This window comes from Haemorhous mexicanus, chromosome 23 (assembly GCF_027477595.1).
Source record: "Haemorhous mexicanus isolate bHaeMex1 chromosome 23, bHaeMex1.pri, whole genome shotgun sequence".
Classification (NCBI taxonomy): Eukaryota; Metazoa; Chordata; class Aves; order Passeriformes; family Fringillidae; genus Haemorhous; species Haemorhous mexicanus.
Window position 1 is genome coordinate 3984739 of NC_082363.1, and position 117758 is coordinate 4102496.

General features: G+C 48.3%; 1 protein-coding gene and 1 long non-coding RNA gene across 5 annotated transcripts; one reads left to right on the forward strand and one right to left on the reverse strand.

Moving 5' to 3' along the window:
* Nucleotides 1–13677: 13677 nt before the first annotated feature.
* On the reverse strand, nucleotides 13678–20746 carry LOC132337694 (uncharacterized). Of its 2 annotated transcripts, XR_009489236.1 has the most exons (3): nucleotides 20654–20746; nucleotides 17347–17479; nucleotides 13678–16682 (listed from the first exon to the last, which is right to left on the reverse strand). It is a non-coding gene; the product is annotated as an uncharacterized LOC132337694 (long non-coding RNA). The 2 variants fall into 2 exon arrangements; XR_009489235.1 differs by lacking the exon at nucleotides 20654–20746 and having other exon boundaries at nucleotides 17347–20202.
* LOC132337693 (kazrin) lies at nucleotides 20705–113122 on the forward strand. Of its 3 annotated transcripts, none has more exons than XM_059866479.1 (8): nucleotides 20705–20867; nucleotides 99319–99510; nucleotides 107851–107987; nucleotides 108361–108531; nucleotides 108807–108996; nucleotides 109991–110121; nucleotides 110461–110511; nucleotides 111137–113122. In XM_059866479.1, exons 1-8 carry the CDS (start codon nucleotides 20705–20707, stop codon nucleotides 111302–111304), a joined length of 1203 nt encoding a protein of 400 aa, XP_059722462.1. In that variant the 3' UTR covers nucleotides 111305–113122. The 3 variants fall into 3 exon arrangements, with proteins under 3 accessions (XP_059722462.1, XP_059722463.1, XP_059722461.1); XM_059866480.1 differs by lacking the exon at nucleotides 20705–20867 and adding an exon at nucleotides 90081–90349; XM_059866478.1 differs by lacking the exon at nucleotides 20705–20867 and adding an exon at nucleotides 92063–92209.
* The last annotated feature ends 4636 nt before the right edge of the window (nucleotides 113123–117758 follow it).

Genomic DNA, 117758 nt, shown 5'->3' on the forward strand with positions numbered 1-117758 from the left:
GCTGGGCTCAGCAGAATAAATTATCCTGGTTTGTTCAGCTCCTTTCCCCTTCTTCTTGCAGGGGTTCAGCATTGCTGGGGAGAGGAACCTGCTGTGCTGGTGTAACCACGGTGGGCTTGGCCTGGGGGATCACCATGACCCCCCCAGGAAACATTTTGGATAAATAAGAAATGTCCCCCAAAGTTAGCAGCAGCAGAAAGCAGGAGTGGCTCCGACCCTGGCACCCAGGGGTGTGAGGGGAGGTTTGGGCCGTTCAGCCCTCCCAAGGAGCCATTCACAGAGTCAGAATGGCTTTGCTTGGAAGGCACCTCAGAGATCATCTGGTTCCAGCCCAGGGCCAGCCTGGGGAGATGCCTCCTGCATAGCTAAACGTGTTCTCTGTGCCTTTGGGATGCACGAGCTGCAGGGACCCCGTGTCCATCTCCCCTCCAGCCAGCAGCATAGGGATGGGCTGGGAATTCTGCTCCCTTGGCTTTGCCTTCTCTCTCCATTTACTGGCCCTTGGTACCCCCAAAGAGCCTCCTTTACAAAATCAAAAAACAAAACAAAAAAAAAACCCCCAAAAATACAACAACAACAAAAAAACCAAACAAAAACAAAACAAAAAATCAAAAAACCCAAACCAGAACAAAAAAAAAAAAAAAACACCAAAAAATTAAGCTGTCACTGTAATGATAATTAGAATACTATCAAAAATAAGGGTAATTATTAAAAAAAAAAAGGGTCTTATTCATTTATCTCCCTTTATTTTGGAGCTGTATTAAATCCTCAAGCGCTGCAGTGCCTATTTCAGTGCATCCCTAAGGGCATGAGCCTGCAGTGAGCTTCCAGGTAGGATCACAGGTAATGAGGCAGAGGTGAGAAACATCCCCTGGTACCTCAGGATAGAAGAAAACCCCACAGGAGGAGGGAATTGCTTCCAAGAAAATGGTTTGATGGTCATGGCTGGTGACCAGCCCAGTGGTTGAACTGTCTGGGGGCTCCTGGGTGTTTAATCCCAGGGTTTGTGATGGTGAATTCAGGGTGGACAGGAGGCAGCTTCCCCAAATCCAGCATAATTGGGTCTTTAATCTGCTCACGAGATTCCTGAGCTGGATCCAAACATTATCTTCTCCTTTGGATGAGGGATGGTACAAAAAGGAAAAGGAGGAAAAAAGAGGCACATGATGTGAATTTATTTGCATCTTCCAACAATAATCCAGTCATTCTACCTGGGAAATGCCTGTCCTGCTTAATGCCCCTTTATGCATTTTTTTTTTCATGGTGCCAAATAATTTGTTTACTTATTTATTTACAATTTTCTTCCACTGGAGTGGAAAATGAGGGGCAGAAAATGCCATTCCATTTTTTTTATTGGATTTTATTGTGATTTATTTCATGAGCAGTTGAGTTGTCTGAGCCCCCAGGAGGTGGGAATATTCCAGGTCCTGAAGTCCCAGCTCTGCTGCTGCAGAGATCCTTTGGAGCAATTCCCAACAGCTCCAAAGCAATTTCATTTCCTGCAGCAAGAAATGGCAGTTGTTGGGGTGGTCACTTCCATCCCACCTTTACACCAGCCAAGGCTCCACCCTCAAATGCCCCCAAATCCCAGGCAGAAAACTGCATGTAACACTTTCCATTTTTTGCATATAAATTTCATCTGGAAAAGGCAGAATTGTGAGGATTTTGGGATGGGAGCCTTATTTCAGCTTGGCTTGCTAGAAACCATCCTGTTGGTCTGAGTAATCACACAATAAATTTGTGAGAGGTGGACACTAAATAAATAAATAAAAAAAATAATTAAAAATAAATTAATAAATAAAAATAATTTAAACTAATAATAAACAATAATTAATAAATAAATTAATTACTAATAAATTTGTTGGGGTGGTCACTTCCATCCCACATTTATACCAGCCAAAGCTCCATCCTCAAATGCCCCCAAATCCCAGACTGAAAACTGCATGTAACACTTTGCCTCTTTTGCATAAATTTCATCTGGAAAAGGCAGAATTGTGAGGATTTTGGGATGGGAGCCTTATTTCAGCTTGGCTTGCTAGAAACCATCCTGTTGGTCTGAGTAATCACACAATAAATTTGTGAGAGGTGGTCACCAAATAAATAAATAAATAATTTAAAATAAATTAAGAAATAAAAATAATTTAAACTAATAATAAACAATAATTAATAAATAAATTAATAACTAATAAATTTGTTGGGGTGGTCACTTCCATCCCACCTTTACACCAGCCAAGGCTCCACCCTCAAATGCCCCCAAATCCCAGACTGAAAACTGCATGTAACACTTTGCCTCCTTTGCATAATTTCATCTGGAAAAGGCAGAATTGTGAGGATTTTGGAATGGGAGCCTTATTTCAGCTTGGCTTGCTAGAAACCATCCTGTTGGTCTGAGTAATCACACAATAAATTTGTGAGAGGTGGTCATTGAATAAATAAATAAATAAATAATAAATAAATAAATAAATAAATAAATAAAATAATTAAAAATAAATTAAGAAATAAAAATAATTTAAACTAATAATAAACAATAATTAATAAATAAATTAATAACTAATAAATTTGTTGGGGTGGTCACTTCCATCCCACCTTTGTACCAGCCAAGGCTCCACCCTCAAATGCCCCAAATCCCAGACTGAAAACTGCATGTAACACTTTGCTTCTTTTGCATAATTTCATCTGGAAAAGGCAGAATTGTGAGGATTTTGGAATGGGAGCCTTATTTCAGCTTGGCTTGCTAGAAACCATCCTGTTGGTCTGAGTAATTACACAATAAATTTGTAAGAGGTGGTCACCAAATAAATAAATAAATAAATAAATAAATAAATAAAATAATTTAAAATAAATTAAGAAATAAAAATAAATTAAACTAATTAGAAACAATAATTAATAAATAATAACTAATAAATTTGTTGGGGTGGTCACTTCCATCCCACCTTTGTACCAGCCAAGGCTCCACCCTCAAATGCCCCAAAATCCCAGACAGAAAACTGCATGTAACACTTTGCCTCTTTTGCATAATTTCATCTGGAAAAGGCAGAATTGTGAGGATTTTGGGATGGGAGCCTTATTTCAGCTTGGCTTGCTAGAAACCATCCTGTTGGTCTGAGTAATCACACAATAAATTTGTGAGAGGTGGTCATTGAATAAATAAATAAATAATAAATAAATAAATAAATAAATAAATAAATAAATAAATAAATAAATAAAATCATTTAAAATAAATTAAGAAATAAAAATAATTTAAACTAATAATAAACAATAATTAATAAATAAATTAATAACTCATAAATTTGTTGGGGTGGTCACTTCCATCCCACCTTTGTACCAGCCAAGGCTCCATCCTCAAATGCCCCCAAATCCCAGACTGAAAACTGCATGTAACACTTTGCCTCTTTTGCATAAATTTCATCTGGAAAAGGCAGAATTGTGAGGATTTTGGGATGGGAGCCTTATTTCAGCTTGGCTTGCTAGAAACCATCCTGTTGGTCTGAGTAATCACACAATAAATTTGTGAGAGGTGGTCACCAAATAAATAAATAAATAATTTAAAATAAATTAAGAAATAAAAATAATTTAAACTAATAATAAACAATAATTAATAAATAAATTAATAACTAATAAATTTGTTGGGGTGGTCACTTCCATCCCACCTTTACACCAGCCAAGGCTCCACCCTCAAATGCCCCCAAATCCCAGACTGAAAACTGCATGTAACACTTTGCCTCCTTTGCATAATTTCATCTGGAAAAGGCAGAATTGTGAGGATTTTGGAATGGGAGCCTTATTTCAGCTTGGCTTGCTAGAAACCATCCTGTTGGTCTGAGTAATCACACAATAAATTTGTGAGAGGTGGTCATTGAATAAATAAATAAATAAATAATAAATAAATAAATAAATAAATAAATAAAATAATTAAAAATAAATTAAGAAATAAAAATAATTTAAACTAATAATAAACAATAATTAATAAATAAATTAATAACTAATAAATTTGTTGGGGTGGTCACTTCCATCCCACCTTTGTACCAGCCAAGGCTCCATCCTCAAATGCCCCCAAATTCCAGACTGAAAACTGCATGTAACACTTTGCTTCTTTTGCATAATTTCATCTGGAAAAGGCAGAATTGTGAGGATTTTGGGATGGGAGCCTTATTTCAGCTTGGCTTGCTAGAAACCATCCTGTTGGTCTGAGTAATTACACAATAAATTTGTAAGAGGTGGTCACCAAATAAATAAATAAATAAATAAATAAATAAATAAAATAATTTAAAATAAATTAAGAAATAAAAATAAATTAAACTAATTAGAAACAATAATTAATAAATAATAACTAATAAATTTGTTGGGGTGGTCACTTCCATCCCACCTTTGTACCAGCCAAGGCTCCACCCTCAAATGCCCCAAAATCCCAGACAGAAAACTGCATGTAACACTTTGCCTCTTTTGCATAATTTCATCTGGAAAAGGCAGAATTGTGAGGATTTTGGGATGGGAGCCTTATTTCAGCTTGGCTTGCTAGAAACCATCCTGTTGGTCTGAGTAATCACACAATAAATTTGTGAGAGGTGGTCATTGAATAAATAAATAAAAAATAAATAAATAAATAAATAAATAAATAAATAAATAAATAAATAAAATCATTTAAAATAAATTAAGAAATAAAAATAATTTAAACTAATAATAAACAATAATTAATAAATAAATTAATAACTCATAAATTTGTTGGGGTGGTCACTTCCATCCCACCTTTGTACCAGCCAAGGCTCCACCCTCAAATGCCCCCAAATCCCAGACTGAAAACTGCATGTAACACTTTGCCTCTTTTGCATAAATTTCATCTGGAAAAGGCAGAATTGTGAGGATATTGGGATGGGAGCCTTATTTCAGCTTGGCTTGCTAGAAACCATCCTGTTGGTCTGAGTAATCACACAATAAATTTGTGAGAGGTGGTCACTAAATAAATAAATAAATAAAATAATTTAAAATAAATTAAGAAATAAAAATAAATTAAACTAATAATAAACAATAATTAATAAATAAATTAATAACTAATAAATTTGTTGGGGTGGTCACTTCCATCCCACTTTTATACCAGCCAAAGCTCCATCCTCAAATGCCCCCAAATTCCAGACTGAAAACTGCATGTAACACTTTGCCTCTTTTGCATAATTTCATCTGGAAAAGGCAGAATTGTGAGGATTTTGGGATGGGAGCCTTATTTCAGCTTGGCTTGCTAGAAACCATCCTGTTGCTCTGAGTAATCACACAATAAATTTGTGAGAGGTGGTCATTGAATAAATAAATAAATAATAAATAAATAAATAAATAAATAAATAAATAAATAAAATAATTTAAAATAAATTAATAAATAAAAATAATTTAAACTAATAATAAACAATAATTAATAAATAAATTAATAACTAATAAATTTGTTGGGGTGGTCACTTCCATCCCACATTTATACCAGCCAAAGCTCCATCCTCAAATGCCCCCAAATTCCAGACTGAAAACTGCATGTAACACTTTGCCTCTTTTGCATAATTTCATCTGGAAAAGGCAGAATTGTGAGGATTTTGGGATGGGAGCCTTATTTCAGCTTGGCTTGCTCCGAGTAATTACACGATAAATTTGTGAGAGGGATATAAAGCCATAAAAGCAGGGGTAATGGTTTGCAATTTAATAGCTGAATTGTAAATGAATTCTCCTATAGCAGCTTTAATGCAGCGGGCTGCTACAATTAAGAGAACATTCTTTGGGGTGCCTTTAATTTTTTGTTGTTGTTGTGAAGTTCAGTGCCATTAATTCCCTGGTTTTAAGAAACCAAAGCATTAACCACTTCAAACTGTAAAAGCCAACTTTGACTTCCTCTGCAGGCAAGAGAATTTTGTCTTGGAAAAGGTGTTTTTACCCCATTTGGCTTTGGTTTTTACCCCATTTTACCCCATTTGGCTCTTGCATTTTCTTACAGCAGTGAGTGTGGGGTTGCACCATTTATTGTGTTTATGCCCTTCATCCTCTTTTCATCATCACCCATCTTGCTCCTGTGACCTTTGGCATCTCCTGCCATTAGGGTGGAAAGATTTGGCCATGCAGGGAGACCCTGCTCACAGCATTAGCATCTCTTCTTAATTTATTATTTGATTAAGGATTATTTAAATGGGGTGTGTGTATTTTGCACTGCTCTGCGTGCCCCCCTCTCCAGCCTTGGGGCTCTCTGGGCACAGGGGTCTCTATTTATATCTCAATTTATATCTCAATTTATATCTCTGTGTATATCTCTGTCCCCACTGTGAGGATGGTCTGTGCAGAAACAGAGCCCTCCTACCCCCCATGCAAGAGCTCATCCCCATCCAGAATTCCCATTCTTTCCTCTTTCCCTTTCCAACCCTCTGGATTTCAAATGCCATTCCCAAGCAGCTCAAGCTTTTGGAAATAATCTCCCTGGGGCAGCACTGCCCCTTCCCCCAGCAGTGCCAGTGCCAGCTCTTGCTTTGCCCCATCAGGCTCCTCTTCTCCTTCTCACATTCCCCTAATGACATCTTTCCACTTCCATACCAGCGTCCCCTTGGCGGCCTGAGTTTGAGGGAAATGCCACAAAATTCAGCATCTGATCTTGGAAGCATCTTTGGGGCACCTGAAATTGTTGCTAATTACTGATGGTGTGTAATTGCCTTGCCAATGCCACCTGCTGTCCCCACGGAGGAGCAGGGACTGGTGCACCAGGGTGTGTTACCAGTGCAAGCTGGCACAGGCAGCCCCCATCTGGCTGGGGGGTGATAATTAAAGGGCACAGTCGTGGGTGAGAAGCTGATGGAGACCTGAACCTGCTCTGAGGGGTGACTCCAAATCCCCTCCTGCCATCACTGAATCTAGATTTAGGAGAATGTGTAAAAACAGTGCATGTCCTAATGCAAATTTCTCTCCTGTGTGTCCTTATTGTCATAACTCAAGCCTCAGTTTCAGAATTTCAGGGTCATTTTCATTCCCCAGCCCTTGGCTATTTGTGTACAGCCCATGGTGCAAGGTGGAAACTCCTGCCCCACTCCCAGCAGGGGTTTGGCCTTGAATTATTCTCCATATCCATAAAAAAATCTGCTCCCTCATTGTGTTCCAGGTGAGGCAGGTAACAGAGAAAAATGAAAAATTAAAAACAAATCCTGGAAGTGTGACCAGTCAGTGCTGGATCAAGCAGGGGTGGCCTGGCCTTGCTGTGGGACACAGATTTGAGGGGTGCTAAGTGACCAAGCAGAACAGGGTGTCCCTATTGCAGAAACTGCTGCCCAGCTCTTCCCAAAAAGCCCAGAGGTGCCCTGGGATGAGCTGGGAGCTGCCATGCCCTGCCCAGCTGCCAGGGAGGGTGGGAAGGTGTTAACTGCTCTGGGATTGCTGCTCAGGAATGGAATCTGCTGGGGGAGGCAAGGCCGTGGGTGCAGCTCCTGGAGCATTCAGAGATGCAGAGGGAAGGAGGGAATGAAGGATCCATTGTGAAGCCCAAGGGCACTGCTGGAATCCAAGCTTGGAGCTAGGGATGTGCCAGAGGACTGCAGGCAGTGAAAAGGCTTAAAATGATGTTCCTGGTGAACTTTAATTTCTGAACTTTCATTTCTGAACTTTAATTTCTAAACTTCAATTTCTGAACTTTAATTTCTGCACTTTAATTTCTGACTCCATTCCATTTCTGACTCTCCTGTGTGAGTGCACCCATGGGAGGTGCTGCCATTCAGTGGGTGCACTCAACTTGCTAAGGAAAATTAGGAGAAACTTTTTCTTTCTGTGCCAGAGGACTGCAAGAGTGAAAAAGCTCAAAATGATGTTCCTCAAAATGATGAACTTTACTTTCTGACTCCATTCCAAGCACCATGTGTGAACACACCCATGGGAGGTGCTGCCGTTCAGTGGATCCACTCAGCATGCAAGAAAAATTAAGAGAAATGTTTTGATTTTTCACCCAATGCTTGTTGACCTTGAAATTTGCCACCTGCCACAGCCTGGAGAAACCTGCCCCACCTGAGTGTTTGTTGGGGATGGAGGTGATTCCTGCAGCCTGGGACAGTGTTTGAACATCACCCAGCACAGGAGCATCACAGCCTTTTCATCTAGCAAGTGCTTCACCAATATAAATATTTAAGTACAATAAACAATTATGATCAAGTTTCTTGGGTGACTGCACACAGCAAGTGAATTTTAAATTCATTTCCCATGGGTATTGAGTCTTCACATTCACTTTCTGTGGATGTTCCTGCTAATAAAACTTCATTGCACAGAAAGAGAACACAAGAGGGATGCAAATATGACAAGGGCAAATTTGCTTAAGAGTTCAAATGAATATTCACCAACTTTTTATTATTTTTAAGTATTCATTCCTATTTGCTATAAAAAGATCATTTTATCTTTACTCTCCAAGCTCAGTGAAGCATGTTTGAGGTGTAATATGTATTTTCTTGTACTAATGGAAAGTTTTGTTACCAGCAAGTACAGAGTGCATTTAAAATGTGCTTTATCTCCAGGAAATGTCACTGCTGAGCCCACAGGAGTTACCACTGCCCTGATTTACATCTCTATTTCAACTCATCTTGCACCCTAAGGCTGGGATCTCCCTGGGTTTTCCCTCCTGTAAAGCTGCAGATCTCAGATCCAGATCCTGACACCATTCTTTTCCTCTGGTTTTCCCTGCTAAACTTTCATCTCGTGCTGCCCTCAGTTATGAGGATGCTGGAGATGTTTTTCCTTCTCACAAACTGAGATCCCCTTTGGAAGGACTTGGGGGTCACCGTGGCTCCATTTTGCCTGAGGCAGAGGGAGCACAGTTTTGACATCTTCATTTGATTTCTGTCCTGGAATTGAAAGAGATGCAAATTAGCAATAATGAATATTTTCATTAAAAGTGTCTAGACAGTACATCTGAGAACAGGATAATGATACTTCTGCTTTATGTAAAAAATTCTGAAGTAGACCCAGGATTTTTTTTCCTTTTTTTTTTTTGTCAGAAAAGATAACATTTATTTTTTAAAAAATGTAATTTAGTGTAAGTGAAATTAGGGTAATTGCTAATTATGTAACTGCAAATGAGGCAGATCTTTATCTTGAGTCAGGCTGCTCTGGTGCAGATTATGAACCGTTATTTCATGAGGTGGCATCAGAAGGCAAAAAATATCAGCAAAGCAGTCCTAAGTAATTTCTCATGTTTACCAAGAGCTTTTGGATAGTGAGGGGTGTGAGGCATGAGGGATGGAGCATCACCCCCTCTCACTGCAGAGGTTTTATCCCAGAATGGTTTGGGCTGGAAGGGACCTTAAAGCCCATCCAGTGCCACCCCTGCCATGGCAGGGACACCTCCCACTGTCCCAGGTGCTCCAGCCCTGTCCAGCCTGGCCTTGGGCACTGCCAGGGATCCAGGGGCAGCCCCAGCTGCTCTGGGCACCTGTGCCAGGGCCTGCCCACCCTCACAGCCAGAATTTCTTCCCAATACCTTCCAGATAGATTGGTATCCTTCCCCCTTTTCCATTTGTCTTCTGCTGTGTCAGAGCAAGCTCCCCCCTCCAGCCCTGCACTCCCCACACCTCAGCTCCATCAGGTGTGAGGCCCCAGGTTTTTCCAGGCTCATTGTCCCACCTGGGCCTCCAGCAGTGTGACAAACTGCACTTGACACCCAACAAAACTCCATCCCAGGGTGTTCAATGGCAACAGGTTTTATTTTCCATGTGTACTGGAAGGAAGTTAATAATACAAAACCCACCCTGGAGTCAAGTGCTGCAGAATGAAGTCAGGACCCTTATAGGATAAACACATTATCCTCATACAAGCTGCAGTCAGTGGGTATTGGAAAAATTAAATGCACTTGAATAGCTTTGCAGATATATCTCTGTCCCCATAAAAGCAACTGACAGGGAGCAAACACAAGAGCTTGGCTGTTGTCCTGCTTGGTTTAATTGCCTTTGGTGGGTTTTGTATCCATCACCTTCTTAAAATCCCCATGTCAACAACCCTGGCAGCTTCTTGTCCTGAAGACTTTGAGGTGATGGAGATGCTGGTCCCCACAGAGCCTCCTGCATCCACTGGAGCCTCCCAGCACGCTTAGATTCTCCTTAGGAATCCACCCAGCTGTGCTTTTAAAAAATATTATTAATTTAGCCTTTGGGGGAGGGTTAGGGGGGCATTACTTATCTGCCCTGGCTTTCTTAGAGTGATCCCTCTCTCCACCCTTCCCTGGGAGGGTGGGCAGCCCTGGCACAGGGTGCCCAGAGCAGCTGGGGCTGCCCCTGGATCCCTGGAGGTGTCCAAGGCCAGGTTGGACAGGTCTTGGAGCAGCTGGGACAGTGGAAGGTGTCCCTGCCATGGCAAATAAGCTTTAAGTTCCTTTTAAAGAACTTCAAGGTCCCTCCAGTCCAAACCACTCTGATTCTATGATAAGAAAACCATCTTTCCCCTGCTGTCTCACCAAGCCATCATTTGAGGCCATCTCCCTGTCCCCTGGAGAAAACTCCCCCATTTTCATACAAAGCTATTAATGTAGATAACATTAATTAGCCTCACCTGCATTAGCAGAGGATCATGCCCCAGGCCTCCTCTCTGAGAGGACTGAGCTCCTCCTGCCATGGCAGCTGGTGACCAGTGCAGCCCACCTGGGGGCACAGATTGCTCCCAGCAGCAGCTGGAGAGCAGCTGGAGGGGCTTGGCTCTGCCTGTGGCAGCTCCCAGCTGATCAGCCTTTCCTAGCATTTCTCCCCAAAGTGGAGGAAGTGGTCAGGGAGCTGTGGCAGCCTGGATTCCCCCCAGGCACAGCTGGGGAGTGATGCTGCAGGCTGGGAGGTGGCTGGCATGGAGCCTGGCTGCATGGCCCTTCCCTGGGGCAAAAAAAGCAGAAAATGCAGGAGTAATGGGAGCTATCTGGGATGATTTTAACTGTCAGATACCAGAAGCAAAGTAAAATGCCCAGATGAGTTGACAGCAGCTCAGTTTGATCCCTGCCATGACCTGACTTAGAGCCCAAATTTTTCAGAGGCTGATAATCACCTCGGAATTGATTTTGTACCAAGATACTTTATCACATGTATTTGGTGTGGTTTGATGGGCTTTTTAGAAGTAATCTAGGTCAAAGTTAAACAGACTTTATTAGAAGACACATGTTCCCTGCCCTTCCCTGGCTGGGTGTTCCTTTGGGGTAAATCATGGTGAGATGAAGGAATTGGGAATTTCTGGGTGTTCCTTTAGGGTAAGTCATGGTGAGATGAAGGAATTGCTGGGTGTTCCTTCAGGGTAAGTCATGGTGGGATGAAGGAATTGCTGGGTGTTCCTTTAGGGTAAGTCATGGTGGGATCAAGGAATTGGGAATTGCTGGGTGTTCCTTCAGGGTAAGTCATGGTGGGATGAAGGAATTGGGAATTGCTGGGTGTTCCTTCAGGGTAAGTCATGGTGAGATGAAGGAATTTCTGGGTGTTCCTTTAGGGCAAGTCATGGTGAGATGAAGGAATTGCTGGGTGTTCCTTCAGGGTAAATCATGGTGGGATGAAGGAATTGGGAATTGCTGGGTGTTCCTTTAGGGTAAGTCATGGTGAGATGAAGGAATTGCTGGGTGTTCCTTTAGGGTAAGTCATGGTGGGATCAAGGAATTGCTGGGTGTTCCTTTAGGGTAAGTCATGGTGAGATGAAGGAATTGCTGGGTGTTCCTTCAGGGTAAATCATGGTGGGATGAAGGAATTGCTGGGTGTTCCTTTGGGGTAAGTCATGGTGAGATGAAGGAATTGGGAATTGCTGGGTGTTCCTTTGGGGTAAATCATGGTGAGATGAAGGAATTGGGAATTGCTGGGTGTTCCTTTAGGGTAAGTCATGGTGAGATGAAGGAATTGGGAATTGCTGGGTGTTCCTTTAGGGTAAGTCATGGTGGGATGAAGGAATTGCTGGGTGTTCCTTTAGGGTAAATCATGGTAAGATGAAGGAATTGCTGGGTGTTCCTTTAGGGTAAGTCATGGTGGGATGAAGGAATTGGGAATTGCTGGGTGTTCCTTTAGGGTAAATCATGGTGAGATGAAGGAATTGCTGGGTGTTCCTTTAGGGTAAGTCATGGTGGGATGAAGGAATTGCTGGGTGTTCCTTTAGGGTAAATCATGGTAAGATGAAGGAATTGCTGGGTGTTCCTTTAGGGTAAGTCATGGTGGGATGAAGGAATTGGGAATTGCTGGGTGTTCCTTTAGGGTAAGTCATGGTGGGATGAAGGAATTGCTGGGTGTTCCTTTAGGGTAAGTCATGGTGGGATGAAGGAATTGCTGGGTGTTCCTTTAGGGTAAATCATGGTAAGATGAAGGAATTGCTGGGTGTTCCTTTAGGGTAAGTCATGGTGGGATGAAGGAATTGGGAATTGCTGGGTGTTCCTTTAGGGTAAGTCATGGTGAGATGAAGGAATTGCTGGGTGTTCCTTTAGGGTAAATCATGGTGGGATGAAGGAATTGGGAATTGCTGGGTGTTCCTTTAGGGTAAGTCATGGTGGGATGAAGGAATTGCTGGGTGTTCCTTTAGGGTAAATCATGGTGGGATGAAGGAATTGCTGGGTGTTCCTTTAGGGTAAGTCATGGTGGGATCAAGGAATTGCTGGGTGTTCCTTCAGGGTAAGTCATGGTCAGATGAAGGAATTGCTCCTGATTTAAGTGGAAAGCCTTGCTCTGTTTCAGGGTTCAGGTGCCCTGTCCCACTGGACCTTGGTCACACCCTGCTCCAGCCCAGCTGTTCCTCAGTTTCCCCATCTCTGAGGTGACACCTGCAGTTTCCTCCTACCTACCCCAAGAAAAAGAACACTTGTGGATTATCTGGTGTAGGGGGATTTCTCTCACTCCTGGAAAAGTGCTGTTTTTCTCAGGGTAGCCAACCTGTGGTACAAACCCTTAAAGAGATGCACATCAGGAGACTCCAAGCCCCAAATTCACAGAATCAAGGGATCCATACTGACACCTTAAAACATGACTGTAATTAAAGTAACATGTGGATGTAGAAATAGAATGCCAAATTTTCAGCTGCCTTCTCAATGCTGAAACTTTATCTAGGTGTATTTTTAGGTCTTTCACAGGTTAGTGGGGAGTGTAATTACAGGTTTGTATGCAATACAGGATTAGTCCACCCTGCTGGTAGCATTTTGGATAAAACCAGGGAAAATGGAGGAGGGCAGGGGGAGGGGAAGGCTGTTTTTATTGTTCCACACTCCCAGCACATTCTTGTGAAAATATTGTGAAAGAGTCTGCTTTGGCAGCAGGGTGATCCCCAAGCCAGGCGTGACCCAGGGCTGGTGGCACTGACAGAGCAAGGGAGGGTGATGGCACTTGGAGCAGAACCTGGGTTCTTTCACCTGAAAGAAAAGGGAAGGACTAAACTGAGTTTCACTCTTGTCTGGATTGGGCTGTTTTGTCCCTGAAACGCCCGTGGGAATTTTGTGGATGCTCAGGTGCTCCCTGCCTGCTGGGGGCCAGTGGGGGACAGTGTGCTGTGCCTGTCAAAACCCCTCTCTGCTACAGTCTGGAGTTCTCCATTTCTGAATTCAGTTTAGGATTATTTTAGAGGGCTGGACCACCCTTGAGGTCTTGTCTTTCAGTTGCTTGATAAATATTGCAATTTTAAAAATCACATTTTCTCTGATGCTGTTGATTTGTGGGGTGCCCCAACAATGGAAGGAATGATGGATCTGACTCCATGTTCTCAGAAGGACAATTTATTACTTTATAATACTATATTGTATATACTAAACTATACTGAAGAATGCAGAAAGGATACAGACAGAAGGCTAAAAAGATAATAATGAAAACTTGTGACTCTTTCCAGAGCTCTGACACAGCCTGGCCCTGATTGCCCAAAGAGTGAAAACAACTCCCAGCAGAATGCAATGGAACAATCACCTGTGGGTGAACAATCTCCAAACACATTCCACATGTGAGCACAACACAGGAGAAGCAAATGAAATCAGAATTGTTTTCCTTTTTCTCCGAGGCTTCTCAGTTTCCCAGGAGAAAAATCCTGGGCAAAGGGATTTTTCAGAAAACGTGACTGTGACATGATGCTCCAGCTGACCCTTCCCACGTGCCCTGCCCTGTGGCCCCTGTTCCCAGTTCTGTTTTCTGGGAAGAGAGCAGAGGGAGCTGCTCTTCCACTGGTTCTGCCCGTGGTGTTTATTGCCACAGCTGAAACAGATGAGTACAAATATTTATTTCTGCCTCCTGCCCTAATTAGGACAGTGATTTTACCTGTGATCCATCAGGCTGAAGCATTTGGAGGGTCATGAGAATGCAAAAACTCGGAGTTTCACCTTGCCTCTGCTAATGCCAAATCTTCATAGGAATCGGCTTGCCGGGACAAAGGAGCTGTCAGATGAGTGCTGATGCTCCGCTAATGGCAGGGTAGGGTGACCCACCCTGGCGTGTCAGCACTGCTGCTGAGGGAAACACGGAGACAAACCCATAATCACCTTTCCTGCATCTCTCCCACTAACACCTCATTTAAGTATATATTTGTCTGCTGATTGATCACAGGATTTTTTTCACGGCACACATTATCCTGCTGAGTGCTTCACATTCTCACCATTCATTGGAGCTCCCACATGGTGCTCATCACAGAACAGGAGGGAAATGCAAAGATAACGTCTCCACAGAGTCCCCACTCCCACCTTCCCAGGGAAGTCTTGGGGGATCAGCAGGACCTGATCTCCCAGATCACCCTGGCAGCTCTGAAAAAGCCCAACCAAATCTCCCTGATTTGTGATGGGGAAAAGAGGGGAAAGTGGCATTTCATTCAGACTTCACCTGAAATGACAGCACAGGGGGGAATGGCTTCCCACTGACAGAGGGCAGGGTTACACTGGGTGTGAGGAAGAAATTCTTAACTGGGAGGGTGGTGAGGCCCCGGAACTGAGAAGCTGTGGCTGCCCCTGGATCCCTGGAAGTGTCCAAGGCAGGGATGGACAGGGCTTGGAGCAGCCTGGGACAGTGGAAGGTGTCTCTGCCCATGGCAGGGGCTGGAATGAGATGGTCCTTAAGGTCTCTTCCAGCCCAAAGGACTCTAAAACTGCTCCTGGGTGGGGATCTCTGGAGTGGAGACCACCATGGATCAGAGGCATTTTGCAGGAAAGCAAAATGATCACAGCACATCATCACCACTGTCTCTATCTCCCGTGAAAGGGAGCACTTCACACATAGCTGGCAGTGGAGAACGTGTTAAAATAGGAGGGCGAACCAGAGCTAATTTTTTGTCAAGGTTTCTAGATTGAGTGGTGAGGTGAGACTGGAGTCATCTTGGAGATGGCTGCAGCACATCAACCTTGCTCGAATGTGGAGTTTTAATGGCTTAATCCACCCTTCAGAACCCCAGGCAGGTGGGAGAGGCACGGCAGTTCATCACCAAGGAGAAAACACCCCAAACTGGCACTGAACCCCAAAGGTTTTATGTTTAGCAGAGACCCTGAACCTCCTGGGTAATCTGTCTTGGGTAAGAAAGCAGAACCCAAAAACATGTTCAACGTTTTGGGTCCATTGCAGTGAGAGCTCATCACTGAGGCTGATACCTGCTCATGCAGAGCTGGCTGCTGACAATAAACATTTAAACACAGGCTGAGCACACCCAGATTCATGGACTGCTGTAATTCATTAAATAAATGTTGGGTTTAACAGCCCCGTGTCCAAAGCTGGTGCCATGGATGTGCTCAGCTGTGAAATATGCTGTGGAAGTCATTGGTTTGCAAAGGGGTCTAGAAATCTGCTTTCTATTAACATAAAATGGGTTTACTGCAGAAAAATCTCTGGCATCACATTTTTCTCTCAATTATCCCTTCTCAGTGGGATTCCTTGAGGTTTGTGCCGGGTAACTGAGATGTGTCTAAGCTGGGGGGTTTGGAGCTGGGGTTTGTTTTGATCCATTAAGCTTGTATCTCGCCACAGTGATGTAATTCCCCCAGTCTGAGACACTTTATAAACATTAATGGGTTTGTTTTCATGGTCCCCAGGGATGTGCAGCACAGGAAGGTCGCCAAGACCATTTTACCCTCACAGAAAAAGAGATGGGGAAATGTGGCAAGGGGGGAAACAGAATATTCACTCAAATTTTAAACCTGTCCATCCTTAGCTCTGTTTAATTCAGTTTTAATAACTTATAAGTGAGTAACTCTAACTTAATTATAAGTTTTAATAACTTGTAAGTTATTAGTTTTAATAACTAATAAGTTACTACAGCAGCATCACATCAGCAAGGTTTGCATAAAGATGCTGCTGAGGAAGCTGAGGAAGGAAAGAGTTGGTGCTCTGTATTTTATGAGTGAGAGGGGTGTAAAATGCAGTTATAACTACACCTTTGCAGAGGGGAAAAAGAAAAAAGCAGATATTAACAACTGCTGTAGCTTTGATGGGAATTATTTAGTGGAGATGTGCTGGAGGAGACTGTGGAATGTGGGCCAGGCTGAGCTTTTCCTGGGGACTGCTGCTGAAGCTGCTGGTCTCTTGGACTGGATTTTCTTGGTGATAAACAGCCACAGAGATGCCTCTGGTGATATTTGGAAGGGGCCAGTTGGAAGCTGGCCCTACAGCGTGCCAGGGCACAACAAACCTGGGGCACAGATCAAAAATCCCTCTTTGGAGATCTTTTTCCCATCACACATTTTTGAGGATGTACTGAAAGAAGCTGGTGGTGCTCACAGCTCTTTCAGCTGGGAATTGTTCCTGCAAACAGAGATACATGGAGCAGATGAGAAATTAATGTAAATACACAGGCAGAAGGCAATTCTTTTGGAGGAAGCGAGGCAGAGGCAGATAAAAAGCAATCAGCAGAATTTACATAAGCCTTCCCCATCACAGAGGTCATCATTCTGCAGGATGACACATGGAAATTCATTTTTATTAAATTCTGGATGATTATTTAATTGGAAAAAGAAGGATTTAATTGAATCAAGTCAAAGGGCCCTATTAGATTACGTTCAACCTTAACACAGAAGGCTTTTCCCATTGAGTTAAACTGGTTCCTTTGCATATTGTACATATTAAACTATAAAAAGTGCTAATCTGAATAGCAAATTAAAGGGTTTGGAAGGCCTGAATGGTACTCATGTGCTTCTCAACCCTTTTTCATCTTCTAAGTCTTCTCATATTCCCTTCCCTGTACTCCTTAGGTTGTAACAGGAGCAAAGATGAAGGGTGGAACTCTCAAATGTTTCTCTTCCCATGTTTATTCCATGTACACACGCTTGAGGAACAGCCTGCCTGGATGTGATGGCACTGCCAGAACACATTGCCCAAAACTGAGGGTGCTCTCCAGCTTTTCAAGGCTCCCCTTGCAGCACCTGAACAGATGCTGGGTAGTAAGGTTGAATGAAGATTTGTGACTTACTGGCATGGACTCAGGCTTCCCTTGTGTCCTTAGGAAATATTCCCAATCTCTTCATGCCTCATCTGCACAGCCAGGGACTCCCATCCCTTTGGGACACAGACTCCTTGCAGAGCTGTCAACTTCCTGGTAAAAGCTGGAATAAAAAAAAAATTAAATTTAAAAAATATCATCAAAGCAATTTTGGGAAATAATATGTTTCTAATTTTGTGTCTTTAATTAGCTGTTAATTTCAAATTTTTCTTAATTTAAAACTAAAAGGAGTAAGGGATGGAGGCACAATTCATTTCCTAAAGTTTCATTTCATCCCAATTTTGAGGTTTCCAGCAAAGGCTTGGCTTTCTGGCTGGGAGCTGGCACAACCCAGCTGGGTTGGGAGTGCCCCATCCTTGTGCCTTTCCTCTGGCTGATATTGCTGGATTGCTGGGACACTCTCTGCTCCTTCCAGGAGGAAGCTCAGAGAAATCAAATTCTGCTCTGAGAAACCAAAATCAATTTTAATGGATCCAGCTGTTCCCCAGTAAGGATAGGAGGAAGCATGGGAAAGGGAGAAAATCTTCCAAGATCTCTTCAGGGAGATTTGAAAGTAGTAAGGAAAGTTTTCAGAGTGAGGTTTTTAACTTACCCATGAGGCCACAGCCAACTTTAGGACACATTTTAAATAACCATGTGCTAATGTAGAAATTCTCTTTGTCAGTAAATTTTAAAAATTCCAGTTCTGACAGTGCAGCAACTCAACCAGTCTATTATTAAAGTTAGATTGAGTAAGAAACATCATTTGGAATTTGCCTTAGCAGCTAAATGGGTTCTTGGAAGGTTCAAATCAGCTTTAACCTGATTTTTTTATGATAAAAATAATGTGCTGGTACTTTAAAGCCAAGTTCCCTTTTGCTGAAGCTTTACTTTTATTCAAGTGCAATGAGTAAGTTTTGCATGTACAGTACTGGGATTGCACACTCAGGTTATCTGGTTACATCCATAATTCTCCCATTTGCAAACACAGTTTGCAGCACATGCTCATGCAAATTAGGTATGAAACTGGGCATTTATCTTGATTAGAATTAATTTGCTTTATATACATACAGAGCTTTATCTCATTCAGGGATGGCTGTAGAGATGATGGAGAGAGAATTTCAAAAATTGCACTTACTCTCCTTGTGGGTTGTTTGTTGGCCCTCTGGGAATTCATTAAGGAAAACAGACCTGTCCACTGATATTCTGAGTGCCCTGGTCCAGCACCCAGCTTGGGCTGCAGACACTGCTGGAGACTCCCTGCCAGGAATAATTGTCCCTTGCAAAAGCCACTCTACCATTTCATGGAATAAATGCTAAATTTTCTCTGTTTTACAATATCCAGATGGATTGATCCAGATGGATGTAAGGACTAGATGCCACTTGCCAAGGACTCATTCCTTTTGACTCTTGGAGAGCTGGTTGTGCCCAGCATCCAGATCAGACCTGAGGTTTTGGGGGATCCAGGCTGCTCTTGTTGATGTTTTTCAGCAGACTGACACAGCAGATTTTCCCCATTTCTGTCCCCAAAAGCTGCCTGGGGACTCTGCACACCAGAGAGCTCCTGCAGAGCCCCATCCCCTCAGTCCCTGGGTGTGGGGGATGGTGAAGTGCTCCTGCTTTTCCTCATGCCCAGCCTCTCCTGGAGCCACCCCTGCAGCTCTCAAGAGCAGGAGCCCTTTTCTATCTTTTTACTGCATTTTGAATCAGGGCTCTGCAGTGCCAGTGCTGCACAAGGACACCCTGAAGTTCAAAGAACTGCCCCAAATTCTCAGCTTGTTGTGCCAAAAGCCTGAATTTAGGCAAATACCAGAGGTTTTAGCAAATTGTGCTGGGCTGTTTCTCCCCCTTTACTCACAGGTCATGATTTTCTCTGACTTCCCCCTTTAACAAGAGTCCTTGCTCAGCATCCTGGCTCCTTGCTGTGCTTCCCACACCACTCCTGCTCCTGTGAGGCTCCCACCCCACTGCCATGGGGGCTCCTGCCCAGTTCCCAAACCCATCTGTGAACTTGTCCAGGTACAGGTGGCTCAGGTGACAACTCTCAGCACGGCTGCCTGCAGATTTGGGATGCAGGGATGGAGTGGGGAGGTACAGCTGGGTGGGCCATGGTCTCCAAAGCATCCCTGTCTGTGGGGCTTGGATCAGCCTGGTGTGGTGGAAGGTGTTGGAATGAGACGATCTTTAAGGTCCTTTCCAACACAAATCACTCTGTGATTCTACAGTTTCACTTGAGTGAGGATGAAGCCATCTGCACGGCTGCCAGGGGCAGGGTGGCAGCTCTGCAGGCTTGCTGCAGCCCTGGCAAACACACAAGTGGATCCCTCTGAGGGATGGATAAGGCACAGGGAAACATCCGCGCTCCCTCTAGCAGTCGCCAGCGAATGGATGATACCAATAATTCTCGATTTTTCACCCTGGGTTCGTGCCACGTGAACCGCCACTGTAAGAGCTCCTGCACTAGTACTGCTGCAGTGGTGACAGCGCTCAGGTGGCTCTTTCCCCCCCCTCGCCCCAAAATCCTTCCAGGGCGATTTTTGGAGCCCCTTTTCCTCCACCTGCTGCGGGCAGCTGCCGGGCACTGCCACGCTCAGGGTGAAGCCGAGCGCGGTTAGCAGAGCGGTTCTTCACCGGTGCCATTGTGAGCTCACCGCGGGCACTGCAGCATCCCCGCAGCACCCCTGAACTTCCCGGGGGGCTGCGGGGGGGTCTCGCTCCCGGCGCGGCGCGGGCACCGCAGGCTCCCCCCGCCCCGCACGGCCGGGACCCGCCCGCCGCAGCCGCGCTCCCACCGCGGATGCCCTCGGCCGAGCTGCCATCGCCTCCGTCGCGGCCCTGCCCGGGCTGCCGGGGGGGGCAACAGGTAGGGGGTACCCCCACCCCCCGCACAACCTGTTTCTCTTGTACCCCCTCTGCAAGCCTCCCCCCCCCCCCCGCTTTCCTCCGCACACCCCCTCGCAGAGCCCCTCTCCCCTTCGCGCTCCCCTTGCACAGCCCCCTCCCCTCCGCACACTCCCCCTCCCTTTGTCCCCCTTTGCAAAGCCCCCCTCCCTTTGCACCTCCTTGCACAGATCCCCTTCCCCTTTCCACCTTCCCCTCTGGGAGTCCCCCTCCCCTGGCACAGAGCCCCCTCCCCTTTGTCCCCCCGGCAGAGCCCCCCTCGCACCCTCCCAGCCCCCTCCCCTCGCGCCGCCCCCTCGCACCGCCCACTCCCCTCTCGCTGCTCCCCTCCGGCAGCCCCTGCCCCCCCTGCCCAGCACAGCCCCCTGCCCGCCCCCCCCGCCGCTCCCTCTCTCACCTCTCTCTCTCTCCTCCTCTTCCTCCCTCCCCCCAGGCCAAAATCCTGCACATGATGGACGACAACAAGCAGCTGGCGCTGCGCATCGACGGGGCGCTGCAGGCGGCGGGCCAGGAGGTGACGGCGCTGCGCGCCGAGCTGGCGGCCACCGGCCGGCGCCTGGCCGAGCTGGGCAGCGACCCGGCCATGGAGCACGGCCCGCACGGCGCGCAAGGTGGGTCCCGCCGCGGGCAGGGGGCGAGGGGGCTCCGGGCAGCCGCTGGGGGACACTCCCGGCCGCCGCCTCCGCTCGGTGTTATTGTCCATTGTTTATTTTGGGGGTGCCCGGCGCGTCCCGTCGGGCCGTGGTTGCGGGTTCCCGCCGGGTTCGGAGCACGGTCCTTCCCTGCTGCGGCTGCTGCCGGCGCCGCGCTCGGCTCCAGCAGCCCCGGCATGAGGAGGGACCCCCCCGCCCCAAATACTCACTGCCCCCCGCGTCCTCCCGCCGCCGCCGCCACCACCATCACCGCCCCCTCTGTTCCCATCCCCTCGCCGCACCCCGCCCCGAGGTTCCCCCTGGCCGGCTCTCCCCGGTAATCCCGCGCCCTCAGCCGGTTTCGTAATTCGGTAGGAAAGCAGCCATGTTACCGCCGCGATCCGCGCTCCGCGCTCCGGCCCCGCACCGAGCCCCGGCCCCGGCGCTCCCCGGCTGCCCCGGCCCGGGGCTCGGACCGGCCCGGGGCTCGGGCTGCGGGGCTCGGACCGCGCCCGGAGCCCACCCCGAGCCCCGGCACCCCCGGGTAGGTTCGGACAGCCCCTGTGCCCGGCACACACCCCCTCTGCCCCCCGCATCCCTGAAAAGTTGTCTCCGTGCCTCGGGGCCGAGCGTGGAAAGCGGGGTGCAGGGGGAGCGGGAAGAGACTTTGCGTGGTGGGTGAGGAACTGAGCCCGAATCGCTCCCGTAGTACTCGTGGTGCTCTCGCCAGGCTGGAATTCAGTTTCCTGCTAATCGAAGTGTGTTGCCATCGCTGATACGTTTTTATTTGAATGCTTTTGTATTTTAAGGTTTAAATTTCCCCAATAATTACAGGTTTGCATGACAGTTTACCCCGAGCAGCCTTGATGTCAGAACAGAAATAGTGCGAGCCCTCCTCTTTCCCGATAACTGAATTTACACCTGTGTGATAAAAACGTCAGTAGCTGTTATTTACTCGTTACTTATTTACTGTATCTCTTGGTAGGGTGGTTCGGCGCTATTTTAAATAACAGTAGCATTTTGGTGAAGCTCTTCAAGGGTAGCATAGCGTTTGGCGGGGCATAGTTGCTGCCGGCAGGATGTAATCATGGAATTACAGAATCACAGAACACTTTGAGTTGTAAAGGATCATAAAGATCATCTTGTTTCAACCCCCCTGCCACGGCTGGAACTGATTGGATTGCATTGCCGGTGTGTTGTTGTTCGTGGCAAACTGATTTAGAGGGATTAATTAGTGGTTTTATTCCATCCAGCTTGTGTTTCACTGTTTTGGTGGTGGGGGTGTGGGGTGTGAATTCCACTCACCCGGCTGAGCTTCCTGGTGGCTGTGGGGATGTAGGAAGAGAAGTTACCTGTGTGGCCAGGGATTTTCTGAAATGCTGTGCAGAGGTTGGGGTAATCTCAGCCTCCCTCTGCCGTACACCACAGCCAGGCTACTGAGGCTCTTTGCTTTTATAAAAATCTGCTGAAAGGGCAGAGGGAGGATGCCAGCCTCCATCCTCCCCTGTGGAGCAGGGGCATCGGGAATGCAGATGGTGACACGATGTACAGGGCATGCATGTGGAAATGCAGGCTTCCAGCCAGGAAAGCAGGTAAAACCCTTCAGCTGCTCGTGCTCACACTGATTTCTGTGTGTGTGTGTGTTCAGTGTTTGCTTTCGTTTCCTCTCCAGGACACTCCTGGGGAGATGCACGTTTCGGCAGTGGGTCCTGGCAAGGGACAGGGGGGTGTGTTCTCTGAGGTTAGGGAGTTTTTTGTTCTCCTCAGAGGTTTAGTAATCTGTTGAGTGATGAAAAAAAACTCCTCTTTGTGTTCCTTTACTATCAGCATGCTGGAAAACAGTTGGTGCCCTGTAAAGGTGCCAGAGAAATGTGCTCCATTCCCCAAAGCCTGCGTGTTTCTGCTTATAACTCCGACTACACGTGCTTTGGAGTTGTGGGGTCCCTGTGATGGGGGAAGGGGAAGAGTGGCCCCACCCTCAGCTGGGTGGGAGAGTGGTACCTGCAGCTGAAGTTGCTGGAGGGTTTGCTCCATCTTCCCACTCTCTCAGCTGAGAAATTTGGCTCAGCACGCTGCTGACTCGGAGTGAGGAGAAAGGACGCTTCCGCAGCAAGGTGTGACTCCATGGCCTCGTGGCTGTGAATGAGTCTTTGTCTTTCCCCATGAATTTAATAAGCTGTTATTAAATCTGTGATGTATCCAGCCCTGTGCCACTGGTGTTGTAACAGAAGTCAATCAGTTCAGCGTAAAATTGTATCTAAAGAGTGTTTTGTCTGTCATGCTTAGGAAGGAAAAGGGGGAGAGTACTTGATCTCTGCAAAACCCACTGAGTGGATTCACTCTGCTTTGTGTTTCCTCCCTGAGTTTGGTACTATTGTTTATATGCTGCCATAAATGCTCTCCTACATCACTCTGTGTTTGTGTAGACAGGCCCAAGATATCTATAGTGAGCCATATGCTTTTCCTCAAGGATTCTGAGACGACGTTCAGAAGGATGGGGTGAAAACAAGAATCTCTGAATAGCTCTGCTGTTGTGTGTCTCCTAAGTAGGAGGCTGCCAAGCTGTTTGATTTATGCAAATGTATTAAAGGCAGGCAGGAGGATGGGGAATAGGGTGGCAGCCTGCAAGTGCAGATTTGGGGTGTGCTGGTGGTGCTCAGTGGCAGGTGGGTGTGTGGTGGAGTTTGCTTTGGTCCAGGAGGAAAAGCCTGTGGTGAAATCATCCGGTCCCTTTGCTTATAGAATCCCAGACTGGTTTGGCTTGGAAGGAACTTTAAAGATCATCCAGTTCCAGCTCTCTGCCACAGGCAGGGACACCTTCCACTATCCCAGGGTGCTCCAGTCCCCATCCAGCCTGGCCTTGGACACTTCCAGGGGTCATGGGGCAGCCACAGCTTCTCTGGGCAGCCTGTGCCAGGGCCTGCCCACCCTGACAGGGGAGAATTCCTTCCGTGTGGTGGGAAGGAGCTCACGATCACAGTGCTGCAGGCAGCTGCTCCAGGTCAGTCCCAAGCTGTATGGAAGGAGGTGAATGTGTGTCTCTGTGCCATGCTCAGTCGGTAATTAATACTGAGCATGTCAGATGTGTTATTTGTGTAATTATGGTGCAGCTTGAGACAGCTGGAGGTAATAACTCTGCCCCTTTTGTGCACTCTGAGACTTTTTTTTCTGCTACAGTGTGCTATTTGTGCCATGACAAGGTATGTTTTGAGGGCCTCTTTTCCGTAATTTTAATCAAAACTGAAAGAATTCTGCAAAGAGGGGGAGCAGGATGGTGGGTGTGCGTAGGTAGGCAGGAATGGAACTTGTACATTGTTACAGTCCTTAGCCTGAGTGTTAATCATTCAAACCTCTCAGCCCTGACAATCTCTTTTAACCAGTGAGTTAGCTGGGAGAAGTATTTTGGCTGCAGCCTCTGTCTAAACTTGGATGCAGATCAGGGTGGAAATCAATACTTCATGTCCCCAGCTTTTAGCCCAGCAGTTACAGGCAGCACTCAGTAACATCTCTGCAGCTGTGTGTCAGCACCCTCGTGTTGGAATCCTTGCTTGAATTTGTATTGGTGGAATTGATGGTGAGCACAGATGTGCCCAGTGCTCTGGGGTGGGATGCTGGTAATGGGAGGGGGATGCAGCAGAGCATTGCTGTGGAGGGTCCATGCTTAGCTGTGACCCCTGTCCATGCTGGCTGCACCTCTGGGCTTTTGGCTTCATGGCTTTGCCCAACCTACAGAATCACAAGGTTGGAAGAGACCTTCGAGTCCAACCCAGCCCCAACCCCTCAAGTAAACCCTGGCACCCAGTGCCACACCCAGGGATGGTGACTCCACCATCTCCCTGGTTCCTGGAATTCCCCAAATTTTCTAAATTCACAGAATTACCCCAAATTCTCAGAATCCCCAGGTTGGAAGAGACCTTCAAGACCATCGAGTCCAACCCAGCCCCAACACCCCAACTCAACCCTGGCACCCAGTGCCACATCCAGGCTTTGTTAAACACCCCCAGGGATGGGGGCTGCACCACCTCCCTGGGCAGCCATTCCAGAACTTTATCACTCTTTCTGTGAAAAACTTTTTCCTAATATCCAACCTGTATAATACACCTGTATTTTCAGCAGTTTGGTTTAAAACACTGTCTGTGTGGAAAACTGAAGTCTGGTGGTGCCTTGCCACGCTGCATCAGGTGTTTGGTCCGTTCAGCCTCGTGTTTTTGCTTTAGTCTCCTTCCCACATTAAATGGAAAACACCTTAATTAATTAATGTTGGTAAAGTGCTTGAAGATGTAACACGCAATCAATGGCTAAGTGTTGTTAATAACACCTCGCTCGGAGTTTGGCTTATCTCATTGCTGATTTCAGAGTGGTGCTGGCACACTGTGATCACTGTCTCCTGGCCCGTGGTGGTGTTTGCCACGGGTGCTGCCACAATTCAGCTGGGGCTGGGGCAGGAGCTGCACCCTGCTCGTGCAGTAACTGAAGGGCTGCTCCTTGCTGCACTGTTATCTCAGCACGTGCAGCCTAAGAGAGATTTCAGTTGTATCTTGGTATGTGCTGATGCCAAGGGGCCAGGAGGACCTTTCTGCTCACGACAGCCTAAAATAGAGTTTTTTCTTTTTCTCTTTGATCTCAGTATCCTTTCATAGCTACAATGCAAAGACTTTGACTTTTGCCCGGGAGGCAATCAGTTACCTCTGTGCTGTTGCTATTTTGTGAGTAATCATCTCTGGCTGTTGAAAATGTACCATTTTCATCTCTTCAGAAATCTTCCCTGCTATTTGTTCTTCCAGAGCTGGAGAGCTGATACTGTAAAGAAGCCTGAGGAATTTGGATGCTGCTGCCCAGTTGGGTATTGGGAGCATTTTTGTACCATGCTTATCACCAGATCAAGGTCTTGCTGTACTGTTACTCTTTCTAATAATTTCCTACTTTGTTTCCCTTTGTCCTGCGTAGTTCAGGGAGCAACTTGTTTCATGCTCTAAAACAATTGCCTGTGCTGGGAAATAAATCTGTGCTTAGCAATGTTCCCATGGCTGCTTTAGACACAGGGAACTGCCTGCTGATAACACTCCAGGTCCCTGCTATATCCTAGTCTTTGAAGATGTTAATTTAAGTATCTTTTCTGGAGCTTTCCTATTCAAAAGCCTCATCTGGCATGGTTAGCATAATATTTAGATTATCATTGCTTTAGGCTTTGTCCAGGGGAGTTAAAATGAAGCTTCTAAGGATGAGTAAGCTCAAATAAACTGAAGTTGAAGGAGGACTTAATCCAGGGCTTTTGACTCACCAGTTTGAAATATAACCATGAAAATGGTGTTAGATTTGCAGGTGGGCAGAGGGACGTAGAAATAAGTCTCAGTCTTAATTTGGGGAAGATGAGATATGATTTTGTGGGTTGTATTCAGGCACTCTCAGATATTCACTGCTGGGGCTGGGTGTCATCCAAGAGGACAGTCTGTCCTCTCATTACTTCTTCTTTTTCCTCCAGATACATCAGTGGACTTGGTGTTCTCAGTCCCTGGGGCTGAATATGGAGTTCTCTGAGATGCCAAAAGAGGCTTTACAGCCATGAGCAGGAGCTCCTGGCCCAGCCTTGGGGTGCCAACACCTTTCCTTGAGTGCTCCCTGCTCCTCTCTGTGCTTCAAGTACCTCACTGTACACCAGGCACTAGCAGGATGTAGAGCAAAACTTCAGCCTCCAGCTTGTTAAAATTCAATCCTCAGGACTTCTCATGCCAGCAAAGCATGAGATCAGTGCTCTGCTCCTGGCACAGCATCTGCAGAACCTGGTGCTCATAACACAGCAGGCAGGGCAGGGCAGGGCAGCAGCTACACAGAAACCCCCAGGGAATCAGTCACCCAGAGGGCTCATTTTTCAGGAGACATCCTCACCCTTGGGATGCTGAAGGCTCAGGGGGTTGCTTCTCGTTGCTTTGCAACCCCTTCCTGTTTTTCATTTCTGTGTTGTTTTACTTGAGCATTTATGGGGGATGTTCTTGGATATTGAGATGGATTTTGGGGAACCTCCAGCTAGATGATTTTGGTGTTTGGAAATGTGTCCTGTGGTAGCAGGAGGTGGGATTGCTTTAGCTTTTTTTTTTAAGGAAAAAGAAGCAATCCCACCAGAATATGGAAGTGGAATAAATGCTTTTTAAAAGCTTTGAAGCCTTTTCTGTAGTAAGATTGTCAGCAGGAGTTGCAAAGGTGAGGAAAATCTCTTCCTGAGGTTCTCCTTCTGCACCCATGGCCAAGGGGGATAACTGGAGGCTTGGGGATGTGATGGGGAGGCTTTGGAGGTGCCTCCCCAGAACAAGAGGCTGAGTGATGGGGGTGGGTGGAGATCTGAGGTTAGCTGAGGTGGCAGAGGCTCTCCAGGAGGATAATGCATCCCTGCAGAACAGCTTTGCAGTGGTATTGGCCATGACTGAGCATGACTCTGGCTCCCAGGGGTATGCTGTACCCCTCAGCCCAGCTCTAGCTTCCATCATCTGAGAAATCACTGATTCCCTAATCTTGTTAGTGCTCTCCTTCCCCAGATCCCTGCAAGGAGCTCTGGGATGGGGACAGAGCTGACCACAGGTAGTGCAGGCTGCTGTTTCCCACCCAGACTCGTGTGGGTGGCTTTTGGGTCAGGTTTCTGGTTTTCAGCTGGGCTTGGTAAAGTGATGTGTCTGTGTCTGAAAATTGCTGAACTGCAAAGACCTCTGCCTTGGAGTGCAGGAGATGAGCTGCAGCAGAGAAATGTTTTTGCACAGAGCAATTAGTGAGAAATGGGTTTTTGTCAGGAGGATTTCTGACACTTGCTTGGTGGGAGAGCTGCAGTGGGCAGGGCTGTGTTTGCACAGAGAAATGGAAAAAGCTCTTTTGCTGTTGCTTCTCAGATGTGTGGTCAGCCACAGATTTTAAGTCTATGAGGCTGGAATTTGCTTTCAGATCCCTTGGACCATGGGAAAGGAGCAGAGGTGCCTGCAGAGAGGTGAAGGGGAGTGTGGTGGCACCCTGGATCTCCTGTGGGCTCCAAGACTCAAGAGTTTGGGAGAGGATCACCCTTACCACTGAAGAAGGAAGAGGGACTGAGTGATGCTCTGCTATCATATGGTCCAGGTCTGGGCTCATCACAGTCTTGGAGAATCATCCTTGTCCCCTTGCTGCTTCTGTAAATATTTCTTCTGGAAGGAGCATCTCTTCTGAGGGCATCCATAAATCCATTTCTCATACTTTTTGGTCCTTACAGAGTCATTCTGACTCACGTCTTTGCATGGCACTTCTTCCTCTAAATTAAGATTTCACAGATTTTAGAGGCTGTGTCTGGGAACTGAGCCCTTGGGTTTATCTGACAGGGAGCTGATGTGTCACAGCCTTTCCTGCTGCTGTCCTGTGCCATCTCTTCTTTGTTGTCTCACTTTGCAGGGTGGCACCTGGGGGAGAATCCCAAACCTTTCCATCACCACCTTTCTCAGAGAAAGTGTGCTCTCCCTCAGTGGGGAGTTAAATCACCTTGCTGCAGAAAGCAGCATCTATTGGAGGTGGGGAAATTGTTGTTTGGTGTGAATATGTGGGATGTAAAGAGAATAAGGGAGTACAATAATGTCCTGATGCCTATCTGCAGGTTTTTCTCTGACTCTTTTTTGCAGCAGCAATGAAACCATGAGAGCTGACATGGCAGGGAAATAGTTTGTGCAGGAAAGGGAAGCAGAGTTTGTAGCTCTGCTCCAGCAGACTGAGGCCATTGCCCATGTTTGAAACTGAGAACCTGAAACTTGAACCTTTTGAGTTTCCTTTGCCTTTTAATTCTTATCAAATCATGGTGTTTGCAGCAGTGGACTCTCATTACTCTGTAATTTCAGCCAGAACATGGACTTGCTAGCTATTCCCTCAGTCACTGTACAGCTGGGGAGTTTTCCAGTGGTGAGAGAGCGCAGCACAGAGATGATGGAGGATGAAGGCTGGCAGAGCACCCACACTGCTCCAGCCTGCTGCTTCTAACTAAACTGTGCACCATCCTCCCTGGAAATTCACTGGGAAAAGCAGCACAGGATCACTGCTGGTCCTCATCAGCTGAGTGGGGACCCAGTGCTGGGACTGGGCAGCAGCCATGCCATGGCCAATTCCCCAAAATCTGCTTCCTTGCTTTCTTTCAGCAGTAGAATATCCCCAAATGCTTAGCTTTGGCCTTGTCTGCTTTTCCAGGTGTGCACAGGAGTATCTCATAAACTTAAGGGCTGGGTTAAAAGGTGTTTGTAAGATTCTGCTTTTGGTCCTTGACTGGTTTGAGTGGTCTCTGCCCTCCCATCACAAAATGGCATTTTTTCCAGGATATTTCCAAGTGTTGTAAGATGTGGTTGTGGGTTGAAATTTGCTGCAGGCACACAAGCATGGGAAGTGTTTTCCTGTTTTCCAGGGAGATTTGCTCTATGAGGGGTGGAAAGCAAAGCAAATTGATTTGAGGAATAGATTTGAGGAACTTACTTTTGATGCTAAAGATTTAGATGGTCTAGACACTCTCTTAAGCTGCAGAAGGGGAAAAACAGCATGTTAGGAGAAAGCTGGAAGACTGCTGTGAAGGTTTTGGTGGACCATAGTGAGATTTTCAGTAGGAAAATCTCCAAATGCAGCTGCATGGTGAAGAGCAGCTGCCCTCTGAGGCAGGAGGGCACAGGCAGTGATGCTGGAGGGGACCCTGGGGGATCTGTTCCCACCTTGGAGCCCTGTCCCTCTGCAGTGTTTCACTGGAGTCACAGCAAGGGGGTGAGGATGAGCAGAGCCCAGTTTGGAGTTGCTTGCTGGGCTTTTGAGTCTCCCTTGGAGCTGAACAATGTCTTTGTGTGATTTGGTATAACAGCAGCACACTCAGAAAACAGATTCCTCATCCTGTGATGGTGAAATATTCTCTCTCTGTGTGTTCATCATTGTTTGTTCTAGCCTTAAATGCACCCAATTATTTGCTTTTATGTTCATCAATTATTGCATTATCTGCTCCAGCAGAACCTGTTGTTTTATCCACCACAGATTCTTAACATTAATTCCTTGACCTTTTATATCTCCTATAGTATATCCAGAGCTGCTAAATGGCTTTGCCCAAATCTGCTTTATTTTTTTTCTGCTGAAGTGATGGCTCAGGCAGGAGCAGAGGAACCATTTCAGGTGTGCTCCCCACCACATTTGCATTGTGTAATTGAATCTGCAAAGATCGTTTTTGTCATCCTTGGGAAGGGAGCTTGTTCTAAAGCCACACAGGGTTTGCTCAAATGAGCTTTAGTTTCCTGCATGATCTTGTTTCGTGGTCAAGAGAGGTCCAGAACTGACAGCTCAGGGTGAAAGGGCTGATTAATAGGGTTCTTAAATTTCCATGAAAAGCAGAGGGAGGTGGTGAGGCCAAAGCTGTGCAGCTCCTGTCGGGGGGGGAGCTTTGAAAACAGAAAGCTCATAGTGAAACCACAGAAAGGCCACATATTTAGTGAAAAAGCTGTATTTAATATCAAAAACCCCTGGCTTGAGGTAGCACATTGCAATATAAGCAGAAACTTTGCAAGATTTATTAACTAGAAGGTGCCCAGGCAGTTGTGTTGGCTTCGGGACGGATTCCTGCAAGGTGTCCTGATGCTGCTGTGCGTGGGTGCTTTGGGTGGGTGAGGCAGAACTGGGATTGGGAACAGAGGAACTGAGTGGATTGTCACCAGCTGGTCCCAAGGGTCCCCTGGGATGTCCCCAGCTCACTGCCCAGCACTGTCTGCCCCAGTTTAGGAGCTGCTGAGTGCACAGGCATCAGAGGGAGGGACCGGGGTGAGCAGGGCGTGCTGGAACAGGGCTGACGAGCTGCCACCTTGCCCTGCTTGCCCATGTTCTCATGCCCTTGTCATTGCCTGCCTTGGCTCCAGCTCTGCGACTCGCTCACACTCCCAGAAGTTGCTCACAAGTTGTTTGAGCCTTGCTGGAGTTGTAGGAAGGTCTGCAGTGGCCCCAGGCAGCTGCCACAGGTGCTCTGAGAGTGGCACCGACAGCAATCTGCTGGTCCTTTTCAAAGAAAGCACTTTGCATTTTGCCACCTTTGCAGAGGCCCTTTTCATGTGCTTCTCCTCCTTGGACATGCATCATTTCCAGCGGATTTGGGTAAATGATGTAATTTAACACATCTCCTGTGCCCTGCTTATCGCTGTCGTTTCTGAGTGCACTCATTAGGGAGCAGGTTGATTTGGGGTGTAATTCCTCTGACAGGCACATTCACTGAGCATCTTTGATTCAGCATTTCACGTGTGGCAGGATTAATGGAAAGCACTTTACTAAAGAGGTTTGAATACCTTGTAGGTTCCTTGAAGATTTTTTTTTTCCATTTAAATGGAGCTGTATTATCTTGGGCTGAGTTTTTTTTTGATGCTGTTGTGGTTTGTGGACTGAAGTGTTTCCTCTGCTGCCGTGGACTGGGGGTGACTGTATGTCCTGGAAACAGGATGCAAAATCTGAATGTATGATTGCAATTATATTTGTTTTATGTTGGTTGGGAAAACGTGCATAAAAAAGCCTTGAGAGCTCTACCTGTTAATTAGTGTGACAATACCGTGGTAACGACCACTTTGCAGGATTAAAACCCCATATTCAGATAAGCACTAACTGTGCTTGTTGGCAGATGAGCAGTGCAGATAATACCAGAGGAGCAGTGACAGCCTGTCCATACTGTGATGTCAGCACAGGTGCCTTTGACCTCATCACAATGTTCAGTCAAACCTGGCTTTGCACAGACACGTTTCCCAGTGGATTGGAATATTGTGCAGGGAGAAATCAAGTAAATCCTTCATGGTGAGACCCTTCAAGGGTAGCAGAAAAAGCAGTATTTACACCCTTGAGATGCAAATTTGCAGGGCTGTGCCTATTTTAGGGCCCTTATCAACCTGCTGATACACCTGGTTCTTAAACGTGTGGGATTTGGTGCTGGTGCCAAGGTTTCTGTAATTTTGAAGGGTTGTTTCTACCCTTTGGTACCATCTTTACACCAGGAGATGTCTCAGGGTTAGGATTAAGAGAATTTGGTGTGAGGAACCTGTGGGAACATGCATGACCTCATGCAGTTCTTTGCTGCAGTGGGTGCAGCCTGTGAGGCTGGAGAGGCCCCTTTGTGGCTGCAGGGACCTGTCCCTTGTCAAGTAAGGGGCTCTGGCTGTTGGTTTGGGATTCCTGCTGCAAAACCTGCCCAGAGTCACCTCAGCTGGGTGCTGGAAGTCACCCAGATACTTTCAAAACTGCTGGTGTTGGATCCTCCAGTGTGCTCCGAGCTGGGAGCAGCTGAACTTTTGGATTCTCTCAAAGGAAGAAAATTATCCAGGCCTTGAAGACTTGCTGTGATTTATTCCGGTTCCTTTTAGTTGCAGCTGTGCATAAGGACTCCAAATTGGGGATATTTTGCTGAACTGCAGTTTTTTGTGAGGTAGCTCTCGTTTGCTAATTCCTTTTTGCTTGTTTCTGCCGATGTAAGTACGAGCTCATCCTGCAGAGATGTTTTTCATCTTTCCTGGACTTGAATCAGCAAATGAGTGTTGGTATCCTTGTGGCAATCTGGTGAGGAGAGGGGAAGCAGAAAAATGAAGTTGATTTTGCTCATGCTTTTTTATATCAATGGCCAAAGCCACTTACCAAACCAAGCATCCTGAGTAAGAGGAGGGGTGGATATTGTTGGCTTCAAGGAGATGGATGTAGTGCTGGAGGTAACTGGTAGGAAGTTATTAAATATACTCTGGTTCCTTGGCAGCACTTTTTCAGCTTATCTTAACTTTCTTTAAGTGTGTGTGCACAGTTTAGAGGGTAATACCATTAATTAGAACAACAGGAAAGACTAATGTAAGAGTATAACCCTCTTTAGTACACTGGGTTTATCCCTGATTAGCAGAGCTGCTCTGATCTTATGGAAATCTGTGTACATGTCATTAGGAAAGCAGGATTAAGTGGGTAATTAATAACACCAAAAAGTTTTCATCATTGAAAATTAGTAGAAAATTGTAAGGAAAATAAACTTTGATTAGAGATAAAAACATGAAGTTTTTTCTTTATTCCAGTTTGAGAGTTGGGAACAAGGGTGGGAAGAGGAGGCATAAGTTACCACATGTGAAAAATGCCAATCACTTGGTTTAAAAATTTTAGAAGTTTAATAGTAATAAAATGGTTATAAAAATAACAATATAATTAGAGTAATAAAAATTTTGGGCATTTTGGATTAGGACAATATGAGACAATAGAAACAGACAGTCCGGGTACCTCTTTCTGGGCAAAATAAGCCCGAAAAAGGACCCACGTTAACAGAGGATTAACCCTTAAAAGCAACAGCCTGTTGCATATTCATACACCTCATCCATGGTGCAGAAATTCCATTCACACACAGGATTCTGTCTGGGCAGGGTCAGCTTCTGCCTCTGAATCCTGACGGCGTCTGCAGGGCTGAGTGAGGCAGGAAGAAGTTCGTTTCTTCTGATAAGGGAGCAATAAATTCTCTTTCTCTGAAAGATTTCTGTGTCCTGTGGCTGCTGTCTTGCTGTGAGTCCTTTCTATAGAAAAAAGTATCCTACATAGCATAGTTTCTATTTTAACATTTTGTTATAACCTGAAACTATATTTAACACACTACTTAAGAAAATGAATACAGCATAACTTTCTAATGTAATATAATATTCATTTTAATATTTGCAAAAAGAAAATAATAAAATACACATTTTTCACACACCAATGGCTGAGGCTCAAGGAGGATGCCAAAGTATTGTCCTGGGCAGTATAAAGCCAATTCTTTCTGAATTTTGCCCAGAATTGTCCTGGGTAAAGCTGTGTGTGCAGGTGTGCTGCTGCAGCAGCTCTGGGCTCCCTGGGAGAGTGGTGCTACCACAGGAGAGTTGTTCTGGGTTTTATTAAAAGTATTCTCACCAAGAGGTGCTGGTCAGGCACTGAACTCTGCAGGCACGAGCACTCTGTCTGTCTGTCTGTCTGTCTGTGTGTGTGTCTGTGTGACAAGTGCTGCTGCCAGCAGAGAATCCTGATGAGGATCCTGCCGGGCTGGGAGCTGCACACAGCAATTTCCTTCCTGCCTGTTTATTCAGGCAAGCCCGGGCTTGTTTTGGGGCTTATTGCACCTCTTGTAACTGATGGCTGGCAGGGAGGGTCTTCTGATGAAATCTTTAATGTGCACACGTATTTTATAATTTTAGGTTTTTTAAATTTTTTTGGTTTTTATGATGGAGAACAGCACAACCAGGGCTTGTCTTGGTAGTTATTGCACCTCTTGTAACTGATGGCTGGCAGGATCAGCTACTTTGTGATGAAATCTTTAATGTACACACATATTTTACAAGTTTAGGTTTTTAAATTTATTTTTATGATGGAGAACAGCACGGCCAGTTTTTTGCAGAGGATGGTACCTGTGCAGGAATTTTAATATTTGCTCTTCAGCATTTCTTTCAAGCTTATTTGCACAAAGGTGGCACTTTTAACCTGTTGCACAGCTGCCCTGTGCCTTTCCCTGCTCTCCTGCTGTGGAAATGAAGGTGGGTAACTGGGAGCTCCTGTGGAAATGAAGGTGTGTGAAAAATGCCAGTCACTTGTTTTTAAAATTTTATAAGTCTAATAGTAATAAAATGGTTATTAAAATAGTAATATAATTAGAGTAATAAAAATTTGGACAGTTTGGATTAGGACAATATGAGACAATAGAAACAAAGAGTTACAGACAGTCCGGGTACCTCTTTCTGGGCAAAATAAGCCCAAAAAAGGCCCCACGTGCACAGAGCATTAACCCTTAAAAACAACAGCCTGTTGCATATTCATACACCTCATCCATGATGCATCAATTCCATTCAAACACAGGATTCTGTCTGGGCAGTGCCAGCTTTTTCTTCTGAATCTTAACGGTGTCTGCAGGGCTGAGCAAGGTGGGAAGAACTCGATAATCATAAATAAATAGCAATAGATTGCTATGGATTGAAGAGAGAGCAATAATTTTTTTTTCTGAAAGGTTTAGAAAAATCTGCTATCTCAGTGCGAGTCCTCTCTTAAAAAAAGTATCTCACATAAATAGTTTCTCTTTTAACATTATGTTATAATCTAACTCTATATTTAACACACTACTTAAGAAAATTAATACAGCATAACTTTCTAACATAACACATATACCATTCATTTTAACATTTGCGAAAAGCCAATCATAAAATACGCATTTTTCACAGACACAAAGCAGCAAGGTCCTTATCAGCGCCTCGCCGATAAACCCGGGCACAAAAGCCTTGGCGGGCACCCACATCTCCTACTTATTTGGAGATTAAAAGCTCTTGAGGCTTTTGGTTTGTTGTGAAAGTTAATTGCGAAGCCCTCGAAGCTTGGCAGGGCTCCCACGGCGAGACTCGTCACGCCGGAGCCCCGGGCAGGTGCGGGGCTGGTCCGGGCGGGTCCGTGCGGGCTGGGCAGGGACCGGCTCCTCCCGAGGGCTCTTCCCCGAGCGTCAGACCCGGCAGAGGAGCTGCACGGGGCTGGGGTGCTGGAATCTGCTCTGGGCAGCAGGAGATGCACGGGGCTGGGGTGCTGGAATCTGCTCTGGGCAGAGGAGATGCACAGGGCTGGGGTGCTGGAATCTGCTCAATGGCAGAGGAGATGGATGGGGCTGGGGGTGCTGGAATCTCTTCATGAACAGCAGAGGAGATGCACGGGGCTGGGGTGCTGGAATCTCCTCATGAACAGCAGGAGATGCACGGGGCTGGGGTGCTGGAATCTGCTCTGGGCAGAGGAGATGCACGGGGCTGGGGTGCTGGAATCTGCTCAGGGCAGAGGAGATGCACGGGGCTGGGGTGCTGGAATCTCCTCATGGGCAGAGGAGATGCACAGGGCTGGGGTGCTGGAATCTGCTCTGGGCAGCAGGAGATGCACAAAACTGGGGTGCTGGAATCTGCTCTGGGCAGCAGGAGATGCACGGGGCTGGGGGTGCTGGAATCTCCTCATGGGCAGAGGAGATGCACGGGGCTGGGGTGCTGCTCTCTCCCCACGGGTAGCAGGAGATGCTCGGTACTCAGGGCACTCCCGTACTCAGGGGTGCTGCTCTCTCCCCACGGGCAGCAGGAGATGCTCGGTACCCGGGTGCTGCTCTCTCCCCACGGGCAGCAGGAGATGCTCGGTACTCAGGGCACTGCCGTACCCAGGTGCTGCTCTCTCCCCACGGGCAGCAGGAGATGCTCGGTACCCGGGTGCTGCTCTCTCCCCACGGGCAGCAGGAGATGCTCGGTACCCGGGTGCTGCTCTCTCCCCACGGGTAGCAGGAGATGCTCGGTACCCAGGTGCTGCCGTACCCGGGTGCTGCTCTCTCCCCAGCGGCGGTAGGTGAGCCGGGGCCGCGGGCGGCCATCCCGCCCCATCCCCGCCCTCGCCGCTTCAGGGCCATTCCGGCTGTGTTTGGGAAGGGCTGCCCTGCTGTGCTGGCGTCAAATCCCATCTGGTGCCTGCAGGCAGGCTTGGTTCCTCTGGGGTGTTCCCAGCGCTCCTCGCCCAGTGCCCCTCCCTGGCAGGCTCAGGGAGCCTCTGCTGCCAGCCTTGGTGTCCCACTGTGACCTCCTTGGGGTTTTGGGGTTGTGACCTACACCCCGAGCCTGATCTTTGAGGTCCTCCAGGTGAAGGAGGTGAGTGCTGGGGGTGTCTGAGCCCGCTGTTCATTAGCATTTCAATCAGCTCACCATGGGAACCTTCCACAGGGCTGCTGTTCTCAGAGCAGCACCTTCTCCTCAGCCAGAGCCTGCTCAGCACAACCCTGAGAGAAAGGCAGAAATAAAAGTCAAGCCATGTGATTGCAGAGGGACAATCTGCAAGGTTTGTCATTTTTATTTATTTTTTAACTTGCAAGATGCTTTCTCATAGCTGCTACCTGTGCAAAACCTTGCACCAGGCAGCTGAGGGACCTGGTGGACCACAGATGGGTGTCAGGTCACAGGTGTCCATGCTGGACATCTCTGCAGGACACCAAGGCTCACTGTGGTGGGGCTGGTTTGGACAGGCCTGTCCAAAGTGGACAGAAGCTATCTGTTGCTTTGGGTTTTAGTTTTCATCACAACTTTATGACACTTTTCTTTTGTTGATGGTTTTGTCTATGCCAGGGCTGTGTGTGATGTGTATTGGGGAACCACGTGGGGACCAGCTCAGCCACAGAGTCAGAGATTGGGTGGGGTTTTAAGGGACCTTCAAAATCATCCAATTCCAATCCCCTGCTGTGGGCAGGGATACAGCTTCCACAGACCAGGCTGCTCCAAGTCCCTCCCAGCCAATTCTCATAAGAGGGGGCAAAAGATCCCACACAGTCTCAAGGACAACAAACAGAGCATTCCTTATTTTAATCTCCATTCTTCATTTAAAATCTATAACAATACTGTCCTGGTGGTATTTTTCTACCCAAGCTCTGGTGAAACCAAAGTAAGTATTACTGACCTGCCAGCACCAATGAAAGAAGAATGAGAAGAAATGTATGAAATGGGTTGTCAGCCAGTTTTTGTTTTTCTGTATTGGTCTTGTGGCATTTCTGTGGAAGAGGCCAGATACAAAGTTCTCTTGCATAATGCTCACATCACTGGAGTCTGATTGTATCCGACTGTCACAGACGAGGATGCTATATTTATGTCTCAGTGAATTTCATCCCTCAGTTTGTGTGTCCTCTGACCTCTGGGGAATATCACAAATCCACTGTTATGGAGCACAATGGTACATTTGATTTATCAACTCCATTAATGATCTGGTTGAAGGGAGAAACAACACATTAATTAAATTCACAACTGGTGATAAACTGGGGTTGCAAACATCAGGCAGGACAGTGATTCAGGTAGAAAGGTAGGCAGGGGATGGAAAACTGGGAAGAAAATGCTACCATGCTTGTGGCAGCTGGCAAAAATGTGCAGTATTGTATTTGTGGGGTGCTTTGATGAAGGAAGGAATGATGAATCTGATTCTGTGTTCTCAGAAGGTTAATTTATTATTTATGATACTATATTAAAGAATATTAAACTATATTATACTAAAGAATACAGAAAGGATACTTGCAGAAGGCTGAAAAGATAATAATGAAAACTCGTGACTCTCCAGAGCCCAGACACAGCCTGGCCCTGATTGGCCAATAAGTCAAAATAATTCACATGAAACCAATGAAACAATCACCTGTGGGTGAACAATCTCCAACCACATGCTAAAGGAGCAAAACACAAGAAAAGTAAATGAGATAATATTGTTTTCCTTTTTCTCTGAGGCTTCTCAGCTTCCCAGGAGAAAAGTCCTGGGCAAAGGGATTTTTCAGAGAATGTGAATGCCACAGCAAAAATGTGGAGATTGGGGATTTGGTGAGAAAATAATTGTTAGAATAAATGAGGGTGTTGAGTTGTCTGCAGTCTCCGTGGGTTGTGGCCAAATTCAGTGTTACTGTAGGTGCTGCAGTGTGAAAAGGGCAGTGCTGGTTCAGGACAAATTAATAGCTGTAAAAAACCCCTAACCTACAGGTTGTCAGGCACTGAGTATTTTGGCGCTGCTCTGTTGATGGTATTAACATAAATTCAAGCTGACCTAAGTGCACTGGGATAAAAACAAACATTTACCCTTAGAAAATCCTCCGCCTGAATGTGAATTTCACCGTTGGCTTTGGGCTCTTTCGTGTTTTGCATTTCTTTTCTGTGGCTTTGAGTAATGAAAACAAACCACTTGGCTTCACCTTGGCTTGGAGCTAACTTCTTCTGCAGTCATTTTCTCTTTCCCATGCATTGACACACTCAGTGGTAGAGCTGCAAGAAGGCAAGGAGCTGTTCATTTTCAGCTTGGATTGAAAAAGCTTATTTTCTACTATAGTGCAAAATGAATTAAAGGCTGACTCATTTCTCTGGAAGGATCCACACCTCCAAGCATTCCTACGTGAGATTCTGAGTGCCCCACCAGCTCCAGGCTTTGGTGTGAGCAGCCACATGCTCCAAATTAAATTAATGTACAGAGGGGTCTCAGCCCCTGCCCATGCATCATTCCCTCCCCTCGGCTCTTTGGGCTGTATTCCTGACCTGCTGAATTGTCTCCAGCTGAAACTCTCCCTTCAAAGTGAGCTCAGATGAAAAATATTTTTGTGTGAAGTGTTAACACATTCTTTTGAGGCAAAACCTCTTTTGAAAGGTGGAGCAAGCTAGGACATTAAATAAAAAATGCTTTATTTTAATAAAGGTACCTGTTGATTACCTGTGAGGAGAAAAATACTGTGAACCCAGCTGGGAGTTACAGTGTATTGACCACTACAAGGGACAGTTTAACCAAAAGTTTCTTTTTCTTCCCTTAAGTTGGTGCAGGTTATTGGAGGGAGACATTTGGGGGTGTGTTTACAAGGAATGGCATTAGTTATTGTGGGCTGAGCTAAATTAAACTAATTTTGAACAGGAAGTGAGTTACTCTGTCCTTGTCATAACCTCTAGTCCACATGAACAGCACTCAAGTTATTAAAAGGCTGCTTTAAACTGAAGAAGAATTTCATCATCTTTCTCCTGGATTGGAAGGAGGATGTTATTTTAAAGATCAATGACCTTTGTTCAGGTGCTGTTACACATCTCAAAGACATGTAGAGTTTGGGATTTCTTTTATATTTAAAAAAATATTTTGCAATCAACAATTTAGGGTTTCTTTTTCCCTCTAAAGCTTTTTTGGTTTCTTTTTGTGCTACATCTTTTCTCCTGTGCTATACCTTGGGGTGCAATTAGGAGTGTGTTCTGCAGCTGAGTGGTGTCAGGACTGCAGCAGGCATTAAAGCCTTAGAAAGGTAAATATTGCAGAGGATGGAACAGCAGTAGTCCTGGTGAAAAGAAGAAAGCCAACAGCATTTTTGGGATTTATTCACCCCTTGGTGTTTGAGGACTGCAGAGGGAGGTTGAGGACTTGGAGAATCTTGCAGACTGTGGGTGTCTGTTGTAGAATCTCTGCAAAGATCACAGGATCTCAGAATGGTTTGGGTTGGAAGGGACCTTAAAGCTCACCCCATTCCACCTCCCACTGTCCCAGGGTGCTCCAAGCCCTGTCCAGCCTGGCCTTGGACACTGACAGAGATCCAGGGGCAGCCACAGCTGCTCTGGGCACCTGTGCCAGGGCCTGCCCACCCTGCCAGCCAAGAATTCCTTCCCTATTTCCCATCTAAGCCTGCCCTCTGTCAGGTTGGAGCCCAAGATCCACGGGCTGTGTTGGCAATGATGGCAGGGTCAGTGAGCAAAGGGCTGAACAAGGTACCAGGTGTGTTTCACCAAAATCACAGGCTGGAGTAGCCCTGGGGTGGGGAAATGCCTCGTTGTCCATGGGATGGAGAGCTGGACACCACGAGCACTGAGGGACAGGTTTCAGGAGTGTCCCCCACCTCCCTCCCCACCTGGTGCTGTTTCACAGGGCAGGGGCTGAGCTGGGTGATGTGCAGCACCAAGGGGCCTGGTGACATTAGAGGAAAGCTGATAATGCTTCCTGTGAGTGCTTGGAGGCATCCCTCGTTCCCCTGGCTGTTATCTGTGCAGCATCCCTGTCCCCCACCCCTCCTCCTCTCCACAAAGCAATCACATGCACCGAGGTCTGCTCTCTCCCAGTAAGGTCCAGGATGTGTCCTGACAAAGCAACTCTCAGCAGCAAACACAATGTCTTAATATGAATTTCCAGCAGTTTTAAGGTGAATTGCATTCACTGGCTTGTGATAGGCTTCAAAAGTTCCTGTTGTTTGATGAGTTGAAGGAGATCAGTGGCTATTTTGGAACATTAATTTATACAATTCAGATCACACTTGTAGGGTTTTTTGTTTCCCAGCGTTTCTTGTTTTACTAATTGCAATTGTTTCACGTCCTCTAATCTATTATACTTTTTAATAAGGCATATAATTCATTATTTAGGTGGTAGTGTTCTGATAATTAGATGGGTTATTTTTGTCAGTGCTGATTAGTTGGTAAGTACAGATTAATATTTGAAGACTTGATGTGGTCTCTTGCTATTTGAGTTTCAAAGAGGTGATGTGCCACTTGTTTCATGATATTCCCAACAACTTCATCCCTTCCAGCCTGAGGAAAGTGCTGACAAATTGTAAAGAGGCTTTGAAAGCCTTTGGATCTTGTTTCTCCTGTAAAACTCATATTAGAAAAACGCCAGTGAGTGTCAGCTGGGGGTGAGACACTGGCAGTGCAGCTCCCCGAGCAGACAGCAGCACCAGGTGCTGTACCCTAAATGATTTTTGGGGTGCACATTGCAGGGCAGGGACCTGCTGTTTGCTGGGTATGTCCTAGAAAAGCCTTGCCCCTTCACAAATAGAAAGCCTTGGCCTTTTTTTTTTTTGCCTGGAGTTAATTGCAGTGTGGGACAATGTGGCCTTTGTGTGACTGTCCCTGTGCTGGGGACGGTTTCTCCTCTCCCCCACCCCTGCAGAGCTGGCAGTGATTCCAGTCTCTCCCTCATACAGAAGCTGTTTGCAGGATTAAGGATTTTTTTAGCTCATTTGCAGACTGGTTAGTGAAGGGCTGTGGTGGCTGGGGGGGCAGAGGGGGCACCTGCAGGCTGTGAGGGGTTGGGTGGGGATGTCTGGGGGGTGAAACACCCCGGGATTCCTGCACCCCTGTGAACCAGACCGAGGGAGGCACTGGGTGTGCTGCAGTGCAATTGTGTGTGTGTTCTGGAGCTGCAGCCTTCTGCCTTGGCCAAGATTATGTGAACCATGCTGCTGGAAGAGATGATGTTGGAGCTGTTAGGAGCTGGGTGTGGGTGTTTGGGGGGTGAAACACCCCAGGATTCCTGCACCCTTGTGAACCAGACCGAGGGAGGAGGCACTGGGTGTGCTGCAGTGCAATTGTGTGTTCTGGAGCTGCAGCCTTCTGCCTTGGCCAAGATTATGTGAACCATGCTGCTGGAAGAGGTGATGTTGTTGGAGCTGTTAGGAGCTGGGTGTGGGTGTTTGGGGGGTGAAACACCCCGGGATTCCTGCACCCTTGTGGATCAGACCGAGGGAGGCACTGGGTGTGCTGCAGCTTAATTGTGTGTGTGTTCTGGAGCTGCAGCCTTCTGCCTTGGCCAAGATTATGTGAACCATGCTGCTGGAAGAGATGATGTTGTTGGAGCTGAGCCATTATCTGATAGCAGATCTCTGGGAAGAGGGAATAAACTAAATGCTTTTTAGTCACTTGGTCACCCCTAGCAAGGGAACCACAGCTCTCTTTGGTGGCTCCTTCAGCCCTCCCTGTTCAGCAGATGGCTGCAAACACAAAAAAGCCTCAGGGATGCCTGTCTCTGCCTGTGACCCTGGGGAAAGCAGAAACCACATCGGAAATGAGCAGGGATAAGGAGATGCCAAACATTTTTCTTGAGCAAATAAATGTGGCAGAGGGAATGTCAGGATAAGCTCTGTGCATTTATCAGTGCTGTGAGCACACCTCAGGCAATCCCTCTGCACCACCCCACCATGCCAGGGGGGTTCCTGCTCCTCGGTGGTTCAAGGACACTTTGTTGATGGATGATCCCTGTATCCACAGAGATGTTGTGGGGTTTGCAGCATTTCCAGAGCCCCTCTGCCTGAGGGTGGGAGCTGAAGTGATGGAGATGCTCCCCTTTGGGCTGCTGGGGTGAACTTGGCTCTCCCTGTGCCTTTCACATGGACATCCAGCTGTGAGCAGTGGTTGTGTGGATTTGGTGATGAGTTCACAGCCCAGTGAAAGAGCAGGGCAAGGAAAGGATTTACTGAAGTAGAAGCAGAGGAGGGATGCTGAGAGCTTCCACTCTTCCCCTGGTTTCAAGTCTGTCAGGCTGTGGAAATAAATGAGGGGCTCAGCAACTGAGAGTGGGGGACAGCAGGGTCTGCCAGGAGGGCAGAGCTGGAGCAAAGAACACTAATGATGTCTCCATTGCCCCACTGCAGCTCTGTCAGCCTGGGAATTGCAGCCCCAATTCCCTTGGGCAGCAGTGCTGGAATTGGCACATCCCAGAGAAATGCCTTGTGTTTATGCAAGACCTCGCTGCTGCTGGGGAGGGGGGTCAGAGTGTAAGTTGGTTAAGCAGCTGGATTGCCCTGGTGTGTTTGCCACAGGATAATGGAAAATTCCTGTGAGGAGCTTGTGCTTGATCTGGGGCCAGAGGGAAGAGGATGAAGTCGATTCCACCAGAGGAATTATAGAAGGCTACACTGTGCATCTTCCGGCGCCTGCTGCCAATGTTTTTATAGGCTTGAGATTTTATTTTGGAGAAGAAGAGCATCTGCATGCAAGGCCAACCTGCAGCCATGCCAGCTTCTTGCTGTGTGTCCTCTCACACTGCCTGGGAGCCATTCCCTGGACAGTTTTGGAGATCCACGTGCAAAGAGCCTGTGGCAGTTTCATTTTCTGCTCCCCAGGAGGACGGGAGGAATTCAGAGCTGTGGGGTCCCTGTGGTCCTGGCACAGCACACCGAGCACAGGAGCTCTGCCAGCACACACAAGAGCCTCTCAAGGGCTGCAACAGCCTTCACACCCTCCTGCCTTCCCTCTGTGGGTTTGGGTCCATCCTGCTGCATGAGTGTTATTAATTACCATCAGAATTTGTGGAGTTAAAGGGAATCTTAGAAAATTTCTATCTGGTAAAAGCCTATGCAAGGGAGTTTTAACATCTCTGAGGACTTAGTGGCATCTTTGTGTTACAAACCCATTTGTGCTGCAAGGCTTTAGACTGAAGGATTCAACTTGCTGTTCTTAGACTGTTATCACTAATAAAATGACTTTGCACTTTGATATCCTTTCACTCCAGGATCTAAAAGTACTTTAAAATTGCTAATGAATTAAGCTTCTTGATAGCTCTTGAGTGCAGCTCTTTGTCCAGGCATTTGGTGCAAAGCCTAGTGAAGTCAGTGGAAAGTTGCCTGTGTCATTAGCTCTGGCAAATCCCTAAGTTTTTCCATCCCTGCTTGTCCCATCCTCATGCAGAGCTGATGGCACAGAATCTTCTCATGCCAGTAGCCCTCATCCTTTCCTCAGTGGGATTTTTTAATTGTTTTTCTGCCTGGTTCCACTGCTGGGGAAGCATGTGGGGTAGCAGTACTTTGAAGGTAAGGGGGGGTGGCCTACAGATTTAGGGTTACCTGCTGGGCCTGATGTTGTGCTCTGACAACATCAGAGATTTAGGAGGAATCTGGGTTGGAAACAACATGAAATAATTCTGTAAGAAAAAGCCTGTTGTCCCAGCAGCAGTGCAGTGCAAAGCCACAGCTCTGTGCTCTCCATTTCCATTGTGGGCCTGCCCAAGGAGTGGTGCTTTCATACAGTGGGAAGATTTCCAGTCCAAGACCCTCCAGTGGGCTTCATCCATTCACCCATTTTCAGTTTGTTGGAGGTTTGCCACTGGTTTAAACTTTGGGGGTCCTGCTTTGGAGAAGATGCTCCTTCTGCTGTGGGACTCAGCTGGTGACAGCAGCAGGGGAGGGCTGGGCTGTGAGGAGGAGTGCAGTGGTGCTGGTGGAAGCTCTTTTGATCCCATTCATGGCTGTCAACTGCTCTAGCAGGGGAATTCTTCTTATTGCTGCATTAAAGAAGATAAAAGCAGTTCTGCCCCTGGCAAAGCCACAGACAAGAGGCACTGTGAACATCTTGGCTCCCTTTCCTCTTCCAGACGTGTGATGGGTCGTGTAATGTCCTTATGTCTGATCAGCCATGACAATCTGTATCTTGTGGATTTTCACTCCTTGTCACCCTGTTGCAATCTCCCCTCTCCCCTACCTTTCATTAATTGTCTCTCAAAACTATCTTGTCACTGCTCTGATGATTCTTTCCAGTGGATAAGCCTGTTAGAGATAATCTGGTTTGCTGAATTTCCTTTTTGCTGGGCAATCTCCTTAATAGCTGCCTCAGAGGATTTCATCCTGTTTGGTTTAAGGATGTGGCTTCAGATAAATATTCTGTTTCTCCATGGTTCTTCTGCTGATTAAGGTCTGTTCTTCCTCCTAAAATACTTCTGAGCAGGAAGAGTTTCATGGAGACTTAGTGTGTGTTTGGTACTTCTGAGCAAACTGTGTTGGCCAGGATGGTCAAAATTCACTGTTGATTTTGGATGTGTCAGTTTGGACAGCTCAGGGGCCAAACCACAGGGAAGAAGAAAGATGAGGGAGAGAAAAGAGTCTTAATCCTTAAATGTGACATTGCTTGTGCAACAAAGTATGTGATTGTTGGGGTTTCTCCCTGGGGCAGCCCAGAGGGGATAAGAAAGTGGCCAAAAGGCACATGCATCCTCTGTTTATCCATTCCCCACCTACACAACAATTAACAGCATCATTTAATCTCTTTCAGAATTCTGTCATGCTTCAGACATTTGCTGTGACTGCTCCTTTTGGAAAAGCTCATTTTCCAAAAGCAAACCCTTTTCATGCATGCTTCAGAAATGCTTTTTCTTTTCCCTGTCCAAATCAGCTCTGGATGGAGGGTCAGGAGATTACAGTTCTTTTCCCAGAGTTGCTGAATGATCTTCAGCAATTCGTTTGATCTCTCTGTGCCTCATTCTCACAAATAAGGATGCTGGTAATAACTTTCTATTGTTAAAGCTCTGGTAATAACTTCCTATTGTAAAAGCTCTTAAAGCTCTCCTATGGAAAATGCTATATGGGGACTTGGAGTAATTATTGTCATAATTTGCAAGTGAAGGTGCTGGAAATAATAGTTTTTGCAGTAGAGGACCTTGGTTCTTGTTAGAGGGAATTATTAGAATAATTTGGGCTGGAATGACTAATAAAATGTGAATCAGGCAACTGCCTTTATTGATTTAATAGTTGAGTACTGGGTAGAGTGTGGGTTTCTATTTGAGGCATCCTGGGAATAAAGGAAAGCCTGTGCTGACCCCAGCTGAATTTGGTCTTGCCTGCCATCTAAACAGTGTATGAGCTCCTTGTGCATAATGGCACTGTGCCATCATGGCCATTATTAATGAAAACAAACCAAACATGGCTCCAACAACACCACCAAAACCCCAGCAAACAAACCCAAACCCAGGGGTGTTTCCCCCACCACTTCTCCTTTGTGGTCTGTGTGACCTCCTGTGTGAAGGCACCTTGCAGGAGAGCCAGGTGTAACCCTGCCTGGGACTGTCCCTGTGGTATTCAGCAGCCAAAGGTGCATTAGGATAATGAAGATGAAGGTAAGTTTGCTCTGCACATTTCTCAATGCCTGGCTCCCCACCCTGTCCCTCATTGCCTCTAATTTTTACAGCTTGCTAAAAATAGGTCTTGGAGAAGACTTGGAGCTGTTGAGATGGAGACAAAGCAAGACCATAAATCACTTGACAGCTCATTTCCTTACAGCAAATATCCCACTCTTATGACTTTATGTTTAGATTAAAGAAGGAATAAAATGTAGGGAGAACCTGGCTTGGTTACTGTAAGTTTCAGTTGTGTTTCTTTTTCCTTTAATAACAGCAGAAGAAGATACTAGTGGCACAAAGCTTACTGGAAAGGGCTGAATTGGCATCAGTTTTTATCTTTTAAAAATGTCAGAGCAGGGTGCTTTGTGTGCTGGTGTGGGGGTTGGGTTTGGAGGTTGTGCAGGGCTCTGTGTGAGGAGCAGCGATGCCACACTGAGTGCCACCAACAGGACTGGGTGGATGTGCCTCATCTTGTGTCTGCCAAGTGCTTTTACCCTTTGTTGTCACTGACTCTGTGCTCTGAAACCTTTTCAGTCCTGTTCCTGCAGCCGGTGGGAACTTTGCCAGGAATCCCAGTAAGGAGAGGAGCGAGGCTCTGAGGGTCATTTCCTGCCCTCCTGCACACAAGGCTTTCCCAGCTCTCTGCAAATGCCCCCTGATCTGAGGTGCTCTCATTAGGCACTGGCCAGGTTGGGTTTATTCCCTTGGGATATTTGCTTTGCACTCTGGCTGGGGATGAGAACACAGCAGCCACAGCTGGAGCTGCATTTTTGGGAGGCATGGGCAGCTGTTTCACAAGACCTACACGTCTACCTCAGTCCTCTGCAAAAGCCATGTTTCAGAGGGATCTGGTGGAGGTTTCCCTGTTTTGCTGTGTGCTGAAATTCCCTAGCCCTGCCCTCTGCTCTCTGCTGCTCCCATTCTCCATCCCCACCACCTCCAGACAAGCACAGATTGTGCCAAACTCCATCCTGCAAATGCAAGTCACGGGATCAAGGCTGTAATAAAAGACTGCATCCTCTGCTGTGGCAATATGTGCTTCAGATCTGTGAAATCAGAGCCCTGTCTTGCTGGATGCAGCTCTGGATTATCAGATCCATCATCCAAAAGTTGTGCATGTTGATCACAGCAAATATTTTGGTGGTGTTATGCAGGGCTGGGTATTAGCAATGTTTAATGGCAGCTTGGGAGGGATGAGTCCTGACAAGAGCATGGGCAATGCTCTTCTTTCACCTGAGCTGCTGTTTCCCAACCCCAACACCTTTGCACGAAAAAATGCTCTGTGCCAGCCAGGGGTTAGAACGTTGCCTTAGAGTTGCTCTATCTATTTGGCACAACAAAAAGAAAAAAGGAGTTATCATTGTCCCAGGAGGCAGAGAACAAATTTAGGTCCTGGTCTTGCATATGCTTATCCAGCTAATTAGCTGTGCTCAATGGAGCCCATTCAGCCTGTAGCACTTGTCCTTCATCTGTTCAGGACCGTGTGTGTGAATGCTCATTGAAACACACGCTCAATCGTGGCATTGTTGCACATACATTATTGCTTATGTTCTTGTTGGAAGCCAGGAACAGTCTCTCCATTGTAGAAACCTTTTTTTTTTTATGTAATACAGCTATTGCTGTGCAATGATGGGCTCAGGTAAATTTATTCTTTTCAATTCCTGGGTCTGAAATTGCTGAGCTCTGCTGTTTCAACTGGAAGCAATATTTGTCATCGCTTGGGTTGATGTGGCTCCAGATTTGGGTGATGTGCCAGTTCCAGGACTTTGGGAAATGTACACATAATGAGTGATTACCTGATTGCTGTCAGGTGGTTGTGTATCAGGACCCTTCTGTCTTGGCAATTAATCTGCTCGTTGATGAACACTCGACCAGCTCCTGCTGGGGTCTCTTGTCATTTCAGTCACTTGGCAGCAAAAATTGCAATGAGACTTGTGTCACATCTTGAGCTGGATTTTGGATGATGCTGTTTAAGGATATAGGAGCACAGAAAAATGAGCAAATCTTCTGTTCAGTGGGAGAAAATGAGTGCTGAGTGTGCCGAGCCCGGGTCAGTGCACCAGCTGCTTTTAGTTTGCTTCCAGATTAAAACTAACTTGTGATAGCGACAACTGAGCTCAAAAACCAGAATTTACATAATGATTCTGTGTTAATGATATTAAACATAATGGCACTAACAACAGCCTGTTAAAGGCAAATCCACAGAGATTTCTTTTTCCATTTCACCTTGAGTGCTGACGTTGGACTGGCTCGGCATCACATTTTTTTCCCCATGTTTGAACTTGAAAGGTTCTTTAATACTCAGCTCAACGTTCCTGTTTTGCTTTTTAAATTCCTTATTATTTCCCATGGCTGCAGTGCAAACTGATACCCTGTGCCAGGTCATTTCCAGGACTTGGACCTGAATTAGATTCAGTAGCTGGAAGGAGCTGGGCCTCAGAAATGTTTGTACATGATTCAGTTCCTGGAGGACAAAGACTCATCCTTGGCCATGGAGCATCCTCCACTCCTTGTGCTTCCAGGCACTGTGAGAAGAGAATTGTGGAGGCAGGCTGTTCCCAGGATAGTCCTGCTTAAAATTTCCCGCCTGCATGGCTAATTTCGAGTTTTGTCTCCTTTCCCAGCCAGTTTCTCTCTCTGAATCTTTATCAGATGCTAATTAGCATTCATTCCCACCCAGCCCCAGGATGTTTATTAAGGTTTTGGGGAAAGCTTTGCTCCTGGTGCAGTTGCAACCCTGTCAATGAAATCTCCCATAACCTCTTCACACCTCAGCTCCACCCCTTGTGTCCACTCACCCCGAATTATTGAATTTCAGCCTTGCTTAGCTCAGGCTGTCATGAGTAAGACTTTAGGATCAATAGGGGCATGGCAGGATCTGCAGCCCCGGCAGAACTTCCAGCTGGAGATGCTGCAGAGCCCAGGAGCCACCAGTGGTGGTTGCAAACCAATTTCATCCTGAAGTTTGAAACTCCACCAGAAGCTGCTGCCTGCAGGGTCTGTTCTGTGTTTTACCCAAGCCAGCAGAAGCCAACAGGCACTTACTGGCTGTTGCTCCCCAACTATTTTTTATTTGCATGCCTGGAATTCCTGCTTTCAGCTCAGCAGCAATAAATGAGCCATTTGCATAATGAGTGGTTTGAAAATCTGCATCCCTGCAGTGGCTTGAGCCTTGCCCTTCAGAAGGGCTTGTTTGCTGGGAGAAGGTGGCATAATTTAAAAGACCTTAACTCCTCTGGGAAATGGATGTTTGGATGGGAAATAGGTTATTTTCAGCTAATTTCTTTAGTGGCTGCATAGTTTGAAGGAAGCAGGGAAAAGGCAGCATGTTGCCCTCTGATACTGGAGCAGTTGGGTGGTGTGCTCAGGGACAGGGGAATGTGAAAGGGGCAGGTGGGAAGGAGATTTGGGCTAAAAAGGTGCAAGCAGTGCACCTGCAGAATAGTGGGGGAACACCAGGGGCACATGTGCTGTACTGGGGCCTCCTTGGCAACTTTTTCATCTGGTCTGGCAGTGTCCAGGAGCACAGTAATGCTCTGATCTTCAGTGTGTGGGAGGTGTCAGTCCCTCCTGATTGCAAAAGGAGGAACACAGCTTGCTCTGAAATAATCCAGATGAGGTGTGAGCCCTCCTGTGTCCTGTGGATCATTTTGGGATGACCCCACCTGAGACCACCAAGTGTCCAAGACCTCCATGCCCTCCACCTGAAACTGGGGCATCTCCCAAACAGAGCCAGGTGCTTCACTCCTCCCCTTCACTGGGATTATGGAGCAGGAAATGGGATTGGGAAACCCACCACCCCCAAAGAAGCAGGAGCCCTTGGGCACAAGGAGTTTTCTGCTGTGTTAGTGCTGCCAAGAAACCCTGCAGCTCGCTGGGTGATGAGTTTCCTAATAATTCCTAATAAATACAAACCAGGAGGATGAATAATGCACAGCAATAACTCTCCTGCAAACATTAGCATCCCACTCCTGGTGATAAGACGTCGCTCTCTTCCAAGTCCCTTAAAATGCTTTGCATGTTTCCAGGACTCTTGTTGCAAAAATTCTGCAAGGCATCAGTTTCTGTTTGTTTTCCTTTAAACTGCTTTCAAATTCTTATTTGCCGAGCACGCAGCGAGCTTCACGGGAGGAGGAAGAGGAGATGAGTGGAGCCGAGTCCTTAATGGAAAATAAATGTGAATCAAAATCCAGCCCAAACCCTGTAATCTCTGCCCCACACAAGAAAGCTCCACTTCAAGGAATAGAAGTAGGAAAAAATAGGTTGGATTTAATTGCTTTGGATGCTGTGGAACAGCAGAAGTGCGAGGAGGTGATAAAAGCTGCAATTTAGAGCTCGCAGCGGCGGGCTGCAAGCGCTGGAGCTGGTGTGCAGGGAGATGGATACTTTATCCCTGGCACATCTCTGCTGAGTTAAGATAAATGTTGAGCTATTAAGTTCCTGAGAGCATTAAGAGGCTGGGAGAAGGTCACGTACTGCTTCCTCTGCTTTGGCTTTGCCTCTGCGCCGCTTCCGTTGCTGAGCTTCAAGGAGGATTCCTTTCTCCTCTGAGATTCTCCCAAATGAGCCCCCCAAAAATGCAGGGGAGCTCAGACAGCCCATATCAGGGCTCAGGGGGTTCCTTCCTCCCATAAAAGCTCACAAAATTCCAGCTGGAGCCAGTTGTGCCACGTGGGCAAAAGTGGGGTAACAGCTGGGATCTGTCTGTTCTTGGCAGGTGCTTTTGAAGGGGTTCAAAACTTCTGTTCAGCTTTTCTGAGCAACTCCTGGTAGAGTCATGTTGGTCAATATGGTCCAGCCAGGTGGAAACAGAGTGTGAATGCCAACAGCATCCAAAAAACCTTTGGGTATCCCCATTTCCTTGCTGTCTTGTCTCCTGAGGTGAAAAGAGGCAGAAGAGTGCAGATAGTAGGACAAGAGGAAATGATAAGATGTGAGGAAATGGTCTCAAATTGCACTGGGGAGGTTTGGGCTAAATATTTTGAAAAATTTCTTCCCCAAAACGGTTGTTCAGCCCTGGCACAGCTGCCCAGGGTAGTGGTGGAGTCCCCATCTCTGGAGGGAATGAAGAGACATGTACATGTGGCACTTGGGGACATGGGCTAGTGGTGGCCGTGGCAGTGCTGGGTTCATAGCCAGACTTGAGGATTTTGGAGGGCTTTTCCAACTAAAATGATTCTGTGACTCTTAGAGTCCATGGAAAATGCATAGAGGCCAAAAGCTCTGCTCTGTCTTCCTGCTTAAATCCTGATTTCTCTGTCCTTGGGAGGTTGGGCCGGATAAAAGACTGAAGTGAGGGAGGACAGAGGAGGGGAAGAAGATGAATCTCCTGCATTCGTTATTCTGTGTGCAAAGAACACCAAAAGCACTAATGGAAAAGCCTTTTTATATTTTTCATCAAAGCAGTGGTTCAGATTTGGCAGGCTGAGTTGGGATTGGTGAAATATTTATGAATGGAGCAGCTGTTGGGCACTGCTTTAGGACAGTCCCCCCCTCCTCCTTCCCTCCCTCTTCCCTAAATATGTTTTTCCACTTAGTCCTTTTTTCTCCCCCTCTCCTTTAGCTGTGTTACTCCTGTTAGAGGAACTTGTAGGTGAGTCAGGACTGGGTTTGCACACTGCAGGAGTGTTTATTTTTTGCTTCACTTAAATCAGGAGAAAAGAGGGGAAAGGGATAACCCAAACCTTAGGGATGGATGGGGAGCAGCAATGGAGGTTGTTCTCTGGTTTCCCTCTGCTGCTGCTTGCATGGTAAACCTGAAAACCTTTTGAGTTCTTTCTATGGCTAATAATTCATCATGGTTTGTTGTTTTTTCCTGCTAAGAAAGACAATTGCACTGACCCAAATGAGTTTTATCCTTTATTCTTCCCTAGTAATTACACCCATCCACGTGTTAGGAGTGTGACATTATTTATGAAGGTGTTTTCATCCCAGTTTATTAACTCCTAATCTAGATTTATCATTATTCTTTCTAATTTTGCATCATCACTTGTTGAGTAAGGTGGTTCAGAAACCTCAGAAGAAGAGCTCATACTCAGCTTGTGTTGAAGTATCAGGTAGTCAGAAATAGCAAGTTCACAGAGGGAAACCTGGAGCAGTCCTGTTCATCCAAGGGGGTGGGAGAGGGTGGGATTGGTGTACACCAGTGTGTCCATCTCACAGGCAGTCATACCCTCAGTTTATTTTAATAAAAACAAACTGCTTTTCCTTCTGGCTTTGTCCAGAAGATGGTAAACCCAGTGCTGTTATAAATCTGTGTTTTTCACTGCCCTTCCCTCCTACAGATGGTGGGCAGGTAGCCAGGTGTCACCAAGGATGCTCAGCTTGGGATGCAGGGTGCTGAGGTGGAGTGGTGGCAAGGAGCTGCTGTGGCTTTGAGGAGAATATGGGAATTCTAGAGCACTTCTAGTGACTCTGTGTGTGTGTGTAATGTGTGGGGAGGAACAGCTATTTAAAATTTAAAGTTGCATTTCCATCAGTGTATTGTGTTCTTTAAATATAGATCCTTTGAAATGTGATAACTTTGGTCATTGAAGGATAGTAGCAGTAATTGTATAAATATTTATGTCATGTAAAACAGCACAAATCAGTGGTGCAGAACTGGGATGGCTCTCTGCAATTTTGAAAAGTTGGCTTGAAATCTCATGTTGTGACCAGATGTGTAGGTGAATCAGCCCATAAAAACAGGCACCATTGTCTGAGCTCACTTCTATCTGAAAAAGTGCATTAATGCCCTTGAAGAGTGTGAAGCTCCAAGCCTGCAGTTTATGAAGCAGAGTTGCAGCTGAGGTTCACAAGGGGACAGTGCTCCCCAGTATTCAGAGTGGGCACCTGAAGCATTCTCTGTGTGTGAGTGCAAGGCCCTGTCTGGTGTCCTGGGGTGCCATGAGGCCCCATCTCTGCATGGCAAACAGGGGAAGCACAATGGCATTTCTGTTTCTTTGCTCTCTTAAGGTTTCTTTTTCCTTTTCTGCTGTATCCTAATATTGCAAAGCCTCCTAGCAGACTTTCTTATTCTGTCCTCATGTTGATTTGTCATCTGGTCAAATCTCAGGGTCTCTGGTTGGTCACAGTGACCCCGAGATGTGACACAAAGTCTCTTTTCCCAGCCCAGAGCTTGAAGAAGGAGCCAGAACTCTTCAGTTCTCCTTCTCAAGGTTGTTTTTTGTTTCTTATCTATAAAATTCTTTCTTCTGTCCAGCCAAGGTCTGCTCAGCAGGACAGACAGAGGCACTCTGCCTGCCCCTGGGTGGTGTTATCTTTTTATACTAAAAACTCCGTGTACAATATTTACCATAACTTCCCAATACCTATCACCTGTGTTAGACAGTGAGCTTCTACTCTAAACCAGTCCAAAAGTGCCAACATCACAGCAGAAGATGGAGGCCAAGAAGAAGGAGAAAGGCTGGACATGCCCAAATTCCTCCTTCGTGCCCCCTGAACCCCCATGCTAAAAACCCCAAAAATCTATTTTTCACCCCATGATAAATTCACTATCATTCTATTTAAACTGTCATGGCTTGTAATTCTTCATATAAGGTTGGTAATTGTTTTTTCCAAGGGCTAAATCCAAGGCACAGGGGTCCTGGGCTCTGTGCCATGGTCTCTGAGCCCCCTGACAGGGTGTCACGTCCTCCAGGGCAGCCAGAGGAATTTCCTGGCTTCCCACAGTCAAACAGCCTGTAATCACTTGCCCCTGTCCAAATCTGCTTTGTTAGGATGAGTTCTCCACTGAGGGGCTCCCTCTGGCCTCAGTGACCATCAGACCTGTTTGGTTCCCTCAGTCATGGTAAAAATTATTCTTGGTGACCCTTTCCCAGGTGTGTGGTACCGGGGGGGAGCACGGGCAGCCATCCCATTCCCAGCCTCTCCTGGTGTCAGCAGTGCTCAGTGGGAGCCACCCCTGGTGCCACCACCATGGCCATGGAGAGGAGAAATCCTTCCCCCAGCAGCCCAGCAGTGGCTGGTGCTTAATGAAGATGTAAAACCTCACACTCAGAGCACTCTGAGCATTGACTCTCCAGTGCCAGCACGGCTTCAGCGGGAAGGAGCAGGGCTGTTAATCCTCCTGACATCCCCTTTGAATACCATCATATTTCAGCCCTGTTAAGCTGTTGGGCCATTGTTTATGGGCTTCGTGCTGAAAGGAAGAGCTGTGCTGAGCCTGCAGAATGCTGCTTTGCTTCTGGAATGCTCGTCCTCACCACAGCAACCCAATCCCAAACCCTGCCCCACGCAAATCCTCACATGGTCAAGCTAGGAAATAATCACAGCTTCCCACAGAGCTGCTTGCTTGAGGGAAATACCAGTTTGTCAGGGGTAACCCTGTTTCCCCTTCCTTTTTGGGCTGAAAAAGCCAAGCCAATGTGATCTCTGCCTTCTTTCTCCCAGCCATTGTCTCGCTGTGTGTCCTTCACAGAGATTGATTGAATTTGATTTTCTGTGGAGTCGTGGGTTGGTGTGTTCATTAACCTGCACGCTGCTCTTCTCCCTACCCTTGCACCCTTTGCATCCATAACTAATAACAGCCTCTGCTTTATTAGTCAAGTTTTATTTCTTCCAGTTGGCATCCCAAACCCCAGGGCTTTCCCATCTTGCTTGCACAGGTTTTCCTTAGCCTGTGGGGAGGAAAAATACCTGTCTGCTGCTCTCTGCCCTGTCTCAGTGCCAGCTTGGACGTCTGTGCCAGGGAAACCAGGGCATGGTGGTGCTGGAACAGGGGTAGGTGGAAGGTGCTGCAGTTGTGTCACCAGAACAAAAGTTGCATTTAGCTCAAAGCCAGACTTCTCAGCTGGGACCCAGTGACCCAACTGGCAGGGTCTGGAGTCACCAAGGTACAGTCACATTCAAGTCATATTTTTGTTTGAGATATTGCCCACGTGAAAGGTGGGAGAGGTGAATCCCAGGCATGGCAAAGTCCTGCCTGGTGAATTTGCAGGTGCCTCCCCAGGCTGCAACTCAAGCTGCTGACAGGAGCTGCTGGCAGTGATTTGTGGGGCAGGGAGTTTTCCTCCTTCCCCCTGCACAGTCTGTAATTCCCTGGTATTATAACATGTCATTTTCCTAGCATACCTGAGGAGCCAGGAAATAATATCTGAGCCTAGAGGGACAGCACTGATGGAACCTCCAAAGATGGAGAGATTAGAGCAAGAAACAAAGCTTGTAATTTATTTCCCTTCTCCATCCTTCCTAGCCTGAAAAAGTGGCCACATTCCTGGCCATCCCTTTATTTTACAGCTTTGAGCTTGTGGGTTTTTTCTCAAAAGGCAGCGGATGCTGCCAGTTCCCATCACCTAATCAAAGCTGCTGTGTGGAGGGGCTGCCTCGTTATTCCATCCCATTATAGCCTCAGGCAGCGGCTGCACTTCATAACAGCCCAGGAAAGCTGACAGGTAACCAATGAGATGCATATTCCAGTGACAACCTCCTGCCCCCAGGGAGCCAGGACCCTCTTCTGCACCAGAGCTGGGCTCTTTGTGGCTGGGTGCTTCCCCTGGAGCAGCTGGGATTATTGTCTGCCAGGCCATGGAGCAGCGAGGTTTGCTCTTTTGTTCCCTTCTCATTTCTTTGTCCTTGGGGTAGGGATGGCCATGAAATGCCTCTGTGTGATGGGAAAGAGAAGACTCACCCAGGGATGTGGGAATGGCTGAGCCAGAGAGGTGGAGAAGGAGGTAGGGGGAGCTGGGAGTCTGGGGAGGGATTGGGTGGGGGGGAGCTGGCTAAATAATTTTATTATTGTAGGTTGGTTAGTACTATTGTAGTGTAGTACTAGAACTTAAACACCTTTAATCAACAGAAGACAAATTAGGTGTTATCAGTATCTGGATTTCAGAATTTCACTATTAATTGGAAAATACTTGTGGTGGATCACAACATATTGCTCTCAGTCATTTATTTCTCATACTCTCTCTCTCTGCAATTCCCATATAATTACAATATTTAAGGTCGATTTGTTTTGATTTTTAAGGTATACTTTCATATAAGTATACCTTAAGGTATTCATAAAAGGGTTCATCATCTCTTGTAAGCCACAGGATGGGGTTGTTGGTGTGGGTCCTCCAAGCCCCTCTATTTGCACCCCAACATGGGTGGATTGAGTATTAATTCCTACTTCATTTCACTGATGGGATCCTGCCTGCAGCATAATGAGCCCACCTCTAAATCAGTGTGACCCAGTGCATGCCAGGCCTTGGGCACCAAAGGAAAAGGAGTTGTGCTGATTTGGAATCAGTGTCTTCCCTGTGTTTGTTTTTGTGTTTTATTGCCTGTCATGTATCGTGGAAAAACTGAAATATTTGGGTGGTTTTTATTGTGGGGGGCAGGGTGAGAGTGTAATTTGGATGCAGAGGGATGAGGGATAAACTGGGATGGGAAGGGATTTTGGAGTTGGCTGCAGTGGACTGTGGCATCTGTGACAACTCGGTGGATTTGAGTCATTTTTTGATTTATTGCTGACTTACTTATGGGTTGTTTTTCTACTTATTTTTTTCTATGGCAAAAAATCCAAGCAGTGCTGAGCGTGGCTGGTTCAGGTCTGGAGGCAGGTGCTGGCACATCCAAGGATGGTGATGCAGCAGAGAGCTGTGAGCAGGCACACAGGCCTGGGGGGCAAATTGGCTGTGGCACCTCATTCTGCAGGGAACTGAGATGTCATAGCAGCCCAAATAACGCTTGGTGAGCACTGGGCAGCCTCAGATGAGACCTGTGCATCTGTCTTGGGTGGTTTTGAGCATCCTTTGGTCTGTGTGGAGGGCTGGCAGTGTGTGGGTAAGTGGAGTCTTTCTGCCATAGAAGTGAATTTTGCCTTCTCTGTCATCCTCTGTCTCTGGTGGATGTGGCAGCCAGAGGGATTCCAGGAGCACATTTTACTCAACAGAGTTTGCCCTCAAATCCTGCAGCTCCTGAATGTGACAGCTGCTGAATCACCTGTTATTATGCAGGGAACAAAGCTGTCCTCCAGGAACAAAGAAAGGAGAATGGTTTGTGGCTGGGGGGGAGGCAGAGCATGGCTGTGGCAAGGAGATGAAGCCAAGGGACACCAGCAAAGCTGCCAGGACTCAATGGGTCCAAACCTCCCCGTGTGGTAAATAAAACCCCAGCTGATGGTTGAAACAATGGCTGGACCCATCAGCACAGCTCCAAACATTGCCTGGCCGTGTGCTGCAGCCTCTAAAGACCAAGGAGGAGCCACATCCAGGCTTGGCTGCAATTGCTCATTTTCTTCAAGACCATCCTGTGTGGTAGTAAGGAAGAATGGGGCTTAGACCTGGATTTCCAGCTGTAGTGCCTGGCCTTGCTGACCTGCCCTCCCTGCAGGGCTGGGCTGTCCTTCAGGGCTTTGCTCACAGCCTCAGCTCTCGGCAGGTTGACACACACAGAGCCCAACACTGATTTTCCCCAGCAGCATGTTTAGTACCAGAGGCTCCCCTGCCAGCTCAGCAGCAAAGCAGGAGATGCCTTTTGGTGCTGGGAGGTGAATCCCTGCTCCCAGGCTGGCATGGACACGAGCACAGAGCCCAGCAGCAGGGCAGGAGCTGCTCCAGGCCACAGTGCACACCAGGGCTCAAGGCTTTCTCTCTCACTTCTGCACGTGCTGTCTAAATGTTATTAATAATTAAGGGCTGGATTTGCTTCCTGGGGGCTGCCAATGTGCACTTGAGCAGCTGCACCCAAGCTGGCAGGTGCCACCTGCTCTGCCTGATGGCCTTGGCTGTCCCAGCAGTGGCACGTGGGCTGAGAGGAGCAGTGGTGGCAGCAGGAGCCCTCCTCAATATTTAAAGATTATTGATGGGCAAGTCGGGCTGGGGTGGTACAAACACAAGTGTCTAGACAGGGCAGAAAGCAGAGAGGCTGCTTTCCTTCAGTGCAGGAAGTCCAGCAGGAGAAAACAAGCTGCTTTATTAATTCTTCCTTTCTTTTTCAATGAAAAGTGTTGTGGCCTTGCTGTTGATGCTGGGGGAAGAGGATCATTTTGCAGGAAAAGCTGACTGGTGACTCCAGATACCTTCAAATCTCCATCTTCCCCCTCCCCAGCAGCAGTGGGACATCTATCCAGAGACAGAGAGAGCAGCACTTCACATCTTGCTGTTTTGTCAGCAATAATTAACTGAGGTGTAGGAGGAAGACTTGCAAAATAGTTCTGGAAGCTGAGCTCTTCAAGGAATTAAAGGCATTGATGGAAAGAGAGAATCATTAGACTGGAATTAAAATAAACGTCTCTTCCTGTAAATCTACATTTCAGGGGCAAAGGCAGATTGTAAATTCTTCTGCCACTCCTGGAGCAGACAGTGTTCTGAAATAAAGCTCTTGCAAGGGAAATACTGTTTGTGACCACTGTAATTTAGATTATATATGTTAGGGAAGAGAGGGAGGCAGCTGCTGAAAGCCTGGTCTAAAAGTCACCACTGAGCATTCTCTAAAGAAGAGGCTTTTTAAAGTTGCTGTAAAACATAAGGATAAAAGCAATTGAGCTCATTTTTCTCCAAGGACCATAACATCCTTTAAGGCTTAATTCTGCTTAATATTTTGTCTGTCCTCTCTGGGCTGTGTTGTTATGGTTTAATCTGTTGCAGTGCAGTTTGGTGAATTCAGAGACATTTTGAGATAAATTTCCTTTCTTGTTGCTGGAGGTTTTTTTTTGGTGCAGCAGCAAGAGGCAGGATTTTAGTGTAAATATTACATGACGAGTGGTGTCCTGCTTGGGTGACTCCTGCCTGCCCCAGTGGCCCTTGGCTTTGATTACCTGCTCAGTTATCCTGCTTTATTCCCTTCTCCTCTCCCCCTGTTCAGATGGTGCTTGACTCTCCCTGCTATCAGGGCAGGGAAATGAATAAATTTTCTGTATCTGTCTCTGCTGTCAATATTTGTGTCAGGAAAGCACTTGTGGCATTTCTGAGAGAAGTCACTGTCTCTCTTCACTGACCTTTTCTTCCTTCTGTCGATGGAGAGTTTCTTCTCAAATATCCTCTGCAATCTCTGATTCAATCCCTGCTTGCTCTCTTATCACTTTTAATACACTCACTATAAATCTCCCACTTTGCATCCACAAGAGCCTCCCTGCTCTTTAACCCTCGAGGGGCTGCCCGTGGTTCCTCTTGGGGATGGTAATAGGGCACTTCTGCTGGAGGGCATCATTAACAGCTGAGAATATTCATTTATTTTAAAACTGTTTCACTGCCTAATTGCACTTGTCTTGGAGCAAGGTGTGTCTTGCCTGAGAGCACCTCACAGCCCGGGGAGGTGAGAGGACACCCCTGCTTTCCATTGATGCAGAATCTGGCCCATCTCTGAGTCACTTGGAGCTGCTGAGGTGACATGAAATTGCCAGGCTGGGATGGTGGGGTGGCTGGGGCAGGACCACGTTGTCCCCACAGCACTGCAAACCCAGTGGCACTGCTGCCCTGGAGCCTGGTGGGCCACACTGAGCTGTGTCCTTAACTCTCAGAGCAGCAATTTCCTAGCAGATGTTTTTCTTTCCTTCTGTGGTCTTTTTTCTCAATTATTTTATTCAGTTTATCCCTGCCCTTCAGTACCAAGCTGGTAGGTTTTTTGTAAACACTGAAGAAAGAAGGCATGAGAGATTGCACACAACATTTTCGGCAGAGCAATGTTTGAGGTCACCTTTGGTTTGTCTTTTTTTTCAGGAAGAAATAGAAATTATTGGCTCTTCACTGGAATTTCAAAGCAATAAGGGTCAGCTGCTCTGGTGGCCATCCACAGGAACCAAGTTCTCCTGCATCTGGGATGGCCCTTTCTGCCCTCTGCATGCCACACATTCCTCGTGTCCAGATGAGATGGGGTCTGGGAAGTCTCATTAGTTCCTCGTGACCCCCCTGGCTTTGTGCCACTTTCCCAATACTTCTGACCTTGGAAAAATTCCCCTTTTCTCTCAGATTCCTCTGTTCAGCTTTCAGTTTAGGAAGACATGTCCTGACACAGGGCAGTGGGAATAACTTTCTTGACTTCAGTGGAATTTGAGGAGCTGGCAGGGAGTTTCCCAGGCTGCTGATGGGAAGAGATCACTCTCTTCTCATTCAGAACCCTGACTAAACCCACCCCCAGGGACCACTGCAAGTGTTACCCTTCTTTCAGAGGGTGATGTCCTCTCTGGGGTTTTGTGAGCAGCCCTTGAGGTTGTTCAGGTGGCAGAGTGGAGCCCACTGAGCAGAGAAGCACCAAGGGAAGAGGATTTGTCCTTGAGAGGCTCCGTGGGCGGCTCGTGAGGAAAGGGGAGATGCATTGACTTGGACAGCTACTTATAGAAAACAGATGTGCAAGTTAGGAAACCCAAGTGATAAATCTGAGCCCATATGGCAGCTCTCTCACGGGCACTTAGAGTCACAGCAGCCACGAGGGCCACTCAGTTCCTCTTCTGGAAGAAGAATTTGTCATCTCCTGTGAAACACGAGGGTGGGGTTGGTGTGGGTGTCCTCCAAGCCCCACTTCTGTTGGAGACCTGCACCCTTCAGATGCTCCCAGTGTGCTGGGTGGGGAAGGAGGAGCAGGGATGTAAATCCCTGGGGCAGGTTGATGCTGTTTCCTTGCAAATGCCAGGACTGAAGGTGTGAATAAGGACCTGTGCTGGTTTATGTAGCTGCCAGGTGCTTTCAGCACCACTCACAGTTAGGTTGGATTTTCAGTCTAGTTTCTTGAGTTTCCTTCTAGTTTCCTTTAAAAGAAGGAATTTCTTGCTGTCTCAGGGCCCTCCAGAGCTTCTCTGCAAGGCTGAGGGAGTTCTGTCCCTCCCTGCCAAAACAGGCAGGAGCCCTTCAGTGAGGGATGCCCCAGGGGCACCCTCAGGAGGTTCTGTGTCCTGCTGGGGGACATTCCAGTCTTTTCCCTTTCTTCTCCCCTTTCTTGAGCTTGTAAGAAAGGCAGTTTCCAGCTGATGGAATCCAGCTCTATCAATTAACTCTGTTATTTTTCTCATACCCATCTGAAAACTGCTTTTCAAGCAAGCTGGGGCTCAGTGGGCTGGGTAACCTTCTCTGCACTGGAAAGCCTCTTCCACAGCCCTCACCTCCTCTCATCTTGTGGCATTCCTCCTCACCAGCTCCTCTGAAGTCCTTTGTATGGGAATCTCTTGGGTTTTATTGGCTATTGTCTTAAGTGCACAGCTTATGAAATGAAAGTTCTTCCCCCCCAATATCCTAAGGAGATTTGAAAGAAAGCCCAGATTTATGGGAAGCAGAGAGCTGATACATTTAGAACCTGAAGAAAGACTGCAGAAATGTATCATAAGGAGGCATTTTAAGCTTTGGATCCCACTTTAACCCAATGATTACCATTAAAGTGTGGGTTACTTTGGGTTTGTTTTTTTTGGGGGGAAGGGGATTTGTTTTATAGAGATGACTGTGGTGCAGTTTCCATGGTTTTTATCATTACCATGGTCTTGCTGCTGATCCCCTGGCCAGCTGAAATTCTTGTTACAGCAGGGCTGGGCTCTTGTTTTATTTCCATCTCCTTTTTGATATATTACTGCACCCTAAATTAATTTCTTACCAATCACATTTGCAGCCCTGTGAAGTGGATGGGTCTCTGGAGGGGGATGCATTGTTAGCACTGACAAACTTCATGAAATGGCTGTGCACAAACAGGCATAGCCAGGGAAAAGAAGTAATTAAGGAGCCTGCTGCTCTTTGCAGCCTGGCTGAAGCCCATGTCCTCTCCCAGTGCTCTCAGAGAGTCCTGGTTTAGAAGGAAAACCACAAAGCACTCACTGAGGCCACAGGTAGGAGGAGTGGTGGGGAATGAGGTCCCAGCAGAGCTCTGCCTTGCCAAGGTTCATGGTTTCCCCTGCAGCATCTCTGCTCAGACTCAGACCTTGCTTGGGAGCTCAGAGGGCTCACCCAGGGATCTCCTCCACTCCCATAGCAGCAGGTCCCTGCTGTCCTTCAGTGGAGAAGGGCTTTAACCTGACAGAGATGAGATATTGGGAAGGAATTCCTCCCTGTGAGGGTGGTGAGGCCCTTGCACACATTGCCCAGAGAAGCTGTGACTCTCCCATCCCTGGAGGTGTCCAAGGCCAGGTTGGATGGGGCTTCCCAAGTCCCTTCCAGCCCAAACCATTCTATGACTCTCTGCTTCTTCTTGATCCATATATATTGGTCTGCTGCAAGTCCAATCTGAATATTAAGATTTGGTTTTCCTCAGTCCATATCTATTGGTCTGCTGCAAGTCCAGTCTGCATATTAAGCTATTTTTTTTCTTAATCCATATCTATTGGTCTGCTGCAAGTCTAATCTGCATATTAAGATTTGTTTTTCCTCAATCCATATCTCTTGGTCTTCTGCAAGTCCAGTCTGCTGCCACTGCTGTGCTTGCCAACACTGCCTCGCCTGCTCCTCCTTCTGTGCCACCCCTCAGTGTTAATTTGGCATCCCACACCTCATCCCAAGTCATTTGGAGAGCAGCCACCTGCTTGTCTTGCTTGTACCCTGCTTGGGGGTGGAATGTTGACACCTTGCACGTGGTCCTGGGCTGCTCCAGAAAATCCCACCCGTGGCCCCCTGGGCTGCTCTGGGGGCTGGGGGGGAAACACTCGTGTGTGGCACTGTGAGTGAAGGCACATTAAACTCAGAGGTGGTGACAGCTCTGCCAAATTACCTGTTAAAATGATCTCAGTAATTATAACAGGAGAGTCAAATGAGGATAACAGGCCATCTAATAGCACAGGCAAGGCTGTAATTACTGAATGGAAGCCCTTTAGAAACTTGCAGGGCTGAGGACTTGCCTGTGATGAAGCCTGGGAGAACTGTTCAATAAACTTGGTGAAACCCTGTCAATTAACATATTTTTAAAGACAATTTAGTGTTCACTTCAGCTAAAGGTAGTACCATCCTCAAGAACTGCTTAACCCTGGCTTTTTCAGCTACATTTCTGTCATTGCTGAGTTTTCTCAGGGTCTGAAGTAGGATTTTGTAGTGTGAGGGGAGACTCTTCTCTTGTGCTTTGTTGGAGTTAAGCAGGCTTAGTGCTGACTCTGAAGTATCCCAGGAACCAAGATGATCCAGGAGCTCAGATTGCCCCAGCATCTTTGGAAATCCCAGCTGCTGTGCCTCCTGCTGAGGAGAACTCCAGAAGATTTGCAGATGGCATTAAATCAAAATTCCTGTGGTCATTCCTCTCGGGCTCAGTTTGTCAGTGGTTCATGTAAGGGCAGGAATAGCTGGGATCCTCTGCATCCTGCCTGGCAGCAGGGCTCCCAGGGCTTCTTGTTGTTATTGCAGCCAAGGATGAGAGCTGGGCACATGCAGGGGTTGGTGTCAGCTCTCTCCAGCCTTTGGAAGAGCAGTGGTTGGTGGTTGATGTCCCAGATGGTTCCACAAAATCTTGGCTCAGTGTCACTGTCACATTTTCTGAAAACTCCTCTTTGCCCAGGATTTCTCTCCTGGGAAGCTGAGAAGCCTCAGAGAAAAAGGAAAACAGATCTTATCTCATTGCTTCTCCTGTATTTTGCTGCTTTGGAACGTGGTTGGAGATTGTTCACCCACAGATGATTGTTCATTGGTTTCATGTGAATTGTTTTAACTTCATGACCAATCACAGCCAGCTGTGTCAAAACTCTGAAGAGTCAGGAGTTTTCATTATTATCCTTTTAGCATTCAGTAAGTATCCTTTCTCTATTCTTAAGTATAGTTTTAGGAGAAGAAGAGAAGAGAAGAGAAGAGAAGAGAAGAGAAGAGAAGAGAAGAGAAGAGAAGAGAAGAGAAGAGAAGAGAAGAGAAGAGAAGAGAAGAGAAGAGAAGAGAAGAGAAGAGAAGAGAAGAGAAGAGAAGAGAAGAGAAGAGAAGAGAAGAGAAGAGAAGAGAAGAGAAGAGAAGAGAAGAGAAGAGAAGAGAAGAGAAGAGAAGAGAAGAGAAGATTCACCTTCTAAGAACATGGAGTCAGATTCATCTTTCCTCCCCACAGTGGGGGACCCCAGAAAATACCACAGCTCAGTTTGGATCAAAATCCTCAGCTGCAGGGTTTGCTGGGCTCATCCTGGAAGCAATAGATCCAGTACCTTCTGCCTGCTTTCTTTTGCAGTGGGAGCAGTAAGAAAATGTGGAGATGGTGCCTCTGGGGAGGCAGCACTCGCTGTGGTGGTTGGCATTGCTGAGCACTGTTTGTATTGATTGGAGCAGAGGCAATTAAGAGCCTCCCACTGCTTTCACTGGAGGTTTTTCTACATAAGGAGGCTTGAAGCAGAGGGGAGGGCCATTACAGCATATAAACACTGCACAGGCTGGGGTCTAGAGGCATCTCACAGCCTTGTTGAAGGCTGAAATAGTCTGTACTGGCTGGCCAGGGGGCCAGCAGGAAGCAGGTCTCAGGATTGTTGGCTTTGCAGCGTGTGGCTGGGGAAGGGGCCACCTCCTCCTCCTCCAGGTGATGGGGTGGGGAAGCAGGGCTGGACCCTCCTCACTGGTCTTTATCCTAGGGGTCTTCCTCCAGTGCAGATTTCCCAAAAGTTCCTTATTCAAAAGTTACTCAAAAGTTCCTTGTTCCTGGACTTGTTCTTAAATCAGCCCATGTCCCATGAAAGTCTTTTTTTTTTTAGGGAGTGGAAAATGACTTCTGTCTGTGAGGAAGCTGAAGCTATGAGAGGATTGTTTGCACAGAAGGGGGGTCACATTGCTTGTAAATTGTCCTCGTGGAGAATTCCATGGTGTTGCTTCTTTCTGCTCCATTGCATGCTCTGGGTTGGTGTTGGTGTTGGCCACTGGCACAGTTTCATTCCCTGCTAGGAAATAATTCCTTGTGTTCCCTAGCAAGAGCTCACAAGTGTGAAATGCAAGATTTGGGATGGGCTGTAGGAAGTTAATTTGATCCCTTGGCAAGAGAGTGGGGTGATCCAGTTCTGATGTGCCCCTTTTAATCTGTGTAACTTTGGGAAGAAGGGAGTGGCAGGGAAGGAGCTGGCTCTCAGTGCATTAACACATCCCTTATGTCCTGAGGTTGAACATCTCTCTTTAAACCTGAGATTCTCCAGTGGCCCTCAGAGACCCCAAATCCTGTTTGGACAAAGTCTTGATGAACCTGGATGTTTCTGATTCAGTAACATGGCTGGGAGAGGGCTGGTGTGAAAATGCTGGAGAAAAGAGTAAAAATGTGGCCTCCTCTCACTCCTGCTGCAATAGTCCTTCTCTCTTATGCAGGATTACTTGCTGGAATTTAAAACTTTGTGTTTGTTTTAGTAGAAATGGGGATGGTTGTTTGTCTGACTGCTCCTGTGATGGTGCCAAACTCTAGGAGAGGGCAGCAGAGCTGCAGGTGCTCCCAGACATGCCTGTGATGGGAGATGGGCTGCAGCCCAGGGCCTGTGGGTGATGTCAGACCTGTGAAATCAGGGAGAGCTGCTGGTGATGGGTGGGAGTCAAAGAACCATGGAATAATTTGGGTTGGAAGGGACCCTCAAAGGTCATCTGTTCCAACTCCCAAGGGAGGGAAGGGTGGGGAGGGTGTTAATGAGGCAGAAACCTGCCCTGGCTTTGGGAGAGGACACACAGTTCCCCTGTGCTGGCTTGGGCAGGTAGGATGTGACTGTGCCCTCCTCCAGGGAAAGGAAGTTTTGAAATTAAGCTGGAATTGCAAAAATGCATCCACATACTTGCAACAAAGCAAACCACCCAAGCTGTGTCTCATTTTCACATTGAGCCCTTTGGTCTCAGCTCTCATTCTGCTGGCTTGAAAACTTGCTTGCTGCTATAATTGAGAAAAGGTGGAGGAAAACATGTTTTCTTCTGCTTTGCCTTCTTGTGCATTCAGCAGCTTTGGGTACAGTTTTCTCCTGTGAGTTTAGTGAGGGATGAAGAGATGGGGGTGATACCTGGGAGTGCTCAAAACTCATCTTGGCAACCAAGGCCAGCTTGGATGGGGCTTTGAACAACCTGGAAAGGTGTCCCTGCCCGTGGGAGGGGAAGGAACTGGGTGATCCCTAAGGTCCCTTCCAATTCACTCCACGATTCTATGAAACTGAGGATGGCTCTGCACACAGGAGCATCCAATTTGATTATTTCTGCTTTGATCTGTGCCAGAAGAAACCCTGCCCAAGTCTGTAGTGCACCAAAACAAAAGAGAGGAAAATGCAGCTGCCCCCAGTGCTGGGTGACCCAAAGGGCTGAGACCAGGGTGGGGCTGGGCTTGGTGGCCTCAGCCATGGCCAGCCCCAGCCAGAAAATACAAAGTGGTGGCACACTAAGCCTCTTGTTTGCTCTGAGCTGTTTATTTTGCTGCTGAAGGATTGTGTGATCTGTTTGTCTGAGTGGAAGCAGCCAGAAAAATCTCCTGCTCTGAAATTCCCACCTACCTGTGCTACACATAGATATCTATTTATATACAAATATATATATAATTTACTAAATGCTTGTGTATTTCCTGATGGGGAGCAGGGGGTGTTTGTCTTTGATAGCACAGTGGGACACAAACCCCAGGTCTGAGGCCAGGTCAGCACAAAGCAGGAACACAAAAAGCTCTCTGGAAGGCTGGCTCACATCCATTATAATATTACTAAATACCATAATCCTGTGAGCCTTTGCCTCATAATAGGATAATGAGTTATTAAAGCTAAGGAGGGTACTTTGGGGAGGGAGGGTTGGAGGGTTTGGGGTTTTTTTCACCTCCTGCCAGGTCTGAGCCATTCCTCTTGGTCCCTCTCCATTCATAAGAGAGTGGCTGCAGCAGTTTCAGAAGTGAGCAATTTTAAAGGCTATAAAAAATGCCAGTTTCTGGACATTGTGTGCCTTTTCCAGACAAGATGAACTGTTGTGCTCTGCTCCCTCAGCTCATTCCACAGCCCTTAGCTCCTCTCCAGGAAAATACCCAAGGCACTAGCTGAGAAACAGCCACGCTCCACCAGAGTGGAGAGCACAGCCAGGGAAAGGTGTTCCCAGGGCCACACCTGTGCTCTGCCCACTGCCAGCACACAGCACAAGGATGCTCTTGGAATAAAAAATGTTGGAAGCATCTTGCACCCACCCCCTGTCTCAGGTCTGTGTGTGTTTCCAGGAAATCCTGGGAATGGTGGTGAGGAAATTGTGTTGTGCAAAGTGCCAGGATTGTGGAGGGGGAAGGAGCTGGTTCTTGCTTGGAAAATACAGCAAGGATGAAAAAAAATTAAAAAAAAAAAAATCCAGAGGAATGTGCCAGCCATAATTTACAAGCTTGTTCACTTTGGTTTTGGGAGCACTTGGCAGCTCTGGGCTATTTCCAGAGCAAAGGCAGACACACAGCCCTTCCACCCCAGAGTGGAGAGAAACCTGGGTGCTTTTCATTGCAAAATCCCCTTTCTTTTACCTTCCTTTTCTCTGATCAAAACCAAACCCCTTGCAAAGTTCAGGTCTGTTGCTGGTTTTTGCTTTGCCTGGGGTTTCAAAACCCTTTGGGTGAGAATGTGGCTGCATCCCTTGCACACCTGCTCCAGCCCAGTGCTGCACAGCTCTCCAAACACCACTGTCCAGCAGCACAAGGATGTACATTATTAACCATCAGGGGCAAGCTGGAAGCTGATAAAGATCTTTATTATTTTACAAGCACAGTACTAACTACCTAGAGTTGTTTTCTTATAGTTTAAGTGCTCTCTTTCTCCTTTGGATATCCAGGATACACACATTTGTCCTCAGTAGGAACCTGCATTTCTCCCAGCACTCTGAATATCAAAACTTTACCTTTGAGGAGTTTTCTTCTCCCCCTAAATGTCAATGAAAAAAATCAAAGAAAGGGCAGCAGATGAGATTTGGCTTGATTTGCTCCAGTACTTGTTAATTAAAGTACTGAAGGATCCCTTCTGTTTGCCATCAGGTAGAAGACAGAGTGTCAGGGCAGAGCTCTGGGCTGGGGGGTGTCAGAGCAGGACCCCAGGAGGGTTGTCAGATGTGCCAGCATCACACAAGGTGTGTGCCACCTTCCCAGGTGTTTGTGTGCTCCTCTTGGAGTGGGGGATATTCCCAATGGAAAGTGATGGAAAAATGATAAAGTCATCACTCCAGGCCTGGCTGCAAAGTGATAGGTGGGAGCTGGCATAAAGCAAGCCATACTAAAAAATAAAAAATTCCATACCAAAATAAATAATATTGCCCATGTAAGTGTGAATACACATTTAGAGGAGAAATTTCCAGGTAAATCTGCCCAGATGCATCACTGGCACAGGAGAGCAGTGGTGTGTGGGGAATGGCAGAGCTTGGAGCATGTGGGAGGGAGAGAGAGAGAAATCCAGGGCTTTGTCCATGGCAGGGCTGTGGGAAGGGATTCCTGGGCATCACTTTTGAATTGTTTGTGCTTTGACCTGCCTCTCCTGATAAGGGAAGCAGAACAGAAAGGGATTTATCCAGATGTGCAGCAGCACATCTGGGGGCAGCATGGAGGTCATGTCTGGTCCCCCCATGCATGAGGTCCATTGTGGTCACAAGGGCTCTGCCATCCTCCTCCTCCTCCCAGGGCCATCACCTTGCCTGGTGTGTCCTGGCATTTTGGGCAGGTACCTGAAGCTGCCTTGGGCACGGTGGAGCTGGAGGAAAGGTGGGAGAGCCCATGGCAAGGGAGAGATTGTAGAGGACAGGAGCTCTGCAGAAGGTGGCATAAGGGTAAAGATACAATGCTCGTGTCAGGACAGGGCAGCCCTTCCCCATCATGCCAGTTTTTCCTCTTTTTTTGTTGTTTTTTATTGAAAACCAGTATGTTCTGGTTTTTAACCCCCATGCCATCCTTGGGGCACAGCAGGTGATGTGTGAAGGATTCCCTGCTGAGGTAAATATTGACCACCAGAGATGTCTCTACCAGGGGATGCCCCTCAGCTGCTCCCAAGGCAGGGGGACACAGTAGGTACCAGAGGGGTGCAGAGGGTGGTTGGCTCCCTGGTTTGGTGCAGCTGAGCTGTTCCTTCCAGCTCTCCAGGCTCTGCTTCCCATGGCACAGCCACTTACTGGGCATCACCTGCACCAGTGCCACCCCCAGTGCAAGTGTCACCACCCAGGTGACACCTCAGGTGCCCACCCCAGCTGAATGCTGACAGAAATACACCCTGAGTGCATTTTTCCCCTCTGGGTTTCAGAGATGTGGTCCGTGCTGTTGTGGCTGGCAAATGAGCAGATCAGAGTTCCCCTGTGGTAATGTATCTCTATCAATTTATTTCTCATTAAAAATCTTATGTGCTGCAATAAAGCCAATAGTGAGATAACAGTGCAGCTTTATAACCTGGTAAATCAGGCTTCTGCTTCTGCACAAAGCCATCTTGGGCTGTTGTAGGGGTTTAGAGGGGAACCAAATGAACCCAGGGTCCCCCATCCTGCAGCTGCCCAGTGCTGGGTGCAGAGGAAGGGGGGAAATCCCTGCCTTCAGTGATTCCTGCCTAAGGCTTTGGTGAGGGGAGAGGGATTGATCTCTGGATGATCTGCATTACAGACAGCTTTTTTTTAATCCCCCTCCTTTCCTTCTGTGCAGATAAAAAGCCAAAGAGGTTTGGGTTTGATTGAACCTATGGTGAAAATCTTTTTAATTAACAGTGGATTAGAACTGGAGCTCTGTTCTAGCTGGAATGGCAGGTGCCTGGTTTTTCTGGGCAGGCAGGCAGGATTCTAATTGTCACTTGTGAAGGCAGGAGGGTGCAGGGGGTTTGTCCCCCATCCCATCCCATCCCATCCCATCCCATCCCATCCCATCCCATCCCATCCCATCCCATCCCATCCCAGCTCTGGATTCACCCCTTGCAGCATTTGCTCTGCTTGTGCTAAAGAGAATTTCCCTCCCATTCTTATTTTGATCAAATCTCATTCATTCCCTGCTAAAGTTCACTTGTGCCCTTTCCTTTTGGGAAGGGCTTTCCTGGGGCTTTGCTCCCTTTAACTCCTTGACAGGAAGTTAGAGGCAGGTGGGGTCAATCTCTTCTCCCACATGATAGGACAAGAGGAAATGGCCTCCAGTTGCACCAGGAGAGGTTTAGGTTGAAAGTTAGTGAAAATTTCTTCACCAAAAGGGCTGTCCAGCCCTGGGACAGTTGCCCAGGGCAGTTGTGGAGTTCCTATCCCTGGAAGATTTAAAAGACAGCAAATGTGGCACCTGGGGAGAGGGTTTGGTGATGGTCTGGTAGTGCTGGGTTGGTGATTAGACTGGGTGATCTTAGAGGGCTTTCCCAAGTTAAATGGTTCCATTCCCTGTGTCTCTCCATGGGGGCTCAGGGTGGGAGCTGAGCAGGAGGGACAGGAATGCCCTGTGCTGGTGGCAGATGTCCCCCCTGTGTCCCCTCCTGCCATCAACAGCTCTGTCACATCTGGGGGCTCTCACCACGGTCTGAGTGCAAAGGAAGGGAGAAAAATCAATTCCCATCAGCTGAACAGTGCCCTTTGAGTTATTGCCAGTGGAGGAAGAAATTCTTTATCTCTCCTGGAAGGGATTGCTTTGGTGTTTGTAATTAGGGAGCGTGGCTGGCACATCCCCCTTCCTCCCAGCCCTGGTGTTTGGATGACCTCTCCCAGCCTGAGGACAGCAGTGGTCTCCCAGTGTGCAGTGGAAGGGGAAGGTGCTCACCTGCCCTGCTGGGGTGGCCAGGGCTTGGGCACTGCATTCCCCCAGCAGGTGGAATTACCTGTATGCCTTAGATCTCACAGTCTGCTCTGGCACCTGGCTGGGCTTGTTTAGTGTGGCTTTTTGGCCTAAAAATTGAAAAGAGCATCCCTGTGCAGGGCCAGGGCCACCAAACCCTCCTGGGGGCCACCAAACCCTTCTAGGGGGCTCCTAAACCCTCCTGGGGGCCACCAAACCCTCCTGAGGGCTACCAAAACCTCCTAGGGGGCTCCTAAATCCTGCCCGGGCCACCAAACCCTCCTGGAGGCCACCAAACCCTTCTAGGGGGCTCCTAAACCCTCCTGGGGGCCACCAAACCCTTCTGAGGGCTACCAAAACCTCCTGGGGGCTACAAAACCATGCCAGGCCCACCAAACCCTTCTGGGGGCCACCAAACCCTGCCGGGGCCACCAATCCCTCTTGGTGGCCACCAAAGCATCCTGGGGGCTACGAAACCATGCCAGGGCCATCAAATCCTCCTGGGGGCCACCAAACCCTGCCAAGGCCACCAAATCCTCCTGGATGCCACCAATCCCTCCTGGGGCCACCAAAACATCCTGGGGGCTACAAAACCATGCCAGGGTCACCAAAGCCTCCTGGGGGCCACCAAACCCTGCCAGGGCCACCAAACCCTCCTGTGGACAACCCAACCCTCCTGGGAGTGACCAAACCCTGCCAGGGTCACCAAACCCTTCTGGGGGCCACCAAATGCTCCTGGGGGCTCCCAAACCCCCCTGGCCTTGGTCCTCCTCAGCTCCAAGAGCAGTCACCTCTCCCAGGTGTGAGGGTCCTTGTACTGCTGGAAGAGATGGAACCACTCTGATCTGCACCCCTGAGAGCTTCCCCCATCCTTCACCTTCCAGCTGAGCTCCAGAGCAGGAGATGGGCACGCCAGAAATCAGAATGGGATGTTTAATTATCTGTAATTGCCAAAGCAGGTTAGAGACCTGTTGGGGTGTGAAGCTCTGCTTCCTCCTTGCCTTCCCCCTTGCCCTCTTCCTAACTGCTGTCTGTCCAGTTCCACATTCCAGCAAGGGCATCGTGTGATTGGCAGAAGTTCAACAGATGCTTCTCAGACCTGGGGTCATTGGCCTGTCCAGGTGTCATTGTCCCCTGAGACCCTCCCCCTCCCACCTGGTTGGTGGCTCACCTGTCCTCTCCCTCCCCCCTTCCTGTGGGCTTAAAAGACTCTGAAGCCATGTGGTCTTGATTCTGTTGGAGCTGTTACCAAGATTCAGAGCTCTGTCACCCTGGAATAAACTCTGGATTTAACCCTCTGGCAGAACCTGCTCTCTTTCTCTTCACCATTGCCTGAACCTTTTCCACCAGAGGTAAACTGAGTTTCTACCATACTTGGACTCATTCTGAGTGCCCAACTGCAACTGCCAGCCAGCCAAAGGTGTCTCTGAGGAGAAACATCCCCAGCAGTCATCTCTGGCACAGTGCAATCAATAGTGGCCAAATGAGCAAGGGCAGCTGCACAGCTGGGCTGATGTGCAGGCAGGGAGTGTGAGCTGATGCCATGGCAGCAGGATCTGTGCTGATTTTGTGGTTCTGCCAAAAAAACCCTCTTGGCTTCCTTGAGGTTGCTTCTGGTCTCAGTTTGAGATCAGCAGAGGTGGGAGAGGGGTGGCCATGGCTTGGTCTCAGGGGAAACACAAATTGAATTTCCTGTGCTGAAGTTGTTCCAATCAAGCCCTTTCCTACAGGGTGGCTGATTTGCAGGTGGGTCTGTACGTGGGTGAGACCAGGACTGTGTGATTCAGGGAAGATGGGGAAAACTCAGACCATCTCAATCCCATTCGTGTCAAAATGAGCTTGTCTCCCCTTTTAGTCACTCTGATAACATTTATTTGTGCAGCTTCCGAGGACATCAAGGTTTTACATCATCCACAATCCATCAGTTTAATTCCCTCTTTAAAGCACTGATCATAAGTCTTAAAATGGAAAAAAAGGCAGCAGCCTGCTGGGCAGAAGGGAGTTTGTTTCCAGCCTCAGGCAGTGCAGCCTCAGGCACCAAGTTCTCCTGGAGGGAAACCACCTGGGGTGGTTGTGCCACACCAACAATCCCAGCTTTTGGGGAAAATCCCAGTTTTTTGCAGAAGAAATTCAGTGAACAGGGCTTTGTGAACAAAGAGGATTTTGTTGTAAGCCACCTGTGGGTTGGTTTTGCATAGCTGGAGGTGATATGCAACCTCTAACCCTGTCTGGGCTTAGATGAAGCTCCTGATTTCCAGCAACTGCTTTGAATACCTTCCCTGGGGTCTTTCCTCATTGTTTGTTAGCAGGGAATGGGGAAGGTGGGAACAGGGGAGGGGAAGTTGGGTTTTGGAAGACCTGGCTGGCAGAGGATGCTGCCCAGAGCTGTGGAAGTGAGCAGAGCTGCTTGAGTGCTCCCCTGTCCCTGGGCTCTCCTCTGTGGCTGGTGGCCAGAGGTCAGCTCAAGGTGGGTTTGTGACAAAATCTCAATGTTTTATGGGTCAGGCATTTGAGATTTTACATAGAGTTGCCAGTGAAGATAAATGGACCCCGGGGCTGGTGACCCCCAGGGTCCCATCCCCACCCCATCACTCTGGGTTGTGGTGGTGACTAAACCTCAGAAATTCCAGGGCTGGTCTTAGATTGGGCTGGATTTCTGTTTTAGGGTGAAGGTAGCTCAGTTTGAACTATTGCACCTGATTTAATCCTGATTTTTTTGGTGAGATTTCATGTGATTTTTGCTCTTGAGGACATTGCATTGTGGTCTCTGTTGTTCCACTGATGCTTTCATTCCCTGTGCATGAAATGTGCTGAATCCTGCCATGGTAACCATAGGGAAAACCCCAAAAAAGTAAAATTTAAAGGGGAAAAAGGCCAGTAGAGTCCAATGGACTTGTGCAGAGCTTGGCCAAGGACCAGAACATATCAAATGTGCTTCAGGGCAAGTTTTTTTCTGTGAGATTTTACAGTGTGAGGCAATTACTGAGCTGAACAGCACTCCTTAAGAAGATTATAATTCTGCATCCAGTGTGGACCAAGGGCATCCCAGTTGGGCTGCAGCAAGCAGCTCTCCAGTGGATTGGAATCCAACCAGGTCGTTAGTGGTGTTGCAGCATTAATTACTCTGAAAGCAAAAGGTTAATTTGAAGTTTTGTAGGTTGCAGAAGGCACTGAGGAGAGCAAGGCCTTTAATTTGATGCCATTGTGTAGATGAAATAGGAAAATTCCTGTATTTTTGCAGGAATGATTGGTGGAAGTGGTTGGAGGTGCAGGGTCTGTGAACCCTGCTGCTTTCTGGAAGATAAAATAAAAGCAAAACTTTGTATTTCTTGTATTGATTTTCCTAGTGTATCCTGGATTAAAAAAAAAAAAGGCAGGAAGGATGGAGACTTGTCAAAATGAATTATTAACGAAGTCATACTTCACACTTCCTTCCAGTCTGAGGAAGCAAAGCATGTCCTTTGCTATGATATAGCCACTTTTTTATCTCTTTTTTGTTCCAAGGAAACATTTCCAACCAGTAGGCATCCAGTTATTTTTCTGCAGTAACTCAGGAGCCTTCAGCTTTCTGCCAGAAATCTTCAGAGAACAGTCAGAATCAATAGATAATGTTTGTTTGTTTTGATACAGCAAAGCAAGAAAGGAAGAAATAATCAGACAGGTGAGGGAAAACAGGAGCTTTAGCATATTTTGTTTATATAAAGTTGTTTGGCTTGTTTTGGAAAAAATAAAATGAAGGCACCCATCAGATTGGATTCAGATTTCAGCACAGCTTCCAAAGGCACACGAAGCTCCTGAGCACAAAGACTGCCTTTCACATGCAGCTCAAAGGGAAGATTTCTGCTTTCCTTGCCAGCACTCCCCCATGAATATTTGGATTATTACCATTCCCACCTGCCACTTCTGGACCTGCAAAGGTGGTGAGCACTGGGGAGGAAACACAAATGGGGTGGAAACCCTGGAGAGCTGGACCATGGGGTTTTGTGAAGGGTGGTGCCTACCTGTGCTAATGCTGTCTGGAGCTCACCCCTGCTTGCTTGGTGCAGGAGGAGCTGCTGTGGCTCCATCACAGACATTTTGGGGGTCCTGTGGCTCATCCTGCCTGCTCATCCACCCCCAAACCAGCACACCCCTCATGCTGCCTTTGCAGAAGCCCAGCTTGGGGAGAGGGGGAAGGCAGAGACCTCAATGCCATGGAGCATCCATCTGGCTGTGGGGTAATTAAAGCAGGCTGAGTGATCAAGAAATGCAAATATCCCATAAATTCAGCTCTGTGTGTGTGTGTGTGAATTAATCCCAGCCCCATTCAGGTTTCTGGCTGATTCCAGCCCAGGGATGGTTCCCAAACCCTCCCTGTCAGCTGTGGGGGCTCCGTCCCTCCCGTGTTTGCTCCCTGGTCAGAGGGAGGGAGAAGCAAAGAGCAGGTGCCTTCATCTGCCTCAGGATGTGAAGGAGGCTATTGATCAAAGCCTTGCAGCCTGGAGGAGGTGATGGGGAGCTGTGCATCCTCCCCTGAGCACCAGGCTGCTGTCCCTGTACCTGGGTGGAAGGGGAATGTGCCCCCCCAGGGGCTGCTTTGGTGCCACGTGTCCCTCCCCTTCAGGGACAATATCCCCAGACCTTTACACTTATGAAAACAGGAGTTTGCTCCCAGATTGGAGATAAGTTTAAATATCTCATTATGCTTTTGGGAGAGCTGCCCTTTAAAAGCTGATTTATTATTTTTTTTTATTCCCACTGCTCCAGCCCCTTGGTTTTAATACCAGCTTGCCTAGGGAACATTAACCTGCAGAGCAGAGAGGAGCACACAGGGTTCATCTTCACCTGGATATACCAGGCAGGCAGGAATTATCACCAATTAAAATGTATTTGGCAGGATAGAAGCCAAACACATGCCTTGGCACGTTTTTTCCCTGCATTATCACAGAGGCTGATGGAACTAAAATGGCTTGAGAATGCAGGAGAGAAACTGGGAGGGTCTGCACCCCCAAGAGCCCTGCTTGCAGCTGCCTCCCCTGTCCTTGCAGCCTCAGAAAGGTAAAAATCACCCCAGATTTGGGGGGTTTGCCTGGGGGGATTGGCAGCAGCCACAGCTGGAGCACTGGGCAGCTGCAGGAGCTGTGGCTCCATCCCTGGGTCTGGGGTGCTGCCACATCTCCCCTGTGGGCTGTGCCTTGGTTCAAAGGTTCATCCTACAGCAGGACAGGGCTGTGTGGAACAGGAGGAAACGCAGGGGGTTTGTTGTGCAGCCATTTCCAAGAGGGTTTGTGGATAGTGATCTCTGCTCCACCCCATGCTCAGCCAGACAGAGCAAGAGGGGGGGAAAAGGAGAAACCTGAACTCCCAGGTCAGACAGGAAAGGGCTGGGGGTGGAACAAGTTGGAGGTGCCCAAATGGGGATTCCCTGCCCACATATCCCATGTATTGCAGTGATGGGGTCTCTGAGGCTGGGATGAGCCCTGAGGTATCAAAGTCTCTTTTTTCCCAGCCCTGAGAGACTGAAGGAGAAGTTGAGATTTGTCAGTTCTGCTTTTCAAGGTTGTTTATTTGCTCTTATCCATTCCATTCTTCCTCCGACCCCCTGAGATCTGTCCAGCAGGTCAGGCTGTGGCACAGCCCCTGCCCTTGGGCTGGTGTTGGCTTTTTATACTAAGAACTACCTGTGCTTTATTTACAATGATTTCCCAATCCCTATCACCTGTGTTAGACAGTCTGTCTCTAAACCAAGTGTCACAGCAGAAAATGGAGGACAAGAAGAAGAAGGAGGACAGGACATGCCCAGATTCCTCCATCTTGCCTCTTGAGCCCCCATTCTAAATCCCCAAAATTCTAATTTTTCACCCTGTGACAAATTCCCTGTCATTCTACTCAAACCCTTGTGGCTTGTAACTCCTCACACAAAGTTGGTAACTTTTTCCATGGGCTAAAATCAAAGGCACAGGGGTCTTTGACTGTGCCAAGGTCTCTGAGCCCCTGCCAGGGTCTCAAGTCCCCCAGGGCAGCCAGAGGGATGTGCTGGGTTTGGACATTGCAGAGTGGCTGTGCTGGTGGTGGTCAGTGTGCCTGGAGTGTTTGGGTGTCTGATGACACTAAAACCAGCAGGAATTTAGGAAGGTGGCAGCGTTCAAAGGGACTCTCAGTGGGATTTGGGCACCTAAAGAGCTTTGGTGCTCTGAAAATCCTGCTTCATCTGAAATCTTAAACAGCTGCTGAGAGTGCACCCAGCTCTCCAGCACCTCCGGGCATGCAGCCTGCAGAGGTGAAATGGGGGTCATTCTCTGTGCCCCCCAAATTACCCAGATTGCCAGCAGGGAATCAAACTGAGCTGCCTGCTCCATGCCTGCCAGCCTTTTCCAGAATCACCCCATCCTCAGCTCAAACAGCATCCTGGGAGCGGATGTGTTCTTAATTCTTAATTCCTAATTTAAAATAATGGGTTTTTTCTCCTTATGCCACCCTTGGCACAGCTTTTTCCATTAATTCTCACTCCCCTACAGCATCTCCTTTTCTCCTGCCTTTTGGCTGAAGTGGAACTGTTGCAAAAAAAAAAAAAAAAAAAATCCCAAACAAGCAGGAATTTTTGGGATAAGCTGCAAAATTGACCTGGACTGAATGCAGGGGGAGTGAGAGGGAGACAAAAACGATGCCAGAGATAGCTGTAATTAGGTTAATGTCTTCAACTGAACTTGAAAGCCAAGTAAAGAGGGGAAAGGTTGCTCTGGGAATGAAAGGTGGAACTGGATGGCTGTAGAAACTGCCAGTGGGATCTGGGAGCTTCCCAGATGCAGGTTGGTGGTTTTAGCCTGGCTGTGGGGCTGCTGGGGAGGGGGAGTCTCCCAGTAAAGGCTCAGGGAGCTGGTGTTGGCAGTGTGTGTTGTCCTGGCTGTGCTTTGTCCCTTGCTGGGGCTCCAGGCAGGCACTGGAGCTGCTTTCCCATAGGAATTGCCCCTGGTGCAGGTTTGGAGTTTTGTGTGGGAGCATATTCCAGCTGGAGGAGCAGAATACAGGCAGGAAATGGGGGGAAAATTAAATTAAAATCTAGTGGGGGGGAGGAGAAAAAGGCTTTTTAAGCTTACTGAGGCTGGATGACAAGACTTTGTGAGTTGGCTGCTCCCCTTTCCCAAGATCTCTTTCCATGTGTGTTCAAAACTTTTCTGGTGCACTGGGGGTGCAGGAAAGGCTCAGCTGTGAGAGCTGGGTCAGAGGAAAGAGAAAATAACTCAAACAAGCCCTTTCCTCTGTCTGTTTTTTCATGTGTTTGATGTGCAGATCACCAAGGGGAGAAAAAAAATACTTGTGGAACCACAAATGTCTGCTTTGGGCATTTTCAGGGAGTTTTGTTTAAATTACAGCCTAGGCAAAGGAACTGGGGCGTGAGCTGAAAGCAGCTTGGTTTAAACCCAGGCTTACAGAGCCCAGAGGAGCTGAGCTGAGCTGGGGCCAGAGCTGCAGAAGACCAAAGCCCAGGGAGCTGCAGGGACCAGCACTCACTGAGGCAGCAGCACAGGTGGCAGCTCAGGCTGGGAGGGTTTTTCCTCTTCTCCATCCCAAATCCAGCAGGAGCTTTTTAACCCTGCTCTTGTGCAGCCAATTTTCCCCTTATTCCCCCCCACCTTTTATCCCAGGCCAGGAGAGGGGCTGGGATGCCACCTGCTTGCCCTCCACCCCTGTGCTGATCTCTGAGAGCCCTGTGGGAGGGATTTGGGTCAGGTGGGGTTTGTGGAGGTCCTTCTGCAGGAGCAAACCTCACACCTGCAGCAGAACCTTGGGCACGGTCACTTCTGGGTTTTATCTGGCAGTGGATAAAATATTCCTTCCCAATGCACTTGGCAAACAAATGGGCCAGGCAGAAATACAGATTGTGTTTGCTAATGGCAGCAGGCTGCCAAGGAATGTATCACCCACTGCTCACTGGGAGGGAAATTCCTCCCTTCCATGGGAGATGCAGAGCTGCAAAGGCTGGACTGAAATTCTGCTTCTCACTCTGTTTTGCTCCAGGTTTTTTGGGTAGGAGAGGGGAATTAATGCTGGGATGAGGGGGCAGAGCAGAGTGAGCAGAGCCCTGGCTGATGCTGATTCATGGTGAGATCCTCAGGGCTCCAGCAGATCTTTGGGCAGCAGGGATAAATGCCAGGGGTCTGTTGCACGGGGAGGGATCAGGTCTGTGCGTGCAGCTGTAGTGCCCTGGCTGCTCTGGGGAGAGCTGCTGCTTAGCTGCAGCTCCAGAGAGGAGTTTGGAGCTTAATCCAGTTAGATGGAGCGTTCCCCAGCTCCCCACATCTTCCTGGGGCTTGTTTCTGGGATGTTGGATGTCTTGCAGTGAGGACCATGAAGTTCCCTTATTGTATTTGCATTGCCCCCAGATGGAGGCAGGAGTGATGGATCTGACTCCACGCTCTCACAAGGCTGATTTATTATTTTATGACACTATATTATATTAAAGAATGCTGTACTGAACTGCACTAAAGGATACCTACAGAAGGCTAAAAAATAATAATAATAATAAACTCATTACTCTTTCCAGAGTCTCAACACAGCTGGACCAGGATTGGCCAATAAGTCAAAGTAATTCACATGAATGCAATGGAACAATCACCTGTGGGTGAACAATCTCCAGGCACATTCCACATGTGAGCACAGCACAGGAGAAGCAAATGAGATGAGAATTGTTTTCCTTTTCTCTGAGGCCTCTCAGCTTCCCAGGAGCAAAACCCTGGGTGAAGGGAATTTTCAGGCAATGTGAATGGCACATCCCCTGTCCTTGGGCAGGCTGTGCTCCCTGGCATTTCCTTGGGAAGATGCAGCAGCTGGGGCAGTGTGTGTGTTCATTGCACTGGGGACTTCAGGGTGAGTGATCCCTGAGGAAAGGGTCTCACCAGCTCCTGGGATACACCTGCTGGGCTGGGCATCCTCCTCAGCTCCCCACATCCACTGGGGACCAGTCCATGGACTTCCAGGCAGGAACAGTGTTTGGCTTTGAAGTTAACATTTGCAGCTTTGGGGATAGATAAGAGGAGAGCTGGGGGATAGGGAGATGATGGAGAATATTCATGTGTGGAATTATCTCCTGCAAATATTATTTTTTTGGAGTGTGCTTCCTTTCCCTCCTCATTGTGGGTATGAATTTAAAACATGCCTTTGACTTCAAATTAAACAGTTCACATTCAAAAGGCCTCCATGTAAAAGTGAGCAAGGCTAGACTGCAATGAATTATTTTTGGGAACCCCTCCAGAAGATGGACAGGGCAGAGTCTGTGGTGCATTGCAGGATCCAAAGGGTTGGTGGGAAGGTACACATGAGGGTAAGGATGAATATCCTGGTCAGTAAAGTCCTGCACAAGTGAGTTTAAGGAGCAAGAAATAATTGTTTTGCACAGAACAAGGGGGAAGAATCCATTTTCAGCCTTGGAGCATCCCCGTGGTCAACCTTGGCAGCCTCCCTTGTCCCTCCCCTGCTGGATGTTGCAGAGTATAAAGGGCTGTAATTGTTAAAAGGATGTGTTCAGGAGAATTTATCCTCTCATTTGGTTTGTCCTAGTGACCCTTCAGCAATTGCTGTGGAAGGTTTTGTGGCAATTACCTGGCCTGGGAACTGCCCTGTGCAGAGGGTTGGGATTCAGGCTGGGAGCTGGGATGGTTCTCCAGGGTTTTGGTAAGGCACAGCTGCTCCCTAAAATATTCTGGCAGAGCTTGCAGAGCCATCAGCCCATCTTCCCTGGTGGGTTTGCTTCCTCCATCACCCCAGTCCCACCCTGGGTGCTCCCTGGGTCACCTCTGTGCCCCATTCCTGCTCCATCAGGGCAGCACTGTTACTGCTCCCTAAAAAAACCTCCTGGGTTATCTGAAAATTGGGGTTTCATTCACATTTGCAACAGGTGTGCAGTTGCTCTGGGTTTACCTGCATCTTTCCTCAAATACCTGGTGTACTCAAAAGCCCAGTTGGAGGTAAAAGCAACTCAGTCTCAGGTATGGATTTCTCTGCTGCTGCCTCACTCTGTGCTGTACCTTGTGCCACCAGTACAATCCAAACTCATTATTTTCCCCACATGGCTCTTTTGATCTGCTTCTCTTCCCTTCCTCTGCTGAGATGGCAGAGACCATGAGAAGTGGCTGGAGCAAATGCCATTTGTCTGCTCCTTGGGTCCAGATATTTTGGATTAAAATATGTCCTAAAATTAAAAACCCAGCCCTTAAAATACTGCTATCTTCCCAAGGATATCCTTTTCCTCCCTGGAGTACATTTGGAGGGAGATTCCTGCATGTAAATCTCCTTGTGCTGCTGCTGCAGAGTGGTGAAGGCTTAGAAACCCCCTTGAAGGTCTAAAAGGGACCTGGTGGCATTAACTGAGCCCAAATCATGCCAGCTCCTCAGGAGGGTGGAGAGGAACCTGCTCCCAAGCCTGCAATTCCCAGAGAAAAGCTGGCTTTGGGACAAACCTCCTTGTGCTGCCCATCCCCATCTCAGAGCTGAGGAGAGCTTTGTGTGGTGCTGCCCTCTCCCAGCCAGGCTCAGGGCAGAGAATACCTCAGGGAGCTTGGTTGGTGACCCCAAATCCAAAAATAAAATCTTATAAAACTTTGAAAAAAAACTTTCCTCAGCTGCAAATCATTTCCCAGTGGTTCCCAGCTGGACCAAGGTGCAGAGCAGCACAGAGAGCATCCAGTGCTGCCCCAGTTCTGGCTCTGGAGGCAGAGGAGAGTTCCTTTTGGACACATTTTCTCTGGAGATGCTGCTTGGCATGCTGGAAGGATTTCCCTGGAGGGCAGCTGGTGCTCCCAGCCCTCCTGGGTGTGCAGCCTCCCCTCAGGGCTGCTTTCAGCCTGCCCAGCTGGATTGCATCCACCCAGGAAGGAATTTATGACACCTTGCAGGTTTATGGGTGCCTTTCACCATGTAATACACCTGAGTCCCAGCACACCCAATTTCCAGGTGTCTGTTCCCAAAACTCCCAGAATTCAGGCTCCCCTGGATGTCTCTGCTGCTGTATTTTGATTTTCTCTGCAGAGTTAGAGCTGCCAATGCCTGGAAAAACTGCCTTTGCTGAATTCCCCTGGAGCCCTGCTTCCCTTCCCCGGCCAGAACTGGATCAAATAATATCTCTGCCACGCTTTGGAGATAAGGCAGGAGCTGAGCAAACCTGCCACTATCTCTGCTTTAATTTTTCCTTGCAAATAGTGTGGAGCCAATGCCTCTCTGCCCAGATCAGCTCCTCTTATCAGAGGGATAATAACTGGCTCACTAACCAACATAATTCCTCTATAACCCCCAGCAATCTTTTGGGAGGATTTTGCAAGTGGCTGAAGAACAGAAGAAAATCTCTGGCTGTAGGATTAATTGGTACAAAATCAAGGCAGCATTTGACTGTGTGCTTAAAAAAAAAAAATTAAAAATCAGAATACTCTGTGTGTATAAATACAGTGGCTGCATTTCCACTTGTTTCCTCTTAAGTGGTCCCTCAGTGGCTCCTGCAGATGCAGAGCCTGGCTGAAGTGTGCAGGAAATGAAGGTGCACAGGCTCATGATCAAGTTTGGGATTTCAGCTCTCCAAAGCTCCAGGGCAGTGCTGCAGGTCTGAGGGAGGATTTTGTGTTCATGGGCCCTGCCTTGCTGTGGGTGCTCTGGGGCTGCTCTGCAGCTGCATCCCCTCCTCCCTGCCCTGTGCCTGCTCCAGGCTGGGCCACGGTGCTGCTGCACAGCTCTCCCAGACACACATCCATGCCTGGGCAGCTCTCACAGCCCAGGGGATCCTTTTCTCTCCAAATCTCTGCTTTCTCTACGTTTTTCAGTTCAGTTTGCCAGCAGTTTCCTTTCCCTTGCTGAGCTGTGGGTGTTGAGAGCTGGGCTGATGCTGCTGAAGAGCTCAGGTTTTCCTTCTTGATCCTTCTCCCTTTTTTTTCCCCTTCCAATACAATAAAATCAAATCAATATCAGCCAGCAGCACCAAATCTCTGTGTGCTGCAGATTCTTGTCCCAGGAACCAGCTGGGATTATCAGCTCTCTTTGCACTTTGAATTTTAATAGCATTAACTCTGGCCTAGTCATGTTCTCCTAAAATCCCATTTCAGGAGCTGACACCACTCTGTGTTTTTTCCTCCTCCCTCGCCTGCAGAAATCCCAACCAGAATTAAGAGACAGATTTTGAAGGTTAAAACTTCCCAGATTGTTTCCCTCTCAGTTGTCATTTTGGGACTGTTTTGTTTTCTTTCTGATTGCATCAAATATTTGTACTCCTGTGGGGACTGTGGTGCGAGGGTGAATCTCCCTTAAGAAAATAAAGGGATTTTTTCCATCATTTTTGTGGTGTGGCTGGGGGGAAATTGGTGAAAAGAGCAGTTACCAAAAGTGACTCAACATGGGGCTGTGCTGTGCCTCTCCTAAAGATTCTGAATTATTTAAGGCGTTGCTGAGACTTTTCTATTTAGAAATACTGAAATGGAGACCCTTTCCCCCAGCCTGAATTTTAGATAGTTTGTCTTCTAATCTCACAGGCAGCCCCTGAGAGAGGGGACTTGGCCAGCATCCTGTCCCTGCACAAAACAGCTGGGTTATTTATTTAAAACCCCTGTTTTACCTAGTTAAAAAGAGTCTTGAAGAATTTTGAGTTTTTGAAATGTTTTGAGTGTGCTCAGCAGGGTGGGAGGGTTTGGACTGTGAATGATCAGTTATTTCTTTAATATTTTTTTTAGTGGGTGTTTTTGTGTCTGGTGTTTGAATGATCATTTATTTCTCTAATTTTCCCAGTTATAAACCTAATCCTGCAGTCCTTTGGGTGCCCCTTCTCCCATCCTAGTCCCACACACTGCTGCTTGCACTAAGGAGAAAGAATTGCATTTGCCTGTGGCTCTTTTTATCTCCTCCAAATCCCCCCATTGCTTTGGGTATTTTTTTGTTATTATTGGCCTCATTTATTCAGTACAACAATGTTTATTCTGGGAAAATGCCCAGTGCTGGGCACAGCTTGGGAGAGGTCCTGTGAGGGCAGTGTAGAAAAGGTGGATGACTGCAGAACCTTTATGTGAATAAATAGCAGGAAATAACATCTTTTTTGTCTTCCTCAAGTACCACATTGAAAACCCATCCTTGAATTATTGCTCTTGATCATATTTAGCTTTGAGTTAATACAATTGCTTCTTGGCTACCTGTCTCTTAGGATCATGTATGGCTTATTTTCATTTTCTAGCTCTGGCTGTTTGAAAATCATGGTTTGGGTTATGAAGTACATGTGGAAGGGATCAGGGCTCCTGCTGTCAGCTTTGCTTGCTGAGCCTTGTGCAGCACATGGGGGGAGATGCAAGAGCCATTTCTCTACTGGTCATGGGAATTTATTTGTGAGAATTTCATGAGTCTGAGTGAAAAAATAAAGTTTGGGAAGAGAAGAAAAGAAGAATCCAAATGCAATCATTACCTAGCCTGGGAATATTAATATTAATATTAATAATAATAATAATAATAATAATAATAATAGTAAACCTTTAAATTAAATAATTTTTCAACAATTTATTCTATTCTCCCAGCCCCAGGTTTGCCTGGTGCAGTGCCCTGATAACTCCATAGGAGCAGCTCCCTGCTGCCTCCCAGCACTGCAGCACAAGCCAAGATGAATAAAAGGCTGTCACTTTTATTAACTTTGCTGCCTGGTGTGGTGTTTAATTCCAGGCAGGCACCCAGTGCAGCCCTCTCAGCTTTAAATGGCTTTTCCTGCCTTTGGGAATGTGTGTAAAATAGATGGGGCAGCATTACACCCCCCACTGCCACACTGCCATCCAGCAATACTGTGGGTATTCAGAAAAATGAGATATTTTTGGTACTGGTTGGCATTTGCCTCCTCATTTTCAGACTGAAAAAACCTCATTTCCAGTACTGATTTGGGGTCAGTTTGGGGTTTTTGCCCACCTGGGATGGTGGAAGGTGTCCCTGCCATGGCAGGGGTGGAACTGGATGGGCTTTAAGGTCCCTTCCAACCCAAAGCACTCGGATTTTATAGGCATGGGTATATTTATTTCATCACAGCCAGGTGTGCTGTGAAATTTAGCGTGGTAGTAACACTTTGGTGGAAAAACAGTGGTTTAAAACCTCCAGGTGTGTCCTGAACCTCCTGGTAGGGTAGAACAAACTTTGCAGTGAAAAGTTTTAATAAGCATAAATTAGAAGTTCATTAAGTGGTGCATAATAGGTAAGTAAAATATTAATTATCTCTCTTATGCTCAGGCACTTGGAAAAACCTTCAAGTTTATTTTTTTTTTTTTTTTTTTAATATTAACAATAAGAGGGGAAAAATAAGGTTTTTGAGACAGGGCTCTGGGTCTGGAGGGTGGAGGGCAGTGGAGTGGGAGCAGGATGCACTGGGCTCAGCCTGTGGATTCACACCTGTTAAATCAGCATCAGCCCCCCCAAGCACCAGAACTGGGGGAGTTTTCCATGGAATGGATGGGCAGGGAGGAAGCTGCTCCTGCCATCCCTGTCTGTGCTGCAGTGCAGTTATTTTTATCTGTTATATCTTGTTCCCAGTGGAATTACTCTGGCCCTAACCTGTAGATAAGGGCTGTTGCTAAATGAGTCTGAGCTCTACCTTGAAGGTGAAATTGCTGCCTTGCAGGTTGGTGAGGAAGGTGGGGAGATATTTACCCTCCTCCTATGAAAAAAACCCCATGAGCTCCAGCTCTGACCTGGCAATTTTGTTGAGTACTACTTGAAAAAGGCAAGAATTGCACTGAAATGCTGGGTTTAGTCCTCTGAATTGGTGGGGCTTCCTGATGAAGATGCCAGCTCTCAGGTGGGATCCCACAGCACTGGAAGAGGCTGCCAATTTCCCCATAAATTTGGGAAAGCTCCTCACAGACACCCCCAGGATGTCACAGCTGGGGGGGGATGGTGCATTTTTGGATTCTCCTCAAAAATTAAGTGGCAGCTTCAGAAGTTGTTTTGGCCAAAAGCACCCAGTTCTTAGTGGCACCATCATGGTGGTGTGGACTGGATTAAGCCCAGCCCTGGTGTTGGCATCTTCTGGCTGTGAAATAAATGATTATTGGCAGCAGTACAGCCAAGGAAAATGCTGCTGGTCCTGCCCCTCCCCAGAGTTTGGTGTGGAAGGATTAGAGTGGAAAAACCAGTAGGAAAACTTACAGAAAGTGGCAGAAATGGTGACTGCCCTGCCCAGAGGTTAATTTTTCAGCTGGCAACCAACCCAGCAATATATTTATTCCTGGCTTAGCCAACAAGGAGCAGGTTGGTGATTGGAAGGCAGCCATGGGATACACTGGGTGGGCAATACTGGGATTTTCCCCTCCCATCCTGGAGTCATTTCTCTGTTGTGGTTTGTAGCTCAGCTCTGAGGGTTGGTCACTCAGGTGAGCCCAGCAGGATGGTGGCCCTGTCCAGGTGAGCCTCCCTGGCTGCCCCCTGCCAGGGGATGCAGCCCTGGAGCAGGGGTTTATCTGCAGGTCCCCTGGTTAACAAACACTGCTGCAGGTTTTTAGAAGCTGTTAGCATGAACCATTAACTCTTCCTTTTAATTATTCAGGTTGCCTCTTTTAAATTTCTTTTTTAAGTGGAGCTAATAGGCTTTGCAGAGGAGGCTTCCAACCACAGCAGTTCCTCCCCAGAGGAGCCCTGTTTGTGCATTGCCAGCTAATCTCTTTTCTTCATTATCCCTTATCTTTCTCCAGCTGATTAATTGCTTTCAATTGATTTATAAATATTCTGTTGATACATACAGTGACAGGAGGGGAATGGGATATGTCCAGGCTCAGAGGTCATTGATCCATGCAGCCCCTTGGGCTTTCCTAACCTGCCTCACAAATCCCAGCCACCCCAGCCAGGCTTTATTCCCACTTTTTTTTGGGTCTTTGCAATTCCTGCAAGAAACCAAAAATTGGGCTGTGCACGTGCACAAGCCTTGTGCCAAGTGAGAGTCAGGTTTTGGGTGTAAAGAAATGGGGTTTGGGTAAGTTTTGGTTGTGTTGATGAATGCAGCAGGTCGTGTGGGTGTCACAAAAACCTGTTTTCTATGCTGAATTCCCTAATATACATTTTTTAATTTATATATATATATATATATATGTAGGTGGAGTGGTTGATGAAGACAGAGCATTAGAAACTCTGTGGAAGCTCCAGGGCAGCTTAAAAAAATTTTTAAAAGGCAATAATAGCTGGTTTTAAAGATAGTGGCCAATATCAGAGTGGAGCTGTCCACCTTCATCCCCATTCGAACCACAGGTGGCATTGAGGCTGCAAAGCCATTTTTAGAAACAGCAGCACGTTTATACACAGGGATAAATCATTAAGCTGTCCCAGTAGACTTCCCATTTTCCCTGATATTTCTCTGCATGCAGCCTGTTCCCTCCAAGTGCCCCCATGATCCCTGCAGAGCTGGGCTGAGCTGGGAGGCTCTGGGGACACGCTGGCCCTTGCAGTGACATTCCTGGATGTGCTGAGGGGGGGATAAATATTTTCAACAAGAAAATGTTTCCTGAAATTTGAGACCCACCACGCAGCTCTGGGGCTTGCTATTTCCTGATTTATGATTATTTATTATTATTATTATTATTATTATTGTTATTATTATTATTATTATTAGGCTTCAACAAGAAAATATTTCCTGAAGTTTGAGACCCGCCATGCAGTTCTGGGGTTTGTTGTTTCCTGATTTATGAATATTTTGCTGCTATTATTATTATTATTATTATTATTATTATTATTATTATTATTATTACTATTTTCCTCCTCTCTCCCTGTACTGGCACTGGCTCAACCCCACCGTGTGGCAGTGTAATTACACGTTGCTAATGAGCAATTGCAGCTCCTTTAGCAGCCCAGCCTGACACTTTATCGGGTGTTTGCAGGAGTCATGTAATTTCTGTATCATCATATATGGTAATATATTCACTGCAGCATGACATGGGATGAGGTTCAATGAATAATGTAAAACCCAGAATAACACTGAATCTATATGAGATGTGCTTTTCCCCCCAGCATTGTTTTAAAAAGGAAAATATTGATTCTGGTGGGGTTCAGCGGTGCAGAGCTCTCGGGGAACTCAGGTTTTGCTGATCCATGCCCACCCTGTCCCTGCAGGGCCACAAACCTGCAGCCCTCTGTGCCATCCCTCCTCGTTAGCACTGATGAAGCTGGGGAGGGCAGGGAGGAGTCACTGACATTTGCAGCTGGATCCAGATGTTGCAGAAGCACAGCAGGTTCTGTTGGGTTCAGGTGAAACCTCCCTCCCCATAATACATCGATTTTTTTCCCCCCAGTTACTGTCTCTGAATGCAAATTAGGATGGATAATTTCTATTTGTTTTCCTTTTTAACCAATTTCCCCCTATTCTGATCTGTGTCATTTATATTTGCAGGCCATTATCTTAGACTCATTACAGCCTTTTAGCATTTGAATGAAAATATTGTAAAGAGCCCAGAAGTTAGGCATAAAATGTCTGTGATGATAAATATAATCCTCGTGATAAAATTAAAAAACACAATAGAAGTAACTGTGATGTGCTCAGGAAGTTGTACCAAATGAGATTGGAACCACCATGATAATGTTTGCCCTTTCCCTGTTGCTTTTTTGCCTCTTTAAAACAGCTTTTGCAGTGCTGTTTTAAAGGGGGAAATGCTGTGTATGGCCTGGATAGGGAGCTCACCAAAAAATTCAGATTTTTCTCTCTATTGAGGCTTTCATTAATAACTGCAAAAACTCTTGGTGATGCACGTGTGATTTTCAGGAGCTTAAAATACTCCGACAGCACTGGAGGAGGAGGAGGTGCTAAATGGTGCCAAGTTCCTCAATGAAAATTACTCTCAGTGCCTCTGGTTTTGGAGCCAGATCGATGTTAATTAATCCTTGCCTCACACATTACGTTCTCCAACCTCAGCACCGTCGGATTTTAGCTCAGGAGGAGCAGATGGAGGTTCCCAAAGTGCCTCTGAAACTCCCAGCCGAGCGCTCTCCTCCATGACAATGCCAATTTGTCATGAGTGAAGTGTTTGACAAAAATCTGTCATTTTTGAGAGAAGTTTTTCCTTGAAAGAAAAAGCAGGGGGAAAAAAGAAATCAGCTCTGTTTTGAAACATGTCCTCACTGTGTTATCTTTATTTTGCAGAAGAGGGGGATGGAGAGGGGGGTTTCCATGGCCGTGGGAGGGAAGTTTTAGTAAGTTTTCCTGGAAGCAGGAAACCTTGTATGAGGTCTCCAGATTTTTCTGTTCTGGTGGTTTTTGTGGACAGCTCTGTCCTCCAGGTCAGATGTGGCTCTGAAGGTGCAGGGATGCATGGCTGGCCTCCTGCAGGGATTCTCCAGCAGGGCTGAGGTCACTCAGCAGTGGCTGCAGGTGCTGGTGCCTCCAGGGCAGTGACACACAGCACACACGGCCAGATGCTCAGGCTGCATTTGATCAGCCACCAGCTCCTCTTCCGTGCTGCAGGGAGGGAGAGCTGTTCCCTTTGGAGCAGCAGTGCTGAAGCTGAGTTGCCTTTTCACACAATCACAAGATCATCAAGGTTGCAAAAGCCCTCTAAGATCATCCAGTCCAACCAACTCTGCCAGGGCCACCACTAAGCCATGTCCCCAGGTGCCACATCCACGTGTCTGTTAAATCTCTCCAGGACTGGGGACTCCACCACTGCCCTGGGCAGCCTGTGCCAGGGCTGGACAACTTTTTGACCCCAACTTGACTCTCTGTTGCCAGTCTCTGGTGGGCCCTGCCCTTGGAGGTGGTGGTTGGGGTTTTTGGCAGAGCTGGGACAATTTTTGGTGGTGACCACCTGTAGCTTGCTTGCTTCAGAACCATAACCCTGGTGAGACCTGCAAGCCCAGGAAGCTGGAGATGGGACACACGATACAGGTTTGTCCACTGGTGGGGGTTGTCAAGTTTGGATCAGCCTGCAGAGACCTTCAGAGCCAGGCTTGGGTGGGAAGGGTCTCTCCTGCCCCTGAGGAAGGGTCTCGGCTAGGGAGGGCTGAAGGAGGCTGGCCAATTTGGCAAGAAGGGCCAGACCCATCTGCACTGACACCAGCACTTGTCCCTTTCCAGCAGCAGCCAGGATCCACAGGGAGTGACTCCAGGAACAGAAACACCTCCCTGGCCCCAGCTTCTGCCTGGCTGAGGGCAGGGACCACCACTGGCCACACAGCAATGGTTGATCCAGAGCAAGGAGAGGAGACCAAGACCACCCCCAATTTAACCCCAGCCAGAGGTGACTGCTGCCTGTCACAGGGACACACTCAGAGCCCGGTGGCACCACACAAACCCAGCGAGGCGTGATCCATCTCGGACTTCAGCAGCACCGTTTTTCCATTCTTCCAAAGGGATTATTAATCGCAAAGGAAGGGCCAGGGGAATCCTCGCGGGTCCGTGGCTGGGTGAAAGAGCAGCAGTGTCTCAGCACGGCCGGGTGCTGGGTGTGAGTAACGCTGCCGGGCCACCATTAGTCAGCAGAAGGCAGCTCCGAGCCCAGCCCCGCTCGCTCCCCGGCCTCCTCTGCCAGGGAGAGGCTCTCGGGGAGCTCTCGGGGAGCTTCGGGCTTGTGCAATGCCCGTGACGTGCAGAACCTCCTCCCTCTGCTTCTCGGGGCGCTGAACTCAGCACCTTGCCGAGCCGTGGCAGGTCACACGGCCACCTTTGCTCTGCGATTGCGCAGCGAGCAGGGCTGAAGCCGCAGGTGCCGCGGTGATCCCGGCTCGCGTGGGGCGGCTCCGGCCGTGGCAGCGCTCCCGCAGCACCGGGAGCCGAGCGGGCACGGACGGGCTCCGACTTGATCCCGGGGAGAGGAGTTGTGCAAACAGGCTGCCATGGGAGGGAGGTGACGCAGAGCTTCCCTGGGCTTCCCGGAGCTGAGGTGGGTGATGGCAGGAGCTGGGACACCGCAGAGCCGTGCCCGGCCATGTGGCAGTGCCAGCCTGTTCATGCACTGGGTTTGATGCAATGAGAGCCAGCGCTCGTTGCACAACAAAACCAACTCCCTTCCCCTTTTCCTTCCTCTCCTTCTCCTTCTCCTTCCCCTTCCCCTTCCCCTTCCCCTTCCCCTTCCCCTTCCCCTTCCCCTTCCCCTTCCCGAGCTTCTGGCGAGGAAGCAGCAGGGTAGGGAAGGGGCAATGCCCGCGCCGGGAGGGCAGGAGGGTCACAGGGTGGGTGACAACCTGGTTTATCTGGAGGACACGAGGGTGTCACGGGGTGGGTGACAACCTGGTTTATTGACCTTTGTGTACAAGGTGGCCATGGGTGCATTCCTTCCGAGCCAGGACAGCTCACTCCTCCCACAGTCGTATTGTCACCCACTTCCCCAAAACGTCAAAGCCTATGGACACGGGGTGTGCCTCAGTTTCCCCATGCCTGAGATACTGCTGCTGTAGGGTTGGGGAGCTGTGGCCGGCAGAGGCTCGGAGCTGTTGTAAAGTGGAATGTGGTGGGGGTTTTGTGTTTTATGAGCTTTCCTGGGCAGAGCAAGAGGTGTGTGTTTGCAGTGTGCTGGGGCTGCCTCCGGAGCATCCCCGAGCCGGCAGCTGGCCGGGCAGGGCTCATCTGGTGAGGTTAACAGTGTAGAGACAGGCAAAAAGTCATAAACCCAAAGGGCTTCTGCCCAGTTCTTCATCGCTATGGCAGGCAAAAAAATGTAAAAAGCAGGTCTGTGGGGGGCTTGGAAATAGACAGGCCAGGGAGCAGGGTGAGGGCAGGTAACAGTGCACCGTGTACCACAGGGAACAAAAATATTTGTATTAGGTAAAATTTCCTCACTGAAGTAGTGGTCAAGCACTGGACCCGGCTCCTCAGGGGAAGTGGTGAGTTGTCATCCCTAGAGTGTTCAAAAAACAAGCAGATGAGACACTGTGCCATATGGTTTAGTGGCCGTGGGGCTATTTGGTTAAGAGTTGGACTTGATCTTGGAAGACTTTTCAAGTCTTTCATCAAACCTTGATGAATCTATGGAAAAGCTATACCAGCGTGCTGGATTTCAGAGAGTTCAGTTGTTTTGCTGTATTTTTATGTGGCTTTTCTCACGGAAAGGCAGGTGGTCTCGGCATTCTGAACGGGTTTTGCTTTGTCTCTGCTCACGCCATCCCGCATAAAATAAGTAACAACTGCATTGCGAGAAAAAGCCCTGCACGTGTTTGCCTTGCGAGGACGAGCCGGCCCGAGCCCCGGGGCTGCCTCGCCAGCCTCCTGCCTCAGTTTCCCCCCGTGCTGCCGGCGCCGGCCGAGTATCGCGAGCAGCGGAGGCGACAGAGCCTCGGGGACATGGCTCTGGCCGCTCGGTGGGTGGCAGCGGCGGGAGCGATGGATGATTCCAGCCGGGAATCATTTCCGCCGCCGGCCGGCCGCGGGTTCCTGCGCGGCCCCGGGGCTCCGGGAGACTTGTGGGGCCCCCGTCCCGCGCAGCCGGGGCTGTGCGGGGCAGAGCCACTCCTCCGAGCCGTGACATCAAGCGACCGGCGAGGGGTCAAATTCCCGGCGCAGGTAGCGCCGGCCGCACTTCCGCGCGGTACCGGCGAGGAGCCGCCCACCGGGGACCCCCCCGCGGCCCCGGGCCCGCCGTGCCCCGCCATGCAGTCGGAGCAGGAGGAGAGCTCGGCGGGGACGTGCCGCTGCCGGCCCGGCTCCGCTCCGCGCCCGGCCCATTGTCCGGCTGGCCGGGCACGGCGAGGGGCGGCCGCGGGCGATGCCGCGGGCAGGGCGCTGTGCCCCCGCTCAGCCCACGCAGGTAAGGGGGTGCCCGGGGCTCCCCGGGAGCGCTCGCAGCCCGGCGTGCACGGCTTCCCCTGGCCGGCTTTGTGCTTGCAGCTCGCTTCCTCCTGGCAGAAACGAAACAACGCCGGGAGCCGCCGGGGCCGCGGGGAGGGTGGCGGTGGTGGCCGTGCTGTCCCCACGGCCGGGCCAGCCAGGGGCTCCCGCGGTGCTGGGAGGGCGGCCCCCGGTGCCCCCCGCAGTCCCGCCTGTCTCCCGGAGGGGCTGCAGGGCTCGGAGCCGGCTCCGGGGCTGCCGCGGGGGTCGCAGCCCACAGCCCGTGGCTTTCTGCCGTGGGAGCCTCCACAGCCCCCGGCCTGGCCCCCAAGCCGCTCTGCTCACCCTCCCGCCGGCGTGCACAGGGGTTTAGATGGGGTTGTATTTACTTACATCCCCTGTGAGACGCCCACCAGCATGTGGCCAGGGCAGAGCAGAGCCTGGGACACTGCGTGGTGGAAATAATCCTTATTTTCCAGGTGGGGAATGCCAGGACATGGGGGTAACTTGGAAAGGACATCGTGCCCCAGCTGGGTGATGGGGCATGGGTCAGTGTGTGTGGCTGGGGGTCCTGTCCCAGAGCTGTGACCCTGTGGGCACCGAGGCCAAGCTGGTGTCTAACTCAGGGAATGGTCAGAAGCGGTGTTTGCAAGGATTTGCTCTCACTGGGTGAAAGCTTTACCCTGAAATTCCTACGGATTATCTGTGGCCAGGTATGACAGCTCACGCGTAGCGTTGCAGCAGGAGCACAGGGTGGAAATAAAAGCTTTTTTAAAAGTAAGAGATAGGTGTGCAAAGCCAGAATTCATTTTCTTAATCCAAGAGGCTCCGCTGAGCACCCTGGTACCCACCTGGGAGGGAGCACTGGGTGTTGACAGCTCCTCTGGGGTCATGGAGTGCCGTGGTGCTGCAGAGACTGTGTACTGAGGGATGTGCACAGCAGGCTGGGCTGAAGTGCTGATTTACAAAAGTCAGGCCCTTGTGCTTATCCCCTTGAGTAGATGATGCTGTGGGGTGGAGGGGGCTCGTTTTGAGCCACTGTGAGTCCAGCGTGGTGCCCAGGTGCCAGTGGGAGAGGTTGGATGTATTGGCTTTGCCCCAGCAAGTCCTGGGCAGTGGCAGTAGCTGGGTCCTCTTACAAATGGTTTGGGTTGGAGGGACCTTAAAGTCCATCTCATCTCCCCCCTGCCATGGCAGGGACACCTTCCACTATCCCAGGTTGCTCCAAGCCCTGTCCAGCCTGGCATCAAACACTTCTGGGGATGGGACAGTCACAGCTTCTCTGCTGGGCACAGGGCCTCCCCACCCTCACAGGGAAGAATTTCTAATATCCCATCTAACTGTGCCCTCTGTCCGTGGGAAGTCATTCCCCCTTGGCCTGTCACTTCAAGATCCTTGTCAGAAGTTCCTCTCCAGATTTCTGCATCTTTGCAAGAAGGGGGTCCCAAGCTGAGAAGCTACTTAAAAATCAGAGGGGATGAGATGCTCTTTAAAATAGAAACTCAGCTCATCCCTGAGTCTTCAATCTTTACTTTTTTCTAGTAAGGTTCTTTATGACCCTTGCATTTCTCATCCTAGGACAGAAGTGTGTGTATGTGTATATTTATCCTGCTGATGTTCTGGATAAAAACACACCCTTGACTTGTGCCCAGCAAAGCAAAAACCATCTCACCATCAAACTCACCAAAGCAGCACAAAATGCAGCTTTCACCTGAGACACTGATTCACCCACAGGAGCCTCACCGTTTGTTCTGCATCCATTTTTAATATGTCCCCTCCAAAGGCAGAAATGCGTGTACAGCAATCGTGTCAGCTGAGTTACATGGAAAAAAAAGGCTTTTAAATGGATGTCTTTAAAGTGATGCCTGTTCCAAGGCCAGTAAAAGGCTTTGCTGCTGCATGGAGGGTTGGTCTGCTGCCCAGAGGAGTCCAGGATGGGATTTGCAGGAGCAGGAGTGGAAACTTCAGCCCCAAAATGCTGTCTAGAGATGTTCACCACAATTAAAAAAAGAAAAAATCTCATTGGCATTGTCTGTTAACACCCATCAGTGGTTGAAGCATAAAGGATGCAGAATCCAGCAGTGTCATGGAAGTTTAATGTGATCAACTAAAATATAATTAACAGCCAGTTATTTCAGTGGGAATGGTAGTTTTCATCAGTTGGTCTGGGAAATGTTTAAATTGCATTAATTTCATCTCTGCCCACTTGCAGCAGGTTTGGAAGGGCTTGGAATGAGTGATGGAGTTCATGCAAGGCAATATCTCCTTCTCCTCTGGGTAGTCAGGAATTACAGAAAGCACCCAATTCCCCTCCTTTCCCCCCCAAAAAAAGGTTAAAAAGAGGAGGGAAAATCTAAAAGGGACAAAAATATTGGGGGAAAAGTGCTGGGGAAGCTTTTCACATTGAGGTTGTTGCATTTAGGAGGTGATTCCTAATGACAGATTCAACTTTGCACCCTGATATAGTGACACTTGCAACAAAAAAAAGCCTTTGAAAATGTTCTCTTCTCCTGACTGCTTTTGCATCATGCTGGGGGGTGTGTGGAGTCCCTTGTGAGGGACACTGAGCCTGGTCCCTGCTGGAGAGGGCTGATGCTCACTGCAAACTCCTTTGCAACTTCAAGTAGAGGCACAGCTCCATCCAGCTGATAGGAGTCACATGGAAACCCTCCCTCAGCCATCTGGATGTGGGAGAAGCAGAGGCTGAAATGAGGTTCCTGAATAATTGACCCCATTTTCCCAGCTTCTGGAACTTTTCTGTAACTGTCTCTAAGAGCTGCCTGCACGTTTTGGGTTGTTTATTTAGGTACTTTAACCTGGCACAGCAGCAGGGGTTTTCTCCCCCCTGTTTTAAAATTAAGCTAAAATTTCCCTTTCAAGCTGAGTCTCTTAATGCAAATTATGCCAATAACAAGGGATTTCTCCATAGGACCCTCATGGGCAGGAGGTGCTGGAGGGTTGGGATGGAAGCTTGGAGAAGAGTGATGGAGAGCAGATGCTCCATGCTGGGGGGGAAAGTGCTGTGAGGGTGAAAATTGGTGTGATTTTGGTGGGCAGAATACCAGAGGAAGCATTGGAGTGATGGAAATCCTGTGCACGAGTGTCATTACAGGTGTGTGCCCAGAGAATTTGTGGCTGCCCCATCCCTGGAAGTGTCCAAGGCCTGGCTGGACAGGGCTTGGAGCATCCTGGCATAGTGGAAGGTGTCCCTGCCCGTGGAAGGGATGAAACATGAGTTTAAGCTCCCATCCAACCCAAACCAGTTTGTGACTCCAGGACATTGGCAGGAGCCCTGAGAGGGAGTTGGAAAGAGGGATTTTCCTATCAAACCCTGGCTGCAAGGACTGTGCTTTCCCATTTTATATATATATATATATATCTTTAAACCAGATTTGGCTTTGCCATATATACATAATAATGTATATGTAGCAAATATAGCTATATCTTGCAAAGCATAATCCTTTTTTCTACATATATATATATATATATATATATGTATGTCTATCTTAAATGTCTAAAAAGCAAGAATTTTGGATGTATTTGGATGCCTCCATCCTCATCTACTGGTTCATTTTTTTCCCAGGAATAGCCTTGATGAAGTGGCATGTAAGGAAAGGTGAAAATAAGTTATCAGGGAAAAAAAAAATATATATATATTTAAACTGGATTTGGCTTTGCCATATAGATATAATAATGTACATGTAGCAAATATAACTATATATTGCAAAGCATAATCCTTTTTTCTACATATATATATATATATATATATATCTCAAATTATATGTCTAAAACAGCTAGAATTTTGGATGTATGGCTGATCAATAATTCAGGTTCTCCATGGGGTCTGGCTCGCAGCCAGCAGCGTGAGGAGCATGGTGCTGCATGTTTCTCTCCAGATTACATCTGTAGCTTCTCATAGATCTCAGATTTTAATCCTTCAGCAGTTTCTGCCTGGATGAGGAGCTGAGTACTAAGTGGGGATGGAATTCCCTGGTTGCCTGTTTAGGAGGAGAGATGCTTTTCCCTTTTTTCAGTGTTTCTAACCGTGAGCAGAGGGGATCAGTGCATTTTTGGAGAGCTGCACTGGGCAGTGCTTTACAGCACCTTGGGCCATGCCCAAACACCCCTCTGGAATTCTTTGCTGCAGAATTCCCCCCGGGCTGTCTGTCCTTGGTCTTGTTTCCCCTCTCCCTTTCCCAGATCACTTCCTGCTGTGCAGGGATTTTCTTGGTTCCCACCAAAATGCTGTAATTTGCAGGAATCCATCGGGATCCCTCAACCCCCGGGCGAGCTGCCCTGCCTCCATCCTCATCTGCTGGTTCATTTTTTTCCCAGCAATAGCCCTTGATAAAGTGGCATGTTAAGAAAGGTGAAAGTAAGTTATCAGGGGATAAAAAAGCCAATTTGTTGCAGCCAGGAGTATTTTGTGGGGCTGCAGGGGGTTTCTGTGGCTGGGGAAGGCTTGGTGGGGTTTGCACTCAAAATACTCCACCATGTGTGAGATGTTCACATCCTCTCAGGGCTCCCAGAGGCTGCAGGGGACACGCTGTGTTCCTCCCATCCCTGGGGAAGATCCTGTTGGCCTTGGCCTCCTCCAGTTCTTGCTTTTTGCACGGATTTCAAGAAATCACTTTGGGCTGCACCAAACCCCCCAGCCCGGAGCTCGGCTGTTCCTCATTAGTGACTTTATTGCTAAATAATTTACAGAATGGGGCCTTGCCAGTTTTCATTGGGGAAGCATTTCAAGTATGTGCAGCAGATTTTCTGCCTTCCTGGCGCAGCTGCCGGGGGGGAGCTGCCTCTCCCTGTCCTGTCCTGCTGCCTCTCCCTGTCCTGTCCTGCTGCCTCTCCCTGTCCTGCCGCCGGCGTCACCTCCCGGGCCGGACAGGAAACGGCTCCGAGGAGGAACAAGGAGAAAAATCCCTGTGTTCCATGTCCACTCCATGTCCTCCAGGCTCACTGCTACTCAGGGGCACTGGGGAAAGGACACAGCCATGGTGGTTTGGAGAGGAAGCGTTTGGGGTTGATTTTTGTTTCATTTTTCTGGTAACTGTGATGTGTGTGCTGATGGGGGCATTTTTTCTCCCCGTGTCCATGATGCTAACCCAAAAAGATGTGGATGTCCCACCTCTGGAAGTGTTCAAGTCCAGGCTGGACTTAGAGCAACCTGGTCTAATGGAAAGGGAGTGGGACTGGAGGGTCTTCAAGGTGCCTTCCAGTCCAAACCATTCCATGATTCTGTGAAATCAATAAGCCAATCTGGGATGTGAAAGGGCTTTTCTGCAGCTGTTTTTAAAGGGGAGGGAAAGCAAAGACAGACTCAGAGGAAGGATTGCAGTGGCACCTGCACAGCCTGAAAGTGTTTTGCAGGATGAGGATGATGGATGCAATGTGGAAATAGCAGAAAAGCACTTTTTTACACTTAACAGTGGGTGCAGCTGTAGGAAATGAGGTGCTGGAGCTTTCCTCCAGTGCCTGCTGTGGAGGGGATCCCAGCTGGGTTCTGCCAGGGTGCTCCTGCAGTGGAGCTGCTTGGAGGAGTGAGCAGTCACTGGGTGTAAATCTGCAAAATGCAGGATTTGAGGCTGTGGATGGAAGCATCATCTTCCCTTTCCCAGTCTCACAGTGGTTTTGTTGAGTGTGCCCTGAGCATGTGGGTGGCTGGAGGCAGAGCTGAGATGTGTGGGAGCTCAGGAGACTCTCTTGGACCCCAGCCCTGCCAGTGAGTGGTTTGGATAGGAAAATCCTTCTTGGTTTCTTCTTACTATTACTATTATGTACTAACATCTATTTTTATTTTTTTAATGCTAAACCCATCACCCAGTGAAGGCTCCCTGCCTCCCTCCTAGTGCCATCACATCCATCCTCCTCCTTCTCCAGCCCCAGGTGGTGCAGGTTTGGGCTGGGCAGAGCAGTTTTGGCAGCAGGGAGGACCCACCCTGTCACTGTCACATTTTCTGGAAAAATCCCCTTGCTCAGGATTCTTCTCCTGGAAGCTGAGAAGCCTCAGAGAAAAGGGAAAACAATATTATCTCATTGCTTCTCCTGTGTTTTGCTGCTTTGGAATGTGGTTTGGACATTGTTTATCAATAGGTGATTGTTCATTGGTTTCATGTGAATTGCTTTTACTAATTGGCCAATTACAGCCCAGCTGTGTCGAGGCTCTGCAGAGAGTCAGGAGTTTTTCATTATTATCTTTTAGCCTTCTGTCTGTATCCTTTCTGGATTCTTTACAGAATCACAGAATCCCAGAATAATGAGGTTGGAAGAGACCTCCAAGGTCATTGAGTCCACCCTGTGCCCTAACACCTCACCCAGACTGTAGCACCAAGTGCCATGTCCAGGCTTTTTTTAAACACATCCAGAGATGGTGATTCTACCACCTGGGTGGGAAGAGCATTCCAGGACTTTATTATTCTTTTGGTGAAAAATTTCTTCCTAATATCCAACCTATCCCTTCCCTGCCATAGCTTGAGGCTGTGTCCTCTGGTTCTGTCAGTGCTGCCTGATGGAAGAGACCGACCCCACCTGTGTACAACCTCCTTCAGGAAGTTGTAGAGAGCAATAAAGTCACCTCTGAGCCTCCTTTTCTCCAGGCAGCTCCCTCAGTGGTTCCTCACAGGGTTTGTGCTCCCAGCCCCTCACCAGCCTCGTCGCCTCCTCTGGATGTGCTCAAGCATCTCAATGTCCTTCCCAAACTGAGGGGCCAGAACTGGACACAGCACTCAAGCTGTGCCCTCACCAGTGCCAGGTACAGGGGCAGAATGACCTCCCTGCTCCTGCTGGCCACAGCATTCCTGACACAGGCCAGGAGCCACCGGCCTTCTTGGCCACCAGGGCACTCTGCTGGCTCATGTTCAACCAACTGTCGACCAGCACCCAAGTATAGTTTAGTTTAGTTTAGTATTCTTTAATATAATATAGATCATAAAATAATAAATTAGCCTTCTAAGAACATGGAGTCAGATTGATCATTTCCTCCCTTCGACGGGGGCTCAGAAGATCCCACACCGCCCCCGCAGCGTTTCCCTGGGTTTGGGTTTGGGGCTGTGCTCTCACTTCCTGACATTGTGTCCCTTCTTCCTGCAGCGCTGCTGCGGGAGGAGGTGGCCCAGCTGCAGGAGGAGGTCCACCTGCTCCGGCAAATGAAGGAAATGCTGACCAAGGACCTGGAGGAGACCCACGGCAGCAAGTCCCCAGAGGTGCTCTCGGCCACAGAGCTGAAGGTGCAGCTGGCACAGAAGGAGCAGGAGCTGGCACGTGCCAAGGAGGCTCTGCAGGGTAAGTGGGGGGGTCCCAGCTGTGGGTTTCTCTGGGTCTGGGTTGAAGGCACTGAGACAGCAGTTCATGCTCACACTCAGGTGTTTATTATTTCTTATCAGTCAAACAGTCTCACTGCTGTGAGTTCAGCAGCTTTTCATTACAAGGCACAAAATGCCCAACAATCTCTTGGTACAAGGGCTTGTGAGACTAAACTGTCCAATTAAGAGCTGACACCTGGATTATTTTCCCTTTTAACCCAAGAACTGATCCCACAGAGCTGCAGTGCAGACTTTTCTGCCCAATTACAAAATGCCACCCAAACCCATGGAGAAGGAGGAAGAAGCAGCATGAAGAAGAAACCCAGGACAGCACCCTGTGCCCTCCACCTTGTTTCCATCCACAACATCCTAAAAATCCCAAACCCTCAATTTCTCACCCAGTGACACACCTGCACTGCTCTCTATAATCTGTTTCACACTTTTGTGGGTTCCAGTCTATCCTGAAGTCTGGGAAACTTTCTCCATGAATGAGGGTCAGAGTCAGTGCTCCCCTGGGGGTCAGGGCACCCCAGAACAGACACAGAAATATTCCCAGTGCCCTGGGTTTCCACAGGAAAGAGCTGCACCTCTCAACTGCACCTCTCCCCAGCACCCTCAACTTTCAAAATGTTGATTAATGAGGGAAGGAAAACCTGTCCTTTTCACTTGGGCTCTGCAGAGTGCATTCCTCAGGTGCTCCAGCAAGGGCTGGTGTGGAGCTGGGAAGGACTGGGGTGCAGCAGTGGGCTGGGAAATGGGATGTGAGGGCTGATTGCAGCTCTGCAAAGGAATTCCTCCACAGCTGTAGAGTAGAGCCAAGGCAGCAGCTGAAATGCAGCTGGTGATGGGCTTTGGGTTGGATTTGAGCCCCTCAGACTTACAGGAGGGAAGCTGTAAGTTTCCTGGTGACTGCAGCTTTCCTTGTCCACGTGGGGTTACCTCCAGGTGACATTCAGGGTCTCCTCCTTCCTTCATGCCTGCCTTTGGGGGCTTTTGTGGCACATGGGGCTGGGGTGTGTGGAGCAATTTACAACATTGCAGCTTTTCTGCTCTAAAACCAAGCTGACAATAAATCCAGGCAGGATGGTTTGTTAGCTGGAGCCAGGGGATGATCCTGAGCAGGGAAGGCTCTCACTCGTCAAGCCCTGGCAGCGCCGTGGCTCTAAATATCATCTGAAATCCCCAGCATACCGAGGATAACTTGCACTTGTCAGCTCATATTTGAGGATTATGAGGAGAAGCTGTCAAAAGTTTTCAGGCTCAGAGGCTGAGCAGCACGTGGGGAGCTGTGGGGCCTCTGCATCTCCCCCTGTCCAGGATGCTGAGATGCTCCGAGGCGCAGGGAATTGGGCTCAGTCAGTATTTGGGGAAAGGACTTCAGGAAATTTTGTTATCACTCTCTGATGTACAAAAACGTCCCTATAAATCAGCAATAGACAAAATACCTCCAAAATGCTGCCTCCCCCCACACCACCAGTGCAGCCTCAGGCAGCAGGAAATACTCTGGGTTTATGGAACTGTAATTGGAGGAGAAAAACCTGAATTAGGGAATATTTGCTCTGTGTGGATGGGGCAGGGGTGAAGTGCTGATAAATGCAAAATGCAGAAAAGCAGAACTATTATAGTAAGAAGTCATCTCAGAAGCTTCTGTATGTGCTTCTGTGGAGGATAGTCCAGAGAAATAGTGAGTTTGGCTTGAAAATGGTGAGTGTTTAAGGAATATAATGTTGGGGGTTTATTGGGCTTTTATTTGCCAATATTCAAGCCTCTGAGCTTGGTTTTCCAGGACTTCTCTGCAGGTGTGGTGGCTAGGAAGAGAGAATCTCAGTTGGCACTTGGATGGGCTCACAGCAAGAAGCTTTTTTCATTTGATGTTCCTTCCCTGGTCTGCAATATTGAGAAGCTTTTGTGGTTTTGGGAAAGTTGTCCAGGCTGGATCAGGGCTGGAGGTTCTGGGCAGCAGAGCAGGCTTGGCAGCAGTGACTGAGATGGATAACTTGAAAACGAGATCAGCAGCTGGAGGGGGAAAAAAATCCCTTTTTCCTTTCTGTGAAAAATTGTCCAGAGAGAAACGTAGCCAAAAGTGGAGGAAAACCAGTGCCTGGTGACTGGATCTGCCAGGGGAGATGGAGCTGCTGATGGACACACTGGGGAAGTCATGGCTCTGAGTGTGGGATAAGGCTGTGCCAGGAGCACAGGGAAACTTGGCCACACTGTCCTGTAGTTCAGGGATCTGTGTCAGTTGTGTCCTGCAGCCAGAGCAGCTCCTCCTCCCAGCCTGCATTCCTGCATCCCCAGTCCCACATCCTCACCCAAGGCTGCCCCACACCCAGCAGCAGAGGCTGCAGCATCCCTGTGCCTGCAGCAGCCCACGATCCATGGTGGGTCCTGTGGAATGTCATTAGCAGATAAATTATATGGAAAGCTGTCATCATGGCTGGCTCTGAGCCTGGAAGTGCAGTGCAGCTGGTTCAGATGGATCTTGGCTTGCTGGGCCATGCTGCAGAGGGAAGCAGAGGGGGTTTGCTGGTCAGGTTTGCTTTTGGGGGCTCTGGCAGTTTTTCAGAGCCTTTATTTTGCACAACCACACAGGGTTTGGTTTGTGATGGTCTCCATGGAGGGTGGGTTCATTGTCCCCCTTTAGAGGTGCATTTCCAGCCCTTCTCAACAGCATTTGGCACAGGGATAAAGCTGATAAGCCTGTGCTGCATCTTCCCTGTGCTGTGTAACAAGTCCTTGCTGTGCAGGGTAGGGGCAGGGATCTGGCCCAGCACAGGGTGCTCTGCAAGAGCTGCTCCACCAGTTCCTTTATTTCTGTCAGCATGTGCTTTGTGTGTCTTTATTCCACTTTTTTCCTGGGCTAATTCCATCTCTTGCACATTTTTTATTCCATTAACATCCAATTAAAATCCCATCGTGCTACATCCTACCTCCCTCTCCCCTTCTGCCACGGCTGGGACTCTGAATTGTGCTTCCAGCATGAGTGCAGTTATTATTTCCCCCATCCTGGCTGGAAAGGTGTGGATGTGGTCTGGATTTCTGGTGTGGAAATCCCTGCTGGGAGAAGTTGCAGACAGCTTTATTACTGCTGGTCCTGCTGTGGGCAGGGACTGTGCCCAAGTGCCTGGGGGACTTCAGGAGCCTCTTGGCTGGGAGACATCCATAAGCATGTGGGCTAATGGCAGAAACCCCATTTCTGGGAAGGTTTATCCAATATGCTGGAGCTTGCCTGCGGGATTATCACACCGAGAGCAAACCTGGTTTCTGTTTCCTTTTTGATGCCAGCCTGGAAACCTCAGGCTGGCTTTCCCTGCTGCTTGGAAAGGCATGAACCAACTTTGTGTCTGCTCCATAAATAGGTTGTAGCCTGGTTTTCTCCTTCTCTCACCTTCAGCTCAAAGCTGTGATTCCCCAGGAATAGTGTTTGAGCTGGGGAAAGCCTCCTACAGAGATCCACAGCACCCTCACCTTGCTGCAGTGAGGGGCTGGGTAGCAAAGAAATGGGTGTCCCAGTGGATGGATGACCCAGAAGATGAGGGTTGCATCAGATGGGTGTCCCAGAAGGATGTGTGACCTGGCAGATGGGTGTCCCAGAAGATGGGTGTCCCACTGGATGGATGTCCTGATGTATGGATATCCTGACTGATGGATATCCCAGCCATGGACCCAGCCAAGGAAGCCATCTCCACTATAAGGACAAGGATCTCTGCAGAAAACCTGTTCTCCTTTGAAGACTCACCTGAAGTTTTCAGAGGTCCTTGATCAGCTCGTTGACTGCTGGGTCAGGTTTGCAAAGCCCTTGGCTGTTACCAGCTAAACTCCCTCATGGAGAATTGCCTCACCTCACATTTTCCTGAAATTTGACATTGGGCTCTAATTTCCTGCCTGCTCCATACCTCCACACCCCCAGGAGGGAGTGCTGGCTCTGCCTGACACCATGGAATGTTGAAGTTTTCAGCAGCAAGATCTTCCTGCTGGTGACAGGTGCCCCAGGGACCTCACATGGCTCTAATTGCAAAGCAAGGAGCAGCACTGCCATCCTGATTTTATGGGTTAGTCATGGTAACAATATTGGATTTCATGGCTGCAAGGAAGGAACAGGAGAAATTAAGTAAATGTTAATGGGACAGGATGGGTTTGCACGTTCCTGTTGCACAGGGCATCTCTGGGGTTCCAGCCAGGCTCCCCAAGGATGCCCTGCCCTGCATTAAAAAATGAGTGTGTGATTCAGGAAGTGAGAAAGTCAGCTCTGATTCTGTTCCTGGCGTGAAAATTCACATTGTGTGGGGTGAGAGAAGGACTTGGAAGTGGGTGGGAGTCATGAGAAGCTGCTCTTTGGAGTTCAAGGGTGTGCTGCATCTTCTCCAGCGCCCTGGTGGGTGTCTGGGCATTGCTGCCTCAGCCCAGGAGCGTGAAACTGGGCAGAGATGCTGCTTCTATGGTTCAAGCAGTAGTTTTTCATCTAATATCACATTATCAAGGTAGTTACACTAATTATTGCTCAAATGTCCTCCAAGGGAACTTTGTCTGGATGGTGGGGCCAGGGGTTGGACATCAGTGATCCTTGTGGGTTCCTTCCACATCAGGATGTTCTGTAATTGATATCTCCTTGATCTGACACTATTAATCTCAAAGAGGGAAGGCAGTATTTAGAGCAGCCCCCATCCTGGGGGGAGATGCCTGGGTTTGGGATACAGGAGCTGATTCCCAGCTGGAAGCTGTTGGATGATGAGATCAGACTGGGGCCACGGGGTGGTGACACTTCCATTGGTGGCATCACTGGGTGGTTCCAGCCCTGCTGCTGTCCCAGACAAGGCTGTGCCTCCCCAGTGGAGCAACAGGATTTTGGCTGCTGACATAGAGCTGGGAATAAAAGGTGCTGAGGGGGTGGATTTTTAATTGTTGTGGCTGCAGGAGGAGCCCAGCTGAGAGCTGGTCCCGTTACATCTGTGTCCATCACTCTTCTCCCAAAGGACCAAGAGAGGATCAAGTGGCAGCAGGTGGAAGCTCAAATAACAACAGGGCAGGGTGACCTGGTGCAGGTGGGGATGGTGGTGAGAGCTGGGGGGTTCACCCAGCTCATCCCAACCCATCTCCCCCACCCCTTGATGCCAAGGCTGATGCTGAGCTGCCGAGTCCAAGGGGGGCTGCTGGGTCCCCCCTCTCCTTCTGCCACGTGCTTTGGAGGGAGGGGAAAATTAATAATGCAAGTAAGAGAAGTACTTTCCACTCATGGTCTGGGTTTAGGATTTCTTGCTTCTTTTCTTGAGTTTATGAAGAGGTCAGAGGTTTGTCCAGAGTCTGCTGTGCCAATGGGCTGGGGGAGTTTATTTGGACACTTGTGGGGGTTTGGGATATAGAAACCTGGCTTTGGATCATCAGATTAAAGGAAAAAGCCATTTCACCTCCTCAGATGGACACGATAGCCAGGGAAAATCTGCTTTATCCCTCCTTGGCTGGCCATGGATTGCAAAGGCTCGTTTTCCCCCACTGAGTAATTAGCTGGGCTTGTTTGCTAAGGACAAATTAAGCTGCTGCAGCAAGTGGGGCTTGGTCCAGGAGCTGCTGCCAGCCCTCACAGCTCACTTCTGCCTCACTTTTTATTTTTCTCCTGCCTTTTTCAATTAATTTCCTATTAATTTGGCTTGGAATGAAGTTCTCAAATGACTGATAAATCTTCTTTAAGCTTAGGAGCTAATCATTCTTGGAGGAGGGAGAGTAATAGAGGGGAGCAAAAAAAAGTGTGTTAATTTCAGCAAATCTCTCAAATATGAAATGCAGTGAATGGTAAATTGTCCTGTTGGGTTAATAGTAAAAAATCTGCTTTTCAATACCTAAACCTCATAATCTTCTGTAATACTGATACATTGGCATAAATATTGGTAAATATTAGTATATCAGAACATATTCAACCTTGGGATAGAGTTACCCTGCTTCTAATAGTACTTCAGAGCATTTTCTTTGTTTTATTGGCAAATGATTAAGTGTTTTCTGTAAATCTTTAAGGGCCATGAACACTGCCACTAATTAAAGGAGTTTGTATGCTATAGGGGACTCGCTATTTAATTAAGTTCATTAGGATTCTTTTTTCTTTTGTCGCCTCCAGCATCAGAGATTGGCAAATGTGACTTAAACTTTTATAAGAGCCTCTGAATATCCTTGAGGAAATTAAATTTTACATATATAGATACATACGTGTCTGTGGGGTCTGGACCTCACCCCAGTACCAATGATAAGTTTGGTCAATTTATCATTAATTTTTCTTTTTTAGCAAGTTTTTAGTTCCTGTGAAAGAATTGGGCAGGGGAAGGTGGTGGTTAAGTACACACAGGCAGTGGGAAAGGGCTTTTTCAAAGACATGGGTGTGGCTGGGATTGTTTTTAGAGGGTTTCTGTAGGAATTTCCTAAGATGGGAATAAAGTAAGGGAAGTCCTGGTGTAGGAAGAGGCTGAGCTGTCCCAGGAGGAGTTGTGTTCATTGAAGTGGGCGAGAAAGACTCCCAAGAGCTCCTTGTCACAGGACAATGTGAATTTTTGCAGCATTTCCTACCTCATTTTCTGGTGTTCGGTGTTCTGATTTATCTCCAGTGCTTACTGGCAGAATAGCTGGTCCAAAGAGTTTCATCTCTTGGATTTTAACAGATAAAAAATCTCTATAGTCCAAAGCACCTCCCTCTTCATCCACTATTTAGTCTGATTTTCTCCCTCATCTTTTTCTTCTCTCACCTGCAAACCCCCTCCTTTCCTTACAGCTCCATTCCAAGTACTTAATTTACTGTTCATCTTCCCAGCACACACTTAGAGTAAGAATTGGTAAAAAAAGCAGAGTAAAACCTGTGCACAGAAGTTCACAGCTGAATAAACCTCTTCTCAAGACTGTGGTTGTCACAAGCTGGGGTGGGATGTGGGAGCTACACAGAGCTGGACTGGGGGGCTGCTCTGATTTTGGGGTCTATCCCAGCACATGTGCAGGGCTGGGTGATCCCTGCTGTCAGCTAATGCTCACTGGGGGCTTCACTGCACACAAATAAAGGTGCTCTCCCTGCTTACACACAGGTGGAAATGCCTTTGGAGGGTTCCCAGCCAGAGGAGGTGCATGAAGGAAATTAATTCCCCTTTCAGAGTGCCACAGTCACAGTTTCCTTGTATTTCTTACATTGTTTTTATTATCCCCACGTGTTGAGAGGAGCCCAAAGGTTCCTGACTTGCAGTTTAACTCCCAGATGCAGTGATTCATTGCAGGGGATAGAAAACACAGTGTGGGCTGAAACAGCTGCTGTGATTTCTGCAATCTGATGGAAAAAGGTTGGATGTGTGCATGGAGACAGGTCCCACTCATGATGCTGCATCATCTTCAGGCAGCTTTTGTAGTATACACAGCCCCTGGTGGCTTTGGTTTTTTCTGGAGAGTTGTGGGGGCATTTAGGATTTTTTTTATACTACAAACAACAACTTGCAAGACTCAGTGATTCAATACAGTGAGTGCAGGGACAGCTGGAGGGGCAGAGGGTGTTTCATAGCATCCCTGAGTTAGCAGCACTTGCTCAGGGTGGAAGAGCAGGAATCTATCATGACATATTTGTGATCTGATTCCTAAACTGGGCATTATTTTGGTGGGCTGGAGTGTATCTGGAGCAGGGAGCCACAGGGCACTTCTGCAGCACTGCCAAGGACCAGGTTCAGTACTGGGTAAAGCACTGATGTACAGAAGTGACCGAAACTCCTTGTCCTACATGAGATTTCTGTAATTCTCCCTGGATTTCCAGCCTTTCATGGCTGTCCCGGGGTCAGTGGTCAGCAAGCATCCCTCACTGGTGCAATGAGGAGGGAGAACATGAAGGTTTTGGGTTCCTCTCAGAGCTGTTGAAACACCCATCACATCCCATGTGCCTCTGTTCCATCCCCTCATCCCAACACAGCATCCCTGAGCTGGAAGGGGATGCTCAGGGAGCCATGCCCTGGGCTCGTGGGAATGCTCTGGAATCTGCCTCGCTGCTAAAAATAAACTGGTTGTGGTTTATTTATCCTGGAAAGGGAGCAGCAGGTTTTCCTGCGCCAGGCCCTGAGGCCGAGGCTGCAGTTTTGCTCCCAAACCTCCTTCTCCAAGGTCTGAGCTGCCCCTTGGATCATGGGCAGTGATGAGGAGGCACAGTGGTGACGTGATGGGCATTTTGAGGGTGCAGCAATGGGGGGGATTTGGCATCTCCTCCCAGCCCAACCCCCAGGATTGTCATTTTGGTGCTTTTTCCTTGAAAATTAAAAGAGATGGAGTCAGGGGGCTGCCATGCCTCCTGTGCTGGAGTGATCCTCTCTTCCCACAGCCATGAAAGCCGACCGCAAGCGCTTGAAGGGGGAGAAGACAGACCTGGTGAGCCAGATGCAGCAGCTGTACGCCACGCTGGAGAGCCGAGAGGAGCAGCTCCGGGACTTCATCCGCAACTACGAGCAGCACAGGAAAGTGAGTGCAGGGCCCAGCACCCAGCTCTTGTGGCACAGAGGGCTGAGTGTGAGACCTGCTTTGTAACCTGGCAAAATCCCACTAAAGGCCCAGCTGGGCTCTTGCTGGGGTTGGGATGGACCACGGCAGTTTAAGGTTAAATGGAGGAAAGAGAGTCAGAGCTGCGGGGTTTGATGTAATTTTAACCAGGTGCACAGTGAGCATTTCTTTTTGGGGACTGGCTGCATTCTGGACCTCCCCAAAAAAGGCTGACACTCCTGCCAGCACAGGGCTCTTGTGACACCTAAGATACTGCTCGTGGTTGGGTGGTCCCCAAGGGGGTTGCGACCAAGTTTAGATTTTCCCTTCCTGATGGCCACCCCTGTCCCAGCAGGAGAGCGAGGACGCGGTGAAAGCCCTGGCCAAGGAGAAGGATCTGCTGGAGCGGGAGAAGTGGGAGCTGAGGCGGCAGGCCAAGGAGGCCACGGACCACGCCAGCGCCCTCCGCTCCCAGCTTGACCTGAAGGACAACCGCATGAAGGAGCTGGAGGCCGAGCTGGCCATGGTGAGCTGGATCATTTATACAGATCTCAGTGCTTGCTGCAGTGGCTGCAGTACTCCAAAAATGAGAGGAAAATATTCCATCTCTCAAAAGGAGCTTGATATCCTTGGCATGGGGAGCACTCAAAAATAACTTGATATTCCTGGCACAGTTGGGATCTTTGCTTGCCCAGGGGAGGGTGGGTTTGCTGTGCAGTGTGTTGCTGCTTGTTCTGCTGCTCTGGGAGATGTTCACATAGTTTTCCCACTCCACCACCACCACCTCAATGTGCTTCCCAGGCCAAGCAGTCCCTGGCTACGCTGACCAAGGACGTGCCCAAGCGCCATTCCTTGGCCATGCCGGGCGAGACGGTGCTGAACGGCAACCAGGAGTGGGTGATGCAGGCTGACCTCCCGCTGACCGCCGCCATCCGGCAGAGCCAGCAGACCCTCTACCACTCACACCCCCAGCACTCGGCGGACCGGCAAGGTGGGCACCCCATGGATGGCAAGTTCTCAATGCCAAACCCCTTCGGGGGGGCAAAGAAGATGGTCAAAACCACCCCTCCTTGTTGTAGTGTGTTTTTATACTTTGTAATACTTTGTAATAGCTTTGGTTTTGTATCCCCGTATTTTTCCCAAATGGTTTGCCCCAGATTGTACCCCCTCCCTCTACCTGTGTAATCCCTTTCCTTTGCAGAGATCATCCCCAAATCCCCACCCTGGCTCTCTGTTGATCACTCAGCATCCCATCCCCTCCATCTAGAACTTTCAGTCTAGTGATTAGTCAGAGGCTCGGGGTCAACCTCCCAAGTGTTTCTCAATACGCTGTTCTAAATATCTATCCCCCAGTATCCATCCCTTAGGGTCACTTATTGGTTAGTGAAATGTTATCTACTTTAGGTTTCCACCTCCCTTTAAATGTAACTTGGCACCTCTCCCCAGGGCTCTCAGCAGGAGGCCCCCTGAGGTGGTAGGGGCTCCCTGGAGCTCCTAGAATAAACCTTGGATTAACCCCTGCTGAGTCGACTCCTTCATATTCTGCTCTTGTTCCAGGAGTGTCTCTGCTGTAGGCGATCAGCCTGGCTGCCCTCTGTACCCCCAGGGGTCAGCCTGGCTGCCATCTGTATCCCTGGAGATCAGCCTGGCTTCCTTCCTCCATACCCCTGGGGATCAGCCTGGCTGCCTTTTGTACCCTTGGGGATGGGGATCACCTGGCTGCCTTCCTACTGTACCCCCGGGGATCAGCCTGGTTGCCTTCTGTACTCTCAGGGGCACAATAGAGTACCCCCCCCCGCCACTGTTCACAATCTCAGGGCTGGCTGGGGTTCCCTCAGTGACACTCAGAGAGACCAGAACAGTTGGCGCCCAACGTGCGGCTCAAACCCACAATGCTGGGATTGGGATTAAGAGTCCCGTGCTCTTTTGGAAGTGCATCAGAGGCTTTGCTGGTGTTAATTCCCTGTTTTCCCCCTGCCTTGCAGCAGTCAGAGTGAGCCCCTGCCATTCCCGGCAGCCGTCCATCATCTCCGACGCCTCGGCGGCCGAAGGGGACCGGTCGTCCACTCCGAGTGACATCAACTCCCCCCGGCATCGAACGCACTCGCTCTGCAACGTAAGGGCCTGCCTGCTGGGGCCTTGGTGCCCTGCCTTGGGGAGGTGGGCTCTGGGCAATCTGTGGGGCCTCTGCTTCCCAGCCTGCCTGCTGGGGCCTTGGTGCCCTGCCTTGGGGAGGTGGGCTCTGGGCAATCTGTGGGGCCTCTGCTTCCCAAAACAGCATTGGGTTTGTAGGGTGGGGCACATTGAGCCTTGGCTGACCTGAAAAGCTGCTGCTCTGGGGTTTTTCCCAGCCCCGCTGCAGTTCAGCTGCACAAACGCTGCCTTTTGACCTGGGGGTGGAGGGTCTTGGGCTGTATCAAGGTTGATTCAATGGATCCATCTCCTTGTGCCATAGGGGGACAGTCCTGGACCGGTACAGAAGAACTTGCACAATCCAATTGTACAGGTAGGGCACATCCTCTCAAATCCTCTTTGTGAGACCCCTTCCTGTGCTAGAAAATACTTGGGGGTGATGGTCAGAGGCATGATGACTTGGGATGAATGGAAGTCATCCTGAATTGTAAGTCTGGGATGTCTCCTATTCCTACAATTTGCCCCAAAGTCCAGGTAATGCCATAGGCATTCACTGAGCTCAGGCCTATCGCGGTGTTGATTTTTATAAGGTCCCGCCAAAGCATGTTATTCTTCTGGTTTTGGCCCTAAAACACTGGGATATTTTTGCAATCCAGACAGATGCTCTGACTATTTATTCCCAGAGCTGGAATCCTGATCCAATTGAATTAAAGAGGCCCAAATCCCAGAGATGTGGAGAGAGGGCCCAATTACACTGCAAATTCCACCACACAGGTTTCAGGAATATTATTGTATTTTGGCCCAGGATCTTAACATTACTTTGGACCTGGATGAAAATATTTTGTGGGATCTGGCTGCAAATATTTTTTGGGACCTGGACCCAAATTTTTTGGGACTGGGACCACATGGTCCCCCCTCACCCTTGATGTGAGTGAAGGGGAAAAATGGTAAAGGAAAACCTGGATGTCTAAACTTGTGTCTTCTCCTCCCTCCCACAGTCTCTAGAAGACCTGGAAGACCAAAAACGGAAAAAGAAGAAAGAGAAGATGGGCTTTGGCTCCATCTCCAGGGTGTTTGCCCGGGGGAAGCAGCGCAAGTCCCTCGATCCCGGTCTCTTTGACGGGACGGCCCCCGACTACTACATCGAGGAGGACGCGGACTGGTGACGGCGCCAGAGCCTCTCCCGGCCCTGCACATGTACATATCCCTATCCCACAGCCCGTCCCACCTGTGGACCTGTTACCTGTTGTCTTGGGAGCGATGCAGCTGTGTCGTAACTTCAGTTTTTTCCCTTTTTTCCATGGTTTTTTGTTGTTTTTTTCCATCTCGGTAACTCCTTTGTTGTCGCTTCAGTTTGTCCGTTTGGGTTGGGTTTTTTTTTTTGTTGTTGTTGTTTTGGGAGGGTTTTTTTGTTCATTTTTCTTGTTCTTTTGACAAAACTTGAAACTTGAAGGACTGCTGTGTCTCTGTAAATACGAGAAATATTGTGCACTTTGTGCTTGTGATGTCTCTTGTCCGAAACCGCTGTTTTCCGGAGCCCAGCCTGCGGGATGTCCTCACTTGGGGACAAAGGACCTGCCCAGCTGAGGGATCTTAGAGAGAAAACACACAAAAACAACAACAAGAAAATCTCCTTCGCTGTGATGTCTTCCTGGCCGAGCCCCGTGGAGGCAACCCGGGCTGGTTGTTACGCCTGCCGGTCTGGAAATAAGTGTTTTAACGTTCCTTTTTAGTTGTTTTAATTTATTTGCACAAACCCAGAGGAGCTATTCTAACTAAATTATTGCAGAAGTTTTGGGATTTTTATATTTTTCCACGTCGGTTGGGATGGGGCGGGGAGGAGGAAGGGGGTGTTTGTACTGTACTGTCCTGGGAAGTTGCTGTTGGGGGAGATTGGGGCTGTGGACCCCCCCAGCCCGGGCTCCCTCAGCTGCCCCAGGAGCACTTAACGCCTTGGAAAACGCAAACCTAAACACATGCCGGGAGATCAGATGGGGGCAAGCTGGTGGGAGCCTTGCCCGCTGTTTTTCCCTGCTTTTGGGGGGTGCTCACCCTTTGCTTCAAGTAAAATTTAGGGGGATCGGCACGAGCTGGGAGAAAGGTGATATCCCAGATATCCCATATCCCGAGAGATTGCTCACATAGCATAGTGTTACTGCCGTCAGAGGGGGCTGGGGAAATCGGTACGAGTCCCCACTAGGGAGGTTTTTCTGGCTCTGGGGTGATTTGGAAGCACAGGTGGAGCTTGTTTTTCCAAACTCCTTGGAAATGCCCCCAAACCACCCCCCCGGTGCGGCAGCCGCTCCCCCTCTCCACTAACACGTGCCGCGCTCTGCTTATGCCAAGATAAGTACCTTATGCTTTAATGCTTACAGTATAATTTTAAGCTCTTAAAAAAATGTATTAAGATTTATTTAATGAACTATAATAGTGTATTATTTTTCTTAATTCTGATACATGCGCCCTGGTTGAAAAAAAAAAAAAAGGGTATTTTGTCTTAAATCACTGAACTAAACCGATGCCCTCGCGCTGTATATTCCATTCCAAGGGATGATGCAGAGAGGCCATGGAGGGGGTGACAGAGGGACCAGTCCCCCCAGGCTCTCCTGGGGTGGCAGGGCAGGCTTTGCCCCATGGCATCTTTTCTCTGCAGAGAAGCATTTTTATATATTTTGTTGTTTTGGTTTTTTTTTTCTTTGTTCTCCTTGCGTTTTTATAATTTAAACTCTAAACCACCAGAACAGATGAGCGATCTCCTTGTTATTGAGTAGTTTCCTTTGCATTTCAGCTTTTTTGTAAATTAGGAAGTAATTCTAAAAATTACTAAGAGGATGATTTATTTAAAAGAGAACTTTGCTAAATAGCATATGAATTATGGGTAACATTAGATTTAACTTTTCCCCCTGTGAGCGGGGGAGAATCCTTGAAGGCATGGATGCAAATATAAAATTATAAAAGATCTAAATAAAGCTTATTTTAAAGTATGGATGAACTCCATGTGGTTTAATTGGAGAGCCTGGATGGGTGTTGGCATCTCTGTCGTGGCACCAGGGTACAGGACACCCTGAGCGCCCACATGAATTTCGGGGGCTCCAGGATGATGGGAGGATTCAGGAGAAGGCTGGGCCAGCTTTTCCCAGGACCAGCTCCCAGCCAAATGCCTGCTTCTGGATGCAAGAATGCTGGCAGGAGACTAGGACTGTCTGCATCCATATGGAATGGGGATTTCAAGGGTTTAAGGTAAGTAAGGACAGCCAGGAGATGTCCTGCTCGGATGTGGAAAATATGAGAAGGACTAAGAACTGCAGAAAGGATGAGAAATCAGAAAGTGTTGTGCTCCAACTAGATAAATTACTGTTATCAATGTAGAGGTTGATAAATTATTATTATTGTTACTTTTATTCAGATTACTTTGGTCACCTGTATGCTGTGCCAGCACTTCCAGTGGGGCCTGATGCCATTTTGGGGTCAATGGCTGTTTTGCAGGCTGGAGCAAAGGCAACCTGCAAAGAGTTTCAAGCCCATAATCAGGGTACAGACCAAGAGATATACCTTTTCTTCTATTTTTTTCTTCTGGCAGAAACAGCCTCCTGGGTTTGGGAGCAGCTGCAGAGCAGGTAAGAGCCACCATAGTCTGAAATGGGGAGAGCTGGGACAAAGAAAAATAGGAAAAACTCAGGAGAAGCCAGCTGGCTCTGGAATCATCATTAATGGGAACTACAGGTGGCATTAAAGGGCAACTGCTGAGCACAGCAAACGAGCTGGGCACAGACCATGGTGGGATTTGCTGCACTTGGAGTGGTTCCCTGCTGAGATTTGGTGTTGTCCTTTGTGCATGGGATGGGGTGTGGGTGCTCATCCATCCCATCTGTGGTTTTAAAAGTTTTGGGAGTCCCTTGGGAGCCAGGAACGTGTCAAGTGCCACACCAGTCCTGGCAAGGCTTCTGCCCTGTGCCATGGGAACCGTGGCAGACCCTGTGCAGGGTGACAACAGGTCACCACCCTCACCTGAGCCACAGCAAGCAGAGGGTCCAAACTCCCTGTGCCTGTGATGTCCTGGGTTGAGGGAGGGCTTCTTGGTAGCTTTTTCCCCCTGACCTGCTCTTCCCTGGCAGTGGAGGCTGCAAGAGCCTTGTCCCTGCTGCATCCCACACCAGCCTCATCCCTCCTGCATCCCCCATCAGCCTCATCCCTGCTGCATTCCCCATCAGCTCCGTCCCTGCTGCATCCCACACCAGCCTGATCCCTGCTGCATTCCCACACCAGCCTGATCCCTGCTGCATTCCCACACCAGCCTCATCCCTGCTGCATTCCCACACCAGCCTCATCCCTCCTGCATTCCCCATCAGCTCCGTCCCTGCTGCATCCCCGCCGTGCTGGTTGTGCAGACCGTGCTGCGCTGCTGCCACCGTGTGAGCAGTCCCCGAGTTCCTGCGCCCTGGCTGTGTTTGTTTTAGGTGTGATCGCCCTCCTTGGTGCACTTTGCACCGTGCACGTTGCTGTGCAGCCTCTTGTGCTCACCAGAGCCTTTTCTCTGGCAAGGACTTTAGACTGAGAAAGGCAAATATCCCAATGCCATGCTGGAGGCATGGGGTGTTGTGGGGATGGCCGGGTACCCCACAGAGGGTGCTGTCCCCAGCACCTGCTGGTGTGTAACCCAGCTGTGCTGGTGCTGGCATCATCTCTGGGTGACATTACAACAGAAGCTGGGTTTACCTGCTGTGCCACAGCCTTGCCCTGGTAACCTGGGGATCAGGAATGGGGCTGAGAGGTCACAGCAGGGAAACGGGTGAGTCTGGGACATTTCCTGCCTCTACACTGACTCACCCCATAGCTTTAGTTGGTGATCTCCCCAGGCTGGATTTTTGGTGATAAAGAGCTAAACTGATGTACCCCAAACAGGTGAATAAATCATCAGGAGGTTGGTGAGGTTTGGCATGGGGTGGGTCACAGAGTGTGGGTGATGGTGATTTCCCCAAAAACTGGTGTCAAGGTCTGCTGCTGAGGCTGCTGGTTTATTGCTCAGGACTGCTGAAAATTTGGGAATGTGCCTGTCATTAATTCACCTGTTTTCAGTGTTTTCCCTGGAGGAGTTTTCCCCTGGTGCTGCTTTTCCAAAGCCAGCACTGGAAGTGTGGTCGAGCCCTCACCTGCTGAGCCCAGGGGATGCAGCAGTGTCTGATTGGGTCCCTCACTGCAGACCACCTTTGGGACATCCTGCTCTGCCAATCCTCCCAGCAGCTGTCCCCACATCAGCCCCTGTTTACCTTCCCACTGCCCCGACCTGACACCACCACGAGCACCAGCAGAGCACGAGTGGCTCCACTCCATCCAGCCGGGACATTGGAGCTGTGACAAAGCCTCCTATCCAGGTAAGAAGGTTTCCTTGGAGTTTTATAACTGCTTGTGATTGATCTCCCAGCATTTTCCTATTCTTGGACAACAGCTTTCATTTCCTGCTCCTAATTTTTAACAGCTAGATTAATCTCTGCTGAGCTTTTAAATAACCAGCTGCACAACACCACCGTAGCCCTTCTCTTCCAGCTGTGTCCTCCTCAAGCCCTGGCTCTCCTATTCCCAAGTCCTGCCCAAACCAGAGCTTCCCCAATGGGATGCAGCAGCCCCGGAGCAGCTCCAGGAGGAAGCAGCAGGTTATTTACTGTTATTACTGTGAACACAGTGGCTTTATTTACACAGTTTTCCAGCTGCAGACGTGCGAGTGCTCGAAGCAGCAGCCGGTGACCTGGCACGGTGGTTGGACTGGTTGGACCGGCACCGCCAGGTCCCGGCAGCCCCGGGGACAGCGGATCCTCACCCCGCCAGGAGGTGCTGGCAGGTCACACCCTCCCACCGGCAGCGTGCGGAAATGCCTCCCAAGATGCTGCTTTTCCTCTTTTTTCCCCACTTGCCTGGCAGGTTCCCAGCCTGCAGCCCGGCAGGGACTCTAAATTGGGGTGCAGGAACTAAGGCATGAGGAAGAGAGAGAAAAGTACAGAGCAGTGTGTGTGGGCTGGGAATGGGATCTGAGGAAGCCCATCGTGGAGCTGGCTTGGACGGGCTTTCATCCTGGGGGCAAAGCTGGGCCCCTGCCATGTTCCATTATACATTATATTTATACATAGATGTATATTATATTTCTGGTGTTTATTCGCTGTTAACATTGTGACAGCTGTGACATCTCATATATGTCAGTAATACATTTAAATGGATTTACAACATGCAAAGTATATACGAGTTCATGTGGAATTTGCAATATGGCATCTTTCTAAAATATTATAATGCTATTTAAAATCATCTCATCTGAATTGGTTTGGCCACATGACTTCCACTGAAGAAGGAATATCCCATGCTCTTCAGCCCTTCATACATTAGGATAAATGCAGAGTTTAAACAAAGAAAACTGCAGGGACATGAAGAAGCTTGGTAAAGGGAGGGAAAGGGCTAATGGAAAGGGCAAGCATTCATCTGTGATGAACCTGTTAACTCTATAAATCAAATCCCAGAATAGTTTGAATCAGAAGATCCCTTGAGACAATCTCATCCCACTCCCTGCCATGGGCAGGGACACCTCCCACTATCCCAGTTTGCTCTAAACCCCATCCAGCCTGGCCTTGGACACTTCTAGGAATAGGGGAGCCAAAGCTTCTCCGAGCAACCTGTGCCAGGGCTTCCCCACCCTCACAGGGAAAAACTTCTTCCTCATATCTAATCTAGATCCACACTCTGCCAGTTTGATCCCATTTCACCTTGTCCTATCATTCCATGGCTTTATAATAAAATAATGTTACAGTATAATATAAATGTGCAGTCTGATTGCTCTACTGACCTGACTCCCAGGGATGGGCTTTACCTCTTTCAGGACAAGCCATCCACCTGTGGGTATCCAGGGGTCAGCTGGAGCAGTGCTTTTGCCTCACTGTTGGGAAGTCTTGGAGGAATCCAGGAACATGTCCAGGCTTCCACTGGTGACTTTAACATACATATTGAGCACCTTTGAGCAGGAAAGAGCAGGGAAATGTGCCAGTGAGCAATTTCTAAGGCAGGATAATGTGAGCCCCTGGCACCCCTGCACACAGCAGTGCATCCGATGCTCCTCTGAAAGGCCCTTTTTGTTGCCTGCTGTTGGCTCTGGTGGGGCTCCAGTTTCCACCTTGACATTCCTATGCTCTGTACCCTGCATACCTGGCTGGATAATCACCTAGAGAAGTCCCAGCCTGGGACTGAGCAGGGAGTTTTTGCAGGGAGAAGATTTGGGCTGCCAGAGATAAATCTCCACATTATGATGGCTGCGGAGCTGGAAAGGGAAAGGAGCCCAAGGGGTGGATGTGAATACACTATCCCACAGAGAATGTGTGTCAGGGAGAGGAAGGTGCTTTAGCAGCCATCCAAGCAGTGAAGGCAAGCCCCCCTTCCTTGATCCTGCTCCACTGCCACTGAAAAGCCCATTCCTGGCCAATATTCAGCTTTGTGGAGTGGGAACCTGAGGAGCCAGGTTATGAATGTCCCCTCTGTGCTCACAGTCCCCAGGGCCTCTGCAGGGGGGTGACCTGGCTCGGGCACGGAGCTCTCCCTGCGCCGGACTGGTGACAGTCACTGTGTGAAGTCCATGTTCCCCCCCTT

What these genes read in the sequence shown, in the direction of transcription:
- LOC132337693 (XM_059866479.1), top strand. Translation starts at nt 20,705, where the DNA reads ATGATGGACGACAACAAGCAGCTGGCGCTGCGCATCGACGGGGCGCTG. An exon ending in TGCCAAGGAGGCTCTGCAGG is followed by an intron (nt 99,511 to 107,850) that starts GTAAGTGGGGGG and finishes CTCTTCCCACAG; the next exon opens with CCATGAAAGCCGACCGCAAG. An exon ending in ACTACGAGCAGCACAGGAAA is followed by an intron (nt 107,988 to 108,360) that starts GTGAGTGCAGGG and finishes CTGTCCCAGCAG; the next exon opens with GAGAGCGAGGACGCGGTGAA.